This window comes from Uloborus diversus, chromosome 5 (assembly GCF_026930045.1).
Source record: "Uloborus diversus isolate 005 chromosome 5, Udiv.v.3.1, whole genome shotgun sequence".
NCBI classification, from domain to species: domain Eukaryota; kingdom Metazoa; phylum Arthropoda; class Arachnida; order Araneae; family Uloboridae; genus Uloborus; species Uloborus diversus.
This window is the reverse complement of record NC_072735.1, coordinates 115,425,621-115,551,618: the sequence shown is the minus strand read 5'-3', so window position 1 is coordinate 115,551,618 and position 125,998 is coordinate 115,425,621. Positions and strand designations below refer to the sequence as shown.

The 125,998-nt window shown below is 32.6% G+C and overlaps 3 protein-coding genes across 3 annotated transcripts; 1 reads left to right on the top strand and 2 right to left on the bottom strand.

The window, feature by feature from the left end:
• Positions 1-5,056: 5,056 nt before the first annotated feature.
• Positions 5,057-37,699, top strand: LOC129222200 (ankyrin repeat and SAM domain-containing protein 3-like). The gene is made up of 8 exons (XM_054856670.1): positions 5,057-5,212; positions 6,277-6,398; positions 8,900-8,981; positions 15,105-15,219; positions 20,094-20,244; positions 31,155-31,293; positions 33,420-33,562; positions 36,440-37,699. The coding sequence occupies exons 1-8, from the start codon at positions 5,063-5,065 to the stop codon at positions 36,609-36,611; spliced, it is 1,074 nt and encodes a 357-aa protein (XP_054712645.1). The 5' UTR covers positions 5,057-5,062; the 3' UTR covers positions 36,612-37,699.
• Positions 37,700-46,901: 9,202 nt separating this feature from the next.
• Positions 46,902-93,975, bottom strand: LOC129222313 (DDB1- and CUL4-associated factor 8-like; the record flags this gene model as incomplete). The annotated part of the gene is made up of 12 exons (XM_054856802.1): positions 46,902-47,294; positions 59,481-59,597; positions 64,370-64,489; positions 64,568-64,698; positions 72,958-73,065; positions 78,292-78,349; positions 82,103-82,169; positions 82,269-82,376; positions 84,090-84,184; positions 91,156-91,291; positions 91,524-91,528; positions 93,727-93,975. Coding segments are annotated over 12 exons (1,311 nt in total), but the record flags the coding sequence as incomplete, so codon positions are not given.
• An 18,516-nt stretch (positions 93,976-112,491) lies between these two features.
• On the bottom strand, positions 112,492-113,560 carry LOC129222041 (uncharacterized). Its single transcript, XM_054856459.1, is given in 4 exon segments — positions 112,492-112,769; positions 112,771-113,061; positions 113,063-113,245; positions 113,247-113,560. Coding segments are annotated over 4 exon segments (855 nt in total). The 5' UTR covers positions 113,481-113,560; the 3' UTR covers positions 112,492-112,622.
• Between the last annotated feature and the right edge of the window lie 12,438 nt (positions 113,561-125,998).

Below are 125,998 nucleotides of genomic sequence, written 5' to 3'. Positions count from 1 at the left end.
TATAGTTTTTATTTTTTATACAGTACGATGAAAGAAAGAGAAAGTAATTTTTCTCTAAATAATCCATCTCAGTTATTATTTTAAAACATTTTTGGTCGTCTGCAATCAATAAATTTTTTCTTGGGACACCAAGTAAACCAGACACTGGGGTTTTACCTGAAATCTGGGACTTTCCCGGTCAAAACTGGACGTTCACATTTTATATCTGTTTTGGGCCCTGAGAGTCATCTTAATTTATTAAGTGCAGCCCTCAGGTACAAAAAGGTTGGGCACCTCACCTCTGCATTAAGTTTTTCCATGGTGTTTTTTTTTTTAAATCCTCTTTTATGGCACTGAAGTTTCTGTTTGTTTTTAAGTAGTTGTGATTGCAAAAGTATCTTTTTATTCTTCACTGGTTTGTGAGGTCGTAGCCAGAATTCATATGTTCTAAATCAGCAAAAACAAGACAAAGTTTGCTATTTAAGACTAATAGTATGTCCATAGAGAATCCATTCATTTTTATATTCAAAAAATAATAAAGGTTCGATGACGGTATGTCACATGATATGACACATCACATCAGTTTTACCAAATTATGTCAACTGATTATTGCATAAATATTTCTCAGGTCATGTACTTCTTTTCAATTTAAAGAAGTTTTTACATTTATACATATTGAAAGCAAATCATATTCACATATGCAAATAAGTTTTGAAAACTACGTTCCTGCAGTGTCAGATCTACAATTCTTCCAAACTGTGACCAAAACTTGATCCGTCTTTCTTCAAGTTTCATATCAATTTTTAACAACACCCCCCTCCCTCCACACACACACATACAAAATTAGGGTGATTTTGCCGCCTTCTCAGCTGCGCAGACCCCCTAACTAAATTTATGTAAAAAACCACATCTCGGTATTACAAGATGTGCAGATATCCTGCTGGAATCTTCCAAGAAACATATTGAAGGAAATCCTGAATTCAAGCTATGATTCCCATGGTGAATTTCATTTGAAAAAGGAGCAGCAATGGTGCATTGAATTTTGTTAAAATAGTTGTAAAAAATTCTACTCGATGAATTGCAGTAAAAATAGTTAGTCATGAATGTGGTCTCTTATTGGGGGGGGGGGGGAGAACCAAAGATTATGTTTTGAAATAAATCAAGCATAAAGGCGGTTACCTCCAAATTTACTGGTTTTTTTTTTTTAAGTTTCGGCTTTGGGTCCTAATTTCATAAAGTATTTTCTCTTTTATTAACTTACTAGGAGGTCACAGAATCAAAAAGGTTAAGGAACCCTGCTGTTAAAAAGGGGGGGGGAGTATGTGTGCAATGTCCAGATGAAATCTATGGTAGTTGTTGACTTGAAACAATACAAAATGGTTTTAGATCCTGGGGGACCTGCTCTTTCAAAGTGATTATTTTGAGTACAAAATTATTTTTTAATCAACTTTTTTAAGCTTAATTTTTACATAAATTGTTTGTAAGGCAGGCAAAAAGTTTTCACACATCCTAACATTATATATTACTTGAAATATTTTTTGTCTGCATAAAATGAAGTTGAGATGTCAAGTTCTTAAGTCAATTAAAACAGGAATTATAAGCATTTCTCGTTTGTCAAAAATCTAGGTTAAACTCCATCCTTATTTGAAATTATTCATTTACTTGCTACCTAGCAAGTGATTTATCTCTTCACAAATCAAATAACATATGATCATGGGTGCAAGACCTTCCGTCTCAGGACGGATTTCCGTCTTGGACAAAATTTGCGAGACGGAGGTCAGGACGGAAAGAAACTCGATGACTTTCTTTCAGTTTTTACTTAAAAAAGAAAATTGAGTATTTGAAAAATATGCATTAATTACTGGACCGTTCCATAAGCACTAATTTACATCGTTATTCTCTCGGTTTCCCGCCATGGGCTTGTTTTGTTTGCAACGTGCTTTTGGAGGAATGGCTTTTCGACTCGCGCCGTTTGACTTTTTTTAGGTATAACTCTGTTATTTCCAACTCACTGCATTGCAGATCGAGGAGTTGCTCGCTATTCTCCCTGATTTTTCGAAATAATCGGCTCTTATTGAAAATTTAGCCTTTACTCATGCTATTTTCGATCATCCTATCGTTTTTTTTTCATAAAAAGGGTGGGTTTTTTTTTTATTTGTGCAAACTTTACACGCATAAATGAAAATTATGTACGCTCTTAAAATGTCTTAAGAGTTGAATCTGAATCATCGATTGAGAGTGATTGCTGACAAGATGAAAGCAAAGGGCGTCCACATACCAGGGAAAACGGAAACTATCAGGGATTTTGAAGATTTCAATGAAAATGAGAATTTTTAGAAATAATTGAGGGAAAATTTCAAGCTGGTTGGAAACTCCGATGGGCAGCCGTTCCTGAATTTTTTTTTTAAAGACTTGAGGAATCAGTAAATTCCAATGTCATTGAATCTAACACTCGCTAGAATGGAAATATGGGGGGGGGGGAGAGAAAGGAAAGGAGAAAAATAATGGCAGCACGAGTTTGCGAAAAAACGCTGCTCTTGCAAAGAATGTAATCAGTCTGCAAATTAACCCACGATGAGGTCTGAAAACGTTGATATCTTGGACAATCTAAGAGGGGGGGGGGGGGGGTACTCAAGGGTTCTGATATAAAATATCGAGAAACTGAATTGAAAGCCATTTTTGAAGCTAGGAGTGGTTCGATATTTCTCCTCTGCAAACAATTAAAAATTTAAAAGTCAAAAAGTTTTAGACTGTCTTTAATGATGTAAAAGTGGGGAGGGGGAGGTTTAAAAGAAAATCAAAAACTGAGTCTTAAAAACACTAATTTAGGCAATCTTTGGTGAATTTATGAGAGATGGTTTTGGTGTTTTAACATGAAAATGTTTTGTAGATGATGTATTAAAAACTATTTAAGGCTATGATTAAATGACTTGAGTGAGATGGCATTTGGGAACCTCTCCCGTAAAGTGTTTGTAATTGAAGTCTTAAAACTTTTAGGCTGTCTTTGGCAATGTCAAGAGGGATGGAGGGGGCTCTCTTTAGGCGAAATTCCGAAACGGGTGTCATAAAAGCGCAACTTTAGACCGTCTTGGGGTTCGGGGTTCCCCTTTCCCAAAAAATATTCAAAGCTGAAGTATTCAGAACTCAGCTTTAGGTAATCTTTAAAAGACGTAAGAAGACTGAATTCGAAGGCTTTCTCTCACTAAATTTTAGAATTTAAATTCTTAAATCTTCGGTGATGAAAAGGCGAAACCGCAAATTTAAGTCCAAGGGGAAGGAGTTCGAGGGGGGGGGGGACTCTCTCCCCGAAAATTTCTCCATGCTGAAGTATTGAAATGCTATTTTGGCTATTTTTGAGTGAATTAAGAGTTCGGGAATTCAGGGGTCTTTCTCGAAACATTTTCGAAATTGAAGTCTTAAAACTTTAGATTGGCTTCGGCGATGTGGGGAGGGGAGTTGCTCTCTCAATAGAAAAATAAATCTTAAATAAAACTGCGTTTACTAAACACACTGAGAGAGGGGGGGGGGGATTCCGCACCCCAGTCCGAAAGATTTTCGTTTCTGAAATTTTAAGAGCTTTTTTTTGGGCTATCTTTGGATGACTTAAGGGGGAAGAGTGTAGAAAGGTTCTTTCAAAAAGTTTTTAAAATTAAAGTATTAAAACTTTTAGGCTGTCATAAGTCATATTTATAGGTAAGAGGAGTACTATTCCTACAAAACAATTTAGACTGAAGCCTTAAAAATTGAAATTTGGGACATTTGTGGTGAACTTAAGAGGAAGGGTTTCGGGAGTTTTCTTCCGAAAATGTTTATATGCTGAAAATTTAAAGCGCCACTTTAGGCTATATTTGAGTGCCTTAAGAGGGATGTGATTCGGGAACTTTGCCTAGGGTTAGGATTCAGTTCCCCTATTTCTTTTTTTAATTAATGAATATTGGAAAGGATACCCTGTTTAAAAAATATATCTACTTCACTGAAGCGATGTTTTATTGCTAATTTCACCACCTGCTATCTTATAAAAGAATTCTTTTTCAAATGAAGACTGTGTGGGGGAATGGTGCCAGTTCATTATCATTAGTCGGCCATACCCTTCCCCCACCTTTCCTTCTTTTCTGGTTTGTTGGCACTACCTTATGTAGACGATGATGGATAAATCCATCATCGTCTAAAAATGCGTTTTTGGAACTTCAATTTCGAAATATTGCTGAAGGAGGGTTCCTGAACTCCATCCTTTCCATAGTGCATTCAAAAGCATACAAACGTTATGAAAGATGGAGTACAATTTCGTTTTTAACACTTCGATTTCGAGGAGAGCCCAGAGCGCCCCCCCCCCCCTTTTTTTTTAATATTTTTGAAGGCTGCCGAAAATTGTGGTTTTGGGACTATCAGTTTGAAATAATTGATGTAAAAGTCCCTGAACCCCTCCTTTCCCAGAACTTTACCAAAATGGCCTACCATAGCGTTTTTTAGACTTCAATTTGAAAAAATTTCTGGGGGAGAGCTCCCAGACCCCCCCCCCCCCCCAACACTTACTTCCGGATGTTAGATTTTTTGGAATTATGATGTCAAAACGCCTAAATATTACAATTTAAAAGCTTAAAATTTAAATCAAACACAGATTCCAAAACTGGCATTGTTAAAATTTACAACATTTATACACATAAATTTTTCCTTAAGCCTGCATGCAGGGGGGGGGGGGGCTAAAAATATTCTCCGTCTTGAACACATGACCAAACTTGCACCCATGCATATGATTGCAAAGCAATCTTCTGCAGGTTGATGATCAGGGAGCGAAACCTCCTAATATTTTTAAATTATTAAAATTGTGAAACATCAAAAGTTTTGATTTAAAGCTTAGTATTAAGATTAGTAAAACTCATTAAAAAATTATTTCTTACTTAGTTTAGTTCTTTAAACCAAGATTATTAAATTAATTTCTTTTTTACACCTGATCCCGAAGAGTTTTAACATATTGAATCATGTTTCATTTTTGTCTTGTACTATTTAATTTGTATGTATTTCTTGCAGTAGTGAAGATAAAGCAATTATTAATCAGCAGAACAAAGAAGGTTGGACACCATTAATGTATGCAGCTTCTTGTGCTAACTTGAAGGTAGTTTTATTCTTGTTGGAAGAAGGTGCTGTCACAAGTATAAAAAATACTTTTGGCTTAACTGCTTTAATGCTTGCTTCCAAGTGTGGGAGTGTCGATGTTGTAAATCTGCTTATTGATGTAAGTCCTGAAAACAATTTGCTTTAATTTCTTGTTATAATTTGATACATGTTTATTAAACTACGTGCGCATCTACATTATCTAGCTATGCTTATATGTGCCCATGGGCGCCCATATGCAAAATTGTAAGGGGGGGCTCAGATATTTTAACAATGGTTTAGCAGGATATTTTCCCCATGGAAGAAGATTTCAGGACAGATTAGAGTCATTAAAATTCGACATTTTTAATAACTTATTCATTAATGGCTGGAGAAGTCATATTTTTATATTTTTGCAAAGAAAAAAGAACTAAAAACAAGGAAGTTCTAATTCCTAAGGAGGGGGGGGGGGGGTGCTCGGACCCCCCTTTGCCCCCTATATGGGTGCCCTTGTATGTGCCTGAACTTCCAAAAGTCTTAATAAAACTAAAATATTAAAATGGAAACTGCCTGTGTTGTTACATAGCATGATGAAAAATAAAATAGAAATTTGATCTATAATTCTGTTTAAGACCAATGGGATTAAAAACCATTAGTTGTATTTTAAAGGTAATCTTGTTAATTTCTTCCAATGTTGCATACAAGCCCCGAACTGCGCAGCAGCACACCCTGCTGCACGGGGGGGGGGGGGGGGTGAGGTCCGAGCTCTCAGGGGCCCAATGTCCCAAGAAATCGATAAAAACATAGCAGTGACGTTTATTAACATAGCAACTACACGCAGCTAGCCTCTGGGGAGGGGCACCATAGATTTGTTTGCAAGGGAAGCCCAAAATTTATAGAGGCCTAGTTGGAAAGATTTTTAGAGCAGTAGACCTTCATAGAGTTTTTTCTTATGATCCAAAACCCAGTGCTTAAGTAAAGAGGGCTAAAGGAAAATATGGCTGCTCTTACTGAATTTCAAATATATGAACATACGTGATGTATCTCATTACAATATGGTTTTCTTTAATGTAAGCTTTGAAATCTTTGTGAAGATTCATTTTTTACAGACCTTTCAAGTATTCAATGAACTTCTTAAAATGTCAATGTGTAAATGTAGTTTTATTTTAATGTACTAGCGTGTTGAAGATAATTTTTCAATTCTAGTTTGGAGCTGCTGTTAATGAAAAAGATCAAAATGGTTGGACTGCACTTTTCCATGCTGTAGAATTAGGTCATAGAAGTGTTGTTCAACTCTTGATGGAAAAAGGGGCTAATGTCAATCTTTGGTAAATAGTTCATCGCCCTACTTTTTTTGATTTATTGTTTTATTATTATTAATTTATAGACATTGTTAATGAGTAGTTATGGCCATACTTATTTTTTTTTCCCTTAATTTTAGATACAAATGTTTATGTTTCTAGTTTCTGTAAACAGCTAATTGTAATGGCATTATAACTTAGACATTGCTCTTTTATAGCTGTGATATTTTCATCAATTTTCAACTAGGATTTATATATATATTGAAATTAATTGGAACACACTGCAAGGCTCGAAATTAACAGTGGTCCGCTGGTCCAGAACCACAGAAACACCCATCAGATCAGCAAAATGTAAATTTTAGTTGTCTATGGGACCGGTAAAGTTAAATTCCTAAAAATTGTAAAAATAAAAAATTTCTTGAATTTGTTGAAAGTTTGTGCTTTTATTAACAATGTTTAGTATTCTTTGTGAGAAAAGATATGTTAAGAAATATTTCTACAGCATTATTATATATTGTTTCTAACTCTTACATTTTGTCTATTAAAAAACTAATAATTACTTCCATTTATCATGTTTCTTTATTTATTTATTTTTTTTTTATTTGAAAACCAGGATACAAGAATGGTCAAAAGTTTGTAGGGACCAGTGAAATTTTATAGTTACTGGGGCTCCCAGTTAAACCCGGGCAAGCATTTTTCCATGAAACTTTATTAAAAAATAATAAATTAACAAATAATAACAACAATAATAATATGAGAAGACCTTTAGCAATCAATAAATTAATTGGTTTCAAACTGGCCGCTTTTTGAAGTAATACAGAGGTGCTTTTCATTCAAGGGCCACTAGTCCTTTAATCAATCCTATTTCCTAAAAACAATTGGTTTAGAGAGTCCAAACTTATGTGTAGTTTAGAGTAGACCTTTGACTCTAAAATAGGCCACACAGTGTAATAAATGGGATTGAGGTCTAGCGAGTAGAGCGTCCACTCAAAAGATGATACCATATCAAAAACAATGCGCTTTAAACCACTCTTGTCTTTTTGGCCATATGAATCAGTGTAGAGTTTAAGGAAAATGTCCAGTCTATATTGCTGAAGCGCTCTTAGGCCCAAAGAAGTACAATAACTTCTAAAATGTCCTTCTGGTTCACTTTTTGATTCATTTTACGACACTCATCCACAAAAAAAACTAGAGATTTTTTAATCGCTTGTGTTGATTCCATCACAGACCAAGCGTGACTACAGATTTTGGCGATATTTAACATTTTCTAAGGCACTTGGCGTGTCTATAGACCAAATCTTATTGTTCTAGGGGATATGAGCTGTTTGAATGGTGAATCAGTGAAAGGTATCTCTTCCAGCGTGAACTTGAAGCTTGTCTCAAACGTTTCTGGCATCTTTGGAGACATACGAATGCCTGAACTTTTTGGAACTCGTAAAACTTATTTCAGCGGTTTTTCCGCTTAATCGCTCTTATCAGGCACAAAGTCCCATCTTACAAACAACTTCTCTCGTGGAAACCCAAAGACCTTATTGAACTCACCTTTGGATAACCTGACTATTAACTGAAATGTTCACTGTTCGTTTTTGTACACTTTCCAATCATCAAATATCATTTCCAAGCCACTTGAAATGGCATACCATTTCAATTATTGTATGCCAAGGCACAACAAGCAAATGAACTGTCGTTCTACTTGATTAAAAAACTTAAAATTTTCAATTAATATTTCAAGTTTCAAAGGCAATCTAAAATAGAAAATGTAATTGTTATGATTAGACCAACATTATCCAATATTATTGGTTGAATGACGACTTGACTTATTTCTGGTGTTTGACCATGATAGCTCTCAGTTATAAAACAAAAAGGGTTTTTTTTTTCTAATTAATCGTACCTTTATGTGTATTTCTGTCAAGCACAAAAAGAAGATGTGTGGATAGCATATATTTTTTAATGATTAACCCTTTATATGTTCCAAGAAACACAGAGCTATTCAGAAACCCAAATTTTATTCATAAAAAAATCATTTTCCATTTTTCCTCCCGAAAAAACCCCGGTAAAAAAACCATTTTTTTTCCACCATTTCAAAATTTCCGGAAATTTTACATCTCTAAATAAAACAAATATTTCTGATGTTTTGCATATTTTAATAATCATCATAAAACACCTTTAAAAGTTATTTCAACTGGGTTATTTTTTTAAAGTTTCCAAGCCTCTTCTTTCTCCCTTCTTTTAGACTGACTGTTAGCGATAGTATCCTAATTGATGCTCCAAAATTTTATCCATAAACACATGTATGTCCTTTGGATATAGTCGAGTAAAAAGCATGAACAGTGTAACTGATACTTCGTAATATACAATGTAAATTCTAGCTTTAGGAAATTTGAATGAAAGCAAATAAAATTATACATTATGTACAAAATTCTTTACTGAAAATTTTTTCAGCAAGTGTTTACTGTATATATCTTTGTTTGTGTGCTTTATGCAATGTAATGCTTTCCAAGTTTTCAAACTGTAACTTTTTATTGTAGTGAATATTCAGAAAAATTAACTCCACTGATGGTAGCAGTTTCTGCAGGCCATGAAGTGATTGCTAAAGATCTTTTGAATTATGTGAGTGCAATTGTTTATGTTTCAGATTATATTGCTTGCTAAACATATTATTGGACATATTGATTTGCTAACAATGTAGAGACAAAAATATGTAGCTAAATCATGTTGTTGTAACTAGGAAGTTAATTAAATATATCTTTTTTACTCTATTTTTGTTTCAATAACTTGTTGCGTCGCCCGGATTTGAACGCATGTTCAACAATCAGGCTTGAAAGAAAAAAAATCTGTAAAATTTCCCAACGGATTGTGAAAAAATATCCAAAAAGAAATTTTTTTTTTTAAATTCCCCTATTACAAGAAAAGTCTCAAAACAAAAGCCATAATTTTATTTGTTTATATGTTAGAAAAAAAATGGCAATAGATCTTCCTTCTCAGTGATTTTCTTCATGCTACAAACTTTAATAAAAGCATTGTTTATTAAAGTTTGTTAATTTCTATTTGAAAGCTTATCTACATTTTAGTGTGAGATTAGATATGGTTATAATTCACATGCTAATTACCTTGGAACATTGGAACAAATTTTATCTGAAGCAGAAAAATCAGGGGTTTCTGTGGATATTTTATTCTAATTTTAGCGAGCATTTTTTTGCCCTCATATTATAGAAAAAGGACATTTTTGGGTCTTAAAATTAAAATTCAAAATTGTTCGGTTCCTTTTTTGGCATTCAAAAACCCTTCTACCTTCCTTCTTGGGTGCCCAAGTAACTCCCTGCCAAATTTGGTCGAGATCCAAGGTAACTACGTTAACTGGATTTGTATAGGGAACATACATACACACATATATTCTCTGTTTTATTTATATTGATTTATTTGTGCTGTTTTAGAAGCAATTAAAGTATTTTAACAATGCTAATGAGCTCTTTGGACGCTCAATCTCATGCAAAACTTTGCATGCTTTAATTCAAGTAGGTAACTTTCATACATTAATTTCAAAAAAAAAAAAAAAAAATCATAACTTTGCTTTATTATACACCCTTATTTATTCTTAAGGAACTTCTACTGAAAGATGTGTTGTAAATAAAAACAAAACAGTTTTTAAGATTCAGATGCTTGATTGAAAATGTGTGGACCAAACAAAAATATTGCTTTCTTAAGAAATTTTAAAATCTATGAAAATGTTATAAAGTGTAATTCTTAAAAATGTAAAAAAGCTTTTAGGAGTTAAGAGTTATTTAATCATCACAGCCTGGATGGATTCATTCAGGGACAGCAATGTATATTGCAAGATTTTTTTTTTTAATTAAGTCGTATACTTAAGTAAGAGTATATATATATTTTTTCTTTCAATTTTTAACTACTTAGTTTGTTTTTGTATTGTAACATTAAATCTGAAGTCATATTTTCGCCTGTTGGCTTTTTTGTCCTATAACCATTGATCATAGCTAATCACAGTTTTAAATTTTCCTCATAGGTAGGAATTATTTGAATTTCATTCAAACTAGAGATGCACCAAATACCATATTTTGCCAAATACCGAACATTTGGTCAAACTTCTAACCAAATATTCAACTGAATACCTTCAAACTCTTGATTTGGAATGTGAATCTTGAATTATTCTTTTTTAATACATTACAAAATTATTTACCTATAAATCTTGAGGAACTGAGTGGAATTATGCTTTTAAATGTAGTTATTGACTGAAACATTTGAAAGAGATATTGAAGGCTAAAAAAAAGTGTTCAATATATTGAAACTTAAGTATTTTAAGAACCAATTAAAAATTATAAAAATGTAAAATTTATCACCCTTAATTAAACTTAAATGTATAAGGGTCATTCCACAAAAAAGCAGCTATTTTGTTCCGCACTTGATAGATCTATATGCCGTTTCAAAACGGTTAACCAAATTGTTTTGCTTAAGAATTTACACAAGTGTGTGTGGTTTCTTAGGTAAAAAATCTTTGTCAAATTTTTAAAATATTACTTTCAGCGTAAAATATAGAGCAGTCACGTGTGACAAAACATCTGATTTTTTGTGTAATGGCCCACTGCTTGTATCTTTTTGAAATTGTCACTAGAAAGTAATTAGTAGGAAAGCAAAGTATATGTGCAATAGATTTTTAACAATAGAATCGAAGGATATATTGCTGGTATCAAGAATTCTTAAGATGATGTCCAAAAGTATGTTCCACACGTGACAGGTAAGGTAAACTTCATTAAAAAAAGTCCCATTTAAAAATTTAATTAGAAAAAAATTTTTTGCTTAGCAAATCACATGAGTCAAGTACTTTACTGGGTCAACAAACTTTTAACTGCCAGCCCTTAGTAATTTGTGTATAGATGAAATTTTATGGAAAATTTAGCCCAAATTGTCCCGCACGTGACCCTGGAGTCACGCATGATAATATTAAATCATGAAGTGCATGATAAAATTAAATTTTTATCATTTGTATGATTTTACTTTTTTTGTGTGGATGTTAGACTTGAAAAAATGAGGCAACTGCCTGAGGTTCTGCTTTCAATGGAGTCTTTTACTTTAACTAATCAGTGCTCTAAGCAGGGATGTATATCACAAAAAATCTCTTTTTATATGAACCCTCTTTTTCGCAATAATAAACTGAAGAATGTTATAGAAGGGAAGATTTCTTCATAAGGGAAAACTTTTTGATGTTCTTTTACAGAGACAGATAAACATTGCAAAATCTTAAGATTCAGAAACAGTTTTATGGCTCCAAAGTATTTCTAAAAATTACATGCAATTCATCTTAGCCCTGGCTTAACGGCAATAACTTGCTGCTTAATATTTTTTAGAGTTTATAGTAAAATTTGGTGTAACACGTCTTCTAAAAGAACTTGTCGCCAAGTTGTTTTTTCGGTTGGCCCCCGATGACCTTGTGCCCAAGATTTATCGCACCCAGTTCATTCATATAATTTATTATTTTTAAAATCAGAGAGGCAAGTCTGGTCCCTTGTTAATTTGGTCACCGGGACCTCATTATGAGCTCAATAAAGCTGAAACTTCCTTGAGGGAAAATTTCATTTTTTTTAAAGCTTTGATTGTGTGTACCAAATTTGTACCTTGTCAATTTTATTTATTTACTATGCCATTGTCATGGTGATTCATGCTTTAACATCAAATTATTAGGACTCGACCGATGCATCGGCGCCGATGGTTCAACAATTTAGCCATCGGCATCGGCGGCCGATGCTAACTTGCGGGAAACATCGGCCCATCGGCCTTAAAAAACATCGAAAAGCCGATGGAATTGGCCGATGTTTTTGAAAAAAAAGGAACTTTGTTGTTTTACTTTTTAATACAAAGTAAAGGGAGTTATTGTAGTCATATAAAATTATTTACTTCAATTTCAGAATGAATTTCTTTTTTAGTCACCCCTGAACAGGGTCACGCCAAGCCTGATCGGCGCCGTCGTGCAAATGTCTTTTGACTGGTCTTTTTAATGTCTTATGCACTGGCGTTCGGGGAAAATATAGTAAACCTGGAGTGAGGTTTTGCAGACAAATATAAAATGGAAAATAATACGTTTGGCATTTTAATTTATTCAAAAAAATAGTGTGTGAATGTTTAAATTTGAAATATAGTGTACATTTTTATATATATACTTCATATCTCGAAACTATTTAATGTTCAGCAGCTCCTCTGATATGCAAACAATGCGTTCCGGAAAAAGAAAATATTTTAAATATCAAGTTAAAACGCCGCTTTGAATATCTATCAAATCTGTAAGTGATGAATAATTCATAAAACTTTTTATAGCCGTAAAAACATGACAACAGGCGCAGTGGCGCAACTAGAAAATAGTTTTAGAGGGGCACATTAAGAAAAAAATCTCCTTTAAAAAGAGGGGTCCGAAATTTCTCCTCAGAAATTTTTTTTAACTTTTTTAGTTTTAAAAATGCAATTTTAAACGGTCTGTGGTGCTATGTGGGGAAAAGTTCCGATGCTCTCCGCGGAAATTTGTAGAAGTTGAACACTTAAAACACAATTATAGACCATATTTGTTAACGTTAGAATAAGGGGAACTTTGGGACTCCCTGACTCCCCCCCCCCCTTTTTTTATTTTTTTGAAAACTAGATAGAAATCAAATTTTTTTCCCTCCCTTCCGATTTTTTGAAATTTAACTTCCAAAAAACGTAATAGTACAACTTTGAAAATTTTCACGGGAAGGGGATTGTGGAGCTCTCTTCTGGATTTTTTTTTTTTTTTTAAATTTAAGTCTTAAAAACGTAAGCAATATTCTATCATACTAGGAGGAAAGGTTCAGAGGATACTTGACTTGAATTTTTCTTAAGTCATGTTTAAAAAAAAATATTTTTGGAATATTAAAAGAAAGTGGTTCGGAGACCCTTGTCCGAATATTTTCTGAAATTTCAGAGCAAGAGGCCTTACAGGAGGTTACGATAAATGTCTTCCAGGAGTCCTTCTAAAAGCTATACGAACGTTGGCAGAAGTGCATAGTCGTTCAAGGTGACTATTTTGTAGATAGATGTACTTCGGTAATGTGAACAATTCAGGGTAAGGTTTTATACAACTTGTCCTCGAACTTTTAGATCATACTACGCACGTATAAGTTTTCAACTTACTATTTCCTAACATTTTTGAGTGACGCAACTTTACCCGCATGAAGACATCACAGGAGAATTTGCGATAATTAACTAAGGAAGCCTTCAAAATGGATATTTCGGTCATCTATATGTTCTTAGGTACGTATGCATGTACAGATGTGTCGAAAAAAAAACTTGTGAAGTGTAAATTGGGTGATCGTAAAATAGAAATTTAGGTCGAAATCTGTTTTTTTTTTCTTTTTGTGATTACAATTCCTTATTCGTAGGAAGGAAGTAAAGTGAATTGAATCAAGGATCCTTTAATTCCTAGACAATCTTATCAATTTCTCAATGTCCTCCAAGTGAAACGATACCTCTGGGGGTGCTAGCACCGGGCAGCTATTATCTCCTGGACTAGTTCTAAATTCTCATTAACTGTTCGATCCGGTGATGGTGCTGCCATCTATCGGTATATAAAATAATGGAGGCAAGGCACTTAGTATGCAGTCCTCGACATAAATACAGTTGTAGTCAGTTGTGACTCGGAATAGGAATAGGATCTTATAAATTTATTTCTGTTAGATTGTTTTGAGCAATCACGATTGCTTATTGTTCTGATTTGACTGTCCTTGACGTTACGCTGATTTGCTGGTCCCCCCCCCCCCCCTCGCCTCCCTCTGCAGCACTCCCACCCACCGGCCTCTGCAGACGCGGCTCCTCCGGTCCTGAGCAATGTCCTCCGAAATCCGTTTCTCCTGGTCGGTGGCTTCCATGTCCTACACACGCTCATATTTACACACACACACACGCCTATGTGCATATACAAGTCTATGCGTACACAAGCCTACACATGCACAAGCACCTAACTCCAATGAGTAGGGTCCTAGGGTTCAAAACATAATTTGAATTTAAAATATCAAAATTTAAATTAATTTCTTTTTACTATTTTTGTGCCATCGGCCAGCGGCATCGGCCATTTGGAGGAAAACAATCGACCATCGGCCATCTTTGAACAATCGGCATCGGCCCATCGGCCAAAAAGTGCCATCGGTCGAGCCCTACAAATTATCACTTTAATTGGATTAACTTTCTGGCTAAGATGTTTCTTTCTAGTCATATCTAATAAACTTATAACCGAAAGATCTTAAGGTAAATTTTTATTTCAAATAATAAGCACTAAAGAAAATGTAACCTATATTTATTTTTTTCAAAACAATGAAATTATTTATTAACTCTTATTTATATTTATTTTAAATCAAATTCTTGGAAGTAATTTCTCATGCGCTCAACATAGACAATTTCTCTTTAAGATTCTTGTGTTGTTACGTTAGTATGTATTTTTTAGTAAAATTTTGAAAGAAATTCACCTTATCTGTTTATTAATTTGTAGTGTAATGATATTTTCCGTGTTCATTTTTGAGTGCAAGTTCTAAAATACAAAATAAATTACTCCTTTAAATTAGAATCATAAAACGTGAATATTTTCAAATTACTCTTGACCAGAAAAAAAAAATGCATTTTTTTTCCTATGTTCTATTTTTCTGTAACTTACTTTAGATTTCAATCAAGATTAAAGAATATCTATTGCATTTGATTGATGCACATTTTTTATTTTAATAGGGGGTAAATCCTGCTTCAGAATCAAAGAAGGGAGAAACTGCTAGTGTAATAGCACAAAAACATGGCTTTTTCAATCTGAAAAATTTAATAGATGCTCATCTACATTCAAAAAATAGTAAGTAAACTATTTTCAGGTAGGTTTAAAGGTGCATGATATTTGTTGATGTGAGATCCATTTTTATTGTTGTTATTCTAATTGAATGAGACGCAATCTAGAAACGTTTTATTTATTACTAGCCGCCTGCGGCGACCAGCTGGTGCGCCTTTTTACGCCAGGGGTGCCGCCTTCGGCGGCTGTTTAAGCAATTTAGCGACGACATTAATCAATGTTTTTCTCTATAAATCAGTATTATCATTCGTTTTTTTACTCCAATGTTGCCGCCTTCGGCGGCTGCTTAAATAAATTTCGTGGCGGTGTCAATCAATCTATATCTATCTATATCATTAATAATTTGAATAAAATATTTTCTAGATCTGTCTCCAGTTTCGTCGTTTGGAATATTTTTAAAGGAGGGGGAGGGGAGACACAAACGACGTACTCTTCGTGCACATTTTGTCGAAAAATAACAAAAAGCACTTCCACTTTTACGTGAAAGCATTGTTTTTTCAAAGTCATGGTGTATGTGGGGGAGGGAGGGGGGCATTGACATTCAATGTGCAAGGAGCCACCTACGGTGGCTGTTTGGCTAACTTGTCATTTACCTTTTTACTTCAAGTTTGTTTAAATAAATTTGGCAGCAGTATTAATCAATCCATCTCTATCTTTTTTTTGTGCCATTCACATTTTTACGCCAAGATTGCCGCCTTCGGCGGCTATCTACCTTTACAATCTATCTCTACATTTTCTTATCCATCTCTATTTATTTTGACCTCCTCACCCATTTCCTAATAAAAACAAAGAACACTCAAAAAACCGCTTTTTTTTTATTTAAGTAGAGCAAAAAAAAAAGAAAAAAGCTCAAATTCCCCTTAGTATGCAAAAAGTAGCGTTTGACAAAGATAAAAAAAAATCTCGCTGTTTTTATTGAATTAATGCGCACAACTATGAAATGTAACGTAATATAGATACAGTGAAAAGTCCAGCTTGGGGGGAGGGGGATGGAAAAAGAAATAAATGCAATCCCTAAATAAAACAAAAAAAAAAAGGAAATAAAAAAAGCAAGCGCTGCCGAAAAAACACGTGGTCATCACGTCAGAAAATGTAGAAGTAAGCTTTATAGTAAAAAAAAAAGATTAACATTGCTTGCGATTAAGATTCCATCGTAAATATCGAATCGAAACCCAAGTAGTGACGTCACAGGCATAAAAGATTGAAGAACGCTTTTTCGAATGATGCGTGAAAGGACATGATGTGTTCAGCATTAAAAAAATTGTAAAAAAAAAAAAAAAACTATTGCGTATTTTTAAGAACTTTTTTCTTCTGAAGAGGGCGAAATGTTTTTACTATTACTAACTTAAATTTCAGAAATGAGGCTTTGATACTTCTCGCAGGATGATATTAGACATAAATAAAACCCAGAAAAACATGCAAATTAAAGGTTTTTTCAAAAATTCATAAAAAATACAAAAATTGCTCTATCTTCAAAATTTTTTTGTTCATCATATTTAAAATTAAATTTCCGACACTATAGTACCAAAAATATTTGTCTGGCGCGATTGGTTCGGGGTCTGTGAGGTTAAAAGTACTAAAAAGTGCTAAAAATCACATAAAAACATCAAATAACTTTTTTTCTAATTAAAATATCAAAAATCGAAGCCCGAGGTGCACAACTTCAGCAAAAACTACACCTGTATACCAAATTTCATCTTTCTAGGCCTTACCGTTTTCCCCGGATGCGCGCCACACACACACACACACACAAACATCTTATTTTATTATATGTATAGATTCGCTTCTAATTTACAAATTGTTGTTATTCTTTTTGTATTTGCAATTTAGATAAAATTGTGTGAAAAATCCTACACATCAAGCACAAACTTTTACAATGCGGCAATACACAGAAAGCTGTATTAATTGAACAATATTCTGTTACATGAAATACACCGCCAGCTCAGTCATTCTAGCTAAGGTGCAGTTTTGTGCTTATTAGCACTCGTCAGCACAGCATAGGAAGTGACTGTGCTGGAAGTTGAAAACATTGTAAGACTCTTGAGGGAAAGAATTAAAAAGTCTATTAGAAATTGCTAATGAAGTTGAATTTATTTGGAAAAAACCACAATAGAGTGAAGCCGGGAATGCCAAAGAGCTAAATGGTGAGGGACGACTGTATTGTGCACTGTTGAGAAAATAATAAGAAACATTGTTAATCAAATGCAGATGCCAAAAGATTGTTGTACAGCAAAAGCGAAATTTTCATTTTATGCATGTCACTTATCGTCAAAGGTTGTGGCGTACCTATGGGGACCAGTGCCCCTGACGAACTTTAAGGACCCTCCCCCCCCCCCACACCACCACCACCCACTATTTTATAGAAATTTAGTAAAAATTCATTATTATACATTAGTAGTGTTTGTTTATGAACCAAAGACAGAATACATTTTTTTCATTTCTATTTATAACAATGTTTTTTTTCCCCTTTTAAGAGTATTCATTTCAGAATTTAAACCCCACCTTTACCCACAAAAACCGACTATGATGTTAGTGAAATTTTCAGAAGTTCTCTCTCAATTAGAAAATTTTGAAATTGATGCCACAATTTAAAACGTATCTTGAATGTTGTTATCGAGAGAAGGAGAGACGCTCCCCAGAAAATTCTTGAAGTTGTCACTTTAAACATGCAGTTTTAGATGATCTTAGGTAATATTTGTGGGAAGAGTTTTCTCCCTTTTGAATTGTAAAAGATAATACTTTGTACCTTCTTTGAAAAATTTTTTAAAATATATCTTTTCCTATCAAGAGTTAAAATGCTGCCCTCCTACCAAAAAAAGAGCGATTATTCGTCCTAAACCCCTCTCAGTTATGCCACTGCAGTGTAGAAGCATTAAGCTGACTCGGGGAATACGTCATACGTGCAAAATGTTTCTCTTTTTTTTCCGTTATAGCAGTATTCTTACTAATTTTTCTGCATAAAGATCTTTAAAGTATTTTTCACAAAAATCATAACATATTTTGGAATAATCTTAGAAAACTGCCACCCCTCTTGCTCTTAAGTCCCTTGGAAGTGCCACTGCCACCAACCCCTTGGTATGTCATTGGTCATAGAAATATGAAGTGTTCAACACATAAAATCCAAATAGGAATGGTTTCGAGTATTTAAATTTGATATAAATGTTCTAAGTTTAGAAAATATTTTTTTTCCTCACAGTGTTGGTTGCTTCATTATTTCTAGAGCAATTATAAGTTTTAAAAAATGTCTTTTTCTTCTAAGCAATCTTAGTTCTTGATTGTATCTAATCTTAAGTACATAAATATTGATCGTTTTATTTTACTCTTAATCTAGTTAATAACAGAAATAGATACACATACAGTACAAGCATGACCAATATATGATGGGTCGATCATCAACCAGTTATCCAGAAAAATCAGTAATCCATAATGTGCCTAGCAAACTTTTCTGCATAACTGGTTCCATATTATATTTTTGCTCTTTTTTGACAAAAATTACAACTGCTAGTTTTTTTTGAATAATACTTGTTTCCTTTAAAACTACCTGTGTATTATTTATCTTTTCATGATAGACAGCATACATGTTTCTGGTATTTGATATTTTTTGATTTGATCTGGTGATTTGATACCTAGTACATATTTTTGCTCTTTAATAGTTCCATATTTCAAATAAGTTTCAAATTAACAGACATCCTATATATATATTATCCTATTAAATTCATATTTTTTAACACGCTTTTATTAGCTTCACCTGTATGTATGTATGTATCTTGTAACGTAATCTTGCAGCTTAAATTTCGCCCACTTCCTGCGATCGGATTCTTTTGAAATTTGGCATGCGACCTCAGACACAATGACAAGGCAATATTCTATAATCAAATTTTAATTAACTCTTTTAATTGTTAGTTTCCTCCAATTTTAATCAATATTTTGGCATAAATCCAACAATGTAAAAAAGAAAAATTTTTTAGAAATACATTAAAAAATGCTTGCAAAAATTATTTCAAAATATCTCCAAAAACCTTTAATTTTTCTTCATCAGACAAAATTTGTTCCAATGTTCCAAGGTAATTAGAACATGAAATATAATTGTTTTTAACTAATTTTATGCTAAAATTTAGGTGAGCCTTCCATTGGAAATTCATTGCTGATCAGACCATTGTTGAACAAAACTTTTATTCAAATGCATCTCAAATTTTCAAAGTAGTGTAAATATGATTTCCGCAAACATACATCGATGACTCGCAGTAGCTTCCCATCAGGGTGCCCTTGTCTTAACTTTAAGATATTACCTCGCACTCATTTTATAAATAATATCGTTGCCTGATAATTCTCCAACATAAGACTAAAAAACAGAAAAATAAAATAATAGTTTAAAAACTAAAAAAGCACGCTTTCGTAGCAAAATGAACTAAAAAGTGAAAAATAATCTTTGGATAATAGTAGTTGACCAATCACTTAATTTGAATGTTATACAAAAAAGCTTGGGGGGCTTCTTATCAGTTGTCTTGAATTTCTTCCATTTGTTGTCAAAACAAAAATGTAAATAGACAGCACCCCACGCTTTTTTGTATTACATTAAAATTAAGTGATTGGTCAACTACTATCATCCAAAGATTATTTTTCACTTTTTAGTTCATTTTGCTACGAAAGCGTGTTTTTTTAGTTTTTTAAACTATTATTTTATTTTGCATGAAAATTACTGTCAAAAACAAAAAATGTTTTAATATATTTACAAATGATTTCTTTGCTTCGCGTTTTATTTTTAATGAGTGTTTTTTTAGTAAAAACTAATGTATTCTTCCTGTCTAAGTAAAATATTTCTTTGAGCATATGCTAGTTTGACAAACTAGTTAAATTGTTTATGTCTTGCATTGTTTCAGATCATGTCAGCAGGTTAGATTGTACAGACTTACAGACATTTCTTCAAAATCTTCAACTTTCGAAATATTACCATTATTTTGAAAAACAAGGTATTGATTTGAGCTCTTTTTGGATGCTCACAGAAGAAGATTTAATCACAATTGGAATTCAGTAAGTTTAAATTGATTTTTTCGACATATAACCTCTCATGTGTTATGAAATAATTACTCAAAATTAATATTTTTGTATTAAAATAAGTAGAGTGAAAACGTTAGATTAAGTTGGTTGGGTTAAATGTTTGGGTTTAAAAACCCTACCAAACTATTCTGTTTCATAAAAACTTTGAAGGCCTGAGTGAAACTAAGCATGGTAGAAAAGTATTTAAAATAATGAGGATGCTTAGAAAGAAAAGGATGAAAAACATCTATAAAGAAAATTGCTAGTGTATAGAAATACAATGTTTTAAATTTTGATAGCAATGCCTGCTAGTCAGGGTTCCTTGATTTAAATCAGCTTGATTTAAATCAATTGATTTTTTTAAAAAAAATCATTGATTTGAATCAGGTGATTTTTTTATCAAAACCCTTAATTAAAATCAGTTTATTTTTATAAATTAATTTTGCATTTTTTAGAATGTGCTGCTCTAAAATTTAACTACACTGCGTTATACAATCTTAACTTCAACAGGTAAAACTACATAGATCCCTCCTGATGTGTGTGAAACAGATTTTCCTTCTTGCAATATTTCTTTTATTCCAAAATTACAGTTCAATTCAGTATAGAACCAAATAAATATTTTCAGTTTTTCTCATACACCATCACTGATATAATTAAGAAAAGTAATTGCTCAACCCATTCTTTTACACTAAACCGTACATGATGGTGGAAACCTATTTTTAAGCAAAGCATAAAACAAAATCACTTCTTATCGAAGTATTATAACGTATTCATAAATCTTAAAAATGTGTTGAATAGTTAGAGAACTTATCTTAGTTTGAAAAGTAAGCTGAATAGATTCATCTACTGTATGAAATAAAAAAATAAAATAATAAATTAAAATAAATTTAAATAAAATAATAAATTAAAAAATCCGACTTTTTTGACCTTTTTTAAAAAATCAAAAAAATTACGAACCCTGCTGCTAGTTCTGATGGACTTGGAGAATCTTCTCAAGTATCACATTTGTGCATAACAAATTGAGAAATTGTTTTGGTTTCGAAACTGCATCATAAGTAGAAAAAAGTGTAATATTTGAGTTAGAATGGTAGTCAGGTTGAAAATAATATGTATTTTACATAACATTTAATTGTTTTTCTTATTCATTATCAACGCAAGTTAACAAAAAAAACTTTTTTTCTATGTTTCTGTTTTAATGCATGAACTCTGATATGAATGATCAAAAAACACTAAAATAGCCATCCATAGCGTTTTTGTCTGTTTTATCTCTATAAGTATGTTTTAAGGATTTTAACTGATTAGCATAGGAAAAGAAAATTAATTGATTTTTGAATCTGCTTTTTGTAAATTTATTGTCTGCTGTGTTTTACATAGGATATGTATTTATCATCGACTGCAATGTTTATATTACTTTGTGTTATTTAATTCATTTATTGTCTGTGATATCTGCTGTTTATTGTAATGGCAATAACAACAAATGAGAGAACAGTTGGATGACAGGTATTCTTGTATATTAATAAGTTTGAAAATGGGTACTAATTTATGGGTCTGTAATTACTTTTGTGTCATTTTGTGTTTCTGCCAGTTTTTGCTGTAGCAGTTTTGACTGACCTTTAACTGTATCAGGGTGGCGACAGATCAGGGAAATCAGGGAGATCAGGGAAAAGTCAGGGAACTTTATTAATCAGGGAAATATCAGGGAATTTTGAAAAAATAACAAAAAATCAGGGAAAATTGATTTTATGAAGGAAAAAAAAAATTTTTTTTTTGCTTTACGAAATTAACTACTTTAATTCCCTACGCATTTTCCGCCAATTATCTATTCAAAAAAAGTAAAATTAATGAGGTGCGATTATACACTGCCACATATTTGTGCATCTTTTTGCCTCCACGTCAAAGTATTGAATCTTACTTATTAACCACAGGATGAACTTATTAAGATTGCTTCTGTGTCTGTTAGGTTGTTTATTTTACCTAGCTTGAAATTTCCTTTTACCAGGGTTCGTACGCCCTTGAAAAACCTTGAAAAGTGCTTGAAAAAAGAAAGTTCATTTTCAAGTGCTTGAAAACCTTGAAAAAGTTTCTTAGTGCTTAAATTCTCTCAAAAATCAACGAATTGTGCTTAGAAGTTTTAAAAAAGTATTTCACCAATGCAATTTTTCTGAACATGTGTTCAGTATGCAACATCGCGAAAAATTGCTTTCGTGTTTGGGATTTCAATCCTTTTGCATCTTGTAAATATTTTGATGTTTTTTACAACCGAAAGATATTTTGACATATGGTACCTTAGATTAGTTTATTTTTTGTTTAATTTCATTAATTAACAAAGAAATTAATTTCGAAGCCATGACAACATTGAACTTACTCGGGTTTCGCGGAAAATTGCTCTTGTGTTTGAAATTTCAATCTTTTTGCATCCTGCAAATATTTAAATATTTTGGCTAATCAAATGTTAGTTTCGCATATGCTACCTTAGATTAGTATATTTTTTTGTTTAATTTTAATGAAAAACAAATAAATTTATTTCATGGGAAACATGCCACGTCGAACGAACTCGGACTTTGCGAAAAATTGCTTCTCGTGTTTGAAATTTCAATCTTTTTGCATCTTGCAAATATTTAAATATATTCACTAATCGGATGTTATTTTCATATTTGCTACCGAAGATTAGCATATTTTATGTTTAATTTCAGTAAAATATAAGTTTATTTTATGGGAAACATGACAACATTAAACTTAATTCGCGAAAACTTGCTTCCCTTGTTTGAGATTTCAATCCTTTTGCATTTTGTAAATATTTTTATATTTTTGGCAATTAGTAGTTATTTTGACACTGCTACATCAGATTAGCTTATTTTATTTTTTTATTTTAATAACTAAAGAGTTAAAGAATTTATTACCTTGGTCTTGTTTAATTATTTGCTTATTTATTTTTGCAATTTTGAATGATTATCTTTAACTAATTTTTGGTCATAACAGATTTTTTTTTTTAAATTTAAATTTCAGCAGTTGAGCACCTAACAAATTAACTTAAAGTTTGTATTTTAAATATAAAGTTGATTTATATAATTTTATTTATAAGTACATCATTTTTTTATGTCTGCTAAAATAAATAAGGTGTATAACAGGGGTGGTTGTGTTATGATTATTCACTTGAAATCCAGTAGTGTTCGTTTTTATGCTTTTACCTCCTTATATCTCCAATTTTCCCCTTTTCCTCAAATGTTCAAAATTACTACTTTACTGCGGGGTACTTGGAGCTTACTGAAAGAGGCTTTAATCAGCAAAGGGGTAGATAGCTTAAGGAGGGTCTTTCATCTTCATTTGGATCTAATGAATTGACCAGTACCAGCCTAGCTAGGCCCAGTACCTGTTGCTGGTTATCAACAGGCACTGGGCATGGTATTTCTATGCAGAATATTTTGACTTAATAAACTATTTTATGAATTGTATGCATAGCAAAAGTTATTGTTTGTACATATGTATATTCAAGTAATAGGGGTCTTAGTTTTAAAAATTATTCCCCCCCCCCCCCCCCGCCCCATTTTGCTCTTTGAAACTTTCAGGTAATTTTTTATGAACTCACAAATCACAATTACACCTGAATATTATTGCCTTTCTAAATTTAAATTCTAATTTCAACAATAACCCATTTTTTCCCAAAATAAAACTACTTTTGTCATAATACATGTCAACTTCTTTTAAATCTTTTCGATTCTGAAATATGGCTCTATAAATCTGAACTTGCACATTTATTGTCTATTGCAAGTTAATCAATGAAAAGCTGAATAGGCTCAAGTTTGTATTCAGAGTATTTATCACTGCTTAAGCTGCTTTTGTATATTTTGAGGTGTAGAGACTGGACTGTGGACTTTCATAAACTTTTCTTACTTCCTAATTTTTAAATTTACTCGAGGACAGTTGAAATGCCTTATTGGCTGAACAGCTAATAAATACATACGAATAATTGATTTGCATACTTATAAATGATTTACAAACCTAATATTTTTAGAACTTAATAGTGCAAACTGAAATAACTTTCTGGGTAGTGTTTTTTCCTAACCACCCTTATATTGTAATAAACCACTGTATGGTACTGGAAATAAATGTTGAAACCGGGGGGGGGGGGGGGGGTGACTTCAAAAACTTCTCTCTGGCAATGCCATTGAACTTGGGTATTTTAGTTTCTTCCCATTAAAGTTAAAAGCACTTATGAAAGGGTTTTTTTTTAAGTATTAATTTGCTGATTCTAGAAAATATACAAACCTCTGACTGCTGCAACCTTTGAAAAACCTCAAAATTAAACCTCTTGGTATCTGCTTCTCTTTATGACCGAACTTTTCAAACATTTTCAGAAAGACTTTCAACGCAGTAGATCTTTCATCAAAGCGTCTCTTGTTGTAGAAAAAACAGTTTTGTTTTCCTATACTTTTTTGTATTATTGTCTTATTTCTATGTGTTTGTAGTAAATGAAATCTGCATACAATATTTTTAGTACAAATTTATGATATTGCCTTGAAAACAAAATTTTTTACCTTGAAAAGTACTTGAAAAGTGCTTGAATTTTTTTCTGCCTAAAGGGTATGAACCCTGTTTACGCTTTCAATGCTACGTAAAAGAAACAACCATACAGGCAAAGAGGAAGCCTTCATTAATTCCTTAGCTCCTTTGCCTTTTTTCCATTGTCTCGAAGTAATTAAGTACTGTAATCACGATTTCAAGAAGAAATCTTTGGTTTTTGAATTAATACTATAAAAGCTTAAAAGTTATTACTTCTTTGGGTTTTTAATTTAATTGCTAAAATAGAACTTTCAATTAAAAAAACTTTGTTTTTTGCCGTTATACTATTTGTTGTCACCGCAGATTATAAAGGTTTTCTTTTCTTCAGACTTAAGTATTTTTTTAATTTTATAACCAAGCTGTATTCTTTTATATATTTTGATATTAACTAATTGCTTTTTTTCCCCCTTGCATTCAAAGTTGTTTGTTACAAAAACAATCTAAGATTTTTTTTCGTTACATACTGAAATCATTTGAAATAGACTTAACTTGTGAACTTAAGTAAATATTTTTATTTTTTTATTGTTAAAATGCTGTATTCATTCATTAAAACCTATATTCTTGATTAAAGAAAAACTCCCTATGAATGGATGTCAAATGGTTTCATCTGTTTTGCATAAATATGTCAATTAGTTAGATAAGAATAACTCCATTACTTCTATTCTTTCACTATTACTTGTTATTCTTGCAACAATTATTATACTGCTTGAAAACTTAGTTCAAAATAATTTCAATTACTTTTCAGTTCTATCATAAATACACATATGTTTTTAAGAGTAATTTTAATAGTTTCTTAAATTTCTTATGCTAAGTGGTTTCTGGAAGTAAAGTATTTTTTTTTTTTTTTTGGAATTTTCTATAATCTTTCCATGTATAAAAATTTAATATACTGTTTTGTTGGTTTTTCTTTCCTTCCAAAAAAAAAAATGTCTTGTTTTTTTAACCATTTTATTAAAAAAGTAGCATCTTTTTAAAATATATCTTTAGTTCAACAACTTTACACAACTTAAAACGTTTAAAATACTGCATTTAATACAAACATACAATGGATTTCAAGTAGAGCAAAGAAGGAAAACCATTATCATTGGTAACGTAAATCAGGGAAATTTGGTGAACTTAATCAGGGAAATCAGGGAAAAGTCAGGGAACTTTTTTTCACAGTTCCTGTCGCCACCCTGTGGATTTAACGGCCATGACATAAACCTGCCAACCCTGTCATTTGTGGCATTGAATTGCATATTTCAAAGTACAATCATAAATTCTTTCCATTTCAAAAAATATAACTTTCAGGATATTTTCTGTTGACTAAGTTTGCTTATATTAATATTCAGTTGTAGTTGATTATCCTTGGTTAGTCATGTTTGATTCAATTTTAAAGAAACATATACAGTAGACCTTCGTTTTACGTGGTTTAAGATTTGACACCTTTATTGTATTATACGCGGATGCGGCAATGCAAATAGATAAAATGTTCCCCTCTTTCAAAATCCAAACTCCTAAAGATTGCAGATTACACGTAATCAACTGTAATTTGGCGTGCTAATAATCAAGCTTGGGCCACAGGAGACATTTTATGCGATGGGTTCCAGAACTATTTCCAGAAGTAAAGTTATTTAACTCGCACAGTTCAGAGCTCACTGAAAGAGGGGCTTTTAGGAGTGACAAAAGAGGCCAAAACCAATGAGGATACCGATGTCGGTGACACACAACCAAAAACATTTACATTGAAAATTTTGAGCCATTCCTAGACAGTAGAAATGATCTTTCTGATTTGTTAGTGAAGGAAGATTCTATTATGGAAATAGCGCAAGTGATCATGCATGTGTTAATGCTCTGCAACAAAGTACAGAGAAAAATTCTTAATGACTGCCAAAAGACTATCATAAATAGTTCCTCTTTATAAACAGAACACAAAATTAATGTATGTTTTCTTTATGCATGTTGTGTATAAAAGTCGATATAAGTACACATTAAACTTATAATACAATTAGTCATCACTAGAATGAAGTATTTTGTTATCTACCAAACCAAACCCCTATTTCAACATTAGTATTAGGTTTCAATTTACGCGGTTTCGATTTACATGGCATTTCCGAGGAACATAACCCCCGCATAAAACAAGGCTCTACTGTAGTGATATGTAGATTTAGAATACATTCATTTCCATTATGAAATAGGAAATAATTAGCCTAGATGTTGGCCAGTTTGCTAAAATGCTATTCACAGTCAGAGGTTAAAATTATATTTTAAAAGTATGTACTAAACAGAAAAGGATATGTGCAACATAACAAATAATATAGATTTGAAAAAAAAAAACCTCATATATGGGTCATTCTCACAAAAAGGTGACTTTTACAGTCCCTTAGTAATAAATAATAAAAACTTCAGTATATTCCTTAATATTTTTTTCATGTGTTTTAGTTAAGTTTTTAACTAATTAATTTTATGCATGACAATTAAATAAATTTAATATTTCAAATTTATTTTTTAATAAATGTTGCTTTAAAATCCCCTCCGTGTACGTCCCTAAGTCTGTGAGACAAAGCAATTTGTAATTGGTCTCAAACTTTTTAAATTGGTTTTAAATATCTTTGATTGTATTAACTATCTAAGAATTCTAAGATGTTTTTAAAATATATTTTTTTTTTAAATAAATTGTATTTATAAAGAAAATGACTCATAAACTTTGTCCCTAAGATAGAAGTCTCCCTCCGTGAACACTTAAAATAACTTAATAAATACATAATAGAGGGCAGCAAAAGTCAAGTCCATATAAGGTAAATGGTAGGATACTTAGCCATTTTGTTTTCTAGTGATCAACTTTAGTTCTCTTGTACACGTGTTGGATTGTTGTGTCTAAATCTGGTTTGGCAAAGTTCTTAGTGTATTCTCCGTGGTCATCATATAAAAGGTAAAATAAAACTGTTTTGTATTTGAAACATCATTTTTAGATAGCAAAAGTAGTATATTTGATAAAAAGAAGCATTCCATTTTTTTAACTTTAAAATCAAAACTCTGAAAAACTCTAAAGCTTACTTTTGTCTCCTCCGTGGACTTCCCCTCCGTGGACGTGGCATGTCCACGGAGGAGATGACGTGGTCCACAGAAGAGACAAAGCCTTAGAAAAAATCATAATAAATTTCAGTTTGCTAAACAAAATATAGAGCAATTTTGTTTTGTATTTTTTATAGAAAAGAAATTTAACTCTTAACTCTTAAAGAAGTTCATTTTGTCAGTTTTTCTGTTAAATGATTTCTGTAATGTTTTATATATATATATATATATTCTTTTAATAGTAGAAAAAAATGGCAAAACCAAAAAGTAAAAAAGAAGTCAGACGTTCAAATCCAAAAGAGGAGGGAACAAAAGAAACTTAGCATGAGACGTGCTAGACAGAAATAAAAAAAAAAAAATCCTCTTATGTTTGAAGAAAGTAAGAAAAAAGAGAGAGAACGTTACTACCAAAGAAAGGCTAGTGGAAAAATTAAATGTGTTCAAGAAATGAATGAACGTGAAAAAAGAAAAATAAGAAAACTTTGGAAGAAAAAGCAAAGAAATATTATAAACAAAGAAAGTTGGAAGGAACTGAAGAATTAATTATAGATATACCTCCAAGCACCTCTTCTCAATTGGATAATAGTAACAGTGCCAAGGAAAACAAGAATTCTGGAATTTTGAGAGGAAAAAAAAACAATAAGAAAAAACAGTTATAAACTAAAGAAGATAGAGGAATTAGAAGAGAAAAACAAAAAATTAAATACTAGACTTGAAAAATATAAAAAAAGATTCGGCAGATCTCAGAAAAGTGAAGAAAAGAAAAATGAATCACCATGAGAAAAAGTTCGAAGAGAATTGAATAGTAAAGATGGAAAAAGCAAATCTAATGTGTTTAGAAAATTATTGTTTGCTGAAGCTATTGGCAGACAAATACAAACTAACTTTAAAAGCCAAAAATCTCACAAAGTGAAAAAGACAATGCTACAAGTTTTGTCTGGTAAAATTATGAAAAATATCGACTGCTCAATAAAGTAAAAAACAATAACCTCAATCAAAATGCTTAGCAATTATGGTAATAAAACTTACAAAACTGTGTCAAAAAGAGATTTCACAGAAGAAACACAGCTAAATGTTCAGAAATTTCTAGAATCTGACAAAGCAAGTCGCTTGTGCCCAGGGAAAAAAGAAACAATTACAAGTAGAAAATAAAAAAAAACAAAAGCGTTATTTAAATGATACTATGTATAATTTGCAAAAAATGTTTATAAAGGAATGCCCACAACATCAAACTCTTAGTTATTAAACTTTTTGTCGTCTCCGACCTTTTTGGATCTTATTTCCGAAAGTTTCCGATTAGGAGACATGTTTATGCAAAGTTCGCGAAAACATAAAGCTTTTAATAGTAAAACTACATAGTCTTGTTATTATAAATGAAAAAAATATATCTCAAGTTCTTAAAGAAACATGTTGTAATCCTCAGAAAGAACTTTGCCTAAATCATAAATGTGATGCCTGCAAATTAAAAGAAATTAAAATAAATGACTTTTAAGATGAACCTGTGCTACTTCCAAAATGGGTTAACAAAAAAGTTACTATGAAGATTAATGGTGAAACAAAAATTTGCCATAGAACCATGAAAGTGGATATTGCGAGTACAAAAAAAGAATTAGTGAAATTATTTTTTTTCTGATATCATCAAATTTTTTAATCATACATCTAACTCTAACATTGTACACCAATATCAAATGATTTCAGATATAAAAACAAATTTGAAAAGGAATGAAGTCCTAATGCATATTGATTTTTCCGAAAATTACATATGTAAGTTTCACAGAGAAATTCAATCAGCCCACTTTGGTGGTTCAAAGCCACAGGTAACTATACATACTTGTGTTGTATATTGTCATAAAGCTATTAAAGAAGGTCCTATTTCATATGGAACAATCAGTGCATGTAATAGGCATGATGCATCAGCTGTTACTGCTCATTTGCTTTCACTCAAAGATAATTGAAAGTCTCTTATACCTGATTTAAAAAAAAAATTCATTTTCTCAGTGATGGTCCCAGTGCTCAGTACAAAAACAAAACAATGTTTCAGTTAATAGGTGGATATTTATCCTCTCAGTTTATTGTGGAGGAAATTCACTGGCACTATAGTGAAAGCTCTCACGGAAAAGGTGCTCCAGATAGAGTTGGAGCAGCAATAAAAAGAACATCTGACAATTTAGTTGCCCAGAAAACAGATATCCCAGACTGCGAAACTTTAGTTTCGGTACTTCAAAAAAACTGTAATAATGTAATAATAAAAAATATTGAAGAAAGTTTTATAAGTGATGTAGATAAACAAATTCCAAAGCATATTTCACCGTTTCCAGGAACAATGAAAATTCATGAACTTGTATTTAAAAAAGACCAAATAAATATGGAAGCAAGATACCTCACCTGTCTAAGTTGTGGTGATCAATGTAAACATTACCATTTGGGATTAATTCATCGAGAATGTATAAGAAGCAAACCAAAAATCAATGATTATGTTGTTGTACAGCAGGGATGCACAACCTATAACCTGCGAGCCAGAAGCGGCCCGCGAAGCTTGTTAAATCGGCCTTTGGCAAGTTCTTCAAAAAAAAAAAGAATAGGATTTTTTTTTTTTTTTTTGAATTAAAAAAAATATCTTTTGATTTACTAGGGTTTTTTTTACTCATCAATGAAACTAAGAACATACTTTCGATATTTTCTTTTCCAACTAAATTAGGTTGCACTTTATTGATTTTGTTACAAATGCTAGAATGTTGATTTTTTTTCATTAAAATAGGATATTCATAAAGAGCGAGGTCCTGAGTCTTTATTTCAAACGCCTCCACATTTTAATTTGTTAATGTTAAGTAAGAGTCACATAATAGTCATATAGCTTTAAAACGCATGTTTACTTTCATAACAACCTTTATTGACACTTTCTTACATAAAAAATATCCTCTGTTGACTATTGTATCCCCTCCGTGGACGAGGTGGGATTTAAAATATTTGAAATCTTTTTAAAAATAAAATAGAAAACTTAACCACTACTATAGGGACATAATTTATAAACAAACAAAAACATTTATGCAATTTTTATTAATTTTTTTACTTAGTTTTGTTGAAAGAATTTTTTTGGTCTATTTGTACCTTTTCTGTGAGAATGACCCATATAACTTTAAATACTTTGTTTCATCACCCTTTTATCCAGTTCCCGAAATATACATTTTATTACCTTTATTATATGCTATCTTTCATGGTGGCAACAGTTTTAGTTAGGTCATTTTTGTACCTAAATGTACTAAAATGCTAAAGTCTTTTCACTTTTGTAGGCTTCTTGGACCTCGGAAAAAAATGTGTAAATATATTTCACTTCATCAAAATCAAGCCCTAAGCAGAAATCCAGAAGGTGCAGCATATATTAATCAAATTCTATTTGAAAATAAGAAGCTTCGTGATGAATTATCAAAGGTATTTCTTATTTGCACTTACAGGGTGGCCCAGCGAGTAATGTTTGAAACAGATGAAAAAATAAAAACAAACAAGAGACATGAGTAGAATTTAATGACTTATATTGAAAGGACATATTGGGCTATTAATGATGTAGAGGTTCGAAGTGACTGCCATCTTTAACAAGGACAGCAGTTAGGCGGTTCTGCAGATCGGGCCTTATCGGCAGCGAAAAACCGTCTGTGACCACAGTAGCGGTGACTGTAGCCATAGCTTTTTTATCGTCTTCCACCGATCCAGTACGTTTGAACTTGGCATACAGTCTACAGGGAAGAGGATTGAAACACATTTTTCAGAACAAACATGGAAGCAAAAAGGATAAAATTTGTGCCGTCAAACGCACAAAATGACTCACCTTTCCATAGTCCTTTTGTTTGGCCAATTCTTGTTGTGGAACTTCTCCTGCCATGCTCGTTGAACTGCCTTCACATTTTCATCACATCTGGCCATTTGTAGCACAATAAATTCACGAACTTCTGTCGAATATTTTTGTTTATTTTTACTAACGAGAATCACACGATAAAGCGCACCGCACACTGAAGGAACATCACATTTACAATTGCCCACTCAATGGAGCATGCGCACCAAGTTCGGCTTCACTCACTTGCCCATCTATTGGACTTTGTTTCAGACATTACCCGCTGGGCCACCCGGTATCTTATTTGCACTTATCATTAAAAAAAAAAAGTTATTTGAAATGCTTGCATAATTGCTGTAACTTTAAATTATAAGTAAGGTAACTTTAAATTACAATTCAGATAAATGCTATAATCATATTATTGGGTGGTAAGAATTTTCAATTAAGGTTGAGTTACCCAATGTTGCCTGTTTAGTGGGTCCATATCAGTCTGAGTGTGAGGTTATGTTTTTAGAGTGCAGTATATAAAAGAATAGAAATAAAAAAACATCAAGAGATAAGAAATTTTTTAAATGCCAATGTGTTTCTTTGAAAAGCAAAACCACACCTTGATCTTACTGCTTTTTTTTTTTTGGTGCTTCACTATTGTATAGGGTAAACTTTGAGCATGCTTCCAATGTCACATCATGTTTTTATTTTTAGTACTATTTTTTCAACAACCTTTTTTTTTGACAAAATTTCTGTATTTTTTGTTCAGCAGATGCAACATTCCCCCCCCCCCTGAAAGCTTTTCTCTTTTAGAAAAAATGTCTCTTTTAGTTTTTAATGCTGCTAGATTTTTTGAAATTTTTAATTTTTTTTTTTTTTTTTTCATAGCACATAAAGCTAAGCTAACTATCCAGAGGAATTAGAGACCCTGCCCGCCCCTACACTTTTTTCATCTTTAAAGATCGCCTGAATGTTTTTATGTTTTTAATTTGAAAAAAATTCTGAAGAGATCACCCAACGAAAGCTGAAAACTTCTTTTTGTAGACTTTGGTTTCAAAAAATTTCTGGAGGAGAACCTGTGAACAAGCTCCCTCCTTCTTGTGTCTTCAAAGCGGGCCTAAATTTTTGTTATTATAAGATTTCAACTCCGAAATGTTTTCTAGGAAGTGAACCCGCTTCTCCCTAACATGAGTAAAAACATATTTTTAAACCTCAGATTAAGGAACATATTTGGAAGTACTCCTTCGCATTTTCCTTTGAAGTCGCTGAAGGAAGTCTAAAATTGATGTTTTAGGGATTTATCAGCTCCAAAAGATTTACTGGGGTGAGCCTCCAAACTCATTCTTTCCTCATTAAGTCATTCAAAGATATCCTGAAATAGCGTTTATATAAAACGATTCAACTCTGCAAAATTTTCAGGAGAGAACCCCAGAATGCCTTGTCTTCAGTTTGCTAAAGATATCCTAAATTTGCTTATTTAAAACATCAGTTGCTGGATTATTTTCAAGAAATTACCTCTACAAAACATTTTTTTTGATGCTTCAGCTTAAAAAAATATTTGGGGAAACGTTTCTGAAGATCAACCAAAGATAGCCCGAAGTAAAATCTTCAGCAACCAAAAATTTCTTGTCCCCACACTTCTAATCCCCAATCACCGCCTCTGACCATATATATATATATATAAAGTATTTCTCTTCATAAATTGCATTTTATTTACGAAATACTATGAATTTTACCATAGGTGAAAACTATTCTGCATCAGGAAAAGGAATTAAAAGCAGCAGCTGAGAGTAATCTTGGTAAAGGGATTCACACATTAAAAACGTTCACTTCTGCAGTGAAACGTAATTTAAGCTATGCTATGCTTTTGGAAGAAAAGTTAAGGTAAATCAAACAGCAATTTTCTAAAGAACTATATTTATTATTCTTGATATTCTTTATTAAATGTTTGTCAACTTATATTTAAAGTAGTAAAATTAAGTTTTCCACAATGTCTAAAATAATGATTCTTTCTAAATGCTGTATTACTTGTTCTGAATATGCAGGTCTCTTAAAGTTAAGCTGGGGATATTTTAACAATAACGTTTAAAACAATTTAGATAAATTCAATAGCACTAAATCATGTAGTATTATACATTTATTTCTTGTAATACAGTCGACGCTCGATATAACGACCATCTCCGTCCCAGAGAAAAAGGTCTTTATAACGAGTGGTCGTTATAAGAGGTATAATTAAAAAATATATACACGGTCATCATGCATGCCCCGCTGTTCCGAAAAAAATGGTACTTTTTCAAACATTCCAGTTAAATGCCCAAATTATTTTTATCATAGGAATTTTTTAGAAAAATCGTGTGCAAAATATTATGACAGAATATTAAACAAATTTTAAAGTAGAAAATATAGGGAGGAAAATGTTACACACTTGCAAATCTGCTACTACTACCACAACATTTTCTGAAGATAAAACCAGACAGATGTTCGCCTTTTTGACAGAAGTGATTTTTGCGAAACATTATTTTCTGTTTCTGATATAGGTGATGAATTGTGTTTTTCTTGCTTTTCAAAGAAGCATTTAAAAGTCCCTTGAGAACCCCAAATTTTAAAAACCACTAGATTCAAACACCAAACTACCAACACATCTGTCAACTCCCTTTTCTTAGGAATCTGGAAATTTCTCGATTTTTCCTCCCATTATTTTTTTTGTGCTAGCAGTGGTGAATGGTAATCCCTCCACCCCTCTCAAAGTTCGATTTGACATTGAAAACTTCAGGCAGATGTCCATAAACAATAATCAAAGTCATTTCAAGCTACAAATTTGTTTATTGGAAAGAACACCAGAAATAGCGTCCGCTGAATTCGGTCGCTGTATTGGATTAGACGATACAAAAAGGTCGTTATAATGAAAGCAAATTAACATAGAGTTCATAGGAACAAAGTTGGGACTTTTACCACTGGTCGTTATAATGGGACGGTCTTTATAATGTGTGGTCGTTATAATGAGCGTCGACTGTATATATATATATATTTTAATCTTTGTCTCATTCAACTGCATATTAAAGATTTTTGGCCCTTGACCCTTTGGTTACTTTACTTTTGTATTGTTTAAGTTAATACAATTATTTTTAAAAAATGGTATTACTGTTGATCTGACCACCAAGTACCTCTGTGGACTGCAGTTTACTCTCTCACTTATCTTATATAATTAAAAACTGAGCGTGTGTATCTATGTATGTATGTATCTATGTCTAAGTTACTTCTCCTGAACGACAGTGAACTGACCATCGAACCAGGTATTGATGGATTCGTAATCTCCCCATCTTTATGTTTGGCTGTTTAACATAATCCTCCGATAATAATTAGTGGAGATATGAATCAATATATATATATATATATATATATATATATATATATATATATATATATATATATATTACAAAATGCAAACAATAAACATATAAGGGATTTACAAAATTAAACAAATAAGAATACTAAAACTAAAACTAATAATAAGACTAAGTTGATGAAGCCAGGCCTCCTCAGCAGTGGAGCCTTCATTCTAAGGTCAATAGACCTAAAACATTAAACTAAAAACTAAAGCGAGGATGTTCAGTTCCCATAAAGCTACTCCGTTTTATTTTATTTTATTCTTTTCTAATTTTCTTTTATTTTGTTTCAGTATATATATATATATTAATTATGACACTTAGATTTCGACATTAAATCCCTATTTTTCTAAGGCTTTCGTCTATTCAAATTATTATTCAGTGCTTCATCTCAACTTTCCGTGACAATACTTTTATTAAAATTTGTAGTGTGAAGAAAATCATTGAGAAGAAAAATCTGTTGCCTTTTTTTTTTCTCGAATATGAAAATTTAAAATTCTGGCTTTTGATTTAGGGCTTTTCCTGTAATCAGAGAATTTAAAATGTTTCCTTTTTGGTTATGTTTTTTTTTTTTTCAAGCTTGGTTGTTGAACACTTGTCACTTGACATAACTTTTATTTTCAAGGTGGACCGTGCAAAGCCGAGTAACGCAGCTAGTCTCTATTATTTTTTGTAATATATACGTATATCAGTGAGAAATAAAACAGTTTTTAGTCTCATTTTGAGACAAAAAATATTGATTTGATGCCTTGATTTGCAAATCTAGCTACTAAATTTGACGCACTTTTGGATTAAATCAAAGCATTACTAAGCAAACTCGTCATGATTGAGCTCTAAATTACATTTGATGTGAAGAATTTTGTATAAGTAATTTCAAAATATAATCAATTTTGTCTTTAAAAAATCGTTCTTTTCTGTATGTTTTAGATTTTTTTTTAAATATGCTACTGAAATATATACCATTTCAATTTAATAAAGACATTTCTATTATAGTCCTCAAAAATGGCATCGTTGCCCGGTTTTGATGCCCGGAAACTTATCTTAGGCATAATCAAGATAACTAAATTTTAATTCTTATTCCTAACACTCAAGTGTACTACCATGGACAGGTAAATGGTAGTAACTGCACAAATAAGTTTTTGAGATATTTGAAGAAACACATTTTGGATTCAGTGCTAACAATAGGGAAGTGTTGAAATTACTTTTTTTTCATAATTTGTTTCAGCTGAAACAAAATTAGCCAGATTGTACAGTAAAGTTAACGTACTAGAGATGACAGAAAAGCAAATGAAAGAAAGAAAATTTGCAGTTACTGCCTTTTACCTGCCCAAGGTAATTCTTATGTTTGTACTGATGTTTATTCTTATAAATATAGGGAAAATTTTACTACTGTGAAGACAATTCTTAACAAACCGCCTGGAACACGCTTGGGAACTAAAAGCAAAACTGATTCACTCTATCTATTACTTGAAAGTATGGACAAATTGATCAATGATATTGAACATCAAACAACAATTGCTTTGAAGCAGATTGATTTCAGACATTAAGTATCACTTTTTAACAACAATTGTCTTGCAAAAACTTGACACTGTTATATTCAACTTTCTTTTTTAAAAAGATGAAAATGGACAAATTGATCAATGATATTCAATGCCTAAGAACAGTTTTAAAGCAGACTGATTTAGGACATTAAGTATCCCTTTTTAACAACATTTGTCTTGTATAAATTTAACATTGTTACATTGAAATATACCAAAGATTTTTTTATTTGTTTGTGACATTTTATGTATTTTAGTACTTTTAAGTAACTGATGAAAATCATTTGTTTAACCTTACCTTTTAAACAGATGAAAATGAATCTCTTATTTTTAATATATTTTGTAAAATGTGTTGTTGTAGTGTTTATTCATTTACTTTTGTTTTATAGACTAGCATTTTAAATGCTGCAAGATCAAATATTTCAAAACAGCTACAATATTTAAGACTCCCTAATAACCTCCCTACAAATCTTCATTCCACTTACATTGAAAATGTTAAAATCTTCGTTAATCTCTAGTTTTCGATTTCAATTTCTTGCTTGCGGCCTAAGCCATAATACAGTTCCCTCTCTATATATATACCTCATTTCATTTTCACCTTTTATCATACAAAATATTTGGGAGTTCTGGGTATTGTAGTTTAATGTGTAAATTTATTTTTATATACCTATAATGGCAAAAGGCAAAAATAAATTCAAATGCCTTTTTTGTAATTGAAAAAATATATTTTTTAAATTTTATGAATGTTAGTCAAAACTTTTTTGATATTTGTATGTATTTTGTGTATTAAACTTTTTATATTTTGTTTAATATTTATTGAAATATGTATTTTTGTAGAAAAAAAATATTTTTGTGCAATATGGAATTAGAAAGCATAGAATTAGAAGTTTTAACTTGACAAAGTAAACTTCAAATATGTTTATTAACTGTTTTAGGATGCTGAAAAAGGCTTAACTATGAGTCTTACTCAATTTCTTACTCTCTTCTTATCTTTGAGCTTGTTAAATGTTTCTTTATTCATGGAAAAATGTTATTCATCATTGTATGTGAATACCTTGATTAAGAAAAAATGTATTGATCTACTGAATAAAATTTTAATTGCCTTTTTTAACATGTCACTTGTCTTTTTTTTTTTTTTTGCAATCTAAAGATGTGGGCTAAAACAATTTTTGCATCCACAGTGGCGGACAAAAAAAAGGTTTTTTTTTTTTTAAAATATAGTTGTTGGATTAATTTTACACACATTTTGTTAGGATTAATAAATTAATTGCTCTTATTTTTTTTTTCAAAAAATGAAGAAAGGTGAAAAATGCAATATTGAAGAAAAATTGGAACAAAGCAGTAGATGCACAAATTCCTTTTCTCAGTGTGAATTCTACATAACTGCAATCATTAAATACACAGAAATGTAACCATTAGAGATAGCACAAAACTTTGGCCTGACCGAATCATGAGCTGTGATTTGACCACTTCAGCCTGAAACAATTTATGTTGTGGATTTTCTTTCACAATTACTTACCTTTTAAATTCAATATTAAATCTTATGATCATAACAGAAATGTCTATTTAATTTTGAAATTTGTGTGTATTGAACCCTTGGAGCCAGAAGTCATTCAACAATTAATAAAATGTTTATTAGCAATATATTCTAATGAGTTACATTACGTTAAATTTAGTTTATAATTTTATTAAAGTTTTATTGATTATAAGTATTTAAGTTTTAAAATAAAGCTATATAAATATACTGCATTAAACATTCTTCAAATATTTCTAGCTTTGAAACTTACAAAAATAGTGATATTATTTATATAAACAAGGGCGGACATGCAACTAACGGTCGTCCTTAAGTAATTTGTTTTAAAATCATATTATATTTAATAGTTATAGGCACAATATTTCGGTTTTTTTAAATAGATGCGTTAATTTGTCAACATATTTTAACATGTGACGTTAAATCCTCCTCAAAAAATAATAACTAAATAATAGACTAGTAAGAAAGAATGCATGATATTACTTTTAAAGTCATCAAAAATTGAAACATTTTGCATTAAGAATGTTTAGATATTTACATTAATATTAACGCATAACCTAAATAGTAGATATTACTTTATTGTTGGATAATGCTATGATTTAATTTCTGATCATATCAGTTGGTTATGATAAACATAAACTGAATACTAGAGCACGCCTTCAATGTTCAAACAATGCTTTATATTACTCATTCTAATGAAGAATTAGGAACATGTGCTTTTCTGGTATAATCAGTGCATCGCAAAAGTAAAATCTTAAAAGGTGTGCATTTAATGCTAAAATTAAACATATAGAGCAGCTGAAGCTTCGGTATTCGGCCAAATTGCACTTCGTGCCATCTCTTCAATATTTAGTTAGACTTCTAAAAGCTGCAAGGAGAGATTTGAAGCTGTCCCACATCGAAGATAGTGGCTTCTGAACATACTCCTGATAACTTTAACCGGGGTGCCCACCACCCTAAGGGCAAAGGTGCCTCCTCCCCCCAAATGAGAAAAATACACCTCAAAACAACCACTTCTAAAAATTTCAATGGCAGCAGTCTGTGTAATGACCCACTCTAGGTGGGCACCCCTGCTTTAATGAAACCAGAGCATAATAAAGCTTTCCTATAGTTTTATTGTAGTAGCTGGCTACTTAGCAGCAATTTTCTACCCATTGTATATCAAAAAGTTTCAAATTCAGGACTACTCTCAGCCTGATCCAAAACTTTCATCATGAAGATTAAACTTACAGTGCATACCTTAATGGTATTTTTATTTCTTATCTAGCTTAAATGATAGGGATTAGTAATCTTGAAATTTTGTATTTAGATAAAGTTTTGCTTATTAAGTTCATCTAAGTTGGCATTTTTCCTGGAAAAAAAAGGTAATTTTACAATCCGCCCTTTTCAAGTAAAATCTGCTTAAGTTAAGCCTTGAATGAACACAAAGGATTTGTAACCATGTCATGCTAGTTCCATGCGTGACTTACTCTACTAGGGAGCTGAACCTGAATCTCAAAATGAACATGAAAGTACTATTATGACAAAAAATTGAGATTTACTAGTTGTTTTACCTTGATCGATTTTTGATTTATATATCCTAGCCATTAAATTTCACCCATTTCATTGCATATTTTGTGTACATGGACAAAGATCCGTTGTGAGTCATACTACACGAAAAGAAAGTGTAATCCACTATAATATTAAAATCTGTTCGCGTCCGTCTGTCTGTCTGTCTGAAGATCGATCTTCTCGAGAACCATTGCAAATCGGGAGTCAAACGTGATACCGATCAATTCGAAATTTTCCAAAGAAAACAATAGGACCAATTTTATAATTGTACGACTTTAATTAGCGGAGATATTAATTAAAACGTTAATTAACATAACGTTGTTCAAGAATTTTTATTTCTTTCCTGTTGCCATTTTGCATATGGGTGAGCAAATAAAATTCTAAAAATTGTTTTAAAAAAGATTTTTTTGGCTGCTGTCCAAATCTTAAAACAACGTTTCCATCTAGAATTTCATTTTAAATTAGTTTAAAATTGGTTGCTCTATTCGGACATTTATCATCTGTCCTTTCTTATTTTTTCACTTTCAACGTTCTTAACTCTTTTCAGCATATGAAAAATGTTTCTTTAGTAATGTTTATTGATTGTAGTGTAAGTTTATCATTCACCGGCCTCATATTTTGGTACATTTAGGATGTGCGACTAATTATGTTTGTTTTGTTGGACTTTTTACCGTCACATGGGGGAGTTTTCGAGTTGTAATAAATCTCTTTTTCCTTCCTGTTTCGATTTTTGCAGTACAGTTTGTATCGTTAAAAGAACACGTTAAATTAAGATTGTTTGGATTTCTTTAAGTGAAACAGAGTCGAACAAAAAAGATTGTTTTTAAGGATTTTAACTAAAGCTTAATTGGAATCTGATGACTTGATATTAAATTAATGCTTATTGGTATTTAATAAGTCTTGGTGCTTTAGTTTCACGTAATCAATAAAAAAGTGTGTCATTTTATGTAAAAAGCTGATTGTAATTGTACATAAATATTTCAGATATATTCTATCAGATTTAATTCAGTTTAAAGTGAGCACATATTATAGTTGAGAATGCATATATTTTCATCTTTTGTGCTAACTGAAAATACTCATAACTTGGTGGAGCAATCGAATGTTTTTTTTTCCTTTCTTTTTTTTTTATCTGTGACTGATATATCTCAAAAAGTAATACAGTAGACCCTCGTTTTCAGCAGGTTTATTTTACGCGGTTTCGATTATACGCGGTTGAAGATTTGACACCTTTATTTTCTTTACGCAGATGCGGCAATGCAAACAGGTAACATTTTCCTCTCTCAAAACTCAAGCTCCTATAGATTGCAGATTACTCGTAACTAACTGCATTTTGGCGTGCTAATAATCGAACTTGGGTCCTTGGAGACATTTTATGCGATTGGTTCCAGAGCTTTTTCCATTATAGAAGTAAAGTGATTAAACTCACACAGTTCAGAACTCACTGGAAGAAGAACTTTTAGGAGTGACAAAGGAGGTCAAAACCAACGAGGATACCGACTCCGGTGACACACAACCAAAAACGCTCACATTGAAAATTTTGAACCATTCGTAGACAATAGAAATAATCTTTTTTCTGATTCGTAAAATCTAAAAAAATAAAATCTAAGTTGAGTTTCGTAATCGTTTACGTGAGTCAGTGTAATTAAATAAACAATGAAAAATATACTGAATTTAAATATGAGAGGTTGAGCAAGATATCAGTAAAATCTAAATTAGCCGTGTATTCCTCTCATTTTTGTAGCACTTTAACTAGCGTGGGTGTTAAATAAAAACTGAGTTTGCATTCTTATACAATTTGCGTAGTAAAAATTCAATAATCAAAACAGCATTTTTTTCTGAGAGGGAAAAACTTATTTGTTTATTATTATTATTATCAGTATTCTTTTCTTTCTGAATTACCAAGCTATATTGAGCTAGAACTATTACGTTTTGAAACTCATTTTAAAAATAAGTCTAGGTCAAAATTGATCTGAATAATCTCATTGATATCAGTTATTTCACCCTACATTGTGAAATTTTTTCTTTTCTATTTAAAATTGGAAAATGTGATTCAGCTGACAAGCGCTACTTCGCAAGCATGAAAGTATCCTCTTGAAAACCTCTAATAAAATAGCTGTTCTGAAATTGTCCCCCTTGATGTTCTATCGAATATATAAATTTCATGAATGTTGAGAATTGAAAATATTTGTCATCGCGTAGAGTCATTTTTCAAAAATCTGAGTGAAAGACACCTGTTTTAGCAATTACGGGTTTCATTGATTTCAAAAGATTTGACGGTGAAGATTTCGACGTAATTTCAGAATTTTACTCATAAGACAGAGTTTCCACGGGAATAATCTGTCATCTCTGTTAAACATTTGTTTTGCTGTCCCAAAATCCCGGTCGCAAAGGACATACAAATGTCCTCTCAGAGGAAGGTCTCGAGCAGTCTTGTTAAACTTCTTCAGTTTCATTTCCAGAAAAAGTCTCAGAACAGTTTTGATCTTACTTTAACCAACGTATATCTCACTGAAAACGTACAGTTTTTTTTTTTTTTTTTTACAGTTCTTAGGGTGATGTTAAAAAATCTATGAGAAAATTAAATTTCATTAAGATACCTTTCTACTTGATTTCCACCCTAGCCCGTGATTTCGAATTTTTCTAGTAAAAGGGGAGAGGGAGGATAACGGGCATATAACCAATGCAAATTTCATAGGATTGCTATAAAAAGCACTTCCACTTGTATATATAAAAAAAAAAATTCAAAGTCGGGGGCCATTCCGCCTGATCCCCTAAATTACTGACTTGTCGCTAAGGTAATAATATGCTAGCGTGAAGGAGTTATTTGTTTTGACTTCATTACGCCAAAAAATACAAACCGCCTATTCTCTTGCCATATTCACATAGCGCCTCACTATTCTTTCATTCGCCTTTAGAACAGTTTAGTTTTACTTCCATACCAATTTTTTGTCTGAATCCTTGCGTTACATCTTGATCCTTTGCTTTACATCTTGAGTATTATTATTAATCAGATTAAACGAGAAAGAGAAATCCGTTGCAGCAGCCTTTCGCATGTTTACGTTCTTAATAGTATACAGAAAAACGTATGTTTTTCTGAAAACTATTAATTTTCTGGAATTAATCTGATGCTTAGGAATTAAGACAGGAGAAAACGTTTGGAATTTTTTAAGGAACTTACTTTGAAAGGCAATTAATATTCTTTCGCAACTTTTATGCTGAAAAGTATCGACGTGCATTTAAATTTTTCGTACCAATTGAACTAGCGAATTTTGGGCCGGCGACATTTTGGACCGGCGACATTTTGGACTGGCGACATTTTGAACCGGCGATATTTTGGACTGGCGACATTTTGGGCCGGCGACATTGTGGACTGGCGACATTTTCGACTGGCGACATTTTGGGCCGGCGACATTTTGGGACGACGACATTTTGGACCGGCGACATTTTGGGACGGCGACATTTTGGACCGGCGACATTTTGGGACGGCGACATTTTGGGCGTATACCCAGAATAATACAAAAACATCAATTGAACAGCTCTTTCATTTTTTAAGTAGCCCGTGCAACGCCGGGCACGCAGGCTAGTTGTATATAAATTGTATTAAGTACAAAAACTCCTTTTTTTTCCTCTGTTGAGTAAAAAAAAAAACGAGCTGATGTGTGCATCACATGACTTCCTTTTACACTAATTTAATGATAATAGCACCTTGGAGTAAGCAAGGAAACACTAAATATTTTCACCTCTAGTTTCTTGGGAACCGAAGCAAAAAAAAAGTTTTACACAGATTTACTTCCCCATTATTGGCAATTTTAATGTGATTCAGTGGTTAACTCTAAATATCACCAACTTTGGCCAAATTAAAACCAGATTTGAAAATTTAACCCAAAAAAAGAATGGCCAAGTAGGCAACAAAACTTGGCGGCCAAAAGCTTGGCGATATATCGTCAAGTGTTTGAAAAATTATAACACCAGTTGAGTTAGCATTGAAATTAACAATGATTTCCTCCAAAAAAGGTGTAAAAGACCCTCATAGGAACATTCGAATACAGCCAAAGGGGAAGGTGCACAACTAGGCCTTACTAGAAGTCTACGTACCAAATTTCAACTTTCTAGGACATACTGTTTTTGAGTTATGCGAGATACATACATATAGAGGTCACAGAAAACTCGTAGTTAACTGGGGATCGTCAAAATGGATATTTCGGGTGTCTGTATGTTCCTAGGCATATATATCCACATGTGATCGTGTCGAAAAAAAATTCGACATTCATTCGGAAGAGAGCAAAATGGAAATTAAGGCTGATTTTTGAGTGAAAATTTTTTCTCGAATAGGTCTCATAGTCCTCTTATATCTCCTATATTTTCACAATTTGTCAGATATTATCCTATATTTTCTTTGTCACATGTTAAATTCTACCCAAAAAATGCAAAAACTTTTGATCATTTTTTTTTTCTTCTTCCTCCCCTGCACCGTGCACTCTTACATCTTTAATGTTGGCATTTGCACTAAACTTCTGTTTGATTATTTTTATGCAATATACAAAATAGATGGTTTTACTAGCAACTTTAACTTTTTTCAATTAATTCCTTTTCTTTCAATGAGTTTACTTTGTAATTTTAATAGTATAACATGTTAAATTTAAGTGTACTTCCGTAGAGGTTTTGAAAGCTTTTAATTTTGTCACATATAATCTGACATGCAGTTGAAATGACCGGTTGTAGTTCAAACGGTTGTTTTTGATAATGCCTCGTACAGATTTTGGTACCAATTCAAATTTGGGTACTTCAAATGTTTCGAGGTTTGTAGCTTGCTGAAAAATATAACTATCTCAATGGAAAAAGTCATTTTATAGGATTTTGTCAGCATTCTTCAAATATGTACTTATTTTGTATGTAGATTTTCCGAACATTTCAGAAATCTTTCTTCTCGGAAATTTGTTTTTTTTTTGGCTTTTTTTTTTTCTATCTACTAGGTTACGGTTACAAATTGGAGAGGATAATAGATGGATCTATGCTCCACTTAGGGTCTCTAACACCCCCTTTGGTTCGGCAAATTAGGTAAAATTCACCCTTTATTCATGTGTGCGCATATAAATACACACATTAACTGCAAGTTATGGATAATGCCGTTACAGTGAGCGCCGGGTAATTGAATCAGTCACTTTAATAAATCAATTCCTCAAAAGTGAAATTAAATCCAGTTTTAACATAAAAAAATTGCAGAATATTTGAATCAAACTTGCCGCTTAAATGAATCGAGCCTATGAGACTGACCATTTCCCAAAAACGTGATGCATTAGCGCAGTCATTTTCTTTGCCTTCGTTCAGTAAAATTATTAGTTTCTTTTTTTGTAAATAGTGAAACGATGGGGAGGCGGAGTGTTGCATACTTTTTGTAATGATTTTCTCATGATATATCCCACAAAACCAGTGAGACGAGAGAAACATGGAGCTGAATGGAGTTTTCAACTTTTCATCGTTAGTGTTAGCATTGAAGCAATGAGGTATCAATACTGAGAATTATGGGTAGATTTATGACATTGAAAAAAGAATGTCCAAATTAATTATTACCTAGTTTTAGCAATCAATAACAGATGTATTTTTCGAAGTGCATAAGCTAAAATCTGAATTTTATGATTGCTTTTTCATACGGTTTTGAGAAAAAATTCTTGAAATAATCAGAGAATGGATTATTTGGCGGTATACTTCTATCTGGTTTGACCAAAAATTTAATAAAGTTCTCTGAAATTGTATGATGAATTCCACATTTAAAAAAGAAGAAAAAAAAAAAAAAGAAATACGCACACACAATTTTGCTAGTTGAATCAAAGTTGTCTTAAACATACAGGATTCATATAACTATGGATACAAAAATTCATTTGCTCTTACTTCTGTGACTTTTTTCATTGCTATGACTTCTGGAATTGTATTGATACTGGCTCTCTGTTTTTTATATTTTTTTGGGGGGGGCTCCAAACATACTAGGTGCTATACGTTTTTGAAATTCCTATTGTTTTTCTACCAAGCTCTTATATTTTTCCTTTTAAAATCCTATATATTTTGCTACCAAACTCCTATATATTTTGCTATCTAACTCCTATATTTTTCCTGTTAAGCTCCTATATATTTTTTCTCCACTTGCTATGAGCCCTGCAAATACAATACTTTCTTTCTTGTAAAAGGAAATAAAAATTATGTGTTCATAACTTGTAATGATAGTACTTCAATTTTATATTGTTACTAGGTTAATGAACTAAATAATTAGATTATACAGTAGCCAAGAAAGGAGCAATACTGTGTTTTAATATGAGCCAATAAATTGCCAAAACAATTAATTTCAAATCCAGAAACTGAGAAAACTAATGATAACCATTTCATCCATGATATTAACTACACACTTTTTACATTTTGTATCATCTTATGGCTTGAAATGTTCTTATCAGAAACCTTAATACAGACTTGTATGTTACACACCAATAAAACTTTTGGAGTTAAAATAAATTTAAAAAAATAGGAGTTAATTGGTCTTGTAAGGACTTATTTATTAGCCTAAGCCCCTTTCTTCCAGCATCCCTACATTCTAGGGTGAAGCCTTAGAATTGGCAAATAGCACAGAGGAAATGGTAGGTATATACCAGGCATTCCAGGTATATACCAGGAAGATTTTGGGTGTCAATCTTTACCTCCAGGGCATTAGGTTTAACCTTTAACACAATTTGCCAATCCTAGTATGGTAGTTCAAATACATGTAAGGTCTCCAACCTACCCTCCTGAAACAAATTATCCCTCAACAAACCTCCACCCTCCCCAGAACGTAAATTCTGGTTGAGCAAGAGCAGTGATTGAACCCAGATCACCTTAATAAAAGATAACAGCCCTAACCACTACACCACATGGGATCATCATAAATCGTAGAACTTGATCCCTTTGCGCTGGTGGAAAATTTACAACTGATCCCCTGATGTATAAAGACATCGATTTAAAAAAGTTTCAGACAGCTATAAGTATAGACATTGAACAAAAATTAACTAATTACTCTTTTTTTAAATTGAAAGCATCTTTTTAACAATCAGAAATAACTTAGCATGCGTTTTTATTTGCTCTAAATAGTAAATAGTTTGCTAACAAAAGGGAAACAAAGCATTCATATAAAATTAATTTATTCAAGATATGTCTTTTACAAACATACAAGTAAGAATGTTTTGTTATTATAGTATTTAGCATATAGGCAATAATTTTAATTTTACAAAAAAAAGAAAAAAAAAAACACATTAAATATTAGTCTGAACACTGGTTTTTATAAATATTTACATTTTAGCTAAGGCCAGAGCAGCTTTAAACAAAAATTCAAATCAAAATATTAAACACTATGCACTAATTTGCAAAAGGAAAAAAAAAATGTATATAAATTGTTATGAAACAATCACAGTAACAGTCCAGTAGCTCTTAGGAGTTTAAATAAATATTTGTGAAAACTTTTTTCGTTGCGTAACTTAAGATTGATTGCACTGAATGGCTTGGGAAATATCAGCATCTTCTTCTTGATTATCAGAATCAGAAGAATTTGAATTGCTACTTGCTTCGGCACCTTGGTTCTCAAGCCATATAGTCTGAAATACAGAAATATATTGAGGGAGAATGCATGACAAAAAACACTTTAAAAACAAGGCATGCTCGGTCATTAGCATGTTCAATACTAAGTACAAACAATATTTTCAAATAAAGAAGTCTATGTACAAAAATGATCAAAAATATGTAAATGCATTAAAGGAACTTCCATAAATTGGTTGTCATCCTTTAGGTATTAATTTTCACTTTAAATTTTTTGATAACAACTACAAATCATATGCTTCATGCTCAACTTAATGCAAAATTTTGATTTGTGCATTACAGTATAACCTTAATTTAACGGTTGTGAAGGGACTGGAAAAAGTTATCGCTAAATCGAGGAGCATAGACGCTAATACAGTCAAAACTGGACCGATAGAATGTATCATTAACTCGAGGAAATCGTTAAATCGAAGATATAGTGTAGTTACATCAATAATATTCTTGAAGGCAAATCTTTTCATTAAGAATAATCCAATTTTGACAGGAGAGGACTGAAATTGTTCATTTAGAACTTCACATTAACACAATTAGAGGAAAATGTTTCAGTATGGCATGCAACTGTGTTTAGGCTGAAAGTTTGATGCCTTGTTTTAGGCAATCAAGATTCCTTATTGATTTCTTTGCTGACTTCTATTTGACCTTTCAGTCATTGTGATTAGTTGATAAAGAGTAATGTGATACATTGCTTTAAGTGGCAAGTAGACCTCAGGTCTGCTGTTGTCCTTTAGCCATGATTTCCAAGTCATTCATGTGCTTTTTTATTGAAAAATTTTTGCAGATTATAAATCTTTTCGCATCGTGTTGATACCTTTTTTCCTTACTGTTTTATTTATTTTTTTGCAGACCATAAATCTTTTTTTTTTTAACTTTTTTTTTTTTTTTGCAAACTTAATTTACAAGTTTTTTTTTTTATATACAGGTGAATGAAAACTGCTATTTCATACTACTCACTAATAATCTCTGTCTCTCTATTTTTTCTTTTTCCCAAACAATTAATCTTTTGCATATATATATTTTTTTTTTTCATTTTTCAAATTTTGTTAAATAGGTGCTTTGTTCAAATTTAAACGTTTGAAAAAAGTGCTAATTTTTTCCTACTCATTAATGACTTTCTTTATCTATTTATTAGTTTTTAAGTAAATGTAGTACAACTATATGTTTCATTTAATATTGCAATTGAGCACATTTCTTAACTGTATAGGCATTTTTTGATGAACTTTAGTATTATTTATAAAGTTGAAATCAGGCGTAGTAAAATGTGAAAACAGATTATGAAAAGACTTTTGAATGCACTGTAAAATTTGCTGACTGAATTTCACACATGGAAGAACTTCAAAGTGATTGTATATGATACAACAGGAGTAAGTCTAGATGAGTGAATGGAATTGATCACCAATTAAGAACTTAAATGGTTATACGACATTTCATGACATTTTTCGTAACTCTAGAAAGTTAACATATCCAATGTAGCTATACTACAGACAAATATCCATACCAAATTATGGTTGAAAATACTGTAAAACTGCATTAAAATGCAAAACAGATAAATATTGAATTTTGTTTCAACTAATGCTTTTTGATTGTGGTAAATGAGCTTTAAGAATTTTTACCATCACTATTGTAGAACATTTTCTATGAAATTCACAAAATAATTGTCATTTTCCAATTCTGTATTAAAAAGATTATTGATTTATTTTTACTACACAGGCTTTTTTTTGTCATAGCTAGAGATGTAAAATTTCCAGAAATTTTGAAGTGGTGGAAAAAAACGGCTCTTTACATTTTTTTTCTGGAAAATTTTTTAAAAATGGAAAAATTGATTTTTTATGCATAAAAATAGGATTTCTTATTAGCTCAGTGTGTTCTGGGAACATATAAAGGGTTAAGCATTCAAAAATATATGCAATCCAAACATCTTCTTTTTCTGCTTGACAGAAGTACACATAAAGGTAAGTTTAGTTAGAAAAAAAAACTTTTTGTTTTATGACTGAGAACTTTCTTGGTCAAACACTAGAAATAAGTCAAGTTGTCATTCAACCAATAATATTGGGTAAGGTGGACCAATCATAACAATTACATTTTTTTTTAGATTGCCTTTGAAACTTGAAATAATAATTGTAATTTTTGATTTTCAAACATGATTGATATTGTTTAAAAGAAAAATAAGCATGATTTCTCTTCCTTACTGTCTGAAAATGAAAGCTATTGAGTTTTGATTTTTTCCAATCCAGTCTAAGTCCAAATCAAAACTAAAGTAAACTTTGTGTACTTTACTGAATATAACAAAACTAAATTGGTTTTTCTTTTTCTTTCCAACAGAAACCCCAAACCAAAACTGCATAATGGTTTCTAAAGCTGAACCAAAACTTAAACTGGGGTTTCAGTTTATTCATACGGCCGTGCTAACCACAATAGTAAAAGTAGTCATACCTGCACTTTTGAACACAACTGAGTTATTATAACCAAGTTTTTCTCTATTTCGTATTTTACTTCATTCATAAAATGTTTCAGGGTCATTTGATCAGGAACTATTTTGTTATAAAATTTGGAGATAAAAAAAGACATCTGAATCAAATGTATGGAAAAAACAAACTTCAAAACACAATATCTCAGCTTGAGCTCAACTGCAGATTCCACTTTTGCACGTAGCACGGCAGTATGGAGGGTGCAGCAAAAAAAAAACCTTGGACAAAGATTGCATCACTGAATGAAATTAAAGAATTTCCTTTTAATGAGTATCATTTTTTTTTTGTCTCTCACTTTATTAGAAAATAATTTACAATATATCCACTAGTTTATGAATTGATTTTTGGTTTTCTTACAATTTAAAGCAAAAGACCTGCTATTTTAAAGTTTTTTCACCAAATAGAACAACAGTTCCTTTGCTTGTTGTGCCTCAGCAAACAGTATTTGATGTAGTATGCTGCTTCAAGTGGCTTGGAAATTATAGTTGATGTCTGGAAAGTGTACAAAAATGAACAGTGAACATTTCAGTTAATCGTCAGGTCATCCAAAAGTGAGTTCAAAGAAAAAAAAATCTTGGGTTTCCACTAGAGAAGTTGTTTGTAAGATGGGGGAAATTTGACCGATAAGGGAGACTAAAGGCAAAAACAGCTCAAACAGAAGTTTTACGAGTTCCAAAAAGCTAAAGCAATCGTGTGACTTCAAAGATGCCAGAAACATTTGAGACGGGCCGCAAGTCCACCTTGAAAGAGGTACCTTTTACTGATTTACCGTCCAACCAGTTCATACTTACAGCTCTTACTTTGATTCTTTAATAAGATTTCAAATTCAGCCTAATAAGTCTATTCGACTAACTTAAAGTTTTGTGAGAAATTCTTGAAAAATTTTGCTTGATTAATAGAAATGTATGCGGTGCACGCGCTGCACATCTGCTAGTATCAGCCCTGCAACTGAAAAAAAACTGTGGTTTTTTGTGGATGAGGGCCATAAAATGAATCAAAAAGTGTACCAGAAGGACATTTTAGAAGCTGTTGTACTTCTGTGGACCTAAGAGCACTTCAGCATAGCAACGTAGAATAGACATTTCAATTTGACTCCACACCAGTTTATACGGCCAAAAAGTGGTGCAAGAGGAGCATTGTTTTTGATGGTGAAGTTCCAACTGGCCCAAACTGTCAAACACCTCAAGATAAGCTTATCACGTGGGGAACACCTCCCTCCTAATAAAGAGATCTGAAAGTCTGAGCCACTCCATCGCCATCTTTGCCCACTGTCTAAAATAAACTGTTTTGGCGATCCCTAAATATCGATAAATGCCAATACATGGTGGAAGGATTGCTTGCCATGGAGGTAGGAATACAAGAGGGAACATGCTGTGTTATCTACTCCTATTGTCGAGGGGTGGTGAGAAAGGGGGAAAAGCCTCTTAGTACTATGGCGAAAATTTCGCGTGTTTTACTTTTCTCGCTCAAATTGATAATGAAAGTATTTATTGCCTACATAGGAAACACAAAAAAAATAAAAAATGCACAACACAATTATATTTTAAGCTTAAAATTTCCAAACTATAAACTAATTACATAATTAATGTCTTAAGGGAATTAAAATATATTTTAGTGACAAATGAATGATCAACTGATTTTAAATGCTATTTTTTTTCAATAAAACACAATGATTTTCCCATAGAGAAGTTTACAAAATTATCAAAATTATTAAAACTTTACAGTCTATGTCCAGATTATAAAATTAGATTACAGCACAATGAAAAAAAAGCAGCTAGAAATCAACAAGGATAAATAAAAGAAAAACATAAATGAAAAACTTATTTTGATAAAGTTACCAGAATGAGGATAAAAATAAAATAAAACTAACAAACTTTAGATTAGTTTCTAAAAAAGCAATCCCGTGTAAATAAATGTTAAATAGTATAAAATTCTAAACAACTTCTTGAAAACCTATCCATCCAGTTCTTTGAATTTTGATGATTCATTCTTTCTTTCTTTTTTATTATCATTATTATTATTTTAGAGATGCACGGAATACTTGGTATTCGGTATACTGTATATTGGCCCGGCAGACAAACCGATTATTTGTTTTGGCAGAGTAGGGGAATGTCTGGCAAAGTGAAATGGTTAAGCTGACTGAGCTTTTTCAAAATGAACAAATTGGAAATTTGTTTTGAAAATTACAGTACATGAAAGAACATTGTATTTTATAATAAAACGTGCATTGAAATAGTATTTTTCATTTTTGGCGGGGAATTTTCACTTTAAAAAAAAGTGGAAAAATTTCGCTTTATTTTTGCATGGGGCAAAGTGAAAAATGAAATAAGTTTGAAATAAAATATTTTCTTTTCGATTATAAAAAATATTTTTGATCAAAGGAATCAGTAAATAAAAGGTTGAATGAATAAATGAAAAGATGCTGAAAGAAATAAACGAATAATTAATTAAATAAATTAATTAATATTTGGGGACAAATAAACGAGTGAGTAAAACAGTGAATGAATAAGAAAATAAGTGTATAAATGAGTAAATAATTGAATTACTAAATTAAGGTATGTTAATAAAGTAATTAATAAAATGCGTAAAAGATTTAATAAATGATTGAATAATTAAATGAAATTAATTTTTCACTTTTCCCGTATGTACTTGTCTGACTGTGCAAAATAATTAAAATATTAATGGGCTTAATATTAACTAAATAAATGTTGCATCGAATATTAGGTCTCAATTAATATTTCAAATGTTAATTACAAGAAATTTATCATTTAATAATACCTAGAATAATTTTCGACTTACAATAAAATATTACAATATGAGAATCATTTTTCGAAAATTGCTTGTGTTATCACATTCTATGATTGTCAGAGTTATTTTTTTCTTAGCTAGAATAGGCTACATTTTTTACTACATACTTAAAATGTTACTAGATAGGTAGCACTAACAGCAAAGTAAATATTTCACTATTTCACTTTGCCCTGCTTATTCACTTTGTCGCATATTCCCCATCTTCAACATTCAGCAACCGCATAGTGAACCAATTGAAAACTTCGAAAATTCCCAAAGAAACATTTTCTATGCAATGAATGAAAGTATCAGTATAATACCATGTCACAATATTAATAAAAATTTTTACTTATTATTTTTTTCTCATTTAAATTAATTTAAATGTTTAAAAAAATACTTAGACCTTAAATTTAAATCTTGTTGCTTTTCAATGTTTATTAAATCTTCTGACACATTACATTAGTTTTACTATTCTAAACAAATATGACACTATAAATAGAAAAAAAATCCATAATGTTAATTAGTAATAAATGTAAAAAATATTAATTCATTGCTAGTTTACATTAACTGCTACTTTTTTTACTTAAAATCATGGATGTAATGTAAAATGTCCAGCTAATTTTTTTTTAAGCACTTGGATTTTAAATTTTGTAGCATTTTAATTTCTTATTTTTACACCTTATGAAATATTCAATATTGATTAAAAACACAACCTAAGTTTAATTTGAACTTAATAACAAAAAATGAAAGCATGTGACAATGTTTCAAACTTCATTTCACAATTTTATGGATGGAATTGTTTATAAGTTATCGATGAGTAGCAGCAAATCACCTCAATAAATTCTAATTTGTAATGATATTTTAAGCAACTGAGGTTTGTATTTGTGAGTAAGATAAATGCAGAATTATTTATGACACAATATGTTTCCTTCACATTTTGTGTACGACTTTCTCCAGACGTACATGTACCCTGCCTCTCCCCACAATATAGTGCCCTATTTTCGTTGAAATTTTATAGATGAAGTACAATTTAAGATTTATGGGGGAAATTTTCCAGGAAAAAAGTATTTATTGTTTTTATAAATTCTGAAATTAACTTAAGGAGTCACCCACCAGATGGATGTCACCCGGGGCTGACCACCCCTTCTCAAGAAATGTTTTTTGACTTAGAAAAAAGATTTTTTTTTTCTCAAGTACAGTTTCAAAAATTGAAAGCAAACGATTTGATCAACATCTATATGTTATACATTAAAGGAGAGCAAATTTATTCTTTTCAATTATTTTAAAGCATGGGATCTTAAAGTATTCTTACTTATAAAATCCAAACTATTGGAAAACTTGATATTCAAGTTTAGTTTCTAACGTTGTATGCATCTTAGGTTAGCAATGAAATACAACGCTAAATTTTCATAAAAAGGAATTAGTATTTCAATCAATGTTTTGAGATTTTCCTACTTCCCATTAGTTGGAGTGGATTGAAAAAAAAATAAATAAATAGATTTAAAAAAAAACTAGGAGTCGGAGTTGGCCATTTTCCCTCCGACTCCGCAGCCCTGGTTCAAACGAATCTTTTGAAAGCGATTTGTCAAAAATCGCTTTTGAAAAATGCGATTACAGGGTGGCGACAGGAACTGTGAAAAAAAGTTCCCTGACTTTTCCCTGATTAAGTTCACCAAATTTCCCTGATTTACGCTACCAATGATAATGGTTTTCTTTCTTTGCTCTACTTGAAATCCATTGTATGTTTGTATAAAATGCAGTATTTTGAACATTTTAAGTTGTGTAAAGTTGTTGAACTAAAGATATATTTTGAAAAAATGCTACTTTTTTAATAAAATGGCAAAAAAAAAAAAAAACGAGACAATTTTTTTCTTTCGGGGGGGGGGGGGGGGACCTACAAAACAGTATATTAAATTTTTATACTATGGAAAGATTATAAAAAATTTTTAAAAAAAGTATTTTACTTCCAGAAACCACTTAGCACAGAAATTTTAAGAAACTATTAAAATTACTCTTAAAAACATACGTGTATTTATGATAGAACTAAAAAGTAATTGAAATTATTTTGAACTAAGTTTTCAAACAGTATAATAATTGTTGCAAGAATAACAAGTAATAGTGAAAGAATAGAAGTAATGTAGTTATTCTTATATAACTAATTGACATATTTATGCAAAACAGATGAAACCATTTGACATCCATTCATAGGGAGCTTTTCTCTAATCAAGAACATAGGTTTTAATGAATGAATACAGCATTTTAACAATAAAAAAATAAAGATATTTTCTTAAGTACACAAGTTAACTATTTTAAATGATTTTAGTATGTAACAAAAAAAAAAAAAAAAAATAGATTGCTTTTGTAACAAACAACTTCGAAATGCAAGAAAAAAAAAGCAATTAGTAAATTTTAAAATATATATGTATAAAAAAAAAACTTGGTTATAAAATTAAAGAATTACTTAAATCTGAAGAAAAGAAAACCTTTATAATCTGCGGTGACAACAAATAGTATAACAGCAAAAAACAAAGTTTTTTTTATTCAAAGTTCAATTTTAGCAATTAAATTAAAAACGCGAAGAAGTAATAACTTTTAATCTTTTATAGTATTAATTCAAAAACCAAAGATTTCTTCTTGAAATTGTGATTACAGTACTTAATTACTTCGAGACAATGGAATAAAGGCAAAGGAGCTGAGGCATTAATGAAGGCTTCCTCTGTGCCTGTATGGTTGTTTATTTTACGTAGCATTGAAAGCGTAAAAGGAAATTTGAAGCTAGGTAAAATAAACAACCTAACAGACACAGAAGCAATCTTAGGAAGTTCATCCTGTGGTTAATAAGTAAGATTCAATACTTTGACGTTGAGGAAAAAAGATGCACAAATATGCGGCAGTGTATAATCGCACCTCATTAATTTTACTTTTTTTTTGAGCAGTTAATTGCCGGAAAATGTGTACTGAATTTAGAGTACTTAATTTTGTAAAGCAAAAAAAAAAAATTTCTTCATAAAATCAATTTTCCCTGATTTTTTGTTATTTTTTCAAAATTCCCTGATATTTCCCTGCTTTTTCCCTGATTAGTAAAGTTCCCTGACTTTTCCCTGATCTCCCTGATTTCCCTGATCTGTCGCCACCCTGGATTAATAACAGATTTTTTTTTAAATACTAAGAACTTGTCATAATGCACTCAAAAGGACAAAATAACTTTTCCGGGTCAGAAAAGACAATTTAAGTATCCGTGTAGTTTTCAATTATTCCAAGAAAAAGGCTTCACAAATGAAGAAAAGTACGGCTCAAGTCATGTAGAGTGTTTTATCATTTTTTAGCTTTCAATCATAAATTTAAGGGCTGAAACATGCATATTTTTCTTAATGGGAAAGTTTGATTTGAAATGACTTGAGCACACTTTTCTTCGTTAGTGAAGACTTCTTGAAATAATTGAAAACTACAGGAACACTTTGTCCTTTCTTATATAATTGCCTTTCTGAACCAAAAAAGTTTTTTTGTCCTTTTGAGTGCATCATGTGAAGTGCTTAGTATTTTTCAAAAAAAATCCGTTATTTTGAAGATTTTCGTTTTTAAGCAAAATTTTTATTAAGCGTTAAGTTGTACCTTAAGATTAAACAAATCATTTAGTGAAATTCCGAAGCCTCGAAGTTCGCTGAGATATAAGCAAAAGAATGGTTCACAACATACGTTTAGTGATAAAGAATCTAATATGTCTCTTTACTTAGCCCTGTTATCGATTATTGGCATGGATGAGGATAAAAACCCTAAAAAAGCAGCGACAGTGAATAAATTTCATTCTTGCTCCATTGAAGCCTTGATTCATTAACAATACTGTTGCAAGGCAACAAAATTTGTAAGAATGGGTTTTATATTCAAACATTTAATGGGGAAATTGCATGAAGTTTGCTGTTTTCCATCCTAATTTTCCATCCTAACCGAAAAAATAATTTTATTTTAGAATTTTAATTTTTCAGCATTTAGCTGTACCATTAAATTAAGCAAATCATTAAAAGAAATCCCGAAATCCGTAAGTGGTTTAATTGCTGAGATATAAGCGAAAGCAGGCCTCAGATTTTTCCGTGACAACCAGGCCAAGTAATAAAAGTGCTTAATAAAAATGAGGGTTATTTATCCAATTTTCAATTTAAATACGCTGGAATTGGTTACTTGAATTTTGATGATGTTGCTAAAAAAATAAGTTTTAACATACTTTTTTGTGTATTTCCTGAAAATAATTGAACTCAGCGAGCATGACCAGTTTTAGTTTTTAGTATGGCCCTGGCCCATAACTCAGGGGCGTGCGCAGGGCGGGGGGGGGGGGGGGACTCGAGATTTTTAAAAGGGGGTTGAAATATATTTAGCACCGTAGGAGTTAACAATATGGAGGGGCGACCGTAAAAGTCATGTGCGACGGACCCAAAAATTTCTGTGTATGCCTCAACCATTACTAAGCTAGCTGGAGTGACCATAACTGGTCAAACCAGTGCATTTCAATTTATGTCAGAAAAATGTATGAATCGTTGTTGAAAATAATGAAAATTTCGCAGCTATAAGAGTGCGAAGTTCTAACACCTTGAGAATTAGTTTTTACCAAGAACCAGAACTGTAACATCACAGTTCAAAAATAATCTAAGTTAAAAAAAACCCCTAAACCATGCCCATTAGTTAGTCATTTAATGTAACGCAATTCTCCTGATTTTTTCATTTTTATTTCGTCTATTATATGCTAGTAATGACCTCTCCGGAAGTGGAAGCTGAAGCGGCTTTGATGTGTGAAAGAGAGAGAGTGTTTTGTTTGAAAAAAAGTTACTATATGTTTGAAAAAAAAATGGCATTTGAACCCATGCACTCCACAAATTTTTGTTCTTGTGCTAAAATATAAATAAAATTATTGAGGTTCATACAACGTAAGTGCGGCTTACTAAACGCTTGTGCTTATAAATTAATACGAGTTGTAAACTTCTGTCTGCACATTCTACAAAAAGTACAATAAATTTTTTTTAAGATCATTTTTTTCTTTTTACTGAATTTTTAAAAAAAGTCAAACACAAATGAGAGACTTTTGCAGGGGTGTCCATCTCTAAACGCACAAGTATTCTTTACTACATTCAAAAGTGAATATTTTGATCCGATCGGCTAATAATACTGAACTTTATTTGGAACTTAGAAGCATATGAGATGAGAAACGCGGTTTTCGAGATGAAAATATATTGTTGGTTAGTTATTGTAAGTTAGTTGGCAAAGTCGTCAAATACGATCCCCCCCTCCTCCCCCGCTGAATTTTGCTTAAATGCACAACTGATTATGTGCAAAATACTAATTATCAATTGTTACAAACTAATTATCACTTATTACAACTGCTATTCAGAAAAATTTAGAGAAAATAGCTTCCAAGTTCTTGATCAATCATTCAATGAACGCTAAAATTAGCTATTTTAAAAAAGCGATTATTTGCTCTTTTTTAATAAAATATTATTAATCGGTTTTAATAAAGTAGATTATTATTTAAATAAGCATTTGATTTTTTAGTTTGAACAAATAATTAATAAAGTCATTGTACTTAATTTTTCAGTTGAAAATAATCTATAAATGTTTATTATTTTCCTTAGAATTAATTAATATTTTACTACTAGGGTGTTTTTTAAATTAATTGGAGACTCCAGTTTTCCCTGGAAGTGGATGCATGAGCCGAATATTATTTCCTGTCTGCAACCCTGACGATTGCTCTCAATGAAGTTTCCCATTTTGCATAGGCAAGTGCAACCAGTTTCATCACGTGGAACTTTTCAAAAGCCCCCCCACCAAATCCCGAATGGTGCTAGCCCAGTTGCTCTCTTATCTACCACTTTGAACTTTTCAATGGCAACCCACGCTCTGAACCCCGAATGGTGCTAAAAATTTCGCCAAGATAAGGTGCCAGATTTTTAAGCTTAGTAGTTTCTGAGTACCTAAGCCCCTCCCTTCAAACTCTACGCAGAGTTGGAAGACACCTGATTGGTCAATTGTGTTTCCGGTCAGTTGGGCGGAGCCCTCCCATGGAGAAATTTTTGAATCAAATGGGAAAACACCGTTTTTGACATGATATCATCTTTAGAGTGGACGCTCTACTCGCTAGACCTCAATCCCCTTTATTACACTGTGTGGCCTGTTTTAGAATCAAAGGTCTACTCTAAACTACACATAAGTTTGGACTCTCTAAACCCATTGCTTTTAGGGAATAGGATTGATTAAAGGACTAGTGGCCCTTGAATGAAAAGCACCTCGGTATTAATTCAAAAGGCGGCCAGTTTGAAACCAATTAATTTATTGATTGCTAAAGGTCTTCTCATATTATTATTTTTGTGATTTGTTAATTTATTTATTTTTAATAAAGTTACAAGAAAAATTGCTAGCCAGTTTTTTTTTTCTCTCTCTCTGCCGCATTCTGTACATTTGGTTTGAACTGTCAGCAAAATCATAGTTCTGCGATAAAAGTTATGAAGTTTTATGAAGAAGGAAAATAAATTCTTCACTAAGGATATTGGTTTACTTTTTTTTTGCAAAAAGTATTAAATGTTTTTTGATCTATATGCAAATTACATTATCATACAACAACTTGCATTATCAAAGTTGGACAGTATTTAACATACAAGGAGGAGGGGGGAGGAAATTGCATCAGAATTTAAGTATGAGAAATTTCTAATCTTTTTTTGTTGAAAGTTTCAACTGAAACTTCTTGAAAAGTTGAAAAGAATAATTTTTCAATTTTTCCGAAGCAGAAATAAACCTCTTCAGAAAAAAAAGTTTTTTTTTCTGAAATTTTCCGTTTTTTCCGATTGTTTTCATCTGTAGTCATAACTCAAATGCACATGTATATATTTAAAAATAAATAATTATATAAAGGAAATAAAATGCTCAAAACAAAAGAAATAATGGTTGAATTACTCTTCGACGAGGTCTTCCTAAATACTGCATCAGAAACCAAACAGTTTGGTCGACAAATTCATCAGGGCAATCTCTACGCCTATCTTCATCTCTTTCTTTCATGTTTGCAATCAAATGCTATAAAGAATAAAATTATTGTCACATTACGTCTGAAAGAAAATAAACACACACAAACTTTAATGAAAAGTTTTTAAAAAGGTAAAATAAGTTTTCCATTTTTTCAACCCTGATCAAAGAGGCAGCCAATGAAGGGATCACTAGGGTTTGATAGCCCTGAGAAATATTTATTGTGAAAATTTTATTGCAAAAAAAGTTTATTGATAAGTTACAGAGTTGCAATTAATACAGTCAACTCCCGCTACAATGTGATTCGACTTACGCCAAATGGCTGTAACGCAATTTTTTCACCAGAAAATAATTTCAGACCTAATGCAAATTCTTCGACCGCAACATGAAAGTTTTCAGAAGGGAATCGCGGTGTGAAAGTATTGGCTTTGTTATTGGCTACTACTTTTTTTTTTTTGTGAATGGACCTTCATCATCACTTTGACAGCTGAAGTACCAACACCATTCTAGTCCGAACATAGCTTTGTTTGTGTATATAAATAACTATACTGCCGTGCTAAGCACAAAAGTGGTATCTGCACAATTCATCGAGATTGAGTTACAGTCACTAGTGGTCCTTTGTCACATATTTCACCTAAATACTGCGTTTTACGGTCATTTGTCAATGGGAAATATTTTTTAAAAATTTCTGAAAAAGTTGCATCCGAATCAAATACATGGAGACAAACAACTTTAAACGGTTATTTCTCCTTTTGAACTCAGCTGCAGATATCACTTTTGTGCTTAGTACGGCAGTATACTCCACACTTAACTTTTTTTCATTCTAAATGCAAAAGTGATGAAATATATTGGCACCTAAGAGCACTATTCCATCTAAAGTGTGTGAAGACAGAAAGAAAAAGAAACTTTCTGACAATTAAAGAAAAGCTAAAGGTTTTCAATGTGCTTGAACAAATAAAAAATGCGTCGAAGGTAGCACGACAATTAAGTGTGAGTGAATCTCCTATACGTACAATTAAAAGTCAAGAAAAGGAAATCGGTAAAAGTTCACCAAGTAGTGTCTAAGCAAAATTATGAAAATGGAAGCTGCTCTTGTATTGAGAATTGAAGAAACCAGGAAGAGGGGTGTTGCCATAGATGGAAACGTCATAAAATAACTAGCGAAGTAACGGCATAAAAAATTCATTTATAATAACAATTTTACCACACAGTATCATCTTCAACATCTTCATTTTTTAAAGTTACAAATATTATTACTGAATCTGCTGCACAGTATTATTATAATACATCATTTTTTTTAATACATACTGTATGCACTGTACTGGTTTATTTTATGTTTTATCTTTCCCGTTGATAGCTGCTTTTGTGCATTGTAACAGTATTTCATGTTGATTAAAACAGCTTTTTAAAAAATACAAATAAAAATTCAGTTCTTTATATAAGAAACGGTAATGCATGGTTAAGAAATGGATTAAAACAGTTTGAGATAGTGCTAACAAGTGTCTAAAATAATCAGGTATGTTTATAAAATAATTTACACATACCCTTTTCCACAGAGCGAAATTTCGACTCACCCGAGGGGTTTTGGAACGCATCCCTAGCGTAAGTCGGGATTCGACTATATTCTAAAGTTTTAAGAGTTTGTGCTTTCCAAAACAATAAGCTATATACAAAATATTTTTTATTCCCTAAAAAATATGAAAAACCAAAATTAAGTCATATGACTGGAACGAGAGTTATTCCTCAGACCAATTACCTGCGTACTTTGTCAACATGAGTCCAACTAGTCATTTTCAAACATTTTATAATTTCATAAAAAACATTAAAATAATTTATCTTTAAACTCATTGCATACCATGTATTTCTAATGTTAACCAATTCATTTATTCATTTACTTTGTAAAGTAATTTGATAAATAGCTAATATATAAAGATATGCTTCCTTTAAAGAATGCAGAAAAACTGCACAAAAAATATATTTCTTTGGCTTGCAGGTCAAAAGCATGCTTACATAATTTTAAAGCATTGCTGCAATTTTGCTGTTGGCTTTACACCTTACCATAAAAATGGGTGACTATGGTACAGTTTTAGTACATTTCTGACTGTAATTACTCAACATTCATTCCAAAAAAAAAAAATGAAGTTGCGTTGATATTATAGTTTAGGACCTGGGCTTTTGATTCCGACCCTGAAATAATTTGAAACTTTACCCACACCACCTCCAGAGCGGTTTTTCTTTGTACTATTCTCACCCTCTCATTGTGGGTGAGAAAGGTACAGCACATGTTTCAATGTTTTCATATAGGTTTTGGTGGTTTGTACCATATTCTACCTCTCTTATATTTAAGTAGAAAAAAATGTGATGAAAGTACGAAATAGTGATTCCTACTGCACTAAAAGTCCCCCAACATGAATTTTCAAGCTACCTACAAACAAGTAGCACCAGTTGCTCCTAACATATAAATTCACAATCACCAGGTTATTCATCTGGCGGGCTGTTTTGACAGTGATAACAACTCTCATCACCAGAGAAGGTTGCACAATAGTTCCTATTGAAACTGAGATAGCCCAGAATGCACTACGAACACTTATTACGTCAAAACTGAGGTTTGTATCAATCTTACCCTCCAAACCATTCTCACCCACTTTTACGGTATTTATCAGTCAGTTAACAGAAGAAATAAAGAGCCCACTGGACTAAAATTTAAAGTTTTTTTTTTTTTACAAGCACTGAGTTTTTATAAATCCTGCTTTTTTTCCCCCCAAAAAAATAAAAACAGCTCTAAATACAGTCATCTGCAAATTTGAAGAATAAAATATATGGAATTCTGATATTTATCAGAAAAAAATACATGAATGATTCAAGGAATTATTTTTGACAACCTTAAACTTTCTGATAAAATAACTGATAGCTTGTTGAAATGCTAAAATTTGTAAAACATGAAGAATGAAAGCAATGCGTTTAAAATTTTCTCAAATAGTGTTAACAGAGGATGGTATTTTTTATCACAAGAGGAGAGAGGAAAAAGCACAGATAATTTGTTGCAGCGTACAAACTACATCTCATTAAGTTTACTTTTTTAGTAGATAATCCACGAATAATGTGCAGGAAATTCTGGTACTCAGTTTTGCAAAGCAAAAATTACATATCCATTTATTCACTTTTCCCTAAACTTTTGTTATTTTTTCGAAAGTCTCCATTACCCAAATTTTTCTCTGACTTACCAGTTCTGTTGTCTCTTTGAACAAATTCCCCATTCAAAAAAGAAAAAAAAGGTCACTAGTTCCGGATAAAACTTTTTCTCATGGGCATTCCTTTACTTTGCCCCAGATCTTTAAAAAAAGGCAGAACACATCTTGATAAAAAATATTCTTTTAGTGAAAAATGTCTTTCAAAAGAATTCCGCAGAAAAGTGCTAAGTTTTACAGCATGATCTTTCCACACAATCAGGGGCAGATCCAGAAATTTTTCAAGGGGGGGGGGGTGGCCAACTATACCTCAAATGCAAAAATTATTAATTAAGCAGGGGTGTCTCTCCTCCAAGGGTGATGTCCACCCCCTTCTTCCAAATGGGAGAAAAACCTTTTCCCTTCCCCCCCCCCTCCTGACCTTTTCAATGGTACAACCTGCGCCATGGATCATATTCTCTCAAATTTTCATCAAAACTCGTCCATTTCTTAAAGCAAACAGGCTTGTTACATTACCCTAAGCTGTGAAACATATGATATTACAGCTATAAAGTAGTTAGAAAAAGGTTAATATTAATTCCATGCACTTTTTTTTTGGATTCAAAAAATTGAAGTTTTATAATAGTTGTAAAAAAATTCTTGTCACACAGGGGTCAGCTGACCCTTTGACCCTCCCCTGAATCCGCCCTTGCACACAATTTCAGCAGACAAGGAGAGTAAATATATATATATATATATATATATATATATATATATATATATATATATATATATATATATATATATATATTTCAGTGCTATGCTGCCATGAATTTCGCAAAAGAACATTTCCCCTAGTGATCAAGTGTTGATAAACTTTGAGTAAACAAGGAGGGCAAAGTGAAAGTAGTGTACCTTCATTCACTACCTTAATTTCATATTTTTTTAAATGATAATTGCAATACATTACTTACAAAATTTCTTTGAATAAATTTTGTTTGCCGTGCTATTTTTGCCGTCGCTTTTTCCATGCTATTCAAGCCTTTTGATCATGTGTTTCTTTCTTATTTACAGGAAAGTAAGCTTTAAAAGGGGGGGGGGGGGAAACGGAATGGAAACGTATGCCCAATGGATACCACCTAATACACCTAAAATGTACACAACACAACAACCAAGAAATTGACTGAAAGACAAAGAAAGTTCTTTGAATGACAATTTTAAAACTGTACATTATTAATTTGCATTACAAAATTTAAAAAATTTGTCACAATTTAAATGTGCTTGTTTAAAACTAAGTCCATCCCCCCCTCCAAAATAGACAACAATGCCACTCTGGACAAGTACATATGAGATAGTGAGAAGCAAAGGGATGAACGTGTTCAATTTCAAGTTATGAGTAGAACACTTTTAAAATTGCGGCCCTTGGAAAGCTAATTTTTTTTTCTAAATCATGCTGTATAACAGCGCTTATCATAGCTATTAGTACTATCTCCTGCTCCAAGAAATAGAAAAGGTTCACCTACCAATTATACTGGTTATCTCTATATTTTTAATTTTGGCACTTAAATCCCTTTGCTTCTCACTGCCTCATATTTAAAATACAAAATCAATAAGATATGGAAATATGGTAAAAATAAGTACTAAACATATACATACATTTTTAAGACTATTAAGATTAGGAGGCTTTTCACAAGAAGGAACCCAGATTTTTATATCATCATCCAAACCACTTGATGCCAAAACTGGCATGATTGGATTTGGCTCTAAGCAATTTACCTGAAATATTTCAAAGTTACATGGTGATGTAAGTTGCAGCAAATACAATACAATCAAGAAAACTAAAAACGATCTTACCACTCCATTTTCATCTGCATACATAAACTGCACAACATGCTCGGATTGCTTCTCCCAAAAAAATATATATCCGCAATCACTGCCACTAACAATAAATTCACTTTTTGGACCAAAATAATTCACACCTTTCACTAAAAAAATAAATGGAAAAGAGCTTTGTGACATACATGAACACTATCAATGTGCTTAAAACTTAAGTTTCCATACAAAGCATGTTACAAAAAATACTGTATATTTTTTAAATGCATCAATACAGAGCAAATCATGTTATTATGCGGCAATCAAAGACTTTTTTTTTGCAAGAAAAATTAATGTTTAATATTTTCCATTTAAAATTAAGTGAAATAGGGAAGATGTTTCAGTGCTACTACTGAAATATTGTATAATTTTCAGTTCTAAAAGAGACGTAAAACCTAAAAATTAATTCGTTTGAAAATTGAATAACTTACAGAATGCTGTGTGTGCAAAGATTTTAAAAAATAACAAACTTATATGAATTACATGAGATTTCTTGACATGATAAAACAGAGCAACAGTTATTTTGGTACGATTGTAACTGGAACTAATGACCTATGAATTTGGTGCACTGAATTCAAATATGAGTTTTCACATAGGAGCTTGAATTTTTAAAAATAAGGTTTAAGTGAAATATACGAGACACAGATTTAAGTTAAATTCATAGATCAAAGCACAAAACATGGAATTTTTATTAATACTATATTATACAAGTATTCAGAGCCTGATTAGAGAACAAGCCAACTAAGCCATAGGTTTGGGTCTCTAACTTTTAGGGGTAAGCCGGCAAAATAGCTAAAATTGCTTAGTCTATTGTTTAAGAAAAATAAAGAACATAAAGTGTTTTCCTTTATTTCCCTTTTTTCTGTGTACTTAAGGGGTGGGATGCGTGGCACCCTAAGAAATATTTTGAATGAGCGGTTGAGCATCTTAACAGCCTTGAAATCGGCATTCTTGGTTCTAAAGGAATGTTTATGTTAAAAAGGTTCGACTATAATCTCCCCCCCCCCCCCGCCCGAAAATGCCCTAGTCCTACCACTCCATCAGGGGTGCAAGAAGACTCTAGTAAAATGTTCTGAAGACGGAGTTAAATTTTCGGAAACTCAACAACCCCCTCCCTTTCCCGGAAATACTCTTCAAATATGCATACAAAAATCATTGAAATCAATATATAAATTTTTAAAAAATTCAATTTTTTTTTTATATTTTGGTTTACAAACACCCCTGCACTCAATATTGGGGGGAGGGGAGCAACACAATTTCTGCTGGACCCTGCACATATTATATATAAAAAATCTAATTCGTTGAGGAGAAGCAAATGTATGCAAGGCAAGAACTCAGAAATCGACAGATCTTGGAAGAAAACAGACAGATATTGGAACTAGACTAGAGAATTGGTTGGACTAGAGAAAAGCTACAAGGACTTAGACTTTGGGCCATATTTCCATCTCCGCTTTGGAGATATGGATCCTCTTTCTCTATTTTGATTTTTTAATCTGGCCTGCAATACTAAACGCCAACTGAGGCTATCTTTGAAATGTCTCTGTAAGTCTTTGGCGTATGTTTGAAAAGTGTAGCGGGTATTTGAATTTGAAGTAGCAAAAATGTATAAGCTGAAAACTCACTACGTACAAAATAGAATTGATTTTTATTTGAGTTCTAAAATATTGCACACATTATACTTAACAAAAAGGTTAGGAATAAACTTAAAGCGATAGCAAGCAACTTGCTTGCGTGTCGCGACAAGGTTTTATATCTTCTACGTGATGCATATCACGTGATGCCAAATTTACATAATCTGGCCTTGCCACATACTCCCCCTGCAGTCCGAAAGGCATCATAATTAAAAGCGGACTACAGGACGAGAGATTCTTCCAGAGTTTGTGACAGTATTTTTTAACGGTTCTGAACTTGAAAGCTCAGAATAAAAAAAAGCGGGTTTGAGTCGATCAATAGAAACAGAAGATTTTTTTCCATCTATGTCCAGATGAAATACTTTATCATTTCTGGAAATTACTTTGTAAGGACCAACGTAAGGGGGCTCCAGAGGTTTACGCACACGATCAACTCGCATAAAGACATGAGTTGTAGTTGACCAGTCTTTAAACACAAATGTAGAATCTTTTACGTGACGAGAAGCTGGAGCAGGTCTAAGTTTTCTCATATGTTACGGCAGAAGATCCACAAAAACCAATGGAGGAATTCGTGGATGGGAACCTGAAAAAAATTCTACAGGTAGTGTAAGAGGTTGACCATATACAAGCTCAGCAGGCGAAACACCAAGGTCTTCATTTACACTTGAACGGATCCCGAGCATGACAAATGGTAGGGAATCCAACCAATTTGACGAATGAGCCATCAAAGAACTCTTTAAATGACGGTGAAAGGGCTCTACGAATCCATTCGCTTGAGGATGATAACTAGTACTTTTAATTTGTTGAGTGCCCAGAAATTTGCAAAGGGAAGTGAAAAGATAACTTCGCAGGTTCGAACCACGATCTGTAGTGAGAACGCGAGGAACTCCGAATCTAGAACCTTCCTTCACCCAACCTTCACCTAACCTTCTAAAAACGTTTTAGCTATAGTATCTGCAGTCTGGTCTTTCATAGGAAATGCTTCCAGCCATCTGGAGTAACGGTCAATGCACGTAAGTAGATAGTAGTTTCCGCGAGCAGGTGTAAGCGGGCCAACGATGTCTAAATTAATGTGATGAAATCTCGATAGAGGCAAAGGAAATGTGCCTAGAGCAGATTTTGTATGTCTTGTGATTTTAGCTTTTTGGCAAGACAAACAAGACTTACACCACCTTTGACAGTCCTGGCTCATAGATTTCCATACAAACCACTCTTTGAGTAATTTCAAAGTAGCTTTAATACCAAGATGAGACAAGGAATGTATGAAATCGAATACTTTCCGTTGAAAAGTCTTTGGAACATACGGTCTTGCAACTTTCGTTGAAATATCACAATATAATGGCTTGTCGGTCGTAGTGAAAGACACTAGTTTGAGATCAAGACCGGTACCCGAATCAAGCAAAGACAACAATTCCGCGTCCGTAGATTGATCAGCAGCCATTGTAGCGTAGTCAATAGAATCAGAAAAATTTCGGAAATTCTAGAGAAAGTATCCGCGACTAAATTTTTTGTACCGGAAAGATGTTGTAGATCCGTAGTAAATTGACTTATATATTCCATATGCCTAATTTGGTGTGGAGAATAATTATCGTGCTTTTGAGAAAATACGAAAGTAAGAGGCTTATGATCTGTAAAAATTACTGTTTCTCTGCCTTCCAACATATGTTTGGAGTGTTTGACAGACAAATAAGCAGCCAACAATTCACGATCAAAAACACTATATTTCTGCTGTGTGCGAGAGAGTTTTTTAGAAAAAAACCTAAGGGCTCAACTACCCCATAAACGCATTGCTGCAAAGCAGCTCCAACAGCAAAATCACTAGCATCTACTGATAATGATACTTTTGCATTAGGGGCAGGGAAAGCTAGAGCAGTAGAGTTAATTAATAATTCTTTACATTTTTCAAACGCGTCAATGGTCGTTTTGTTCCACGAAATAACAGAGTTATCATTTTTTACTTTTCCTTTTATATAGTCATTCAAACAACCCTGAATTTTAGCAACATCTTTCAAAAATTTACGATAAAAATTTAATGTTGCCAAAAATCGTCTCAACTCAAGAACTGTTTTTGGCAAGGGAAATTCTTTGATCGCCTTAATTTTTTCCGGAATAGGAGATATTCCTATTTTCGAAACTGGAAAACCTAAGAAATTTACTTTAGGTTTTCTAAAAACACACTTTTGAAAATTTATAACCAAACCATGTTTACTTAAAGTTTGAAAAACACGTTCTAAGTCTTTTTTATGACTTTCCTCATCAGAAGAAGCGATTAATAAATCATCTACGTATGCATAACAACAATCTAAATCTCTTAAAATATTATCCAGATATCTTTGAAACGATTGTGAAGCATTACGCAATCCGAAAGTCATGTAAACATATTCAAAAAGTTCGATGGGGGTGGTTACAGCGGTTTTTGGTATATCCTTTGACTTGACGGGTACTTGATGATATGCTTTAACCATATCAATCTGACTAAAATTAGTTTTTCCTCGCAAACTAGCAACGAAGTCGTAAATATGAGGTAATGGGTAACGGTCAGGTATCGATTAACTGTCTATTTTTAACGTCAAACTAAAAGTGAGTAAGATTCTAAAAAATCAGCGCCAAGTATGGGATGAGAATCATCCGCAACGAGAAAAGACCAACAAAAATTTTTTCGCAACCGAAATCCAAATTTAAAGTTATTTTCCCGGCGAGGTCAAAATTTTAGACCCATTTGCCGCATACAACTGTAGACTATCGGGCTGCCTACGATGTGTTAATGCTTTCGGGTAACAACTCAAGACAGCACCACTATCTACAAGAAATTTCAATCTAGTTTTTGAATCAGGAATAAATAATCGACTTCCATACGCGACCTGTACCGCCGTCGATTGAACGGTACCGCCAATCAGTTTCCCGAGTAAGTGCATTTACTGGAACATTTGAAAGCTTTTTCCGTATATTTAGAATGATACCAACATAATTTATGTGGACTATCAACTAAGTTTTGTCTAGTTTTGGACTTAGAACTAGATGCTCTATTACGAAACTTATTGTTATTTCGAAATCTGGAACGAGATAAACGTTTTACAGAATATTTTAACTCAATAATTTCATTTTTGAGTGTTTCAATTGTAGAATTACTTTCAACACTAGAAATTGCAAATGAACCGTTTGAAACTTCATTAATTTTATCGGCAATTAAAGCTAAACCAGCTAAATTATCCGTAGAGGCTGATAAAATTTGCTGCATATTAGTAGGCAAACGTTGCAACCATAAATTACGCAACAGGTTTTCGTCAATGTTTTTACCTGCTAAATTCTGCATTTCATTTAATAAATGAGAAGGCCGACTATCACCTAATTGAAGATCGCGCAATAACTTTTGGAGTTTAATTGATTCAGACTGAGCAAAATAGGCAAGAAGTTTTTCTTTTAATTTGGAATATGCATTATCAGTCGGCGGATCGAGAATCAATTCTTTAACGCAAGTTAGAACCTTTGTATCTAAAGCAGCAACGACGTGGTGAAATTTTGTTAATTCGATAACAATGCCACTTAACGTAAAATTGGGATTCAATTTGGGGTAAACCATAACTCAGAGTCAGTTTCCCAAAATGGAGGTGCTTTAAATCCGACCCTGGAAACTTCAAATTTTGAATCACTTGGAATACTAACATTTTCGTTCAAATTTTCCATAGACATAATTTTAAACTACATCATACACAGTTTAATTATATGTATCTATAAACACAGGGCAGAACAATTGAATAGAGTTTCTAAACAATATAGCTGATCAATCCAGAACGAAGAAGAAGTCCTTGCATTAGATAAAAAATACCGGCAATGAAAACAAACAATGCTTCACTTACCCAAATGAAGAATTTAAAAGCATGGACGTTTTCACACATCTGAGAGTTCGAGCACAATAAACGTGTAAACATTTTGAATGAATAGTTGAAGTCCTTCAGTGTTGAAATCTTGACCACCAAGTGTTCAAATATTGTGAATACAGTGCAAAGTTAGAACTAGGAATTGAGTCACCAATGTAGCGGGTATTTGAATTTGAAGTAGCTAAAATGTATAAGCTGAAAACTCACTACGTACAAAATAGAACTGATTTTTATTTGAGTTCTAAAATATTGCACACATTATACTTAACAAAAAGGTTAGGAATAAACTTTAAAGCGATAGCAAGCAACTCGCTTGCCTGTTGCGACAAGGTTTTATATCTTCTACGTGATGCACATCACGTGATGCCAAATTTACATAATCTGGTGTTGCCACAAAAGTAACAATATTTGTATCTTTTTCAGTGTCACGTCCATCACTGACGACCAAGCCTGGATCTAAAAATTTGCCCCCTCCCCCACCCCCGGCAACAAAACTTATAGGGTACCTCCCCAGAGGCCAGCAGTGTATGCAACGCTAACAAATCTTAGTGACAGTTTTTTTTTTTCAATTTCTTGGGTTGTTGGGACTTTTAAGGATGTCCCCCCTCCCCCCCGGCACTGCGGGTACACAGATTGGGGTCTGCTGATGACTGCAATCTTAAATGACATTATCATAGCTGCAGCTTTCATCAACAGAAGTACCCGCACATGTGCTCTCAAAACCCCTCCAATTGGTACAAATTGATGACAGGTAAAGAATTTATTCATCCCATTCTTATTTTTACAAATTTTAGTTTGATTGGTGAAGAATGCATGGAATGATTTTAAAATTGATGAAAAAAAATACTTCGTTTCAATTAATTTGCACAAGGATGTATATTACCATTCTGTTTCCTACTCAAAACTTTTTAGAAATTAAAAAATATGCACACAATAACAAAAAATTATATTGAGCATCATGCAGCCACTTACTCATTACATTAACAGTGGTGATTGAATTCTGGGTATACACCAGAATTTTTGGTATTTTTTTTATGTGTTCATACCAGAAATCTGGGATTGTTTGTTATGCTTTTTACTTTATCTCCTCACCTGTGAAAAAAAAAACGTTTCCTTACTCCTAGTTTTCTGCAATTATGTAGATGCTTATTAATAATATTCACCAAGTACCTGTTAAAATGGAATGCTAAAACTGCTCAATTTTACACCAATGTTATTTTATTTGCTTTTTATAATTTTGCTGCCATCATTTCCAAACACACTTTCTCTTTGCATCCTATATGAGAATTTTAATTTGCTCAATTAAGCACAGGGGTAGAAGTGACCGACTAGTGACATATAGGACATTTTCCACAAAAAATATAGGACAAATATAGGACACATTATACGAATAATTTTGCAATGAAAAAAGAAATAATACATATCATATATTATTCAGTTATTCTTATCAATGATTTTGTTTTGAAAAAACCTCAAACAAAATACCTTACATCTATAATGACTTTCCTGTAGTTGAAAGAATAATTTTTGAAAAAAGTGTACTTTATAGACTAAATAACTAAACAAAATTTGAACAAAGATAATTTTTATTTTTTCTTCCTCACTCATGACCCAAGTACTAATTCCACTGCTCTTAGATTTTATATCTAAACTGAACCCTTTAACACTTGTATTAAGAACAAACAGAGCTTGAGAAGGATCCTTCTAACGTTTTTCAGAGTTTTCTTTATGCTTGAATGTTTTAGCATGCTGCCTCAATTGCGAAAATCCACTATTGCTTATGGGCACTGAACAGTTGCAAAAATGGCAAAAAGCGGTAAAATCATCTTTTCCTTTAGTGCACCATGCACCAAAATTTGTAGAATTAATGTCCTCCTGGCTCAACAACTCCACATGAAATGTTGTTAAGCGATGCGATTTTGCCATTATAATTCCACTTATTACAGCAAACTACGTTTTAACACCATAAGGAATTAAACATTCCACGATCTCAAAATACCACAAAAAGAAAAGATTGCAAAAAGAAAATTAGAACATTTCGATCGGAAAATGCACTGAACGCAAAAATATACCAACAAAAACCATGATGGAAAACAAAACAAACGGCTGTTGCCCCCCTCCCCCAATGCAAAATTCTAAAATCAAATTCAGCATTAGTTCTCGAAACTCCACCCACTATAGAATGACGTCACATTGCTGTAGCCAATGAGAGAAGATGCCTGTTGCAGAATTTAGTCAGTTGAGTTTTTTAATTTGAAATTAGTTTGGGCACGTACTTTCAGCGAAAAATCCGATGTCAGAAAGTTTATTTACCGTTCTTTTTAAAAGATATGGTATAAAACGGGAATATAGGAAATATAGGACATTTTTGAAAAATATAGGAAATATAGGACGATTTTGATGCTTTTTTTGAAAATATAGGAAATATAGGATATATAGGACTACTTCGACCCCTGTAAACACTTACCATATTTTAATAAGAGGCAAATAAATGGAATTTCTTTTTATTTTCATTAAAATCATAAACTGAAAATTTTCAAGCAAGATTTTGTACCCTCTATGAATCTTAAACGTCAAAAAGTTAGAAGCTAAATGTCTGGTTTAATTTTATTTTCCAAGGTTCAGGTACATTTTCTCATGACATTTTGATGCCCATCCTATCTCCTCTTTGCTACACCCACCACCTATTTCAGATGCTCTTTAACTCAAAAAAACTACTTCCAGAAAAAGATGAAAATGAAAAAAACTAAGACTGATCAGCTGTACAATTTGACTAATAATATAGAAATATGAAAATATAACAGAATTTAATTGAACTGTGTATATAACCAAGAATATTATTATTATTATAAGCTGAACTAACCTGTTTGACTATTTCTGTGCCCTGAATATCTATGAACATACTTAGATGTATCAGATTCATTTGAATCAAATATATATATATCTTCATCATTGTAAGAGGCAAGAATTTCTAAATATGAAAGGAAAAAAAAAGCACATTAAATGTACAAATTAAAAAAACATTGGTCAATTCATTATCATTCACTTTAGCGGGGAATTCAACTGAAACGCGTTCGATCGAATCAGGAACGGTCGAAATTCTCCTTCGAATTCAAACGTTTTCGGAATCGTTCAAATTTTGCACTTCAACTTGCTTTTTGACGTTCGATCGAAACGCGTAGGGTTGCAATCAAATGTTTTCCTCACTCGACGTTTCGTCATATGGCCGGAAGTTTGAGGCAGCCAATCACAAAATTGAATGAGGGAACGAAGTTACCTGTAACTGCAGCTGTTGTCCTTGTTTATGTTTGTCATGTCATTCTCGTTTCGTGTGTTTATTTTTCCGGATATCTGCAAGTTATCTTTTACTGTTACATGCAAATCTGAAAAAAGACACATACACATTTTTTTTTTCTAGAAAGCTACCGAAACTTTATAACCATAACCATTTATTTGTGTGGTTCTTTTTCTTCTTAGAATAAAAAATATTTTTTTAATCTCATGAAGTTAAAATGTATTGTAATTTTAAATTTTCATGGTTCATTGTAAATCGCAAAAAAAAATACATTGATCTTACTTTTTCCATGTAACTTGCATCACAAACAATTGTTGCTTTTATTGGTTTTTAGTTATAATAATAGCTTAGCTCAATACATTTTGCTTTAAGTTGAATTTTTAGAAGTATATTGAAGGGGGGGGGGGGGTAACCGCCGCTCAGATGCAATTTTATTTTCACAAAGCACAATTATTCTGAGAAATGTCAACGGAAAATCATGGACTTGAAAACTCTGAAGATAACAGATATCCTGTACATAAAACTTTGAAACAAAAAATCTTTTCAATCACATTTTGATTGAAAAGATTTTTTGTTTCAGTGGTGTATTACATCTATTAAAAGCAACAGCATAGTTGAAATATTGAAATTTAATGAACAGTTATTAATTGCAAATTATTGATTTGTTTTTACACTTATGATATGTATGTTTTCTGTATAAAAGTAACCTTTTAAATAATTAGAACTTCATTTTATCATTGGATTTAATATTTTTACGAAACAAATTACAGTTAAGTGTTCAGTGTTCTGTAAATATTTAATGTTGTTAAATTTCTTTTCACTGATTTATTTTTTTTATAAGAAACATTACTTTAAAAAATAAGAGAGAGCGTTTGGTTTAGAAAATGACAAAAAATGCAATTTACGAGTAGCAGTATAATTGATAGAAAGATGCAATCAATAACCAAGTACGGCAAAACAATATAAAAAAATATTTTAAACTTGAAATACTTCCTGCTTTTTTGTAAATAGCATTACAACTTTTTTTTTTTTTTTTTTTTGAGCAATCACGATTGCTTTTTGTTCTCACTTGACTGTTTTTGGTGTGCTGTGATTTTATTTTCCCACCGCCTCCCTCTGTCAGCACCACCGTCGACTGGCCTCACGACGCGGCTCCTCCAGCAAAAACCGTCTCCAGGTTGCATCCATATCCTACATACACACACGCATGCCTACACAACACACACTTACATGCATACCCACACACTCATGCCTGCACACAGACACATACCCACACACACGCCTGCATCAGAGACAAATACCCACACACACATGCCTGCACACACGTAAAAAATATGTGATTGCGAAAAACATAATTTGAATTCAAGATGTCAAAATTCAAATTATTTTTTTTTTAAATCAGTCTTCACAGAAATTACACTCCTCCCCCCTCCTCCAAAAAAAAAAAAAAAAACAGTTCCTGTAATTAGCCATGCAATGTTTCATTAAACAATAACTACCATTAGTTTTAAATTTATCAAAATTATATAAACTTATCAATTGTGCATAGTTAACATTGTTTTCAATAAAACAAAACATTTATTACAAGTACAAACTCATTTATTGCAGATTTGTGCTACACAATTTCTAACATCATTTGCTTTCACAAATGCGGAATTATTAGTTTTCTTTGCTGTCATCATCAGTATCTTTGGCACTCATACTTCTCTAATGTAAGAATCGTAGGTACAAACCTGATCATCTTTCAACAACTCCAATTATTTGCAGTTATTGTCAGAGACCTAAATTACAAAAGAAGGATAAGAGTATCAATGCATTATCAAAAATATGTAACACACAAGGCCGTCCACAGAGATTTTGAGTCCCATCACAAAATGAGTTTTCCGCCCCTCCCCCCCCCCCTTCATATTGTTTACTTCTATACTCCAAGCCTAGTTTTGAAAATATTGGGCCCCTATCGGGTGCGGGTGTCCCTTCCCTCTCCTGTGCACACTCCTGGTAACAAATAAACTTTTTATGGAGTACACTATCAGGAGTCTCGTCATAAACATACACGTCAAAACAAAAAAAATTACCTACGGTAGGATACTTGACTAGATTTTTTCTTGGCAACAGGAAAATAAGCTGACACGCTGACAGCAAGCAAAATAAGTAGTTCAAAGCACTGTGTCGAGGTTTGAAGAGATATTAGGCAGTTTTACTTTAAATACATAGTTAATTTGTCAAACTGCTGCATGTTTTTTTTTTTCTTTTTGCTATAATTTTTTTAATTAATAATTTCAATTTTACAAGCAGCAGTCTGTAGTAAATGTGTTAGAATGGAATGTGCCAGCCAATAACTCAAATACAATTTTCAATCTCTTCTGATTCGCCAAGTAGGTAGCTATAATTTCTGTAAGTTACCGCCCATTGGCCAGGGCTAAGGCAGAAATACATGAAATACACCGCCAGCTCCGTCATTCCAGCCGAGGACTGCAGTTTTGTGCTTATTAGCACTCAATTTATTTGGCACTCTTGGCTTCCTTAAGAGGTTTTCCACCTCCAGCTCAGTCACTTCCTATGCCCGGCTGTTGAGTGCTAATAAGCACGAAACTGCAGTCCTCGGCTGGAATGACTGAGCTGGCGGTGTATTTCAGGTAGCTATAGTTCGGCCAAACCTAACCTGGCAACGATGCAATACTGAGATAGGATCTGTCTAGCCTTCACAATACTGCCAAGTTAGGTTTGCCCCAACTATAGTAAGTATAACATTTTATCTGCCAACTCGATTTTTCTACCGAACCTCATTACTTGACTCTGAAGAAAGAAAAAAAACTTATCCGTGAAAAATATATATTTCAGAAAGTTATATGAATTAGTTTGAATATATTAAACAATAATTTCAAAAATAGTGTCGTAAAATGAATCATTATAGATATAATCGAGCTGTATCTCGATATAAGGTCACCCTTCCGGACTGTTTGAAACTGATCTTAGAAGTGGGTGACCTTATAAACAATTCATATTCATTTGTCTACAGTTTCTTTTAAGCTTAATATATTCGTATACCTAGTGCTGTACCCAGTATTCGGTATATCGTTGCTCAGAGCAACAGTGAGCTATCTAATTCCAGAAATAACACTACTGTTGCTCTCAGGTGACGATATGCTCACTGGCCCCTAAAATTTAATGTAGCAGTCTGCGCTATGACACCCCTGTTTAAAGTATATGCTCAGTGCTGGCCTGATCAGAAAAACCTCGGACTTGTAACTGGAGGATTTCGAGTTCACTGATGGTTACTGGGGCACGTTAAATATGCTGTGGTCACAAAGTCCTCGAAGTGAAACGATACTTCTGATGGTGCTGGACCAGGGATTGCTCAATTTCTGGTACAACAAGGTTAATCAAAGAAAAGCCAAATAAAAAGCAGCTTTGAAATTGATCTCCTCAGCATTGCAAATCTCAAAGTAACAGGTCAGGCACCTGTTCTACAAATATACTGGATCCAACATGTCACACAGGTGACTTAAGAAAAAAAAAAGTCTAGGTGACAAGTTGTTTTAGAGCAAGATTCTTTCAGAAGATCTTTCAGATTTTTCCTATTAACTCAGATAAATAATTTGTTGGTAACCTACAATTTTTTTCTGGCTACCAAGAGTTCACAATTTTTGTCGGACTCTGCACATACACTGTACGTGTATATACTATTTTAATTTTACATGCATATGTAACACATCATGTTTTGTACTCACAATTTGATATTCACAGCAAATTTACCTCTTCTGTTCAAGTAGGGAACCCAATAGGTACTTGCACCTTTGTTTGATCAGTTGCATTCCGTCCGTCATTTTCATATTTCTTGGGAACTGAAACTTTTGGAAGAATTCCATTCTCCTGCCCCCCTTGGAAGATTCCAGCGTTGAGAAGGTGTAAGTGGACAGCATCTGGAATGTCAAAGAAATTGCTAAGAATAATGTGATTAAAAGTTCTCAAAATAATGTATTTTTTAATGAAGAAAAATAGTTTTTTATTCATTTCCTTAAAAAAAATATGTATTATGCTCATTTATACAAATAACAGGCATTTAAACGCTTGGAAGAGGGGAGGGGGAGGGAGGAGCAATATACAAAACTGTTTTCTTGAAAACCCAAGTAGTTTAACTAAACCTAGAATGCTTCAATTTGTTTATTGAAATCTAATCAGTTACAAGAAGCAAGTTTTTATAAGACAGAGTTGTTATTCATAAAATTTAAAATAAATTTAAAAAAACGCTAGTATTTTCAGTAATAAGCAATATCTTTTAATTAACCTTAGATGTAAGCAGTAAAAGAATTTTCGGAAGTAGATATATTCATTAAATAAAGTAATAATTCATTGGATAATTTCATAAAATAATCAAGACTCAATGCTGTCATATGTTACAATTACTTCGTAATTAGAGGAACTTTTATAAAGTAGCTTCTTGGCAAACAAATTTTGATTTAATTTTGGAAGCTTGTCACGATGTTATCAAGTTTAAAAAAAGGATGAATGTTTGAACTAGATAAAAACTTAATTTTAAGCAGCAGTCATCGTTACAGAAGTCATAAAAGTATTTATTTGTAATAAAAATGTAACACTCACCTGCAAATCAACTGCGGATGCGAATATAGCGAAATATTTGTCATCAGCGATAGCGATTTCTGGCCGCTACACTTCGTACGCCATTGCTGGAAGATAAACAAAAATCAATTGAATCTTCCCAATTGTTCGAATTCAACCACTCGGATGGGTCACGTGGTACAAAACGTTCGAATCGTTTCAGTTGAAGCCGGAGTCGCTGCTTTTGATCGAAGCGTTCGATGGAAAAGGGGAAAACGTTCGAAAAATGTTTCAGTTGAATCTGCCCCTTAATCAATATAGAAACAAAAATTTAATTCTTACCTTGTCCATTATAATTATAAGCAACAGAAGTAACATTAGCCCTTATGTCATTGTTTTCCTAATAAATATATTAAAATATACATTATTGTTTTCATATAGAAAAATTACAATATACAGTGAAACTTCGTTAAGTTATAGTGCCTAGAAAGAGTAGTGTGCCAATCGACGATGTTTTATCCGCGATTCTTGAGGACGAACTTTCGGACATTTTCAGAGCTATTTTTGACAGAGTTTACATTAGTTATTGTGAGATTTAGTTATAATTTGGTTATTGTTAATGTTGTTTTTCTGCATTTCATAAAAAAATTAATAAAGAGTTTTAAAATATTTTAATGGATACATCAAAGTCGATTATTAAGAGAAAAAAAGCTACATCTTGTTTTATTCCAGCATGCAAAAGTGGTCATGGATCAGGCAAAGGAAACGTTTCTCTTTTCAAAGTTCCCGAAGATGAGGAGAAGCTTAAGAAATGGAACTCTTTGTTTTCTTCTAAAAATTTCAATGCCGTAGTCTGCGCCATAACCCCCCCCCCCTCCCTCCCTCCTCAGCACTTCTGTGAAGCTAAGGGTAAATTGCTCGAATTGCTGGTTTGTCGAGCTGACCGATAGCTTCTCTTATTGCAGATCAAAATATGCTGATTTAGCTTTGGTGTGCCCCCAAGAACAAAAAGAACTCTCCCGTTCCCCCAAATTTTATGAAGCCCCACTGCACCCAAAAAAAATTCCCCAATGACACTTAAATAGTTTTTAAACAGTTCTAAAAGTCTTGATGGGTTAATCAGCATCCCCCTCCCCCACCTTGGCATCCCTGTTTTAGCTTTAGCTGCAATTATTAAAATTACTGGAACATTTACTTTCCGAGATGGCCGATAGATTTGAAAATTGCAGATGGTTTTGCTATGGGTATCCCTTCCCCCAGAGCGAATGTGCAACCCATCCCCAAATTTTACGAAGCACACACCACCCCTCAGAAATGTTATCCCCCAAAAACAAGACTTTAATCTTTTTAAAGCACTCTTTGTAAAAATTTGAATGGCATAAACAGAGCCATACCCCCCCCCCCTACACACACACTTTAGTAAAATAATGCTTAGTAATAATTAAATTGCTGGAATGATTACTTACCGAGAATTGCCGACTGATTTTCTACATAACAGAAACACATATACTGATAGTTACTCTATGGATGTTTCCCAAGAGTGATGACGCATAACCCCTCCCCCTTATTTTAATTGGCATCCCCCATTAGTGCTTTTTCAGTTAATGAGATTAAAACTGTTTTGAAACATCTCCTACCAAAATTTCAATAGTGTAGTCTTCACCATGAGCCATCAACCCCCCTCCCCCCCATCCCGGGGTCGGCACTCTTGCTTTAGCTACAATTATTAGGAAAAAATACTGAAACATTTAATGAACAAAATGACTACTAACTGTGTTATACAAGAACTTTAGTTAGGAAAGTTCGCCCCTAGGGTGATAGCATCCCCTCTCACAATTTTACAGAGCCTCCCCCCCCCCCCAAAAAAATGGTTTCCCTAAAATTGAGACTAAAATTCTTTCAAAATGCCTTCTTTTGACATTTTCGCTAGTGTAGTCACCATCATGAGCCCTTCCCCCCCACTTCCCTTCCCCCCGACGGCACCCCTGCTTTAGTTATTATTATTTGAATAAATTAATACAATATTTATTCATTCAGTGGAATGCTGAAACTTTAGCAAGAGGTACCCACCTTCAAAAGTCATGCTCCTCCCTCCCTCCCCTGCAATTTTAGCAAACACCCACCCCCAAAACGCACCCTTTTAATGAGACTAAATCCTTTAAAAACAAATGCTAAACTATTCATTTTTTTAACTTTTTTTTTTTAAATTCCCAATTGCTGTAATGAAATATCTGGCGAAATAAAGTAAAATACGAAACCATTATTACTAACAAACTAGTACTAAAGTTTCAATAAATTATTTTTAAAAAATTGATAAAAGCGTATAGTGTACCATATTCATTAAAGAGGAGTCATGTAATGTTTGTGCGGCTTCGAAAAATAAATAAACACCCTGGGGCACATATAGAATGCGTTAGAGAATCTATCTTTTACGTTGAAATAAGTTCAATCCGAAAATGGGGCTTTAAAGCAGCGAAATTTGCATGTTATCGCCCATTTAAAATGCATCTGATTGAGAAACATAGCGTGCTCCCTGGGTATAGCGGCATCTGCGTTTTCCGCAGATCTGACCTCACTTTTCGTCCGTCGATTGGCTCACTACTCTTTCCAGGCATTATAGTTAAGTAGAAGTTGCAGCAAAAGCGAAAAAAATTCGAATTATCCGAAATTCCACTTATTGAAAACAAAACTATAGATTAAAGTAAAATACTACCGCTGAAACTCATTAGATGTATATTATAAGCACAAATTGATAGAATAATATACTTCGTATATTACATGCATACTTGACGTAATAAATAACGAACAAAATTAAGTAAATTCAAAAGTTTCTATAGGTTTGAAAACAATTTACATTTTCTGCTAAAATGATGAATTGAGCTGATATTAGAGGATTGGCTTGGAATTATTGGAGCAGAGTAAGTTTCAACAATTTCATGAGGGGAAGGGGGCCTGGGAATCAAAACTGACAAAGGTCCTGCCTTGGCTCTCGGCAGTCCTACAATGAGGAGGTCAAGTGCGGTACCTGCACATTTTTCTTTTTTGCATTTTTGTTTTCTTTTGTACTTCAGCTTTATTGCACAAGCTTGCTTAATTCGGTTTCTACTGAAAATAAGGCACAAGGAAAACATCAAATTCCAGCATTTCCCTATAGTTAGTATGGAATCCAAAACACGTTTCTTCAAAAATCTCAAAACCTCATTCCAGCAGATACTGTGCTTTACCTTCTGATAACAGTATTGTGCATAGCAAGTAAACTAATTTTTAAATTTACAGCTAATTTCCCGCTATTTAGGATGAAGGATGATTAAAACACCTTTTTGGTCAGTCAATTGTTTGCTTGTCCCCGAAATGCCTGGGTGATTTAAAATTTTATTGACAAATTTTAGCTGAAGCATACTTTCTACATGACAGAAGTTATAGAACAACTGATCTTGTATTTATTGAGAAGTTCTTTAAAATGTGAATTTTTGAAAGTGTCTCAATACCTTTGGCTATATGGTGTAACTAGAACATAGTATATTTGTGTTGCCAAAGATATTAATAACAAGCAGGTGTAGAACCAAGGCTGCAGAATCGGAGGCAGAGGCCAATTGATTTTGGGGTAAATTAGTCAGAGTTGAAAGTTCTAAAATTTCTGTAGAGGGAGTTGGTCATTTTCCCGCCGACTCCACAGCCCTGGTTGCAACCCAAACTTAAAAACTTTATACTATGTGAAGAAAAGTTTTAAATTTATAGTTCATTTGTTTTTCCTTTGCTTTTAGCAAAACAATAAGCAAGTTTCTACTATCTATTAGTAAGCAAATTCCTACTATCTATTAAAATAATAAGAACTCTGTAAATTCTTATTGAATATTTAGCTAGATTGCTCTAATAATACTTGGTCAAGTCTAAATTATGAGATAAAGAATACTACATAAATGGTCAAAAATTTGTGACACCCCTCATGTTGCTCACAAATTTTCATGTGAAACAGCACTGATTGCAAACATGTATATCAGATGCAATTTATTTGTTGCATGAGCAAATATCAGAAAAATTATAATTTTCATTACAAAAATATTGTGGTACATGAAAAATATTTACTGAACTTAGTTTTCACAAACGATATAGACAATCCTGAAGTAAAAATTTGATATAAAAAATTATATACCAGATGCAGTGGACAGTACTGCTTTAAAAACCCATCATTTTTCTTTAAAAATCTAGTATCATATACTCTGAAAAAATAAATGTAAAACATATTCAAAACACATTTCAATGAACTTCATTATTTCTACAGTGAAAAAAAGAAAGAAGTCATAAATATTGCTACTTACTTAACAAAGTGATGTCGACCACTTACAATATATTCATATGACTTAGAAGGGTTTATAAATATTGAATACAGAGGAACCCTTTTCTCACCTTCTTTGCATACCACCAGTCTAAAAATGTATCAAAGACAAACCCATAATCATTATCACAGAAATCACAAAACAGCAAATTTATTCCTGTATTTTTCATGGCAGGGGCAGAGTATGTTATGTAATAAGATGCAGGGACTGATTTACGGCAGGGCATTTGGGGCCCGGGGCACCAAAGGAAAGGGGGCACCAAATTTCTGTTATCAATTTTATTTTTTCAGGGACCAGTGTTCGGGGCCTCCAACTAAAGGAAACAAAAAATTTTAGTCATTTGACAATTTTTTTATCAAATGAAAGCACATTAGCCAATTGTTGCGGAGAACGATCATTTTCGCTATTGAAGAGAATTAAGTGTCCTTTGCGTACTCTCATTTCTGATGGTAAATTATCTTTATTAGCTCTATTATCAATAGAAAGAAGTTTGACCGAAACTTGATTATGAGGACATTATAGATGAATTTACTACAAGAAAACAAAGGAGAAAATATATAAGGAATCATTGATGCGCAGAAAGCACATTATGATTTACCTTTACCATTTGTATCATAGTTTTCCCATTTACAACTGCAAAAAAAAATTTAACATGAAAACCATAAATTTATTTTAGATTTATGTTAAATGATTTCTTTGTAAAACATTTTAATTTTTAACTTTTTTCGTATGAAATCGGTATTTTAAAGTTTTTTTCAATCAAAATAATATTTAACACTTATTATCATATTTTTTGTGTGTTTGGGGGGGGGGCACCATATTTGTCAGTGCCCGGGGCACCCAGGTGTGTAAATCGGACCCTGATAAGATGATTTTTAATTGGTTAGCCATCATAAAAAATTTAGAAAGTAGCTGATGCTCAAAAATTTCAAAATTTTGAGTTTTGTACTCAAAAAGCATTGTGACTGAAATGTGAATCGTAAGCGAAAGTTGAATGATGGTCACAAAAAAGGGTCTCCGTCAAATCACGGTTACAATCCCGTCACTGGAAAATGATCAACAGGTTGCAACAACTTACGAATGTCAGTTTGAGACAATATTACAAAGTGACTAAAATGCCACAAATGGTTTCAGCACCAATGTAATGAAGTCACAAAGAACATGTCACAAAGAGGTCGCAGCATAATTCCACTGAGATATCCCACTTTTGTCATTTTTTGACCTGCAGTGATGTTATTTTAACTATGCGGTGACATATTGTAACCAGTGACCTACGGTCTGCCTAAGCAAACCGAGCATACCTGCATTAGCGCCGTAAAACGCACTTCTTTGCCAATCTCCTCTCACTAGATAGAATCTTGGGTGATGTGGGTCATCATGGCAACATTCCTGTTTATGCTTGGATTAGGCTTGTTGACTGTTGTTCGTAGTTTACTGTTTCCCAGATGGGAGAAATGTGCACGGGGGATCTTGGTTGAGCTACTTCCAAGTTTTACTCATTTTGAGGAACAGAAAATATAAACTACATTCATATTTCATGTCCTTTATAAGCATAAAAATAACAAATTATTTCATTTTTAAATTTCTCATTAGGAGTACCCAATCACAGCCTGGTTTGCTTGGGCAGACTGCACATCACTGATTGTTAACTATCAGGGTACTAGTCTGCAAATAAACAAGATTCTTCCTAATAGCCATTTACAAAAGCTATTCAAAGGAAGTATCTCAGTAGTCTAAAATTAATGTCTCAAGAGTGAAAATTAATTCAATATAATTCAATGATAAATCTCTAATATTACTCACTTTTCAGGTTTTTCCTTCCTCAAATCTATTCCAAAAACAGCAGCATCTTCACCACAGCTTAAAAAAGTATGAGGAGAATCCATTTGAACAGCAAGCTAAATGAAAAAATGAAGAAGGAAGATAATTCAGATTCAAAAAAAAAAAATCAAATCCAAAATTTAAAGAGCTTCCAATTTAGTGAATTTACATAGTATTTTAAATTCAATACATTGAAAGTCCGGTCAATCTGTGGACTGTGTGATGGGTTTTAAATAAAAATATTCTCAAAATATTCAAAAAAAAAAAAAAATATTTTCAAGATTCTCAAAATTGATGTAAATTAAAACTTAGTCAACCTTAAAAGATATTTATATTGTCTTTCAAGTGAGCCTCAAAACTTAAATAAAATACAAAGAGAGTTGTAAATGATGAGGTACCTCAAATATATACAGTAGTGATTGCAATACCAGTATACTGAATGCTGATACTTTGAGCAATTTTGCAATTTCAAAATCCTGGTATTTGCTGAAGTAAAAAATACCAGTATTTTCGGTATTAGCTGAAAATAATAAATAGTTTCAGATAAAGAATTTTCAATTTAACTTATTAAATGTCTCCTTATATTTAAAATATACCAGATTTCTTTTTATACATTCAGATGTCTTTTCATCCATTTGCTCATTACTTTTTGCATTGAAAAAGGCGTTCCTTGTAACGTCAAAACATGTGTCTGCAGTAATCTGCAATTTGTGCTTTTTTAACTTTGTTATTTCTTACTGTATTTACATTGGAGTCAGAAAATTTTCGTTCTCTCACTTAATTGTCAATTTTACTCATCTGATGATGATTTTTACTATGGCACCATAGTGGTGAAGTTACTACTTTAGTACAACAAACTTACAAAAACATGGCTGCTAAAAATAGATTCTTAGAAATTAGCTGTGTCCTAAGGTACAACACTCTCCCCTACCACCAATCTGCGTGAATTCAGAAATAGTATTTTCAACTGTAGGAAAGTTAAACACTAAAGTGAGTTCCAGGCTTAGAGACAATTCAATAGATGCATTACGTTTTTTACTCTCTCTGATATTGATTTTCATTACAACATTTGTTCCTTCACTTTATATTTGTTCACAATATGTTTTCATAAAGAATTTTTGTACAAAATTATGAAATGTGGCAACAAAACAATATGTTTTCAAGCATTTTTTGAAAATTTTCAAACACCAGCATTAAACACCGGTATTCCGGTATCACGTTTTAAGAATACCAAACACCAGTATAGATTTTTTGGTCCGGTATTGCAATCCCTAATATACAGGCAAAAAAATATTAACATAAGACATGTTAGTCCCTATAACACCAAAAGCAATGTCATCTTAGAACATTTCACACAAAGCATCAGCTACATCAAAGCTCCACTCTTAAAATCCAACTCAACAAGAGCTGTTTAAAGCTTATAACTCATTTAGGAAGCTTCTATGCTCAAGCCTTTTGATACATTATATCACCAAAAATATTGGAAAGCTTTCAAAAATGTACATATTTTTCTCAGACTTTTAAGAGAAACAGGAGACAATTCAACCCGGGGTGCTAAGCACATAAGTCGTATCTGCACTTTTTATCAAAACTGAGTTATGTGGTCACCAAGTTGTTCTTCGTCACTTATTTCCCCTAAATACAATGTTTTATGGTTATATGTCAATGGTAAATATATTTTTCAAAATATTGAAAAGTTGCATCTGAACCAAATACATGGAGGCGAAATCTTTAAACGGCCATTTCTCATTTTAAACTCAGTTGCAGTTACAGCTTTTGCACTTGCACGGATGAATTGTTCTGTAACTTTTGTCACATAAAAAGAATGCTCTAGCGGTCATTTTCCAACAAAAATATAATCACATATGCATTTAGGGGACCAGCAACAAATTTAAAACCCAAAAAAAGGTTTTTGATCATCATTCATCGTAAATAGCTGGGAATCTATATGAATGAAACAAATAATACATATATATGTGTATGTTCCCTATACAAATCCAGTTTACGTCGGATCTCGACCAAATTTGGCAGGGAGGTAGTTGGACACCCGAGAAAAAACATAGAGGAGTTTTCAAACGCCAAAAAAATCCCGAATTGTTCGAATTTTAATTTTAGGGCCTGAAAATGGCATTAAATGATCTTTCTACCCGAAATAATTATCCAACCAGTTCAAATTGAGCACCATTCAAAAGTTCGAAAAAAAAACATGAAATTGAATTATTTCCTTTGAATTTCCACAAAAAAACAAAGCTGTAAAATCATAGGAGAAACATTTAAAAGCATTTTTTAAGCCTAATGGAATAGAATTTCATATAGGAAAATTATACTTTGTGTGATTTCATTTTAAATTAGCATGAAAAAAACTATTCAGAAGATTGCCACTTGTTTTTCTCGGCAGTAACTAAATAAAATTTTCTTTTTGTTACGAGGTAAAAATTTCCCCTTTTGATTATTAATTGGCGATTTATCCTATTTATTATTTTTTTTTTAGTATTTTAGGTGTATTTATGGAGGGTTGCGTGCAATTTATTCGGGAATTTTTTATTTGCTGTTTTCTTTCTTTAAGAACGATTATTTTGACAGGAAATTTTACAGTATTTTTTTTCTCTAATTGAAGCCTGATTGTTGAACATGTGTGGTGGACACAACATTAAAACTTTAACTTTCTGCTAAAAAACGAACTTTCACTTCCACCAAGAAATAAGAACTTTCACTTTCACTCAGCAATGCGGCAGAAAAAGTCGCTCTGCACGAGCGCAGGGAAATAACACAAGTTAACACGCACGGAGACGAACTGCTCTGACACCAGAGTAACCTGTTCTCCGTACTTAACAAGGTCCTGGGAGTTCAACAGACGCGCACATCACCGTACCACCCTTCTGGGAACGGGTTGGTTGAGCGTTTCCACAGAACCCTGAAACAAGGACTCCGATGCCATAAAGACAAATGGACTCGTGCTCTACCACTGGTTCTATTAGGAATTCGAGCAACAGTAAAGGAAGATCTGCAGTGCACCTACGCAGAACTGGTTTATGGTGTTCCTCTCCGATTACCAGCAGAATACTAGAAGAATCAACAATTAATATTGAATCCCACAATTTTTTACAACAGTTTCGTCAATCCATGCAGTCGTTAAAATCTACTCCTACTGCTTCCCACGACAAAAGATCAATATTTATTCATCCTTCTTTAAGTAAAGCCACGTATTTGTTGGTGTTGACAGTGTTAAAAAATCTCTTCAACCTCCATATAATGCACCCTACCTGGGAATGCAACGTACAGACAAGACCTTTACTCTAAATATCAACAGTAAACCTTCCGTAATCAATATCCACCGACTCAAGCCCGCGTTTCTGCTCAACCACGAACCAGACCGTCCACCTCCACATCCACCACCAGATCCAGCTCACCAGTCTGTTCAACCCCCCCCCCCCCCCAGCAATCTGAAGCACCTGTCACAATAACTCGTTCCGGACGACAAGTGAGGTTCAACCCAAAATATTCGTAGCCCTCAGTGCCCTTGTGGGGGGGGGGGAGTACTGTGGTGGACACAATAATATAACCTTTAACTTTCTGCTAAAAAACAAACTTTCACTTCCACCAAGAAATAAGAACTTTCATTTCCACCAGAAATACTAACTTTCACTTCCACTCAGCAATGCGGCAGACATGTGTCACTTGACATTACTTTTATTTTCGAAGTGCACCGTGCAAAGCCGGGCAACGCAGCTAGTAAGACATAAATTTCAGAAATCAAGTTAGCTTACCATGTAGAATTTATTTTTATATTTTTGTGAAAGTATAATTTATATTCACAAAGCCATAGCATTTCTATTATAAATACCAATTTTTCTCGCAGGGTATCGGCTCATAAACCACAGGATTTTTCACCTTAACAAACTTACAGAAAACTTGACAGCATACAAGAGAAGTATAACACTAAAATTTGAGATTAAAATTTTGAAAATTTGATAAAATAGGAATGTTTAAAGCATTTACTATTTCACTGTGCATGCAAGAAAGATAGTACTTAATAATCTTCATCTTTTAAAACCCAAGTAGATCCTCCAACTTACAATAAAATTACAGCTCAATACATTAAATATTTAGAAAGATATCAGCAATTTAATAAGCGAATTTCAGTAGTGCTTGGATAAGTGATGTATTGTAAGGGATTGTTTGCAAATAATCTGCTTTTATCATGTATCACACTGAACAATTGCAGGCACGTGTTGCAAATTTGCAAATAACCACTAACAATTTGTGGCCTGTCTGAAAATTGTTGAAATTCAGCTCATTAGATTGTAGATATTTTTCTTAATATTTAAGATATTGAGCTTGAATTTCTATTGAGTTGAGAGATCTACTTGGGTTTTAAATTATGAAGATTTTAAATTGCAAACTTTTGCGCATGCACAGTGGAAAATTAATTGCCTTATATTTTCACATTTCATCTAATTTTTAATATATTAATTGCAAATTTCAGTATTATGGGCCTCTGGTATGTTGTCCAATTTTTTGAAAGTTTGGTAAGGGATCATGAAAAGCTCAGTGTGTTATGAATCAAACACCTTCAAATAAAATTTGTATTTTTCAAAGAAATGCTTGTATGTTCGCGAATATAAGTGATACTTCCATGAAAATATAAAAAATAATTCTATACAGTTCGTAAACTTATTTCGGAAATTTATAGATTATTCCCAGCTATTTACGATAAAGGATGGTCTAAAACCTTTTTTTCATTTTCTCATTTTTTTTTTTTTTTTTGCTTGTTCCCTAAATGCAAGGGTGTTTATATTGGAAAATAACAACTGAAGTATACATTTTTTGTGACAAAAGTTAATTAATGCTTTATTATTGTTTGAGAAATCCATAAAAACGTGAATTTTTGAAAGTGTCCAACTTATTTTGGCGATACATCTTTGGATCACGCAGATTTTAAATGATAACATTAATACTTCATCTAATGTTTTTTTAAACTGATTTCCAGATTAAATGCCTCTTTGTCAGTTTCAGTTATCATTAAAATTAGTGCAAATTGAAAGAGTGGGATGTGAGAGTCATGACCTCCTTCCACCATGCCCACGATAGCTTAAAACTAAATTTTGTGGATTTCAATTTTTGAAAATTACAAAGAAGAGCCCAAAGACTACCTACTGAACTTGAATAACAACCAGGGGCATGCACTCACAACCAGGGACGTGCACAGAAATTATGGGGCCTGTCACAAACGACTTTTACGGGGTCCCTCTACATTGTTTACCATTACGCTCCTACATATATTTCACCTCTCATTAAAAAAATTTTGGACCCCTTTCAAGCTTGGACTCGGGCCAACAGGTAACCCCCCCCCCCCATGCCCTTCCCTGCTTACAACCCTCCATCCCTTTTGTATACCCATATTTTAACAATGATCCCCACTGAAATCAGAACCCTTTCCTGTAAGCTCTTTGCGAATTTTGCCATCAGTTGGTTGTTGATCTTGATTCGCTTTTAGCATGAGTGACTTCCAACACCAACATTGTTAATGAAATTTCTGACATGTGTAGTGTTAGTGTACATATATTTATTTGGGATATAATTGAAAAGTTAAACTTCATTGCATGCTAAATTGGGTATTTGAATGCAACAAAGACTTTAAAATTTAGTTAAAACAGAGTTGGAAACCCCCCGCTTTTTTTTGGTTTAAACCAGGTGGTTTTTTTTGGTTTAAACCGGGTTTGTTTGGTTTAAACTTTAATTGTAAGAATAACAATTTTATTTTGGAAATTCATGAATATTTAATGATTTAATTGTTAATGAATGTTTAATATTCACATTTGTACTTAATTACTTGATGAATAATTAAATAATTAAAGCAAAATCATCTAATTTCAGTTCCTCATAAGTTCTATAAGAGAAATATTGTCTGAAAATCTTTAAATACTAAAAAAGTAATCTAAAATCAATAAATAGCCCTTGGCACAAACGAATAATCAAAGAAATAATTTGTGGTGGGAGTTGAGACATAATTATAAATAACCAAGAATAAAATCTTGTAAATCATTTTTCTCATAATTATAGCTTTCTACGATAAATATATAAACAAAAGTGAAATTAAAATCAAGTATTCTAAAGATAGAAAGTATTTTGAAGTATCTACAAATGAATCACAAGTCTGGTGTACCTTACACAATTTTAAAAATCAAAAGACCAACACATATTTTTTAAAAGATTTTAAAAAAGTTACAGAAAATGGAATAATTTACTTTATTAAGAGGATTTATACAAATAGGGCAAATGAGGCGGTGAGAAGCAAAGGAAAGTAAATGAACATTTTCAAGTTTTGAGTAAAACACGTTTATATATAATGTCCAAGGCATGATTTTATCGAATTTTTTTTCTAAATCATGCTGTACAGCAGCACTTACCTGGGCTACTAGTACTATCATCTCCCGCCCTAATACAGACGAGAGGCTCCCCTACTACTTGTACTGGTTATCTCCAAATTTTTAATTTTGCCACTTACATCCCTTTGCTTCTCACTGCCTCAAAAAGGCTTCAAAAAATCATTATGTTTTTCATTGTAAACATTTTTTCTTGTGATTTAATGCATTTAGTAATTCAATTTCTTTTTTAAAAAACTCATTTCAAGTAAAACCCTCAAATAAAAAGACAAGTTCTGAAGTTTTTTTCTAACAAACATTATTGCATTAATTTAAGAAAGAAAAGAAAAACTATTGAGCAAATTTACATTACATTAAAAATAAAATAAAAAAGTTCTCAAATTAATTAATATGTAATATTTATCTCTGAAGCTTTTCTAGTTACTTTGCATTAATTGGATTTTACACCTTCCAATCACATGTAAAATTTATAGAACCATTTGGGGGAAAAAAACGATTTTAGTTTTTCAAAAAACTATTTTCGAAAAAAAAAAACATTAAAAAAACATTTGGTTTAAACCAAACAACCCTGGAGTTAAAATAAAATCAGAAAAATGTCCAGGTTTAGATTCGCAAATTTTGAATGTCCCGATATTACAGGTTGAACTGTATATGTTACTTACTTTATGAGCAGCTCCTCTATGTTGAGCAATTTTTCGTGTTGACCGGCAAGAACCATCTGATGATAACTCTCCAATACGTACTTGTCCATCTCGAGCACAGCTCACAATGTAGCAATCTCTACTCAACGGCATGAAACTTTGCCTAGATATTTAAGTCAAAATCAAATTGAAGCTTGAAAAAAATTGCAAAACACAACCACTAATAATTAGCACTATCTAATAGCAAATAAAACAAAAAAGGGGGGAGGGGGAAGAGGGAAAAAGAAAAGAAAAAATGCCTGAGAAAAGTCCTTGCACTCACTAAAAAAAATCTTTTATGAAGGTTTAAGAGACTGAAGAGATATGAGAGAAATTTGTTTACTTTCTACAAGGCCTGTGAAAGAAATTCTGGGCCCCTGAGCACCTATAGGGGCAGTCAGCACTTGTTAAAATGTAGAGACGGTTCTGGCACAAATAGCATTGAAGTAGAAGTCGGTTAATTTAATATTTGGTTTAATTTAATACCCTATATTGATCTTTACTTTTTATGTTTTTCATTAAAAACACATATGCAAATAAGTTCCAATATTGTTAACACTAGTTGTTTATACAATGCCGAACAACGTACCTTCTGCACAAGTCAGGCAGGTTCACCTTAAAAAGTTCTATTAAAAATTGACCAAAAAATTTTAATTAAATTAAGCACTTTTGAAAACATATGTGATGATGAGAAATATTTTATGAAACTAATAGTAGAAAATCAAACCGCTCATTGAATGTTTTGATGAGATAAAATGTGAAAAATGTAAAAGCAGACCAGCAGGCCCGGCTCTCCTTCTGCAGTAGGGTGGATTGCCCTTGTATGGTGAAAAAAAAAAAAAAAAACTGTCAATCCAAATCTACCTATGCAGAAAAGATATTAATGTCTTAGAGATTAAAAAAACATAAATTTCAAAAAAATTGATTTTCAAAATTTGTTTCTGCCATAAAAGATTGATTTTGGGGAAAAAATACTGAAAATAGCTTAGTTTTGGTTAGATATTTTTTTGATTTTAAAAAAAATATTTTCCTACAGTTAAAATGCTCAAAAATGATCATTATTGATTACTGAGTAATGAGTGTTGAGTAGTATTAAATGTTTTGCAATATTTCATCTCTTAAGTACTCTCTTTCCGGCTATGGAGTATTGGCCACATGTCTAAATCTTGGACATCTGGAAACACGTAAATTTCTTGTTATCCGTTGATGAGATAAATGTAACAAAGTTTATTATAATCGGTTGTTAAGGGGTTATTGTTAAGGGAATTTTGGTCAACACAGGAGTCAAAAGAGGTGTTATTGAAACATAAAACTGATCCTGAAGCTTCCACAGCAATGGATTCTGTGCAGTTATACGTGAATGAGCTTTCAATGCGCCATCTTTTCAATCATGTAGATCGAACTACGCTTGGTCCCAGAAGTTTCACTGGCAAAATAGGAAAATTGTTGACAGGATGCGAGAAGCTACTTGTAGTTGCATTTGTGCCTACAAAATGCATGCGATGTGAAGTGACCAACAAAACAGATCTAAGCACTGATCAACAGTATGTAATGGAAATTTTTGAAGACCTCAACTCCGGATATAGCAGTTAAAATCTGCTCAAAAGAAACCCTGGAATGGTTTGCCACTCAAGCTAACTCACACTACAAACAGAATCTGAGACTCTATATAGCTTATCATAATCCATTTGAGACATATGTGAAATTAACTACATTCATTGTAAAAGTTAGGTGGTTCAAGATCAAAACAAAACCTTCAGTCACCTAAGGTGAGCAGCATTTTTATTAAACAATCACTTTCGTGCTATTTTCAAGAGATTTTAAGGAAGTTATTGACCCTGTAATGGATTTTTTGGTCAATGAGAAAATGTACTGATTATAATGCTAGCTGATGACAGATGTAATTGTTGTTGGCGCGCCCCCTAGGCCAGCAGTGCCAGACCAGGTCCATAATATCATACACCCTCAAAAAATTCAACTTTGTTAAATTATCCTCCGTTAAATCCTGTTTCGAGAGATCCAATCATGCGAGCATGTGTTCTGGTGAAACCTGCTCAGAACAGTTGGAACAGATTTCAAAGTTCTTGGTTTCCTCGGAAAATTTTATTGATTTAAGGTGACCACTTTGAAGGCGGGCAAGGAATAGTTTGATCCTGTCTATTAAAAACCAGAGCCAGGGATCCTCCCGAATGAGAACTTTGATATCAATGGTGCTCTGGGGGGAGGAGGGGGGTTGCAGGTCAGTGCACTTTTTTTTTATTATAAATATATTTATTTGTGAATGATAATATATGTATTAAATAACATAATTTGATCTTTAATACTCATTACAATAAACTCTTTATTCTAATATGAAAAACATATTGATACATTCTGATATTGTTTCATAAATGATCTAGATATAATGCCAAAACCTATATGACGCAATTAATCTCCAGCTTCAAAAGGCGTGTGTTATACTGGTCTTCCACCGTATTTAAAAGTACATGTTTCACATAAAAAGTTATATGATTAGTGAAAAAGAAAGAATGAAAAAAGGCTAGTGAAACTTACCTGAAATACATTACTTCTATGACCACTGCTATATTCAATCAATGGTTCTGATATAGTCCAATCCCAAATAATTATGCTTAAGTCATCTGATCCACTAGCAAGTTTTGTACCACTTGCATTGAAATTCAAAGCATTTACACATCCATCATGTTTCTTCATTTTGTACATAAGCTCTAAACGTTCAACAACATGAAGACTACCATAACAGTCATACCTGAAGAGATCTGGTGAATATTTAGAAGAATTACCATATTGCGAGATATGAAAGATTTGGGAACAAACCAATTAGCTTTGGTTTAGGTGTCAATTGGAGTAGGATCGTATTTCAAAGCATCTCTTGCTTTCTTTTTAGCCACTTTTTGAGGCTCAACTTCGTCAAAGTCACTATCTGCATCAGAACTTGAAGTAGTCAGTGGTTTAAGACAACTTGCACCAGTTGGCTGACTATCACTTTTAGATGTTGATGCACCTTCTTTTGAAACTGACAGCTGAACTATCGGAATTCTTATTTTGCGCTGCAGTTCTTTCTTCTGAATTGTTTAATTGAGAGTCATCAGTCAAATCTTTTTCTTTATGATCTTGTTGCTCTGATTCTATGATGCTAACATCAAGATTACCTGAATCAGGACTATTTGGCTCAGAACGCTTTTCACTCCTTATTGAGCTAGTAATTTTATCTTCCAAATTGACACTGGCATCATTATCATCCGAACTTTCACTTTCCGGAACAACATTGATTCCACTATCATCTTTCTTCATTCTTTTACCACTCATGGCTCGTTGGAAGACGTTTGCTTACCTCCTTCAGCAGAATCACAAAGATTTGATGGCTCAAAATTAGTGGACCTTTTTGATTACTCGACATACTACAACTGATGTCCATCTTGCATTGCAATTTTTCCCATGTTGAACATTGAAATCATCTAAAATTAAATGAATAAAAATTATTAGAAGGTAAAATATAAAAAAAGCTGTAGAGACAATATATAAACTAAGTAGAGTGCAACATGATCTGGATCTAGTTAAGAGAAAGTCTCAAGACTGTTTTCTTCTTTCTTCCCGATGTCTTAATAATTTGCTGCAAAAAATACTTCATGTAGATTGACTCTTTCTCTCTATATAGTAGAGAGCCAAAAATTCACATAGCTTGGGACCAGAACCAGAGCTCATGCAGAGTTTCAGAATTTGGCAAATTGTTTCATGCGATTCAAAGAAAAGAATATCCCAGCATATATTGACTATAATAAGCAACTTATTCTTAAAAGACCCAAGGTCTGTTCAGGAAGTGGAACTTTTATATTTAAAGTATTATTTTATACCACTTTTGTTAACTTCAAACTGCATTAATTTTCCCATAAATATTCATAATTTTTCTTTTGAGCTTTAAAATGTAATGTTGTATACTAAAGGTTGATGCTTATTGCAGTTTTTGATTGAAGATCGTTTATCAATTAAAATAAATTATATTCGGTGAGTTCCAAGTGTAACAGAAAGGACATCAGACACAGGTTTTGCTTCAAAAAAAAAAAAAAAAATACATAAACACTTTCTAAGACAAAAAAATACAAATAAATCTGTCATTTCAAAGAACAATGCTTAATAACAAGACAAGAACTATAATTTATGTATAAGTCTGTGAAATGGAGATCTTTAAAAAAGAAACTCTTATTTTTTTTCCTAAATCAGAATGCTTTAAAGTAATAATATCATCCATAGAAATGTTTAAGTCAAAACAATGTGAAAAATAAAGTGTAACAGAGGGGACATGAGATGTAACAGAGGGGACAGCTTACGAAATTGTACTGCATCAAAATATCAAAGCCAAAAATGACTTCTGTAGTTCAAAGTTGTAGAAGGGAACAGGATTGTTATGATATATAACATCTGAACACATGCTCCATTATTATCAGGGCATGTCCACCAGTGGGAGGGGCAGAGGACACATTGATGTGTGTTGAAGTTTGAGGGAGGATATTTTTAGAGGGTTTTTGTTCTCATTTTGGAGGAAGTACTTCGTAGCATTTGAGGATGTATGCCATCAACTGGGGGGGGGGGGGGGGTTAGGCAAAGCTCATGTTTAATTTCGGCATGTTTAAAAATCAAGTTTTTCTCATGTGAGATAGAATTAGAGCAAATTCAGTCCAAATATTAGGCAGCGTTTAGAAAGAATCATATACATTATTTTAATCTTTAAAACTAGTCGACCCGCGCGGACTCTGCACTGTACTTCGAATCGCTTCATAAGGCATTTTGCTCTTTAAAAATTTTAAAGAAAGAACATTATGAAGAAGAATCAAAAAAAGTAAACGGAAAAAACGTAAGCGCACAAGACAAGGCATGTAATTTGAAGACATCAGTAACAAAACCTCGTTAAATAAAACGTTGTGATAATTTGATCATCGCTCGATTTTTGGTTTTACGTACTTTCAATACAAACATAAATATCATTAAAAGTGTGGCTGAGTGACTCGTGAAAAAGCAGTAATTTTGCATGTGAAAAAACAGGTTGTGGCAAATACAGTCCTGCCCATGTGAGCATCTGACAGAAAAAAGATATTTATAGGCACGGATTTGAATTGGCGCCATTCTGATTAACAGCACGACACTCCAACAAACCTAGTAATTGCGCCTTCCTTTTCGAATGCTATTCATTGAAGGAATGCGTAATAAAAACAGCAAAAAAAGCTTTTTGCCCCAAAAAAAAAGAAGATAATGCGTCTATGTTTTGTCATTAGCCAGCATGATACGATTTAAAATTATTCGTAAAACAGGGAATTTGAATAAAGAATGAGGAAGATCTCACGTAGCGATTGAAACAAACATTACAGAGAAGTAATAAATTAGATTGAAAATAAGTGTTTTTATTTTTGAACATTGAACAATCTCCCATAGCAAGCTGCTTTAACCGTTACGGCTTAAATGCCCGCACATGTTTTTCTTTTAATTGAACGCTTAAAATTCAAAACTAAAATCAGTTGAATTGAGTCCGTTTTTTAAGTGTAATTTTTCAAACGTAGACAAAATGTAATTTTTTTTTTTCAGCTGAAAGCAGAGGAGTAGAAAATGATTTCTTACCAATGAAGTTAATAATAATTTTAATATTTTATATCGTATTCAAATAAATAGTTACAGATTGACAGGGTGAAACTCGTAGTTTCAATTTTGGCGTGGTATTTTTTCATTTGTACAAAAGGTCGAACACTGCTATTAGCAAAATCTACATTTCAGTATACAATGAAAAAGTTTTTCTGCACAAAAAGGATTCCCTTGAGGTAAATCTAATACTTTTTTTATGCTTAAAATATGCTTAGTGGTCTAGACCGAAGTCAAAGCTTTAAAAAAAAGGAAGAATACCCTTTGATTAACAGTCAACTTATTTGAATGATGACTGTAGCTTTTTGATGAGATAAAAAATAAAAAAGCTGATCAACTTGCTCATCTTACTCGACTGCTCTACGACATTTTTTTAACATTATTATCAGGGTTTAATAGCCAACCAAAAAAGTGCCGAACCTATGATTTTCATTTACATGCTTTAATAGCCAGCATTTTTGTCCCCAATATATATGAATTTATATAAAAGCCGGAAAAGTATAGGAGGTAAACAACTCTGAGCTTGAAGGAAGCGAGCCCTTGATTATTGACATCATAAAACAAAACAAAAACCTAAAAATCATGAAAAAGCAGAGGGGATTTTGAAGCAAACCAAACACTTCAGAGCAACTGTAAGGCATCTAATCCCAGAAACAACAATAATATATCCTACGGTCGTTCTGAGGTGACGATATGTCCTACATAATCCAAAATACCAGTGCTGTCCTTAACTAGTTTAAAATGATTGATGGAACTTTCTAGCAACGTCAAAAAGTCACTTGAAGATTTGTTTCTTTTTAACTCTTGTTATTGAATTAGCAGTTTATAAATCAGAATTAACTAATAACTATAGAAATTATTAAGACTTTTTGAAAAAGTATTTGAAGACTTTCAGTTTAAATGTAGGAAAAATTCTTTTTAAAAAAAAGAAGCGAATATAAATTAAGAAGTGTTCTCAAAATTACCACGAAATTCAACATAATTTATAGACTCGTACCTTAAAAGTTCAAGTTGTTTAGAGAATAAGTATATATCATTTACAACACCATGTATACAGTGGAATGATAACTTATGTGTACATATAGTGTTATAGAGTGTAATTATGAAATTCTTATTACATGTAACTTACTGATCGTTACTGAACATTGAGTAAACATATTTGAACTACGATACAAAGCATTCACTTTGAAAGAAAAAATATTTTCGATCTCACTAACAATCAACTCTGAAAAGGACCTAATTATAGCCATTTGATAAAGCTATCAAAAAAAACATTTGATTTTTTACTCTCCCAAGCAAAAGCTTGAAAAAGTGGGATCATACTCGAGTCAATAGCGAATATACTATTTGTTCTCCTAATTGCAATGTTAGCACTTGATGTCAAAATTAGAGAAAAAAAACACATACAAACATTTAAAATGTATACTATAAAGAGCTTTTAGACGAAAAGAAATGTCAACACAATTTTAATTCAAATCCTACGACATATTTTAGTATTAGCATCACATGGAGACTTTAGGAACATTAAAAATTGTTTTTTCATTTTCCAATTTAGAACTATTTTTTACGTAAAACTTCCCATCATTTTGGCTCTTGTGAATTTTGTTTTAAAATATATGTGAGAAAGTTCCAAGTCATAGATAAACAACGCAATACTTTTGCGCTATCCTAACCTCATATCCTCCAGCGTTCTATCGTTTCCCGGATTTGCTACATCACAAATATAATACAAAATGTAAATAAAAGAGTCGCTCGTAGTAGACGTTGGCAACCTGGCTTATCTTAAAATTCGCCAACAGGAAGCGCCCGCCATGCCAGAGAAGACAAAAAAAGAGCGAATGTAGTGAATTTTTAAATTCTTATTTATTGTTCATTTTTTCGCGAATTTGCTTGGTTCGAAACACAGTAAAAATATTTCATCATCATCATATGAATGTAATTTTAACTGGATAAATGAGAAGAATAAAATTTCTCAAAAAGGTGCATTTTCCTACCTACCTACCTACCAAGTTTGGCTTCTTATCACTTAATATTTTGCTGTCAATCTAAAAAATTATTTAGGCTATTTTTGCAAAGCTCGGGAGTCAATGTAAATCCTGCAATATTTTCATGTATGATTTACTTTTATTTTCAACGGTCTTTTGGTCTTTTTTATTTCACACAGTTTAATTTTTCAGTACATAAGAGAAAAACTCCTTTTCACAATAATTATAGTGCACTTGCAGTTACTTTCCGTGCACAATGATTAGGTTTACTTTATATCTAAAAAATATTCTGGTGTGTGATAAGCATTAAGGTATTTTACTACATGTAAAGACCACACCATCTCTGAGTTTTAAATGTAAGGGCATTACTCACTGTAGTGCTAGTTTTCAGGAGTGCATTTTTATTTCAATAAAATATTGAGATTGTTAAAAAGCACAACTTTTGCAACTAGTTCTCAAAGCTATTAATTTTGGATGCCATAGATTGAAAGTAGTTTTTTCAGAAGTGTGGGTTAAAGAGATGCCCATGATAGGGGATTCTGTGTGGTGCAGACTGCGTCATTGAAATTTGCGTGTGTGTGGGGGGGGTCTTTTTTTTGGGAGGGGGATACAATCGCTCTTTAGGGGGATAGGCACTACTGGATAAATTTATCATAAGTTGCAATTGAGAGGGGCTCCAAAAGATAAGGACCTCAAAGGGAACCTACTGCTCTTGAAAAATATGAAAGCGTTCCCAAAATGCAATGGCAAGGATGCCCCAAATGTAAATCCGTCAATTTTTAGCAAAAGATTGGTATCAAGCAGCATTATTCCAATCCAATTTGCTGGCAGTGTTTGGAGTAGTTTTCTGTTAAAAGAAAAGAAACACTTGCTGCATTTTTATTTATTGCAATTTTAGTTTATCTATCCCTATTTCAAACTATGTAGATATTCATCAGCGAATGATGACTGTATAAAGAAGAGACTGTGTTGCACAAATCAATAGTTGAGGCGGGACGTGTCCTCTTACTTTTTAATTTTCACACTAGCACTACTTTACTTTTTAATTTTATTTACTTGTTTGGTCTGCAAGCTCCCCCCCCCCCCCCCCCCCAACCACTTTTTTCAGAACCGCAAGGCAGCAAGTACTGGAGGAACCATTCTTGTGAAAGATTTTATTACTTGAGAGTTTGACTTTTGAAAATTGTGAAGAAAAGTCATTTTCTACTGTTCGCTTGTTGTTGGTCATACTAATGTTTAAATTATTTATGCTGCACAAAAACTGAAAATCATCATATTTTTGAACAAGTCATTCACCGACAGTTTTTCCCCCCAAAGCTATGTGTTAGCTTATTATTGATACAACTGCTAAAGTTAGTAAAATATGTAATTGCATTGCATCATAAAAGAACTTATGCATCTTCAATATTATACATGCCACAGAATTTTAAACTAAAGTATATGAGCTCTTTCCCTTCTCAAAGTGGCTATTTTCATAATTTAATCTAAACCTCTAACACAGGTTTTTGTCCCTCCCCCACACAAACTAGAGCAAGAGCTCCCAAAATGAGATCAAAAACCCTGTCAAATTCCCGCCCCGGCTCTGGTAGTTATGTTGCCCTAGGCGATATTGACAAGTGCCACCCCTCCTCCCCATTGAATAATAATAATATAAAACAATAACACATTAATAAAATAAAACTACCAGTAAAGTGCTTAAAATTATAGTGAGTTTCTAGTTGAATTCCTAACTGTTTTTTTCATATCCAAACACTGGTACACTAGGGTGGTTCAAAAGTGCATGTAAAAAAAAAAGTTTCTCCTAGATACCAGGACACCCCTCAATATTTTTAGACTTGTAGATAGCGTAGATAGCAATATACTGGAAGAAATTTAGCTTCCTATTACAACTGAAAGAGGGTGCTCAACCCCCTCCCCCAAACTTCAATAATATGGGGAGGGGGGTTAAAAAAATACTTCAAACTGAAAAAACAATGCTACATATTATAATATACTCTAGAAATATTCATATGCATTGCAATAAAACAATTATTTACAAAAAAAAATAGCTGGTGAAATTAAATATTTCTCAATTTGTGGCATTTTCTATGATATGGCTAACGTTAAATTAAAGGGTTGTTGAGCACCATTTTAAAATTTGAGTAAGAAGCTAAACCTTTTACAGCATAATACTATTAGTAAGTGTAAAAAAAATAGGGAGTGTCCTGAACTCCAGCTGAAAAAAGGTTTTTTTGAACCACTCTATGATACACACTTTAAACTTTTTTTTTTTTTAGCATTGAAACTGAATCTCTTATGGTGCTGAAACAGATATTCATACTTTAGAAAAATGTTAATTTTGAAATTTGCCGCCCTTAAAATCTGCTACTTACCCCAGGAGTCAGGCCTGCATTTAACCCTAAAAGCCTCAATTGTACAGGCTATGTCATGGACTTGACCTCTTGTGAGCACCCCTGTTTGTCATAAAGCCTCTTCATTTTAAATTTTTCAATATTCCCATGGAATTTAAAAGGCAACCACCAGCGCAACAAATATTTTTTTAGTACTTTCCTCCCTCCTAAAATGAAGTCTAAAGAATGCAATTTTAAGTTATCTTTGGTGACATCGAAGAGGGGTGTGGGGATCAGAGGTTCTCTCCTAGGGAGGGGCAGTTGCCCCTGTCTATGCCAATGTACCTGCATACCAGGGATGGATCCAGCTTCTGGTTTAAAGGATGGTCAAAGTGCATTTTTGTGCTCAAATAGGGGTTTGATGTGATTTATTTGAACTATAGGTTCCCAAAACACAGGTTTAGGTAGTATTTGGTCGCTCGGGGGGGGGGGGGGGGAATCATGAACCCCCACTAGATCCACAACTGCTGTGTACAGCCATTTCTCCGATACATTGAACACCATTGCCACAGCCATGGGAGAGATTTTATGGTTTAAAAGGTTAAAACCCCACCTAGTACTCCAACACATTCAATTTTTACCCAGAAATAAAGAGGCAAAAAACACTAATTTAAACTTTCCAAATAGGATAGGTTTTAATAAGATATCTTACTGTTTACTTAAAGCAAAGCAATTGCAAATTGCTTAGCAATTATTAAACATAAAAATATTTTGTGATGAACACCCCTCATGGCATAAGAGGGCTAAGTATGTTTTAACAAAACACAAAAGAGGATCTCAGTCACTCAGCACTTCCAGTGCTGCACTAATCTTTTTAGAAAGACCTAGGGAGAGGAAGCCTTCCACACCAGATTTTCTAAGGCTCCTTTCCAATTCTCATAAAGATATCAAAACTGTTTTTAACCTTCATTTGACTAAGTGACCCTAATCACTCTTTCTTGATTTTGACCTGCATGTACATTACAAGAGTTCTAAACAGCTCCCTAAGGCTTATGACATTTTTCTACTGGATTTAGAATTTCTATATAGTGGTTTTAGAAGATACAATGGCCTAGCTCTTACATATATTCTTGAAGAGATTTATGAATCGTAAGAGGAGATTTTAAATAACCTCGCAAAAAAACTACACGAAAGAAGGATATGAGATTAAGATAAAGGTAATGATTAACATATTGTGCTCCCCTCCTTTATTTACTGTCATTATGATATCAATAGGAATTAATAATTATTTTTAAGCAAGTGATGAAAATCAGTGGGGTATCCAGAGGGGGAGATTTGGGGGTTCCCCCTCTACAAAATTTAAGAAATATCATTTTTTGACCCTACTGACTAAAACAGTCTAAAACTAGCCATATTGCCCTCCAAAAACATTTTTGGCTGGACCACTGATATAAATGAATAATTACTAAGCCATAGAGACTGTTTGGTTAAATATAGTGAATGACACTTTGCACAAGAGAAATGAAGGAGAAAGAAAACACGAGTTCGGAAAGCCCTTTTTAGAAAATTTTAGCCTGTGTTGCTCTGCGACAAATAGTACTAAATGATTTTTTAAATAATGTAGTTTCAAACCATTTTTTTCTATTAAAATGTCTACTTTCTGAATTAAAGCAGGCATTATTAATGTTCTTAATAACTTTTTTTCGAGTGTTTTTAACGATAACTGTATCTCAACAGTTGACACCAACAAGACACAAGCTATAGTACAGCTTGAGGACTTTGTATTTTCCAGGGATGACGTTTTACTTCATTTGAAAAAAATTAAAGCGACTAAGGCTCCAGGGCCAGATAATATTTATCCGAAAATTTTAGTTGAATGTGCAGAGGAATTAGCAGATGTCATCGCAAACATTTTCAATGCTTCTTATAATTCGGGGACAGTGCCAGAGGACTGGAAGCTGGCTAACATTACACCGCTCTTCAAGAAAGGGTCTAAAGGGAGTGCGGGAAATTATAGACCTGTGAGTCTAACTTCGGTGGTTTGCAAAATTTTTGAAACATTGATGAAAATTAAGATAGTAAATTTTCTAGAGACTAATAATCTATTGACTAGTTTTCAGTACGGTTTCAGGAAAGGTAAATCTTGTGCAACTAATTTATTACATTTCTATGACAAAGTTACCATGGCTTTGGACAATAAGAAGCCTGTAGATGTTTACATTGATTTTCAAAAAGCTTTCGATAAGGTACCGCATGTTGCTCTACTTAGCAAATTAGCTGATATAGGAATAGGAGGGAAAACTTTCATTTGGGTAAAAAATTGGCTGACCGGAAGGAAACAAAGAGTAGTTGTAAGGGGAAATTATTCTAATTGGAGTGAGGTTTTAAGCGGGGTTCCTCAAGGATCAGTGTTAGGGCCTGTTTTGTTCATTGTCTTTATGAACGATATTCACAAAAATATTTCTGGGAACATGAATTGTTTTGCTGATGATGTCAAAGTTATGGGGACTGTAGAAAATGATGAACAAGCAAATCAGCTGCAAGAGGATCTAGATCATATTACGGAGTGGGCTGATAAATGGGGTATGGCTGTTAATGTTGGGAAATGTCAAGTGCTACATTTAGGGCATGGAAATAAGTGTACAAGTTATTATTTGCAAGGTTCAGTCATTAGTCAGGCAGACAAAGTTACTGATCTTGGGGTCCTAATAAGTCAGGATTTAAAGTTCAGCCAACAGTGCAGCATTGCTAGCAACAAAGCCAATAAGATGCTTGGGTTTATCAATAGACCTATTTCAAATAAATCTAAAGAAGTTCTTCTGCCCTTATATAGAAGTTTGGTAAGACCCCATTTGGAGTATGCTGTTCAGGTTTGGTCTCCTTATCTTAAGAAAGACATTAATGTATTGGAAAGGGTTCAAAGGCGGGCTACAAGGCTAATAAGTGGACTTTCCCACTTAGATTATGATTCCAGGCTTAGAAGGCTAAAAATGTAGTCTTGAGCAAAGAAGAGACCGAGGGGACATGATTCAGCTGTGTAAATTTATTAAAACGAAAGATGTTACGGGGCTAAAGTTTAGCACTGAAAACAGGACAAGGGGTCATTGTTTCAAGCTATTTAAATCTCAGGCTGACATGGATATTAGGAAAAATTATTATTTTAGCAGGTAGTGGAACCTTGGAACAGCTTACCGGAAGAGGTGGTAATGAGCAAAGAAGTAGACAGTTTTAAGAGGGCCATTGATCTTCACTGGGGATTGTAAATTGACTAGGACCCGTCTAGCTGGGCCCAGAGCCTGTTGCTGGTCGTCACTTTTGTATTTGTATTAATCTAAACTCATCTTTATCAGTCATGACATCTATTTATATAAAAATGTGTCTGTCCCATCATTTCTTTCTAACTACAGCAGTGCATAAAGGTAAATATTCTTCTTCAATTAGTAATAAAAATTATGAATATATCTTTTATGGTGCTGTCCATAAAAAGATATCAATTTTTTTTCAATATATTTGACCCCTTCCCCTTTGTTCCACTTCACCTTACTCGCCCCTTGTTACACATGCTTATAAAAAATGCTTTTATTTCTAATAAAATCTGTGATGTCGCACTTCTTGAACTCCCTTCCTCTCAAAGCATGACATCATTTGTGCATGTTCCCTAAACCAGTGGTTCAGAGAAAAATCTGATGGGTCCTCGGCCCTCAGCAATTATTGCTTTTCTATGTTAAAAACTTCCCTTTCTCAAAAAAAAAAAATCGAATTTTTGACATCTTGAATTCAAATTCTGCATTTTGAGTCACGAGTGTATGTGTATGTAGGCGTGGACATGTGTAGGATATGAACGCAACTGCCCAGGAGGAGCGGGTTTAGGTGGACAGTGCTGCTGGGTGGAGAACCAGCATTTGCAGGCGCTGATTGACAGTGGTGCTCACAGATGCCCAGTTTTAAAAATCAAAGGACATGGATGTCATTCAGTGGTCAAGTGAAAACAATAAGCAATTCATGATCACTCAAAAAAAAAAACTAATAGTGATATCCAATGATTTTTTTTTAATGTTAATTTTCATATTTTATGATTGTTACAATACCTACAAATGTTGTACAAATTTTCATTTAGTTTTTTTATCATCAATACTAGAAGCGTACCAAGTAGCACTTTGGCCGAGTTACCAAGTACCAATTATGTTGTAAGAAGAACCACTGACACACATGTGATGAATTTTGAACTTATTGGAATAGTAGTATAGACCTCCTTGTCCATATAATAGTTTTTAAAACTAAATTCCTGCTGAAATTTAATTACGCGTTGTGTAAGCAATTTTGTTTGTGTCAAAAATTTTACAAAAGAATTATTTTTAAAATTAAAAATAAATAATAAAAGGTATGATTAATCAAGTTGGAATTAAAACAAATTACAGTAAAATCCCTCTAATGCGGACATTAACAGGAGAATTTTTTTTGTCCGCAATAGAGAGGTGTTCGCAGGACAAGGGTTTAATAATGTTATTTGCATTGGAACAGGGGAATTAAAAATTGTCCGCATAAGAGGGGTGTCTGTTAGGAGGGGTTTCACTGTACACCAATCAATTATAGTTCTAGTCCGCCAAACATAAATTTTTAAAAGCAGATAAAACAAATGTGCAGGAACACTGCAGACACACGTTTCTGCCCCCCCCCCCTGCAAGGAACGTTTTTTGCTGTGCATAACATGCGAGCTAAAAAATGTAAAGACATTCGACAAAAAAATCCGACTTTTGTCGGATGCCTTTAAATTTACGAGCTCCCATTTTGTGCATTGAAAAAGGAATTCCTTGTAATGCCAAAACACATGTCTGCAGTGTTCCTGCATTGTGCTTTTAACGTTGTTTTATTTCCTTTTATTTTTTAAGCAAAGGTATTTTTATATTTTTTATGACTAATTTTTGTTTATAGCAAAAATCCATTTTTAATATAAAAATTCCATATTTTCTATACTTACCTTTTTTGCATAATTTTTAATAAATAAGTTCTATTAACTTTGGGGACATTAAAATAAAGATTTATTCCATTGAAGCATTACAAACTTCATTATTCTCAAAATTTAAATTTGACTTATAAATTTTAATTGTAAATGATTGCAGAATATAATGCTTGCTCTTTTTTTATAAATTTTAGTATCTGTCTTGGAAAATATTCAATTTTTTGCAACTACTCGGTATTGGCCGAGTATCTGATCAGAATTTGGCCGAGTACTCGGCAAATCGGCCGAGTACCGAGTAGTTACCGAGTACTCGGTACATCTCTAATCAATACAATAATTACTAATGTTTATTTTATTTCATTTATTTTTTTTGACTTTTAACATAAAAAGTCAATTTTTTTAATTAGTAGTAAAGAAAAAAATTAAAAAACATGATGGGTTTACAAAATGTTATTCACAAGTTTTTAACTCTCTACCAGTCAAAGGTTCTTTTTTTTAATATAAAAAAGGAGGAAATAAATTTATCTACCTACAGGTCACAAAAAAAGGTTGAGAAACGCTGTCCTAATTATGTTAACCTTTGAACAATTTTCAACATCAAAACCTGACAAATTAAATTTGATCCTTTCAGTATCAGAACTTTTTTTTTCTGTTTGGCATTATATTAATTCAATGTACAGTCAAACCTTGATACCTCGAACCTCTTTATCTCGAAATCCTTGATGTCTCGAAAAAAAAAATTCCCCAGCATTTTCTGTAAAACTCCTATGTATTTTCCATTGTTATTTCGAAATTTATTTTTCGAAACCCTTGATATGTCCAAATTTTTGCACAGAAGATAGTTTCAATTGTTGTTTTTCTTTGGCTCCTTTTTGTAGTAAAACCAGTTCCAGGGACAATTGCTTAACGTTTTTCATTCCTTTTCTTGGAAATTTTGTGAAGAGAGGATTGGGGCAGGATAATACAGGAGTGTTGGTATGAGGGAGGTGCTATGTTTCCCTCAGAGTTTAGAATCTTTGTGCATTTGTTGTCCACTTTGAGGAAAGGGGTCGATTTTTCATTCGGGTCATTCCATGTCAGTTCAACCACACCCCAACACCCACCATCTCAGATTTCAATGAAACTTTGTATACTTCTATGTTTCATAGTCCTATGTAACCTCCTAAAGTATTTCTTCTCTATTTAAAATTGTTTTTATTTTATGACCCTTCAAAGTTTTGAGATTTTGCGTTAGTTGTCATTCACAGTTCTCTCAGAATGAACTGCAGCTGTTTGCAAAAAAAATTATTTCTCAACAACTAAAGATAAAAAGTTTTTGAAAATTTTCACATTATACATTAAGACTTCAAGCATTTTAGAAAAAAATATATCAAAGATCTGAATTTATATTCAGCAATTGAAAAAAATTAACAAACTGAAAATTTTAAATTTTTTTCAATAAAATATGATTTTCAAAATTTTAATTTTTTGGCATGAGGGTCTAAATTAAAATAATATATATATTTTTTTAAATGATCAGTAACATGTGTGCTAACATATAAAATGAGAATCTTTAGGGGACTTTGCGGGATTCTGCCCCCTTGCCCCCCTTATTTTGAAAAAAGAAAAAAATCGATCAATCTTAAAAACTTAGCTAATTACTAATAGCATCAAAAAAAATTTTTGAATAATGACATGCATTGGTGTTTGAACCCAAATTTAAACATTTTAATACTCAAGATTTTTTTGAATTGAAAGTAGTTAATTAAATAAATTAATAATAAACAATAAAAACAGGTTATCACGAAATTCGAAATTTTCCTACAACAATTTATGTATACTAAAAATTATTGTTTAGTATGCATTAAGACAACATAGAAATTAAAAGAGAAATCATCTAATTCTAATTTATAACTGGGCAATTAATACAAAGTATCACAAATCCTATAAATACCAGCTCATAGTTCTTAAATTCCTTCTACCTTATGTCTGTTTTCCTACTAAGAAGATTAGAAAATATGTATGTCATTCTAATTATTGTGTTGTGTGTAATCAGATCTAGGCCAAATACAAGTAAAAATTTGATATCTGTCCAGTAATGATTTCTCTAACCAACTGGGCAAAGAACAGGCTAAAAGACAAATTCGAAGCTAGACACTTCTAATTCGCAGAGCTTTTAACTTGTTTCATTAATCTAATGCAATATCAAACTGAAACATGGATTTGTTTTCCGCTTATCAAACAGATTAGCCCAGAAAAGTTCAATTTCCCGTGCCCCCTCCAAAAGATTTTTCTGTATCCGCCCCTGAATTGCGGTATGTTGTTTAAAGCCACTTTTTATTTTATACAAATGATTTATAAACATTCTACTCTAAATATTCCTGTTTAAAAACAGTGAAACTTCAGTAACTGGACACACTGATAACCCCTGTAACTGGACATTTATTTTTCTTAGGGTTGGCCCAATGCCAAATTGAATGACTGAAAATCTATCTAGCTTGACACACATTTGCGAGAAACCCCTATCAGTCCACACCCAATTGCTATTCTAGTTCAATTTTTGCTACCAACATTCTTTCATATTAACTTTTTCTCAGAGTTTTAGGAAATCTCTTTTAGAGAATTCTATCTTTTATCCAGGGGAGTAAGCAACCACTATGTGCTGTTAGTGCAATTCTAAAAGGATAGGATAAAATATACCAAACTGCAGAGAAAGAAGGCACCATTATACCTGTATTCTAAATAAGTGTGAGCAGGACTTTTTATCTTTAACAGACATGACTAACAAGAAGCTTTTATCTCTTTCCAACAATTATGTATTTATGCTTCACAATATATTCAAATATATTATTGATTTTACTATATACTTTTCAAAGAAAGAAAACGAAAAGAATAGAAAATTCCGTTACTGGAATTAGTTTTCATAATGTGAATATTAAGCATCAGTAAGTAAGTTGTACACACAGAAACTCTTTAGGAATTAAAATTTTAGAACCCCAGTAAGTTGACGTCCACTTAAGTCGAAATTTTTTCATGTTTCCTTGGTTTGTTGAGTTATGGAGGTTCCGTTGTAGTTTGAATTAGCACATTTTATATTAATTTCTTTTCTCTATTCTATTTATTGCACTTAATTGCATTGCACTAGTGTACACTCCCAAAAGCAGTTGAGGAAAAGATGCAAGTTATGTTGGGGGGGGGGGGAGGAATCGGGACAAATATTGTTTTTTTCCCTTGCAAATACTAATTTAGTTTCTTATTCTCATTAAAAAATATACAAAAATCCATTGAATATGAGAGATGCAATTTATTTCCTCATTTGCTATGAAGGGAGGGGGGAAAGTAATTTACTTTATTTAGAACATATTATTACTAAGCAATCAAGCTATTAACTTTTAAGGGGTGTTAACTATTTTCAAGAAATGAAAAGGATGAATTAGTTGCTGTACAGCAGTAACACTAAAATGAAAAACAGTTCCACTATACTTAAAATACACCGCCAGCTCAGTTATTCCATCCGAGGACTGCAGTTTCGTGCTTTTTAGCACTCATCAGCCCGGAATAGGAATCACATGAGCTGGAGGCCAAAAATCTCTTAAGGGAGCCAAGAGAGCCAAACAAACTGGTAGCTAATACAGAATTAGCAAGCCAGGAGAATTAGGGCGGTAACTTACTACAAAATACAGTTCCACTATAGCAATTTTTCTCAAACATAAGGGTTTAGGTGGGAGGGGGGGGGGATCCTGAAAGTGCTAGAAACTGCATGATTATAAATTGGTGTTAAGAGTTAATTTTTGTTTTTCGTTGTCTTAACTAAAATGCAGTAATCTGTACGCAGATATTATTGTCTGTAACTTTTAAGTTCATGATATCTTATTTTCAGAATGTCTATATTTAAAACAATTTTTAACTATTTCAAATTTAAAAAAAAGCTTAAATATTAAATTTATATGTCTGACTTCAATATTAAACACACTTTATATATAGTATATATATATTTTTAAAATAATTGTTGGGAACTCTGTTTTCAAAGACATAGAAGAGCTTTTCTCTGATGCTTTCGTTTTTTTCTGAAGAGGGGGGGGGGGGCAGAATCCCTAAAAGACCCATAACTTTTTTCATAGGGGAAGTTAGGACTCATACTCATGATCATTTTTCATTGTTAAACATGATTTTTAAAACTGACCCTGATGTTAAAAATTTGACAATGGCTTTTTTCACCAAAAAAAAAAAATCAAAATTTTTCTTTTTCCAATTTTTTAAAAATTTCTTTGTATAAACCAAGATTATTATAATATTTTTAATAAAAATATTCAAAATCTTAGCATTTTTTATGAAAATTTCCAAAAAGGTAAGGTCATTAGTTGCTAAGAAACAATTTTTTCCCATTAAACAACAGTTCAGTTTGAATGTCTTAAAAATAACAAAAAATGCAAAATCAAAAAATTTGATAAGTCTATAATATCAAAATACATTGAGATTGAAAGAAAAAAAAAACTAAGGGGTTGCTTTTTACCACAAAATAAGGAAGTATACCAAGTTTCCATCAAAATCTGAGGTGGGTACATGTTAAAATCCCATTTTTTACGGGTACATTTGGGGTGGAACTACCCCATATTTTAAGTTATTTCAAATGAAAAAGAAGCTTAGATTTTTTTTTTACATTTGAGTCCAATGTTCAACACACTATATATTTGAATTTTTGTCGTAATTGCTGACAATTCTGTTTTTAAGAATATGGAAGAGATTGTCTGTATGATGTTTCCTGCTTTTTTTTTTTCAGAATGGGGGGGGGGGGGGGCAGAATCCCTCAAAGTCCCCCTAATGTTTTTTATTGGATAAGTTAGAATACATATTCATGATCATTTTTTAAAAAAAATTATGATTTTTTAAAAGCTGACCCTCTTGTTGAAATTCAGAATTATGTCAGCACTCTTTTTTTTGACAAAAAAAAAAATTAAAATTTTCCACTTTTTCTAATTTTTTAAAAATTTCTTATGTAAACTAAAACTATTAAGATATTTTTTATCAACATGTTCAAAGTCTTTACATTTTATGCAAAAATTTTCAGAAAGATTATAGCATTACTTACCAAGAAACAATTTTTTTTAATAAAACAACATCTTCTCAGTTTGAGTGTCTCAAAAATGATAAAAAATGCAAAATCGCGCCGAATTTCAAAAGGCTATAAAATCAAAACGAATTGATATTGAAAGAAAAAAAATTAGAGGGTTGCTTATAACCATAAAGGGATGAAGTATACCAAGTTTTATTAAATTCCGAGACGGTGGGTGTTAAAATCCCATTTTTGTGGTTGATTTGACGTGGAATGACCCATTCGTCAGTTTTCAAGCGAAAACAGAAAATGCGTTCCTCATTTTCATCATTTTTGCTTTTTTTAACTCCTACAAAATGGTTGCTGAGAATTTTTTTAATGTAGGGTTACTGGTTGAAGATAAAATTAGAATTTTTAAATTTTTAGGTGAAAAAACCAAGTTGAATTGTTGTTCATTTCAAAATCTCATCCTGTGCACTTTCGACAATTATAAAATTTCTAATCTAGTAAAATACTAAATGCTACTTTATTGATCGTAATTCAAAGTGGTCCCATAGTAAATATATAAATGCATATAGCGTATGTGGTGTGTAATTGTGAGAGTTACTAGTGTAATTATTTTAAAACCTTGATAACTCAAAAACTCGATATCTCGAATTTTTTTTCCCGTCCCGACAGATTTGAGATATCAAGGTTGTACTGTAATATATTGGTAAATCCCTACAGGTCTCCAAAATAGCACTTCAAAGCAGTAACAAATCCAGGGACTTTGTTCTATGGGAGGCAAGGTCATAACAATTTTATGTCGTAACATGTTCATTGAAGTGAAAGAAAGCATTTTTTGCCTTTATTCACCATCTCAGGTTCTCAGGGTGTTAATAGGGAATGAAATTTTCCGAATCACACTTGAAATTTTTTTTTCAGTGGTAAAATCCAACTTAAATTACAGTGGATAAGTGAAAAGAGGGAGTTAGATTTCAAAGGCCAGGCTCATGTGAACTAAGAATGATAGTGGACTCAAGTAAAATTTTCTGACACCATTAGAAAGCTCACCCCCCACCCTGTAAAAAAATCATCAAATATGCAGACAAAAATAATTTGTTTTCTTTTTAATTTTTCAGTTTTAGAAGGTGTTTGTTGCTAGCCCAAAATTTTCGGATCACAAACACACCCCTAGTGTGAATTTTCACCTTTTGGAAAAAAAAAGAAAATTACTTTCGTGATGAAGCCAAAATGGTTTGGGTGCAGCACCCTCCTAAAAACGCCTGAAAAATAAGGTTTAAAATACAATTATTATCTTTTTTTTTTGAAGCTTAAAATTAGAAGTAAAATATGTGAAATATCAATTTGATAAAGGAAATCAGGTCAATGAGATTTTTTATTCCATTTATACAACATCCAAGAACTACCACTCATAAATTGCAATACATCTAACATCACAGATGAACTAATGGTGAAAAAGTTCTATTTCTTGCTTATTATATAATTCAATTCATCTACGCACTGCCGCTCATTTGAGGTGCATCTTTCTTAGCCAACCCAGACAACAACTTCTTCAATTCCCCAATAGCACGTCCAGGATTTAAGCTCTTGGGACAAGTTTTGGTGCAGTTCATGATTGTATGACATCGATATACAGAGAAACGGATCTCTTAACTTGTCAAGCCGCTCAGAAGTTGCTTCATCTCGAGAATCAATAACCCATCGATAAGCTTGCATGAGAACAGCAGGCCCTAAATAACGATCTCCATTCCACCAATAACTGGGACATGAAGTTGAGCAACAAGCACACAAAATACATTCATACAGTCCATCCAGTTTCTTTCTGTCTTCAATGCTTTGCAAATTTTGCTTTTCACCACAAGCTTCACTGCTCTTATTCTGAAGCCAAGGTTGTATTGATTTATACTGTTGATAAAAATTGTTCATGTCAGGGTACCAAATCTTTGACAACATACATATGAGGTAAAGGATATATTTTAGTAGGCTTTTTAGGATCTGTGTCAATCTTACAGATACACGCCAATGTATTTACTCCACCAATATTCATTGCGCAGGAGCCACATATACCTTCACGGCAAGATCTTCGAAAAGTAAGTGTGGGATCCAATTCATTTTTTTATCTTAATCAACGCATCCAGTATCATTGGGCCACAACTATTCAAATCTACTTCATAATTTTGCATGCGAGGTTTTTCATTAGCTTTATCTGGGTCCCAACGATAAATTGAAAACGTTTTGGTGCGAGATACAGCAGCAGTACTTTGAGCTGCTTTTTGATGTACTATTAGACATTTGCAGTACTTGCCTATTTCGCGGAAACAAGTACCAGCATTCACTAAAGCCATAGCCATTATTAGAATTCGAAACTTTCCAAGCCAAAACGGAGAACGATGATTTTTAGTTTACGTAACGAACGAAGAATGAAGTAGTAGTCAAAAGTTCTTTTACAAAAACTTAAATAAAGAAAAAAGTCAAGGATGTAGCTAATACTCCTCTTGTGCCCTGCTGTGATTGGGCTAACTGTTTACTGGCGAGTATTTCTGGCTCAAAATTATGTTTGTCATCTCTAATGATAGCCTTCAGCTGGTAACTAGCATGAACGGGCAAAATACAAAACTGACAAAAATATGTTCCTAGTTTATTTTCGATTCATAATTAGTCGCGAAGAAAGTTCCAATTTAAACTGATGTTTGAATTCTTGCTAATGCAAGGTTCGGGTTACCATATAGGGATTCTAGGGTTACCAGAAAATATTGGGGTGGAAATTCACATCTTCCGTTCGCTCGGTTTTATTCTTGATTTCAAATATTCTAGAAAATTGTTCTTTTTTTTGTCCGGTTTTGTGGTTAGCAGTTTGCTTGCTAGTACGTTGTTATAAATTTTGATTGGTGCAACATTTGGCTAAAATTTGATAAACCCTTATGATGAAGAAAAGAACTCGAAAGGATCGAGTAAGGCCATCGAAAAGCAAATGATATTCTTTTTAATGGCATCACATAACACACCAAGAGATTTCTGTCAAAACAGGACGGATCTGTGCCAAAAAAGTCTAGTAACCCTACTATTTTTGCAAAAATTCGGAAAAAGTGAAATGAAATGACGCCAACCTTTTTCTGATTATGCAAGTGACTGGTGACTGAAAAAACGTCACTGAAGTAGCGATAAGTGCGTTAATGTGACAACTCAAGGCAGATATATGTATGAGATCAAATGACTCCGTTTGACTAATCATAAATATAGTATCAGTGGATCGATCCTGCATTGAGCATTGAGTAAAACGAGCATTCTGAAAACTTCAAAGACGCATTGTAATGTTTTGAGCATTGTTGAGTTTAAAAAGACGCAACGAAAACAAGCACGAAAAACAATGGGTTTTCAGTTTCTAAAGTTAAAATAACTTTGTATTTTTACTCGTATGTAGTGCTTCCAGCGTTTTGACCAATCTCCGTAGTATTTGGAGGTATTTTTGTTTCTTCTGTTTTATTACATATCATTGAAATTAGTGTTATTATTTGTTGAACCTTGCGTTCGTGAGAGCTAGACTTGTTGAATTAAGATGAATTATAAATAATTCGGTTCTTTTTATTATTGTTGCTCTCATGATCATGAATTTTTAAAATTTTCATTTGGTCTACAGAACAAACAAGGGGAAGGGGGTAAAGATCCAACTTATGTTCCATGGGATCCTATCAAATCAATGTCTCGAGTCCTACATCAGCCAACAGGAAATTAAAAGTTATTAATAGAGATGGCTCAAAGCACAGTTTAGCGGAATACAGATGCTTTTTCGCCTGAACCTCATAACAAATGTATATAATTTTATAAACTAGTTCATATGGTTTTCATATTTTGAGTGTCATTCTACATTTTTAGCTCACTATCTCTTTTAATTAACTCCACTAATTGAAAGTATTGTTTTTTCAGATAGGTTTCTTGCAAATCTTTGTTCTGCACTGTAACAGAAAAGCAGACATTTCTAATTTTTAAACGCAAATAACTAAAATTAAAACTTATTTGGAATATTAAAAGCTTGTTTGGCAGTTTTGATGTTTATAATTGTCAACTACAGAGTTAGCAGGTTTTTGACATGACAGTTTTTGAGTTTCAACTACTTTAAACACCACCTCCTTGCCCAAAAACCAGTAGGTCAAAATTTCATGTTGCTATTTTATGCATCGTTGTAAGGCTTAAAATGTGTATATTCTGCACATTGCTTTTGTTCTTTTATTAAAAGTTGAAAAATATTTTTTTCTAGCTGGAAGTGGGATGCTCAGGTATAGTGCCTAGAAAGAGTAGTGTGCCGACCATCTCTTTTTTCCCTGCGATTCTTGAAGATAAATTGTATGAAAACCGCTAGAGGGCAGTGCAGTCGAGGTGCACGTTCAATTTCGCGGTGTTTACATTAGTTGACGCGGGATTTTGTTACAATTTAGTTCCGCGTTTCTCTTTTTTACCTTTATTTCGTGAATATTTCATGAAACAGCGTTTAAGGCTTTTAATGGAGACATCAAAGTTGAACATTAGAAGAAATAAAGATTCATCTTGTTTCGTACCAGGGTGCAAAAGTGGATACAAAACATTCCAGGAAAAAGTTACGCTTTTTAAGCTCCAGCAGATGAAGAAAAACTAAAGTGGAATTCGTTAATACCCAGGTTAGATAATGTTTTTGATAAATATTGCTCAATTTGTGCTCTGCTTTCGAAAAACATTTTATTGAAACACATTTTAAGCATATCATAAATAGTGAGGAAGTTTTGATTCCTCGGGGAAAACCTTTTTTGAAAGATGAGGCAATTCCGACAATTTTTTCAAATCTGCCAACATACTTTACTAAAAAATTACCCAGGGACGTAACTAGGTCATTTTCGAGCAGGGGCAAGACCTCGTTTCGGCGCCCCCCCACCTCCCATAAAAAATAAATATCAAAAAACATATTATTTTTAAAATATAAATTTAAATTAGGCAGTGATAAGGAGACCGCATGTGTTGATATGTGGTCTCCTATAATCTATCTATAAATGTGACTTTCATGTAGTTATAAGTTTATATGCAGTTTTATCACTGGATTGCATTTTGTAAAATTTCGATAGTGGGTAAAAAAATTAAATATTTTATTTATTATTTTACATACGAAGTTTTTCACGGAAAACTATTTTGTATTTCCACTAGGGAGTAATTAACAACTTGTTGCATTATTTTTTTATCAGGTGACTCTGCCCCCTGCTCGCTGACGCATACCAACCCCCCGAAGATTGCTTCACAACCTTATTTGATTCGCGAAGATTCAAATCGTGTGTCAGAAAGAAGCAGATTGAAAAACACGTTACGAGTTCCGTTTCGAACAAATTGAAAATTCCCCTTTCCTACCCATTGAAAATAGAGTTTAAGTGAGGAGATAATTTTTTGAACATAATCCCACTCCTACCCGAAAATATAAAAATAATTTGATAGAAATATGCATAAATGAGATGATATTTCAAAAAAAAAAATCGCTTTGAACAGCATTTTCCCTCGTTCCAAACTAACTTGAACCAACTTGCACAGATATAGGTGCTGGTGCTAAAGGGGCTCCTGAGCATTGCCAAACGGCAGTTTTGTACGCTTGAAAAACTGCTTTTGAGTTCGTGGTCTGTGGTAATACATTTTGCTCTTTAGCTCCGGACTGGGCATAGGACTTTTTGCTTAAATAGAAACCCTTATACCTGTTGTTCTAATTTATTGATAAAATTGTTACAAGCTTCATTTGATGCAGAAAAAATCTTTTTGGAACAACATGAAATATTAAGGGATGTGAGAAATCTTTCATCCCTTTAAAGGCAATTTATGTGAAATTTTAGCTTAAAAAAATACAATAAAAAAAAACTAATTAGAAATTTAAAGTAAACAACCACAGGTTAAAATCCTTGGGGCACGAAGTAATTTTGTACCAAATTTTAAGGCTGTAGGTGCTCTGAGGTCTCCTGGACGCAGGCCCACCACAGGCATCTTTTCAGAATTTCTTTGATGTTACTTTTTTAATAAATGTATCGAGATGCGAATTTAAAATTACCACTTCAAATGAAAACAATAAAACAGAAATGTTTTCAATTATTTATTTTTAAGTATTTATACTATACTACTATGAAGAAATTTGTAAGAAAAACAACAGTATTCAACAATATGTCGCAAAAACGTGTGAAATAATTTAAACTCCGATGAAAAATTTAGTGATCTATTTGTTTTTGTTTCTCACTTGAAATTAATTGAATATTACTACTACTTAGTATCTAAACTTTAATCCGACAACTTACAATAGCTCTAATCGAATAGACTATCTTCTTTAAATATTATCTTGAAAATTTTATGTTCAATACATTTTAAATTGTCGCAATCTGTATAGTTAGAATTAATTATTAAAAAAGCTAATTTTTATAAAAGACGCACGTTCCCCACTTCTGGTATTTAGTATACATCTGAAAAACATTTTTTAGAAAAACAGATACCTAATGTGCTTGAAATCGAAACTCTTTCTACTAACCTCTTTTAAAAAACAGAAATCTTAAACATATTAACATTACATGTTTTCACACACAGTAAGTTTCTTTACAGGTAATTTCCATTTAAAGTACAACCTTATTTATCTGGACTAACTTGGACCGAAGGTAATTTGAATAAACAGAAATCCGGATAGTACGGATAATAAGCAGTAATTAATTCGCAATCTTTTATTAGCAGCGAAAAATGATCTTTTGCAGCAAAATTACATAGGATTCTAATTCGCAAATACTTGGTCATTAATAGTACAGCTGCAGTGGTGTCAGGCTGACACTCCAAATACGTCACGTAAATCATTAGATGCCTATAATTTATTGCATGACTTATAGCAGTTGTGTATTTAATCAAAATAAGCGAATATTTGGCACATTTATAGTTTTGTTCTTACTGCAATCAATTTAGGAATTATCCTTTTAGTGAATATATTTTTTAACTCTACAAATTTGATCCGGATAAGCCGGAGGTGTGGATAAACGGGAGCCAGATAAAGGAGTTTCTACTGTAAATATAAATATGCATCAAAAGTCCAAAGCAAAATTTGAGAGGTATAAAAAAGAGTTGATTTCTAACACATTAATTGAAGTAGATGATTTAAGCATATTTAAAATATTGTGTGGGTGGCAAAAACATGTCGAAACTAAGTCTAAAATTTCTCATTTTAGCTAAATTTATCTCTAAATACCGTAGTATTCTAAAGAAAAATGGGCATTCTCTCTCACTTTAAATTGAATCTCCATTATTATGGTACGAGATTTTTCACCAAGAGTGAGAAAAATTGTAAACTAAACTAGGCCAATGAAACAGTGTAACGATTTTCCCTTAGGCCAGCGGGGGTAGACAAGCTCTCATCATTGTAAATGAAAGGAAGACATCATGTTGGCAGCTTTATGACGTTTAATTGTAGAAAAATGACATTTGAGCATTTCCGCTGTTTTGTACTTCGCATAGCTTTGTTCCTATATTCCTCCTCCGAGAGGCAGGTTCTCTAAATAAGATATAACCAAAGAACAGGTACTAGTCACTCTAAGAAAATGCTTTCATGCTGTTTACTGCGCCCTCCTCACTCTTTTTCGATCTATCTTTATTTCTCTTTATCCACATTAAACCGTGCAAGCTTTCTGCCTCGCCCGCACTGATTTTTTTTTTTTTTTTTTGGACTTCTAATAATTTTTTTATAATTAATTTGAGCATTTACTTTGTCAGTTTAGCGCCCCTAAAATCTTGCGCCCGGGGCACAAGCCCCATCGGCCCCCCTCTAGTTACGTCCCTGAAATTACCAAAGAAAAGGTCCATCAGGAATTATGCAGTAAAAAAAAAAGGTTCCCTGTTTGAAAAAAAAAAAACTTGATCTTACCGCAAATGAAACTGAAATAACCACGTATAAATCTATTATAAATGAAATTGTTCATATTAATTTGCCTAGCGAATATTGGGATTGTATGAAATTAAAAAAATCTCCAAATATTGTAGTTTTTGTATATAATGATAATTATGTGGAAAATAATATTGACGATAAAAAGATCATTATTGAAGTAGACACAAAGACAAGGATGTTTTCAAAACAAAATTTTATACAATTGACTCTGAAAATTTGATACTTATATTTTAAGGCAACTTATATTTTAAGGATACTTATATTTTAAGGTATTATCAATCGAGATGGCTTAGGGCGCAGTTTGTTGTTTTTAATGCCACTTGGGAGACTCAAGCCCCATTCATGTAGCCAGCATGAGTTTAAAGCAGAAAGGAGCAACTCCTGAGTCAGTAAGACCCCTAAATAAGAAAGAGCCCGACATTTTTCGACATTTATTTATTTTTTGTTTTGATGTAATATTAATTACAAGTAAAACATGCCATACACAATTCGACTCTTTTATTATATTTTACACTATAAATTCTTTGTAAAACAAATAAAAAAACATCTTATCCTAACACGTTTCTTACCTTCCAGACCCAAATGGAACATAATCCCTGCCAAATCACTTGACCGCACAATTTCTAATGTGAAATACCGACTTGGAAAATGTTACGTAAGAATGAGTTTACCCGGCCCCCCAAGTAAGGGTACGTAAAGGCTTTTCCAACCCCCCTCCCCCTCGGGACCCTTACATATTTAATGAATGGCCCCTCATAGTCTACTATTTTCATTGAAGCATAAGGTAATTTTATATGCTTCAAAAAATAAATGAACACCCATGTAACAATTAGCACTTATTACAGAATTTGTCTTTTGCGCAGAAATAAGTTCAATCCGAAAAACGAGGCTTTTAAACTGCGAAATCAGCATGCAATCGCTGATTTAAAACGAGTTTGATTGAGGAGCATAACGTACTCCTCGAGCGCAGCGCCATCTGGATTTTCCTCAGATCTGACCTCACTTTTTCCCCGTTGATCGGCACACTACTCTTTCTAGGCACTATAGCTCAGGTTTTTATAACAATCAGAAAAAAAGTACCACATTTTGAAATGCATATTTTTAATATCAAAATAAAAATTAACAAAATCTAAATCTTTTCCGGCACCCTTTAAAGAACTAACGACCAGCAAATTATAAAACTCAGCACCAAAATAAAAGAAGGAATTTTCTGTTAGAGCAAACCAGGAGAGAGATACCTGAAGGAAAGCAATAAAACATTTTAGCTACACATCTGTTTTCCCTTGTTTACAAAAGTGTTTATAAACCAGTATAAGGGGGTAAAAAGTATTTATTTAGGCATTTCAAATGAGTTCCTTTTATGCCCCTCTGTTTCAAGCCTCAAAAATGTTAGAAAGAGGGAGGGCGTAGTTTTTCACACCCATAAGAAGTTAAGATGACACTTATGAATCTCGTGACTGGTTTATTAGAGGTTGATAAGGACAAGCAGTTTTTGAAGAGGTTGTTCTCGGAATTCAGATGTTACTTTCGAATAGAACAGGGGTATTTTAGAGATCAGAATCTAATTTTAGCTCATAATTTGAACAGGGATAAATAGGTAAGGCTGGTATGTAGTCATCCATACCAGGATTCATAATTTTTTTTTAAATGAAAAAAGTCGGATTTTTTATTTAAATCCGACTATTATATTTATCCGACTTATTTTTTTTTACTTAAATTTAAATGCAAACATAGCGAACTCATAGATTTTACTCTAAGGAGCATGATTTAGTATGCTTAAATAGCATTGACTCTGTAATGGATATGTTTGTATTTTAATATGAAACAGATGAGACTTGGTATTAACTCTTTCGAATATAGTTTAAAAGCTATACTATTGCATGATTGAAACACGTTGCCTTGGGTATCACTGGCATATTCAATCAAAATGTATGAAACATATGGAGCTTTGTAAATCTTTTTTAGATACAATTTCAGGGGTCGATCCTGCGCCAAATTGGGGCCGCTTTGCGGCCCCTTCACAAAATTCCGCATGGCAAAAGCGGTCCCATTCACAAAATTCTGCGTCGCAGAAGCGGCCCCATTCACAAAATTCCGCGTCGTAAAAGCAGCCCATTCACAAAAAATTATAAAAAGGCAGCCTTTTCACAATATTTTTTAATCGCAAATGTGTACTACGCGGGAGCCTCTTCCACCTTCCCCCATCTTATCTTTTTGCTTGCTGCGTGAGGTGTTTTTGCTCGAGAGCGTCAGAGGGGGGACGGGAGAGGGACACTTGTGATTGGTAGCTTGTTTTCAGGAAAATCTTAAATTTTACTTTGATTATGCAATATATATTTAGTATTAATTTGTGTTGAGTTTCAAAATCCAATTCTAAAATAACTTTACTTAAAATAAAATTATTTTACATGCTGTTTTTATATTTTTATTTGTTTTGAAGATCTTGATTTCCTTACATCGGCAATGGTAAACGAATTTTTTGCATTTTTGATGTTTACTGTACCTTGTTAAGAGGCAAACAAATAAAATTTCTTATATATTTATTAACATCATTAAATTGCAAAGTTTTAAACGAAATACCTACTCTGTAAGAACGTCAAAAGTCAAAAAATTAAACGCTGAATGCTGGTGCAGTATTATTTTGGGTTTTAATTACTTTTAAGTTTTTCAAACACATACATGGAATATTTAATGAGTATTTATTTCACTTCTGTGTTAAGAAATATGTGATATCTTTGAGTCTGTTCATATTGTATTTATTAAGAGTTATCATTACGTTCAGCAGCATGTGCAATTTTCATTGCTCTTAAAGTATTTGAGAGGGGCAAACAGGAAATCTGTTGTGAGACTTTCACCTTAAGAAAGTGTGTCTTGCATATGTATATTTGTAAAAAGCAATAAATGTAATGTATGTGTCAAATTACGAATAAAATGTTAAGGGTCTTACTTCCCCCCTCCCCCAGCACATTTTCCCTTGACAGCTTTCAGGTGTTCTTCAAGAACTTGCAATCACCCCTGAAACCTGTCTAGGGCTTTTCTATAACGATACGACAGCTAAAAATGCTTTAATATAATCTTTTCCAAGAAAAAAATCACGAGAAGGTTTTTTTTTTACAAAAATAAAGAAAATTCACAAAAATATTTTGCTTTTTCACAAAAATAACGAAATTTCACAAAAATATTTTGCCTTTTCACAAAATGGGGACCCAAAAAATAATACCTGGATCAACCCCTGAATTTAGTACAATACATATCATGGGACAATTATTTCTTGCCTAAAATTAAATTGAACAAATTTTATTAACTGCTAAATTTTATTAATGCAATGCTGTTTTCTCCTATGTTAATGGAATAGCAATGGCAAGAAGAAATAAAAAAAAAAAAAAAAAAGTCGACCTGTTATTCTAAGACTGGCTTTTCATATTAAATTACGTCTTTTTAAAAGTTTTGTTCAGACTTTGTAACACTAGTGCTGAATACGTAAAACCAGAATTCCTACATTTTATTAAAGTAAAGCTAAAAACTCACATCTTTGGAGAGACCCACATTCTCAAAGTGAATAAATTCTTGCTGATTAATATTAGACACTTAAGAGGGATGTTCCTGATGCCATATATATAAAGAAAAGAACAGTGGAGTAAAAACCCAAACTAAGTCACCGATATTGTGATTGACAGATCGATGCCTCTTATCATACGGCCGCTCAAGCTACCCGAATGTGTAGTTTCACAAGCTGTCGAGCTTCCTCAGCCCTATCGATCAAATAGTTGTCGTCATAACTCCCTGTGTCGTGGGGAAGAATTATGTTGAGAGGGGTTTCGATATCTCGGCCATGTATGAGAAAGACAGGGCTACATCCCGTGGTGTCTTGTTTTGCTGAATTGTACACGAAAGTCGCAAAAAGGGTAGGACGCTATCCCAATTTCGTTGCTCGACGTCCATGTACATAGACAGCATGTCTGCTAACATTTTGTTGAATCTTTCGGTCAAGCCATTGATTTGCGGATGGTAAGCAGTCCTAAGAAGATGAGACGTCTGGCACAGTTGGTTGATGGTTTTCACTAGGTTAGATAAGAATGAACGTCCTCAATCACTTATTTCTTTCGGAGCACCATGCTTTATTATAATTTCTTTTACTAAAAGCTGGGCGATTTCAGTGACTTCAGCAGTTGGCAATGCTTGGGTAACTGTGAATCTCGTCAAGTAGTCTGTACAAATGACAATCCATCAGTTTCCGTGTCGAGTGACTAGAAAGTGTCCCAGCAAATCTATTCCAATTTTGGCAAATGGTATGTCAGGAGGTTTTATCGGATGAAGTTGTCCTGATGGGAGTGGAGCAATTCTTTTCGCAGCCGTTAGAGATCGTGATGTGTATGCTATTGGCTTCTCTTTACCATCTTAGATTTGTACTAGTACTGAACCAATGCCATATCGGCTAGCATCAGAATGTATCTTTGTTTCTGCGTTGGGTAGGAAATGACCCAAAACAGGACCTCTGTCAATAACTTCTTGAGAGTTGAGAAAGACTCCTGTTGGGATTCTCCCCATGAAAATTTTGCATCTTTCTTCAGCAAGTCATGCAGTGGCTGTGCAGTATCGGTGAAATCCTTGATAAACTTGCAATAATAGGAGCATCATAAACCTAGAAAACTTCGGACATCAGTGACATAACTAGTGATGTAAAATACCTGGGTATTTATTTTTAGGGGTAAATACCCAGGGTATAATACCCGGGTAAATACCCTAAATGGGTATTTACTCGGGTATTTATTTCAAAAATTTATATTTAGCTAAAATACTTTTCTGTATGTGTGTATGTGTTCCACTATGTATATATACAGGTCTATTCCAAAAGTAATGCAATTAATTTTTTAAAAGTAATTTATTGAACAGATTTGCACAAACACTTAAAATTTTTCAAAGTAATGTCCTTGTACTTCTGCACATTTCTTCCATCGTCTCTGCCATGACTGGTAAGTGCCCTGAAAGGCGTTTTTGTGCACCTCCCCTTAGGTCTTCATCACGGCTGATTGGATCAACCGATTTGATTTAGAGATGAAAAATGGGTTTCTTTCAGGCCTGCCTTGATCCGAGGGAACAAAAAGAAGTCTGCCTGGGCGACGTCAGGACTATAGGGGGCTGGGACTCTGGCCACTTCCACAGCTCGGGGAACCCTGAGGCTGGTTTTCCAGAAAAATTTAGGGTCCCCTTCGCCCAAACCAAGTAGTTTGATTATATTCCGACCAATAAAAGCGGCCTGGAAAAAATCATTGCATTACTTTCGGAATATACCTTGTATAACCAACCATATACAACACAAATTTTTGTCCAAAAATTGTGTTTTGATTACATATATGACATTCACATTAAATTTGTTGGATATGCCTAATCAATGTTGATAGCCAAATTTCAGGTATAAAAAGCCATTCTACAAAAAGTAAAAAGCTTAATTGGTTACAAAAAAAAAAAACTAACATCTTCTCCTGGAAAAGAAAGATTCTTTGGTTCATAATATGTTTCTTTCATAATTTCATCAAGTCTTTCAATAAAATATATTATAAACTGTGTAATACATATGTATGTATCAGTTTTACCACCTATTTCATGTTTAGATTTAAAAAAAAAATTTCCCATTCACTTTTTGCATTTTTTTGTAAAATACCCAGTTTTTGGGTATTTACCCAGGCCTTGGGTAAATATCCGGGTAAATACCCAAAAAATATTTACCTACCCGCTGGGTATTTACCCGATCCACATCACTAGACATAACTTAAGGCACAAATTGTATCTTTTCTTCGAAAATGTAAACAATAATTAAATAATATACTATTTCCCTTTTAGCACGGTCTCAAACTTCCTTCTGTGTATTTGTCTTGCTTACATTATGTGTTATAAAACTATACTGCCGTGCTAAGCACAGATGTGGTATCTGCATATTTAATCAAAATTGAGTTATTGTCACCAGGTGATCGTTAGTAATTTAATTTACCTACATCTCAAGTTTTTTGGCGATTTGTAAACTTGAAATATTAAAAAAAGCTTTAAGAAAAAAGTCGTAACTGCAAATTTGTTTAGTTTGCTAAGGCAGTTTGAACGTAAGTGACAAATACTAAGCCTTTTAAGTGGTATCTGCGCAGTTACCACTTTTTTCCTTAGTAATTTGCAGATACGACTTTTATACCTTAGTAAAGCAGCATATTTAATAATGTAGCAGTTTATTGTAACACATAATATTAAAATTAGTTTACCGTTGAATAGTTGATACAGGTTGATAATAAAAACTAATACAACTTTGCATATTTGTTAAAGTAAATATTCAGCTTCTTCTATTTAAATGTTTATTTATAATGCAAATTCTAAAAATGAAATGCATGTAAATATTCATATCTAATTCTTTCATGCAAAAAAAACTCATTTCATTCTACGGACAGTAATATTTTTATTTAAATATCGTCTGCTGTCAAAATTATCTTCATGCTCGGTAAAAATGAATCTAGAAAATAAAACATTATAAAAAACACATTCTTTGAATACAAAAAACAGAAAATTGTTATGGATTACAGTTTTAACTGTCCGGAGTTTTGAAAATGGTATCTTTCAGAAGGTAGATTCTGTTAGATTTGTATTAACAAAATAAAGCAAAACAGCTAAGTCAAAAGAAAGCAGATGTTTTCAGTATTATTTAATGATACATTGAGCATGTTTTACTAAGCCATTTTTGTCGTATCTGTGCAGATACTCCTAAAAATGCCTAGTAATTGTCACTTCCTGCGAAAATAGCTTAGTAAATGAAAAGGTTTTGAAAAGAAAATTTGTCGTAACTACATTTATTAAATTTAAATTAAGATTTTTACAAAAATACTCTCTTGCGGTTTTTAGATACGTTATTTACGAAACAACTGCCGCAAGTTGAGCATTTAATTAAGTCATAAGTCAAAGGAACAAGGTGTAAATCTTTAA

What these genes read in the sequence shown, in the direction of transcription:
- LOC129222200 (XM_054856670.1), top strand. Translation starts at nt 5,063, where the DNA reads ATGTATGCAGCTTCTTGTGCTAACTTGAAGGTAGTTTTATTCTTGTTG. An exon ending in TTGTAAATCTGCTTATTGAT is followed by an intron (nt 5,213 to 6,276) that starts GTAAGTCCTGAA and finishes TTTCAATTCTAG; the next exon opens with TTTGGAGCTGCTGTTAATGA. An exon ending in CTAAAGATCTTTTGAATTAT is followed by an intron (nt 8,982 to 15,104) that starts GTGAGTGCAATT and finishes TTATTTTAATAG; the next exon opens with GGGGTAAATCCTGCTTCAGA.